At 44.9% G+C, this 141,491-nt stretch overlaps 4 protein-coding genes, 1 long non-coding RNA gene and 1 other non-coding gene across 10 annotated transcripts; 4 read left to right on the top strand and 2 right to left on the bottom strand.

Moving 5' to 3' along the window:
- The first annotated feature begins 10,809 nt into the window (after positions 1-10,809).
- LOC147326959 (U6 spliceosomal RNA) lies at positions 10,810-10,918 on the top strand. Its single transcript, XR_015130087.1, has one exon. It is a non-coding gene; the product is annotated as a U6 spliceosomal RNA (small nuclear RNA).
- A 34,829-nt stretch (positions 10,919-45,747) lies between these two features.
- On the top strand, positions 45,748-49,080 carry tomm20b (translocase of outer mitochondrial membrane 20b). Its single transcript, XM_086294558.1, has 5 exons — positions 45,748-45,991; positions 47,672-47,718; positions 47,925-48,006; positions 48,191-48,333; positions 48,490-49,080. Exons 1-5 carry the CDS (start codon positions 45,868-45,870, stop codon positions 48,532-48,534), a joined length of 441 nt encoding a protein of 146 aa, XP_086150684.1. The 5' UTR covers positions 45,748-45,867; the 3' UTR covers positions 48,535-49,080.
- Positions 49,081-49,526: 446 nt separating this feature from the next.
- Positions 49,527-55,657, bottom strand: rbm34 (RNA binding motif protein 34). The gene is made up of 11 exons (XM_086294557.1): positions 55,349-55,657; positions 54,747-54,900; positions 54,321-54,451; positions 54,011-54,224; positions 53,274-53,333; positions 53,146-53,189; positions 52,937-53,020; positions 52,788-52,851; positions 52,665-52,707; positions 52,453-52,571; positions 49,527-50,079 (listed from the first exon to the last, which is right to left on the bottom strand). Exons 1-11 carry the CDS (start codon positions 55,369-55,371, stop codon positions 49,738-49,740), a joined length of 1,278 nt encoding a protein of 425 aa, XP_086150683.1. The 5' UTR covers positions 55,372-55,657; the 3' UTR covers positions 49,527-49,737.
- Positions 55,620-61,891, top strand: tbce (tubulin folding cofactor E). Its single transcript, XM_086294556.1, has 17 exons — positions 55,620-55,772; positions 55,966-56,079; positions 56,955-57,039; positions 57,140-57,304; positions 57,814-57,899; positions 58,038-58,137; positions 58,212-58,314; positions 58,682-58,758; positions 58,862-58,954; positions 59,583-59,647; positions 59,753-59,817; positions 60,324-60,476; positions 60,655-60,793; positions 60,890-60,958; positions 61,043-61,102; positions 61,201-61,292; positions 61,402-61,891. The coding sequence occupies exons 2-17, from the start codon at positions 55,971-55,973 to the stop codon at positions 61,495-61,497; spliced, it is 1,557 nt and encodes a 518-aa protein (XP_086150682.1). The 5' UTR covers positions 55,620-55,772; positions 55,966-55,970; the 3' UTR covers positions 61,498-61,891.
- An 8,564-nt stretch (positions 61,892-70,455) lies between these two features.
- LOC147326955 (uncharacterized) lies at positions 70,456-76,220 on the top strand. The gene is made up of 2 exons (XR_015129781.1): positions 70,456-70,710; positions 73,875-76,220. It is a non-coding gene; the product is annotated as an uncharacterized LOC147326955 (long non-coding RNA).
- A 545-nt stretch (positions 76,221-76,765) lies between these two features.
- LOC147326954 (nidogen-1-like) lies at positions 76,766-114,453 on the bottom strand. 5 transcript variants are annotated; one of them, XM_086294550.1, is made up of 20 exons: positions 114,041-114,451; positions 102,406-102,708; positions 101,680-101,903; positions 99,731-100,314; positions 99,486-99,626; positions 98,964-99,215; positions 98,343-98,543; positions 97,926-98,165; positions 95,815-95,952; positions 95,472-95,600; positions 94,208-94,351; positions 91,099-91,230; positions 88,560-88,793; positions 86,280-86,452; positions 85,620-85,746; positions 84,923-85,094; positions 82,927-83,084; positions 82,712-82,835; positions 81,528-81,640; positions 76,768-78,508 (listed from the first exon to the last, which is right to left on the bottom strand). In XM_086294550.1, exons 1-20 carry the CDS (start codon positions 114,251-114,253, stop codon positions 78,390-78,392), a joined length of 3,921 nt encoding a protein of 1,306 aa, XP_086150676.1. In that variant the 5' UTR covers positions 114,254-114,451; the 3' UTR covers positions 76,768-78,389. The 5 variants fall into 5 exon arrangements, with proteins under 5 accessions (XP_086150677.1, XP_086150676.1, XP_086150680.1 ...); XM_086294554.1 differs by lacking the exon at positions 114,041-114,451 and adding an exon at positions 105,102-105,216; XM_086294553.1 differs by lacking the exon at positions 114,041-114,451 and adding an exon at positions 104,792-104,854.
- Positions 114,454-141,491: the final 27,038 nt, after the last annotated feature.

Raw genomic sequence — 141,491 nt, 5'->3', positions numbered from 1 at the left:
TGTTTGTTATGCCATTTGTCAGTAATGGTTAGAGCGCCACCTAGTGGGACGACTAACTAATCATGATTGAACGAGATGCAATGTTAGCTGGTGGTTGAATGCATGAATTCCATCAATGTGACATCAGATCGGACGTGCTGGTTCCGGTGTTGGGCGTGGCTCGACGCGCCGGGGGTGCGAGGGCCCTCATAACGCTGCTTGCAGCTTTAATTTATATTTTATTCCTTCCTAGTTAAATTTACACTTTTTAATTTTTCATATTTATTTCCTATCTTATTCATAGCCTTTTCCTTTTTTTTTCTTTAGGTCACGAGCAGTTGTCTAAGCATTTCACTGCATATCGTACTGTGTATGACTGTGTACGTGACAAATAAAATTTGAATTTGAATTTTATATTTGAACCTTAACATTAGTCATTACAACAAGTGTTTGTGAACTAAAAATCAAGAATGTGGGATGCTGTTTGTCCGTGATTTAAACAGCCCAGCGCTGCTCCCGACGAAGGGAAAACTAATCTTTCATTGTTACGCTGATGACCTGCAGCTTTATGTTCCTTTAACCATTGGAAATTGTGCTGAAGTCTCTAAACTAGAATCTTGTCTATCTGCAATTAAGGGCTGGCTATCTGATCATTTCTTGCTCCTAAATACTGATAAAACATAGTTGATGGTCATTGGGCCACACAAATTTCAGCACTTGTCCCAAAATTTCATCTTGAGAATTGATGACAGTGTCATAAATTGTAGGGACAAGGTAAAAAACTTTGGCGTGTGATTCGACATGGTGCTCTCTTTCGAGTCTCATGTAAAAGAGATAACAAAGACTGCCTTTTATCATTTGAGGAACATCAGCCAGAATCAGACAAGTTTTGTCAAACGACACTGCAGAGGTTCTTGTCCATGCATTTGTGTCCTCAAGCATTGATTATTGTAATGCTCTTCTTTCTGTGCTACCAAAGAAAATTTTCAGAGGTCTACAGATGGTGCAAATGCAGCTGCTCGCATTTTAACAAGAACTGGGAAATTTGAGCACATTAGCCCTGTTCTGAACTCTCTGCATTGGCTACCTTGTCAGGTTCGAGCATATTTTAAGATCCTGCTGCTCACCTACAAGGCTTTAAACGGATTGGCACCTTCATACCTCTCCGACCTTTTACATCTTTATGTTCCATCTCGTGCTCTCCGATCTCAGGACTCTGGCCTTCTAAAGGTTCCTAGAGCCAGAAAAAAAAGACAATTGGAGAGCTTTTTCTTTTCGTGCCCCGTTTCTGTGGAACAACCTCCCACATGATATTCGGCAGGCTGCTCTGTGGAGGTTTTTAAAACTAAGCTGAAGACACATTTGTTCACCCTATCTTACATGTCTTAATTCTATGACTTTTAGTTTTTAAATTTTTACGGTATTTTAACTTGTATTGTGTCTTTTACCTGTATTACTATGTATCGCTTTTATTTTTTTTATCTCTTTAGTTTCAAATAGTTGTACAGCACTTTGTTTGAAAGCGCTTTATAAATAAAGTTATTATTATTATTATTATTATTATTATTAATTTTGTCACCCTGTTTTGATGCAGAATTCACTCGAAATCAGGCAAGAACTGGACTTATTTTTTATAATGTGTTCTTGTGAATTGATTGTGTATCGCATATGTTTGATTTGACTTTCTGCAAGACAACAGTCGTCCGCTGGCCAAAAAGGTTTTCCAAATACCTCCACGTGATCAAGCCTGGATTTAGAAAAGAATAGCAAAAAACATCTGCACCTCCTGCTTCAGATGCAATTTGTGTTTCTGTGTTCAGAGGCAGCGGCGAGAGGGGAGACCTCGGCTCATCCAGCTGGAGAGCCTGACCAGGAGGAGTCAAATATTAGCTCGGCTCTTCCAGGGCACCCTGCAGACTCGGCTGCTGGCAGTGGCGAGGGAGTGTGGCCGCCGCTGGGGTGACGTGAACGCCAAACTGGAGTCCATCACAGGTTGACTGCAGTTATGCGAGTCAGACCTTCTGAGGAGGGTTTCACTTTTCCATCTTCTTTAAAATTGACCCTTGTTTTCTCTCTCTCAGCTCCTTGTCTCAGAGTGGGAGGGATTTGAAGCACAAAGGGAGGAGCTTGTCGTTTGGTTGGCTGATATGGATGTCCATCTGAGTGAGGTTGACCAGCTGACAGGAAACACCTGTGAAAAACTGAAACAACTGCAGGTGTGGGCTTGTTTTGATATGACATATATTTGATATGATACATACGTCAGAGACATTGTCCTAAACTGGACTAACAAAGGACACACCGTAAGGCTTAAGTTCAGTATTTTTACTGAACATGCAAACATCTGCTGATGACAATGTGTTGATTTAAAAGTCTGTTATGAAGCTATTGCTATTTCTAAGGTTTTTATCACTTTCTCATGTTTTATTAATTAAACAATACATGTATTAATTGTTGTGTTATCTATAGATATAGTATTTATATATATTTATTTATAGTATAGCAAATATATTTAATTATTACTGTTTAAATGACTAATATGTGACATGTCTAAGTAGTGATGTTGTGCTGAGGGTTAAAATGCCTTTTTGTCTTTTGGTATATTTAAAAAAAAAAAAGGTTCTTTGAAAAACCTTTAAAGGTTCTTCAAAGAACCTTTGTTTGAAAGGTTCTTTGTGGCACCAAAAAAGGTTCTTCTATGGCATCAGTCTAAAGAACCACTTTTGGTTCCAGCTGGCACCTTTATTTTTCTGAGTGTAGCCAAATAACAAAGTGGAACCTGACACCAAAGCAAAGACCACAGTGCTGGGTTATTAAAGATGAGCTTGGTATGTCAAAGGAGAAATCATCTGCTGTCAACAGATGGGAGCTGATGGATTACAGACACTCTTAGTGTAAATGAATCAGCTGCATCCAACTTCCTGTTGGACTGAGAATGAAAGTGAGCAGTGGGATGAAATCAACATGTGAAATACAAGGACAGAGAGAAGCAAGGGTTTCACTAGTTTGCAATGAATGCAGTGTGAAGTACTGATACCTCTTTGTTTTTCAGCCCTCCATCTAGATTGAAAGACGTGTTACCCCCAAAAATGAAACTTTTGTCCAAAAACAGAAAAGAAAAAGAAATCTGAAATGATGACATACTGGGAAAAGCCCAGTTAAAGTGTGATTCCCTAAATATTATTTTGAACATAAATATTTCCAGTCTCAGTCACAAAAAGCCAAAAAATGAAATCTGAACTTGAAGTTATCGTGTTGCATGCTTTGAATTCATGTGACGTTAGAGGAAATCATACGCACTTATTCAGCTGAATGAAAACACACCACAAACTTCAGGATAAAATAAAAATAATCATGACAAATAATCCTGATCTAAGCACTGACAAATAATAATAGTGATGAATATTTTAGCCATAATTGTGCAGCTCTTGCAGTCCTATTTAATGACAATAATTGAGTCACCTACAGTGTGCCTGTGTGGTTTCTGTAGCAGTGACATGGTGATTGCCTTACATGCCAAAATAATACACATAAATATTTCATAATTTCTTTCTTGGCTTTTTAGTCTGTTTTAAACTTGGCAGTGTAGTCTGCACAGTGACAGTAAGAAGCATCATCGGCCTACATTCAACTTTATTGACTCAGTGACAGCAGACGGCACAGTCTGCCCTGCACCAGATGGGTACGTCTGCATTACATGCTGTAATACTGCTAACTGCCCAAACAACAAAGAAAGATTAGCATTTAACTTATTGTCAAAGGGTTTTCATGATTATGCAGCAATGCATCACATACACATTTTTTAATGTGTTTATGATTTTCTTTCAGACATTATTTGCTGAGCTGAGCAGTGCTGAGTGTTTAGTTATCATCACACATGGACGTTAATAGTGTACTCTTAACTTGGATATAAAGTCTGTTCACTGCAACAGCAGTTGGTAGGATAGAAAACAAAGTTTCAGACCGAAACAGTGTTTAGTGATATTTGTAGCAATGCTTAAAACTGAGCATCTGAACACATGACAGACGTGAGATGAAAGTCTGGAGATGCCACTTTCTGATTGGTTAAGTGTCGCCTCTGTCAGTGCGCCCCAGGGCAGCTGTGGCTACAAAGCAGTTTTGCCATCACCAGTGTGTGAATGTGTGGATGACTGGATATGTAAAGTGCTTTGGGGTCCTTAGGGACTAAGTAAAGCGCTGTACAAATACAGGCCATTTACCATTTATTTTTATTATCATTATTATTATTTAGAGCAGAGCGCTGATTGGTCCTCTGAGCATGTGATGAATGTCCCTGTGGGCTGTTGGCTTTCACGTGTGTCAGGCTGTTTGTCATTTGTGAAATACTTCAAAACACCTGATGAAAGTCTGATGCAAACACAGCTGAAAGGTCTGCTTCCTGGAGCACAGCTTTGCGTCTCATCAGCCTCTCTACCCAAATACAAACCTGTTTGATGCTCCACAAGACAAATGCAGCATGATTTGTTGTGGGGGGTTTTTTTCATTTCCTTCTGTTTACTCTAAAGATGTTTAATGCATTTAATTCGTAAAACCTCAGAGAATCGAGCCAGCTGGAGAATAAAGCTGTTTAATCTGCAGACTAAAAACAGGCAGCAGCACTTCCTTTCTCACCAAAATCCCTTTGATGAACCATTATGTCCTTAATAAGCCAAACAGCCAAGGTGCAGGAACAGGTAACAGTGACAGCAGACATGACTTATTCAGTGAGAAATAGCATGAGTGGTTATGGAGGTGGGTTTCAGAACCAGCAGTGACCACTCTAACAATATGTTTGATTCATAGCTCGTGTGTTTCATTTTGTATGAAAGTGTAGCATACTCAGTTTTACGTCTCTGTTACTGGCTGAGAACAAATGCTGTACTGGTCCTGCAGGTTGGCCTTATATTCCATATCAAGCACACACTATACACTCACTTTGCTCCATAACACACCTCAGCCACATCACTCAGGAGTGGGCAGTCACCTGCGTAGAGAAGATGCCAAAGACTTTCCACAGACCCAGCCACAGGTGGCCACAAATGAGCGTAGTCCTCATGCTGGTCCCAAGCCCGGAGAGATGGGAGGAGCTGCATCAGGAAAGGCATCCGGCATGAAATCTTTACCAAATCAGACTGGGATGAAGTGATCTGCTGTTGATCAATGAATTATAGCGAGCAGAATAAGATAGCACAGAGCCACAAACAGTAGACATTAGTTTGAAGGGAAAGCATTGTTAACACTGCAAACAAGGCACTGTGGAGTGGGAGGAAGCCCAGGTTTTTGTCTGCCAGCAAGCAATTTTGCATATGTCCACATGAAGTTTTGGAGCTTTGACCCCATGGAGCACGCATCCAACATGACTTATATCACTAATAAAAATAACTAGCATCACATTGCATCCAATCAAATATGTGGTAATTCACAAAAATGTTGAAAAACTGAACGTGTAAATTCCTGAAAGTAAAACATAACGAGACCCTGTTTCACCTCAGCGCACTGTAAGGACCTGGGCCGTGCAACAGCAGTTCTACATTTGTAGAAAAGTTACAGATAATGATGGAGCTGATGGGAGCTTTGTGTTTGTTCAGATGCAGTGTGACTCCAGACTTCAAAGACTGGCTGGATGCCTGATGAACCCTCAGGACACCCCTGTGTGTGCATGTGAGAGATTGCGGGTTTATTTTTTCAAATCCGGATGTGGTGTGCTCAGGGTCACTTGGTCTGTAAGAGACGAGAGGAGAGTGAGCATGCTTAGTTACTGTCTGCTTCTCTGAAGTGATGGAAGAGCTGCAAACTTCATGATGTAGGAACAAAAATCTGCATCCTTAATGGGCAAGTACGAGAAAGAAGGGAATGTGAAATTAGAACTAATTAAACTAATTAAGTAATAATAATAATTTGAAAGGCAGATGTCTGTGTGAAAACACACATTCAGTGCAGATGCTAATGAATACGGTTGGTGAAGGTGAACAGCTGCAGGGTCAGTATGTCCACTGTGTTTGAATTTGACTGGGAAAACCAGGAATGCCATTAACCGTGCCTGAGATAGCAGATGCTGGGGTCCATAGTGCACAGAGGTCATCTACTTTCTGCAGAGGCAATCACTCTACACCTGCAAACTTCATGTGGCCTTCAGACTTAGATCACTGCTCCAGAGTCCAGCCAGCACTGAACCAGTGCAGGCATGCTCTCTGGAGGGATGAATCACACTTCTCTGTCTGGCAGTTCAATTAATGAGTCTGGGTTTGTTGGTTGCCAGGAGAACGGTACTCGTGAGATTGCAATGTGGAAGTGTGGAGGGGGGACGGTGTGCGGTTGTTTTCAGGGGCTGGGCTCAGTCCCTTAGTTCCAATAGAAAAAACTGTTAATGCTTCAGCATACCAAGATATTTGGGACAAGTTCAAGCTCCCAACATGTGGGAACAGTTTGGGGATGCATCCTTCCTGTTCCAACATGACTGTGCACGAGGACACAAATGTGCTTCTGGAGGAATGGACAGAAATTCCCATAAACACACAGCTCGTGGAAACCCTTCCCAGAAGAGTTGAAGCTGTTACACTACATGGATTAAGAATAGGATGTCTCTGAGGTACGCATACATTTGAAGGCAGATGAATGAGTGCATTTGGTGATATAGTGCTGTAGACTAGATAGAGTGAAATGAGTTGTACCCTGAATAATGTTCATCCATATAACACTGCTGTGGAACGTTTTTCTGCAGAATAATTATTTTTATGTTTGAGTAATTTGTCTTTCTGTGAAAAACCATCAAGAAGATGCAAACATGGATGCAAACAAAGCAGGATTTCAGTGTCTCTGATCATTTGTTTGTTTTAAGAAACATACACTGAGCTCAAACCTCGATCCTCACATTCACTGTTAAAGCAGCAAAGCCTCGTTTTAGCTCTCCAGCCAAATGGATCCAAGCACTTGGACCAGCTCCATGCTGCTTGGTGGAGACCTGTTTTCCCTCAGTAGGGGTTCAGAATCAAGACGCAGCTGCCATAATGTTTTTGCTCTGTGGAAAGGAACTGAACAGCGTCCAGCTTACAGACCAGGTCAGAGGTCAACAGTCAAGATAACAGCCGTTTCATTCTCTGAACCAAAAACGCAGATTGGTTCATGGCGATTCATTCTTAATCTCTCTGTTTCCATCGACGCTCCGTCAGAACTATAGCTGTTGTCCCAGCTAATGTTGTGTTATTACTGGAAATCTGTATGCAAACAACACATTTCTTCAACCAAGTAAGTGACTTGTTACTTTGGTCCAACAAGTGTGACTGTAAATCATTTCTCAGCAGAGCTAATGAGAGAGCTGCTGGAGCTGATGTTAGACTAGCTCACGGTGCAGAACGAGATGATCTGCGACTGATTACTGCTCATCACTGAATTCTAGCCACACACACCGAGTGTGACGCTGTTCTCTGGATGGAAACGCTGTAACTCCAACATCTTCTTATGGAGTTTGCTGCTATATTATCAATCACGGTAGCCAAGTTTATATAGGTTCTCCTCGTGTATCGTGTGGAGTATGTGATGATGGGAATTAGGTGAATTATGTGGGATCAATAAGATGTTGAGCAGGGGTAGGAATTAATAAGTATGTTCATACTTCTTCCTACTCCTTTTCAGACCAAACATTGTTACATTATGTCAGACGATTTTGTTTTATTTCATTATATATTTTTTGTTTATCTGAACACATACGTGTGTGTGTGTATATCTACATATATATTCATATCTGTAAATGAAAATATATGTAGTGTGTATATATTGTTTTTTGTTTTATATGTCTGAAACAAATAAAGATACAATACAATACAATACAATATTATGTCTTTCATAGAAACTTTGACTAAAAACACTTAGACACTATAAGCTCTGAGACGATTGATATTTTCAAATTCCATCTAATATTTTTAGTTCTTTCATGCAGTGCTGGTTTGACCTCTGATACTTGAAATAGCATCTGTACACTCTGAATATTACATGGTACACATTAAATACCTCCAAGTTGAATGGTCTTAAGATCAAGGATGGGCGTAGGCTTCAGCCGAACCGCTCATGAGCTCCATAGACGTTAAATGGTAAATGGCCTGTATTAGTATAGAGCTTTACTAGTCCCTAAGGACCCCAAAGCGCTTTACACATCCAGTCATCCACCCATTCACCCATTCACCCACACACTGGTGATGGCAGCTACATTGTAGCCACAGCCACCCTGGGGCGCACTGACAGAGGCGAGGCTGCCGGACACTGGCGCCACCGGGCCCTCTGACATACTAAGTTATGCAACAGAAGCCCTGACATGTTCTCTGTTGTCTCCCTTGGCCTCAGTCTTTTGGTCATTGCCTTATTTGCCATTATTTAGTTTATTGGTCAGTGGACTGATTCTTTTATAGTACTTTTCTTCTCTCTAAGCGCACAACACGCCACATTCACACAATCACTGCCTTCGATGCTTTTCAGTGCTTCCTAGCCTTGGGTATCTTGCCCAAAGATATTTGGCATGCAGACTGGGATCAAACCACTAACTTTCCAGTCAGTAGATGACCTGCTCTACCTCCTGAGCTACAGCCACCCTTTATTTCAGCTTTTGCATTTTCTTTTAGTTTTTAAATTCCCTTAATACCCTACCTGGCACTATTTTATTGTCAGCTTTGGTCAGACTTTGTTTTACCATTTCTCTGTTCTGTGGGTTTTAAGGGGTGGCCGCCCACTCGATAGCACAGACAGTTTGTGTTTTGCTAGCGGCTGCTCTGCTTAAACAAACCCTGCTTTAAGATATTTCAAACAGTCTCCTCCAGACTGATACGGGTACCTCCAGCAGAACCAAAAACAGCAATGCTTGAATCCATAAGGGTTCAGATCAATAAGGATGTGACACTATTGAACTAAATGGCAGCAGAAGCTTCCTGTAATCCTGACAGTTCCATGCTTCCCCAGTTTACTCCAACTACAGAGACGGTGCTGTGGACAGCATAGGCCACCTGTGATGAGGAGCAGTGACGTAGCCTTGGAGGGAAACCCAAGACAGATCTGTTTCTTCCCATTGTCATACCTTGATTTGCTGGGGAACCTGGAGCAGGACCTGGTTACATACAGAGCCTGTGGTTAACTTGGTCCCCCTGCTCTGTAACCCAAGTAGACACAACACCAGTCCTGGTTTGATTCAGCTGAACTGGGAGCATGTGGTCCCAACCCTTACCTGCTGATTGGAAGGTGGTCTGCTTCCAGCATGACCAGCTCTGTGTCCAGCGGCTAACACTGCATATCAGACCACAGCTCTGGCAACAGCTGACTCCATTATTGGGGATGTCCAACCAAATTTACCTGTTTCAATCAATAGCCTTTATTGTCATTGTACAAGGTACAACGAAATTGGAGTGCCACTCCCTTGGTGCAAAATGCAATAATAAATATAAATATAAAATATAAAAAGTACAATAAAACAACCGAAGTACTCAAACAATAATAAGTACGATATATACAGAATAGCAACATTCATAGCAGCATAATATAGTGACAGTGGCAAGTATGGTATAGCTAAGCAGGTTCAATTGTTTTGTGCTTATTTACTACGGTGATAGCTCTGGGAAAGAAGCTATCCCTGAATCTGTTTGTCCTGGTTTTATGTGACCTGTACCGTCGGCCTGGCGGTAATAGTTCAAACAGTTGGTTGCTGGGGTGAGAGTGGTCCTTGATGATATTGCCAGCTCTGCTGAGGTTTGCAGTGACCTCCAGGCTGGCCAGAGAGCAGCCAGTGATCTTCTGGGCTGTGTTGATGACCCTCTGCAGTACTTTCCTGTCCGCAGCTGAGCACCCTGCATACCATGTTGTTATGCCGTACGTTAGGATGCTCTCTATGGTGGCTCTATAGAATGTCACCAGCAGCCTCTCCTCCAGGTTGTTCCTCCTGAGCTCTTAGGTTCCATTGTTCGTGGCATAGAGGGGAAAGCCTTTAACACAGTCATCATCACAAATGTTATCCACAAAGAGCAGTCTCAGATGCTTACAAACCCCTCAAACATCTGTTCTCCTCAATAAAGATATCTGTGACATCTATGTTTCTGTCCCACTCCCTCCTGTGGCTGTGCGGTGTACGTTTATCAGGCTGCTATCTCTGAGCGTCTCGCTGTCATCAGCCTACCCCGTCCATCGTGTCTACTGCATTGAAATTTAAGCATCTTGTGGGAACACAGCATCCAAAGCTTCCAAACTGGCATCTCCTCTAACATCTTGTACTTTGTTATCCACCAAGAAACTCTCCTTAGTCCACATGTGCTGGCTAGTTAGACCACTACTTAAGTTCTAGCACCAGTTACTTTGGTTTCTCAGGCTTTGTCTATGATGTTCATGTGGAACCTGTACTGTTTATTAATTTCCCTCTTTATTCCACAGTTTTCCATGGCGTTGGTGCAGAAGCTGAATCTATTGGGATTATTTATGTGGTGTTTGCCATGCCAACACATCAATATAACTGCTCATATACCAAGCAAGGCTTGAGCTTTTAAATGTAAGAGTGTTTTTATCACAACAATTTCATCACTGAAAAGAAATTAGATTTTGTTTTTCTTCTTGAACCTTGGTTCCAGTAGGTTGTACTTTTGTACAGTGATCTTCATCTTGGTGATCTTGGGATTTGCAGTTGTTGTAAGCTCTCTTTGAGCATTTCTAACCTTGTGTAAAGCTGACTTAACAACCTCACCTGAGGCTGCGTGGGGTCCATTCACTTCACACTGATCATTACCCAAAATATTCCACTCACTGCTCCTGTGAGTGTGCTGTCTGTAACTAAAACCACACGACATCTGTGTCAATTTAGCGTACGTGCTCGCTTCGGCAAGCGCGTACGCTAAATTGGATACGATACAGAGAAGATTAGCATGGCCCCTGCGCAAGGATGACACGCAAATTCGTTAAAAAGCAGAGTGGCTTTGGGGACAAAGGTGGCGCTCCTCCTCCTCTCAGTCCTGCAGGAAATGCAGCGGAGGTGTCGCCCAGAGGGGAGCCATTGAAATGCAGGGTGAAGAATGGCAGAGGGGTCGTTGATGATTTCGGCTGCCTGTCTGAGGGCCTGTTGGCTGAAAACCTGTCAGAGTTCTGACAGGCCAATGATCTTAGAGCACACTGATGCAGTGTGCTGCTGTCTGTTCCTGTATGAAGGCTGAGGGAGTGGAACCAGCAGGTGATGGAGAAGGTCCTGATGCTTTCCATGAAGGCGTAGTAAAAACTCATCATGGTGGGTGTGCTGACTCCAAAGGAGATGAGTTTCCTAAGGAGGTATAGCCGTTGGTGACGCCTCCTGAGAAGAAGAGCAGGGGGGAGAGCATACAGCCCTGGGGGGAGCCAGTGGAGGTGGAACGGAGACCGGAAAGAGAGCTGTTGACCCGCAGTCCTGTTGGTCAAAAAGTCCAATATCCACAGGATTAGCTGATCATCAGGTGAAATCGGGAGGAAAGTTTAGTGGGCAGGATATAAGGCTGCAGAGTGATGCACGCTGATGAGAAATCAGCAAACAGAAGTCTGGCGGAGCGATCAGGGAGCTCCAGATGTTTGTGGATGGAGTCCAAGATGAAGATTTTTGCATCATCGACACCTCTGCGTGCACGGTAAGCAAACTGGAGTGGGTCCATCAGGGGGTCAGTTGCTCTTACGATGTGCTGTTTTATGATCTTCTCCATGGCCTTCATCACCAGGGAGGTGAGGGCCACGGGACGAAGATCATTCAGAGACTTTGTGTTGTTTCTTTTGGGGATGAGGATGACTGTGGAGTGTTTCCACAGCTGGGGGACGGTGTGACTGTCGACTGAGGGTTGAAATAGAGTCCAGAACACACTTCCTAGGTGCCCTGCACAGTGGCTCAGAGCTCGACTGCTGATGTTGTCAGGGCCGGGTGAGCTCCTCTCCCTGGTCCTTCTGAGGGCTCTCACCACATCCTCAGTGCTGAAGGTGAGTGCAGAGCTGCCAGGTTTGACTGAGGATCTGGACTCCTCAAGCTCGGTGATATTGTCCATCTCAAACCTGGTGTAGAAAGCGTTGAGGTCATCAGGGAGGGAGGAGGGGTTGCTGCCCTCCACCTGGATGGTTCTGGGGGTGGTGACCACAGTATCCACAGAGGCCATGGTTTTGAGGCCCTGCCAGGCTGAGCAGAGGTCCCATGTGGGGAATTTGTTTTTCAACAGTGTTTTTGTACTCCATGACTTGTTCGTTGATGTCATCAGAGGGAGAAAGAAGGCTGTCCCAGTCAGTGGCTTCGAAACATCCTTGTAGGATGAGGATACTTTCCGCTGTCCACTGCTTGATGTTTTTGGTGACCTTTTTAATCCTCTTGATGACTGGGGTGTAAGCAGGGGCCAGCAGCACGGTGTGGTGGTCTGCTGAGCCGAGAGGGCGGAGGAGTGGGGCTTTGAATGCATCTGGTACAGAGCCGTAGCATTTATCCAGAGTCTTCCCCTGATGTGTGCTGCATGTAACATACTGTTGGTATCCTTTAAGCGACTTGTCAGGGGAACAGTGGTTGAAATCACCCAGGATGAACTTGGGAGAGTCCGGTGATAGTTGTTCCAGTTTGTACAGAGTGTTGGTGAAGTAAATGGTAAATGGCTTTTCTAGTCCCTAAGGACCCAAAAGCGCTTTACACATTCAGTCATCCACACATTCACACACTGGTGATGGCACCTACATTGTAGCCACAGCTGCCCTGGGGCACACTGACAGAGGCGAGGCTGCTGGACACTGGTGCCACCGGGCCCTCTGACCACCACCAGTAGGCAACGGGTGAAGTGTCTTGCCCAAGGACACAACGACCGGGACTGTCCAAGCCGGGGCTCGAACCAGCAACCTTCCGATTACAAAGCGAACTCCCAACTCTTGAGCCACGATCGCCCCTTACTCTGTGTACTCTGTGGCTTTAGCTGCATCAGCTCTGGGGTGGATGTAAACCAAGATGATGAAAAGCTGTGGAAAGTCTCTGGGAGGTAGTAGGGGCGCAGGGAAACAGCCAGGAGCTCGATGTCTGTCGTGCACAGCTTCTCCCTCAAAGTGACTGTAGAGCACCAGCTGTTGTTTACATACAGACACACGCCACTGCCAAGTTGCTTCCTGATGCGTTTGCGGTCTCTGTCCAGACGAAGAGGTGGTGAAAGGGCCATCAATGTCCAGCGCGCTGTCGTTGCTGTTGTTTAATCACAATTCGGTGAATGCCAGAATGGAGGCAGTTCTGTACTCATGCAGGTGGTTGATGCAGGCTTGCAGCTCATCCAGCTTGGAGTGGAGAGACCACACATTAGCAAGGATAATGGACGGGAGTGCTCGTTGTTTGTGTGTCTCCCTCTTTAGTCTGGCTCTCACCCCACTCTTCTTTAATCCCGCTCCTAGTTACCTTTTTATTGTGAGTTTTTCGATTTCCGTGTCCACTGAGTATTGCCCCGGGAAAGTAGTCCGTGGAAGCGGAGCGGAAAAGCCGGATGCCGGGCTGCAGCTGCTGCCGCAGCTGGATGAGGGAGTCCCTGGTGTAGGTGAGCCTTGGGGTCATGTTGAAGTGTCGGAAAAAAGTCCGAAAAATCACAGAAATTAAGAAAAGGAAAAGAATACAAATATACAGAGTAGACAGCAAAATACAACAATGAAAAGAGCAGTTAGAAAAAGAACGCAAAACTGCTCAGCTGATTGGCCGGTCGACCACACGAGCAGCGACCTGGAACCGGTAAATTCACATTGTAGTTCAAATAATGTTGTTACTGTGTTACAAAGGTTCTCACCTGTATTTGGACTGACTGCACTGGACCTCTCCACAAATAATGATGTGGTTCAATCTGCCAGGAAGTCTAGTGTTTTCTAGAAATAGCTAGCGCTAGCTCTTATCCTGCTCTCCCAATATGTTAATATTGGAACACCAGTAACTTGTCCTCAATAACAAAAATATGATATTGATGAGCCTTCAAAGTCTTTTATATAACCAATGTGTTTTTAACCAGCATTAAGGAGGTGTTAATGCTGGCATATCTGGTGTGCTACCACTTCCCATTCATGTAAGTTCAGGGGAACAAGTAGTATAATAGATTTAACAGTTATTTCATATATTATTCAATGAATAATGCAAATTAATAATTACATGGAAATTTTTAAAATAAAACCCAAAACAACTTCAGGTGATGAGTTAACTGCAGTTTAGTACCTGGATAAGCCAGAACATCTTACTATTCATCACTGATTGAAGAAAATAAGAACAACCCCAGGTTTCTCTTCAGCTCTGTAGCCAGGCTGACAAACAGTCAGAGCTCTGTTGAGCCAACCATCCCTTTAACGTTAACTAGTAATGACTTCATGAACTTCTTCACAAATAACATTTTAATCATTAGAGAAAAAATTACCAATAATGTCACGGCTGGCGGAGTGAGCCGTGTGGAGTGGAGGAAAAGGAGGACCCAAAATGCAGCAAACTGATGATACGAGTGACGTTTATTTACAAGGTGGTAGTGGCAAAAACAGGCAATGAAGCATGAGTAATTACAAACGGAAACCTAAACTGGGAGAAACTAAGTGACAAACCTGGGACCATACAAAGGGGTGCGGGGCAGAGAGACGCAGAGACAGGAACACCATAGAACGCAGATGAATGTAGATTAACGCAGTGATACATGGATGAACGCAGACGAGCCGACAACGAACACAGACCGACACCCACTATATATACACACACAAGGTAATCGGGTAATCGCACACAGGAGGGAAGAACAGCTGATCTGAATACACATGATGACTGGAGGACACAAGCTGAACACAATGACAACAGACACAGACTTTCAGAACAAAACAGGAAATCTAGAACCCGAACCGGACACAAGGGGGGGGGGGGGGGGACACAGAATAACTAGAACAGAGGGAAATAATCACAAAACACAAAACGCTGGGTCAACGACCCAGGACCATGACAGTACCCCCCCTCCAAGGGCTGGCTCCAGACAGCCGACAAAAACAGACGACCAACCCAGGGCGGGCGGCAGGGGCCCAGGACAGAGGGACCAACACTGAACAAAACAAGCTCCAGCGAACCGAGGGAATTGTCCAAAACAAAAACACATGCTGGAGTACGAGAACAAAACACAGGTCAGGAGGCCGGCCCGGAGGCTGACAACTCAGAAGTCCAGGACAGTTCATCTTCTGAGGCCGGCCACGTCGGCGACGCAGATCCATAAGCCGACCGAGCGGAAGGCAGCGGTGGCGGAGTGGAGGCAGTTCAGGGGGCCGACCGTGCACACGGCAGCGGCGGCAACAGGGAAACCGTTCAGGGGGCCGACTGTGCGGACAGCAACGGCGGCGATGACACAAGTAAGGCGGCCCACCGCGCAGAAGGCAGCGGCGGCGTCTAGGAGGTCATCCATGTTGACGATGACGCTCCACCAGCGGCCTGGCAGATGACCGTCGATGTCGAGGCGGCAGTTTGGGACCCGAAGGTGGCGTGGCCTTCGCAGCACCAGACGAGACCGAAGCAGAGGCTGGACCAGACGAGGCCGAAGCTGAAGCTGGACCAGACGAGGCCGAAGCGGAGGCTGGACCAGACGAGGCCGAAGCGGAGGCTGGACCAGACGAGGCCGACGAGGAGGCTGGACCAGGCGAAGCTGACGAGGAGGCTGGAGCAGTAGCTGGACCAGGCGACGGCGTGGGTGAAGCAGTAGCTGGACCAGGCGACGGCGTGGGTGAAGCCGTAGCTGGACCAGGCGACGGCGTGGGTGAAGCAGTAGCTGGACCAGGCGACGGCGTGGGTGAAGACACAGAGGCTGCAGCTGGCGAGGATGGAGACACAGAGGCTGCAGCTGGTGGCGATGATGGGTCTTGGGGCTGGACGGGCTCCTCGGGACCCCAGCTGACGAGGCAGAAAGCTGGTGGGGCTCCTCGGGCCCCCCAGCTGACGAGGCAGGAGGCTGGCTAGGTTCTCCTGAACCTCCAGCTGACGAGTCTTGAGGCTGGACGGGCTCCTCGGGCCCTCCAGCTGGCGAGACAGGAAGCTGGGCGGGCTCCTCGGGCCCCCCAGCTGACGAGGCAGGAAGCTGGTCGGGCTCCTCGGGCCCCCCAGCTGACGAGGCAGGCTCAGGACCAGTGGGCACAGGGGCCCCTGGAACACACAGGACAAAACCAGCAGGCGCGGGGACCTCTGGTGGGCACAGTTCAGAACCAGTAGGCACACGGGCCTCTGGCAGGCACAGTTCAGAGCCAGCAGGCGCACGGGCCTCTGGCAGGCACAGAACAGAGCCAGTAGGCGCACGGGCCTCTGGCAGGCACAGTTCAGAGCCAGCAGGCGCACGGGCCTCTGGCAGGCACAGAACAGAGCCAGTAGGCGCACGGGCCTCTGGCAGGCACAGTTCAGAGCCAGCAGGCGCACGGGTCTCTGGCAAACACAAAGCAGACTGCAGCTGCACAGAGCATCGACTCAGCTCAGGCAGCGACAGCCGGATGCAGTCCTCAGCTGGCCTCTTAACCTCCAGGGGTCCAGAGTCGGTCGGGGGCTGGGACCCAGCCTCTGGGGAGGCCCTGGAGTGCGTCACAGTCTCTGGGCTGGCCAGCTGTTGCGGACTGACTACTGCGTTATGTGGTGTGTCTCTCTGCTTGACATGAACAGGTGAAAAACAGTGCTTTTCCGGTTGGATGGACTGGACTTGTAGTACAGGCGGAGCTGGTGAAGATGATGGCTGAATAGGTGATAATAAGGCGGATGAGTCTCTTGCCAACTGAGCTATTGACTGAGCTATGGATTGTAACCAAGTGTCTAATAGGTCTGGCTGTGACTGTAATGGGGGTGACGGTTGAGTGGCTAACTGAGGTAGCGGCTGCAGGGCAGCTAACCGAGCTACCGGCTGGGCAGCTGGCTCAACAAACACAGCCCCGGAATAAACAGTCATGCGAGCTGGCGAAACAGACGGAGTGTCTTTTCCACTCACCACAGCCGGCAAAACCTCCTGCCAGCCGGGCAAAACCTCCGGCGGGCCGGGCAAAACCTCCAGCGGGCCGGGAAAAACCTCCGGCGGGCCGGGAAAAACCTTCACCGCCGGGCTGGGTTGGGAAGCGGTAGCGGCTCGAGGGTGGAGGTGCAGCTCATGAAGGAGGAAGTCCCGTGCCAGCGGGTGAAGCGAGTCTAGCAGCCAGGAGTGTGCAGAGAGTAGCTGCTGTAGCCTGGCTTCTACAGCGCGGTGGAACTCTTCTCCCTCCTGCTCGAGCCACAGGTTTACCAACCTTGCGACTGTGTCGGTTACCTCCTCCCGAAACTCCCGGGTAGGTGCGAATGCTGCTGGGTCCATGTTGGTCGGCTCGTACTGTCACGGCTGGCGGAGTGAGCCGTGTGGAGTGGAGGAAAAGGAGGACCCAAAATGCAGCAAACTGATGATACGAGTGACGTTTATTTACAAGGTGGTAGTGGCAAAAACAGGCAATGAAGCATGAGTAATTACAAACGGAAACCTAAACTGGGAGAAACTAAGTGACAAACCTGGGACCATACAAAGGGGTGCGGGGCAGAGAGACGCAGAGACAGGAGCACCATAGAACGCAGATGAATGTAGATTAACGCAGTGATACATGGATGAACGCAAACGAGCCGACAACGAACACAGACCGACACCCACTATATATACACACACAAGGTAATCGGGTAATCGCACACAGGAGGGAAGAACAGCTGATCTGAATACACATGATGACTGGAGGACACAAGCTGAACACAATGACAACAGACACAGACTTTCAGAACAAAACAGGAAATCTAGAACCCGAACCGGACACAAGGGGGGAGGACACAGAATAACTAGAACAGAGGGAAATAATCACAAAACACAAAACGCTGGGTCAACGACCCAGGACCATGACAAATAATCATCCCACAGATGTAATATTATCTACAGCTACTCTTAGTACCATTGATGTTAAGTTAGACTCTTTTTCTCTAATTGATCTTTCTGAGTTAACTTCAATAATTACTTCCTCCAAACCATCAACGTGTCTTTTAGACCCCATTCCTACAAAACTGCTCAAAGAAGTCCTGCCATTAATTAATGCTTCAATCTTAAATATGATCAACCTATCTCTAATAATCAGCTATGTACCACAGGCCTTCAAGCTGGCTGTAGTTAAACCTTTACTCAAAAAGCATCTCTAGACCCAGCAGTCTTAGCTAATTATAGGCCAATCTCCAACCTTCCTTTCATATCAAACATCCTTGAAAGAGTAGTTGTCAAACAGCTAACAGATCATCTGCAGAGGAATGGCTTATTTGAAGAGTTTCAGTCAGGTTTCAGAGCTCAGCACAGCACAGAAACAGCTTTAGTGAAGGTTACAAATGATCTTCTTATGGCCTCTGACAGTGGACTCATCTCTGTGCTTGTCCTGCTAGACCTCAGTGCAGCGTTCGATACTGTCGACCATAATATCCTATTAATTGAATTGAATCACCTACAGCTTCATCACCAGCTGAGACACTGCTCCAGTGCTGAGTTGGCATTGTGACCACCAAGCCTCTGAACAAGCCCCACCCTCCTCCTCCTACATTGCTCAGCCTGTACTCTCCCCCACCGAGTGGGCGCTGTACCCATCTCATGATTGGGTGTAATCCTAGCCTGTAGCCATGGTGACAGTTGCTGGGGCTAGGGGCTAGCCAGCAGCAAAGCAACTCAAACGTGAGGACTGCTGAAGGATAGAGGAGGGGTAATCCATTGGCAGCAAGATTTGGACAGATGATGGCAAGTGTGAGTGGTGGTGGAGAAAAGGAGGGGCGGAGGGTGAAGACAGCCAGTTGTGTCCTGAGTCGTGGGGCACAGGTGTCTGTGTATGTAGTCCACAGGGGAGTGCCATTGATTTTTCTTTGTTTCATGTCTCTTTGTGTAGAAACATCATCATAAACTTTAACATAATTTCTATCTAAAGAAATGTTATAGATCAGCTCATTTGAATTTACTGTCAAAATGTGTAATTTAAACAGATCTTGAAACTTTTAAAGCAAAGAAATTAGTTAATAAGTTAAGTTCAAGATTTTGGTTAAATAAATTATGATTAATTTACAGAGCAGCATACACACACCCAACACACCTCTTGATGTACTGTGACTTTACATGAAACATCTACAGGTCACATAAAAACGTGCGCCAGGAAGAACCCTGAGAGCTACAAAAGCTGTCGTCTCTGGTGGATTAACCACCAAAGCACGGACACTGGTGACCTCAGCAGTATTACTAGTAGTAGCACTATTATTACAGTATTGTTTTTCTCCAGCAGTTCTTGTTTTTATTTGTCAGATTTATTATCACTGTGAATGCTAATTCAGCAAAGTGTGTGCCAATGCAATAACACACAATATATATTCTGTGAGAGATTTATTATTCTTAATAGTTAGTATTATTTACTACTCATCACATTTATTATTCTTATTAAGTGTGCAATAGCACTGAGCCATACTGTATAGTATTGGGCAGATTTATTATTGAGTGTACTGGTATAATAACACTGACTTTAACACTAAGACTTTATTTGTCGTCATGTTATTCTTTTATTATTATTTCTTTTTCTTCTGCATAAAATTTCAAAGCACTGCTTGTCTCGGAGCTTTCAAATGCTCCCACAAAAGTTACATTAAAACATCGGGCTACAACTGGATCAGCGATTTTACAAATTTTGCAAAGAACGTTTACTTTTTTCTTGTACCTTACAATATAAAGTGCTTTGAGGCGACTGTTGTTGTGACTCTGCGCTATATATAAATAAAATTGAACTGAATTTAAAATTCCTTTTAAGGGAGCCTGTCTCAAAAACACCAGCCCAGATCACTTTGGAGCCCAATTTCTTTACCTCTCCCTCGAATCGCTTACTTTAGTTACCATAGCAACCAGTTCCCACCACTGTGATTTCACGCTTTCTCAGTCTTAATTGTGCACGAGGGTCAGTGTGTCCTCTGTTTATTAGCACCATTCAAACAGCAAAAGCAAATGAGCACAGCTGTTATTCATCACATGAATAACACTCCTTGTGTTCCAGCCCATACATTATTATAACTATAATTCATAGTTGAGATGATTGACAGGTAATACAGGAAATGTAATATACTTTCAAAATAAAACCAGCTAAAAAGTTAAACATGCATATTAGAGGCTGTAAATGACATCTTTCAAATTGAAAGTTTAGCCATTTTAAAATGACCTCTCGACACATGTTCTGGGTGTCTCTTTCTGGGGATAGGGTTGCTCTTTGTCACCAATTCTTTGCATAATTTTTATGGACAGAATTTCTAGGCATAGCCAATTGGCGGAAGGCTTTCACTTGGGTGGTCTCAGGATCTCATCTTTGCTCAGTCTCACTTCTCTCTCTACTCTTGTATAAACAGAATATGTTTATTCTGTGTTTCATGTAGTCTGTGTCGCGTCGTCTGTGTTACCACCCCCTGTGTTCCGTATCTCCAGCCATAGCTTTTCCTTAGTTTATGTCCAGTTTAGGTTTCTGTTTGAACTATTACTCTTATGCTGCCCTCACTCTGTTTTGTTCCTTTCATCAGCCAGAATAAAAGGCTCGCTTTTGTTTAACTCCACTCCTGCATCCTCGCTTGTGTTCGCTCCTGGGTCCACCACACACATTTCCGCATGGTCTGCCTCCGCAGACCGTGACAGTACGACGCGACCATGCCGGACCCAGCGACACACGAGAGAAGGATCATCCAGACGGTGGAGTCGCTATGTACTAAATGGCTGCAGTGTTCCGGAGTGGAGGAACGGGAGGAGTTGGCCCGGCAAGTGGGAGTATGCGCGTCTGTATTTCCCTGGTTATGGGAGGCACTACACCCACTGATCGTTGACTTTCTCGTCACCACTCTCCAACTCCATCCGCAGCCGCAGCGGCCCGGTGTGCGTGCGCCTTCGCCAGAGCCATGCTGTTGCGATGTTACCCCGCTGCCTCATGAGCCAGTGGCAGTCAGAGTCGGAACGGTGAGGCTCACCACCGACACACCGTTGGCTCCCGCTTCATCGGCTTCCGCATCTTCGCCACCGCCTGACTGCACGGAGATGCCCGAGGCTGTTGACTTCGGTGAGGAGGAGCGGCAGCAGGTGTTGCGGGCGTATCGGGAGGACGAGCTACGCTGGAAGCCCTGGCTTATCTCCGAGGAGGAGCTCCCGCCAGCCGCCCCGCCTCGGACCGGCCGCCCGCCCTCGCCGCCTTGGTCGGACTACTTTTCTCCCGCTTATCATCTGGCGCGGATGTGGTCGGAAGACGAGGAGCCGGTCGCCACAGAGATCCACGTTTCGCCCACCACCACTTCAAAAAGGAAGCGGCGTTCACGTCGCCGTCGCTCGTCGCTACGGCATGTCTCGCCCTCCACGGTGCGACGCGAGGATGCTGTGGAGGCAGTGGATTTCGACCTCGGGGAGCGGCAGCGCGCGGCATGCGCTCGACTGGAGGAAGAGCTCCGGCGGAAGCCGTGGCTTGCTCCTGACTATGACGAGGTCTTCCGGGGAACTCGCCTGGCTCTCGGGGGTCCCCTGAGCTTCCAAGAACTCTCACCTACCGCTCCATCAGCGCCCAGTTCCCCAGCCTCCGCGACGCCCCCGGCGCGCATGAGGCGCCCCTGCCTGGTTCATCGGACGCTGCGATCAGGAAGAAACGGCGTTCGCGTGCCCGTCGCGCTGCGCGACGACCGGAGGTGAGTGAATGCAACCTGTCATCACCAGCCTCCATTGAAGCCGTAGAAGATGAACTAGACTCAGAATTACAGAGCCACGGGTCAAAGTTAACAGAGACACATAGTGTGGAAATGGCTGACTCTGGTACTGTGAAAGGTGTGGTCTGTTCGTCTGGCTTCCACGAACAGGGAGTAAGACCCACTCAGACTGTGAATTCCAACACTGGGGAGTTTCAGCCGGTGTACTTGTCACCGCCACCCGAACAGGTGTTTGACTGTCCAGCCTCTAAGCTGACCGGGGAATCCCCTGTTTCGTGTGTTTCTGTTTGTGAAAATAAAGTCACTGTTTCGGAATTAGCCAGTGCTAACTTCAGACTGAGTAATGCTCTGCTAACCAAGCCACAGCCAAGTGAATTTGTTTCAGAGAGGATCTTGGACAGGCCTAGTGATCGTGTAGGGACCTCTGACACTACACTTGGATTGAAAGAGAGTTCCACAGGATGTGATGTTGCTTGTGTGGGGAGTGGGGTGGAAGTGTTTTCTTCTGTGTCATTTAATGTGCCTGGGGTTCCATCAAAGACTGAGTTACCTGTGGCTAATGCCTCCCTTCCCAAGCCCGCTCCGCTCACCAACGAGCTACTTAAAGTAGGCCCCTGTGCTTCCTTAGCACATAAGGATTATTTAAAGGAGGGTCATGACGTAAAGTATAAGAGTACTTATTTATTTATTTATTATTTATTAACCTTTATTTAACCAGGAAGATCCCATTGAGATTAAAAACCTCTTTTTCAAGGGAGACCTGGCCAAGATAGGCAGCAGCAGATGTCTCACAGTTACAGAAATTACTCAAACACAGGCAGCAACAACACACATGCAACAATAAGTGAAAGAATACAAATAAAATAAAAATAAAATTCAATAAAATTCAAATAAAATAAAAAGTCAGTTAAAATGACAATCAATCTAATTGAAACAGTTGCATGTTATGGACTTGGCCTCAAGGATTCGTAGTTTAGATTTAAAATCACTTAATGAAATGAATTCAGTCATTTTCCATTCCTTCTGCAGTTTGTTCCAGGCTGAGGGTGCTAAATGGACAAAAGCTCTTTTACCAAGTTCAGTTCGGGCAAATGGAACAGAAAGCAACAAGTAACCATGCGGACGAAGAGAATACCGACCAGCATGTTTCATTACAAGCAGGGAACATATATAAGAAGGCAGCAACCCAAGTATCGCCTTATATATAAAACTGTATAAATGAGAGTTCCTCCGACTTACCAAAGCAGGCCATCCTACCTGAGAGTATAACTCACAGTGGTGAGTCTGAAATTTACAGTTAGTGATGAACCTCAGAGAAGCATGATACACAGAATCAACCATTCGAAGACATTGAGCAGAAGCATTCATATATAGAATATCACCATAATCCAGCACAGGCAAGAATGTTGCAGCAACAAGCCGCTTCTTTGTATTAAAAGAGAAACACAACTTATTTTGAAAATAAAATCTCAGTTTTAACTTCAGGTTTTTCACAAGATTCTCTACATGTGGTTTGAAGGTAAGCGAGTCATCAATTAAGATTCCCAGATATTTATAGGTGTGAACCAACTCTATTTTATTACCTTCAAGAGTGGTTACTGATGGGATTGTTTGGGCTCGTCTCCTTGATTTAGAAAACAACATGAGCTTTGTTTTGTCTGCGTTGAGAACAAGTTTAAGCTGATGTAATGAGTGCTGGACAGCAGAAAAGGCTTTCTGCAAGGAGTCGATGGCTTGGACAAGAGTTGAACCACAGCTGTAAATAACTGTATCATCAGCATAGAAGTGCAAGTTTGCATCTGGCACATGTAGACTAAGATTGTTTACGTAAATGATAAATAGAAGGGGACCTAATACAGAACCCTGTGGCACTCCGCTGTGCACTGTAACAAAGTCAGAACATAGACCGTCAGATTTAATGCACTGAGTCCTGTTACTGAGGTAGTTTGAGAACCATGCCACTGCTCTCTCAGAGAGTCCTGACTGGAAGAGTCTAAGTTTTAAAATACAATGATCAACAGTGTCAAATGCTTTTGACAAATCAATAAAAAGGGATGCACAGTGTTGTTTTTTATCAAGTGCAATAGTAATATCATTTACCACTCTAATTGCAGCTGTGATAGTACTGTGATTCTTCCTAAAGCCTGATTGATATTCAGATAAAATGGCATTGATGTGCAAAAACTCCTTTAACTGCTCACACACAAGAGCTTCAAGAACTTTGGCCAGCACAGATAGATTAGATATTGGTCTGTAATTAGTTAACACTGCTGGGTCGCCCCCTTTTAATAGATGAACAACAAAAGCTGATTTCCATACTGAGGGAATTTTATTCGTGTCCAGTGTGAGGTTGAAAAGTGTTGTGAGAGGCTCTGCTACAAAATCAGCTGCCAGTTTCAAGAAGTAAGGATCTAGTAAGTCTGGCCCTGGAGATTTTCTAGGATCTAACAGTTTAAGAGCTTTACAGACCTCCTGCACAGAGAAAGGAACAAAGTTAAATGGCTGACCAGTGTACACCGGAAGGTTTGTGCCAGATTTTACAGAGACTGGGTTCAGAGAGTCAAACAAAGAGCCAGAAGATATAAAGTGCTTGTTAAAACAATTCATAATCTCCTTCCTATCATAAACAGGAACAGAATCCTTAAAAACATAGGTGGGTAGAGCGTGGGAGCTTTTACTCACTGAAAGAGACTTAATGATTTTCCAGAACTTCTGTGGATTATTTAGGTTCTCAGTGGTGACAGACAGATAATATTCTGTTTTAGCTTTCTTAATAGAGGAAGTACATCTGTTTCTTAGTTGTCTGAAAAGAAGCCAATCACTGGGGTAGCCTGTTTTCCTCGCTTTGGCCCAAGCCAGGTTACGCTCATGAATGATATCTGCCAGCTCTTGGGAGAACCAGGGGTTTTCACGACCTTTTATCCTATATCTTCTTAATGGAGCATGTTTATTCACAATTTGCATAAACCCATCCTTAAAGAATGCCCACGCTAATTCTACATCAGGGATCAATCCTATTTTCTTCCAGTCATAATTTGACAAATCATGATAAAATGCTTGCTCATTAAAATGTTTAAGAGTTCTTTTAAAAATAATACGATGTTGTGACTTGGCCACTTTAGTATTTCTAATAGCAGCAACAACACAGTGGTCACTTAAGTCGTTACAAAAGACACCCAAAGATGAAAATTTATGAGGAACATTTGTCAAAATCAAGTCAATCAAGGTAGACTTTTCGGGGCTTTTGAGATTCGGCCGAGTGGGTAAATTGACCAGCTGGATAAGACTGATAGAATCACAAAAAGATTTAAAATCATCTGAAACAGTTTTGAGCCAATCCCAGTTAAAGTCACCAGCTAGAACAAGCTCCCCATAATTTAGTCTGGACAGCAAAAGGTTTAAAGAACGCAGAGCTTCTGTGGAGGCAGAAGGGGGTCGATAGCAACAAGCAACTGTTATGCAAAGACCCTTTGCAACATTCACATTCAGAGCCAAAAATTCCAATTGTTTGCAAATTGATTCTGATAGAACTATTGTAGCATCAAATTTTGACTTAACATAAGCAGCAACACCACCACCTTTCTTAAACCTATCGGTGCGATAGATATTGTAGCCAGCCATGCTAACATGTTCATCAGATATATATTTAGACAACCAAGTTTCAGAAATGAGGACAATATCTGCATCTGTTGATTGAACCCAGATCTTGATCATATCCATCTTGGGTAACAAACTGCGCACATTAAGATGAACTATCTTCAGCCCAGGTGAGGATTTAAATTCAGATGGTGTCTGGCTACATTGCAGCTCAGGGCCTGGGTTAGGTTGCACATTACCAGATAAGAGCAGTAGTAAGACGATCAGAAGTCTCTGCTTTGTACTTATTGATTTTGACGTGTGAAATGTTGACACAAAGCAGGATTTTTCGTAACTAATTTTGTAATTGTACAAAGCAAGAAGGTTTTGAAGATGAGGCAAATCTTTCTGTAGTTCAAAATGATTAATGTCCTGTTCCAAATACATTGGAAATTGTACAGGATGTATAGCAGCAGTGACGCATGTAGATCTGGGAACCATGTCACGCAGAATGGGGTCACTGTTAAATGTTCTCATCTTAGAAAAATTGAGTGTCCAAAAGTCCCCCACGGCCAATAAGCAAAGTAAAGTTATTAAAAAAGCCATTATCCAAAACACAATGATTGTTGATGCTGAATTAAATAGGCTGCACAAACCTAGGATGGCAAGTAAGGCTCCAGCCAAAAGTTCGGGTCCTGGTGGCTTGCTAGCAGAGGGCTTCTGCTAGCACATTCACCAATGTGGTGTAGAAGGCTTCAATCAACAGCACAGCGCCCGATGTATTGCAGATAAGCTTTTCGAGCAGCACAGGCCTTGGTGTGGTGCTGATGTCTTGCACTAGCAACACAGATGCAGTTTGTTCAGCCGGCAGCAAAGGCCCTGGGGTGGTGCAGATGGCCCCAGCCAGCAGTACAGGCCCTGGTGAGGCTCAGTTGGTTTATGCTAGCAGCACAGGCCCTGATGTGGTGCCTATGGGTCCAGCTGGCAGCACAGGCCCTGGTGAGGCTCAGTTGGTTTAGCAGCACAGGCCCTGGTGTGGTGCCTATGGGTCCAGCCGGCAGTGCAGGCCCTGGTGAGGCTCAGTTGGTTTATGCTAGCAGAACAGGCCCTGGTGTGGTGCCTATGGGTCCAGCTAGGCCCTGGTGCGGTGCAGATGGCCTCAGCCAGCAGCACAGGTCCTGGGATGGTGCCGATGGATCCAGCTGGCAGCACAGGCCCCGGTGCAGTGAGATGGCCTCAGAAAACAGCACAGGCCCTGGTTGAGGCTCAGTTGGTTTATGCTAGCAGCACAGGCCCTGGTGTGGTGCAGACAACCTCTGGTAGTAGCAGAGGTCCCCCCCAAAAAAGACCACTTTCCAAGAATTTACAGAATAGTTTACTGAGTGTGAGATGATGTGTAATCCTGTTTTGCATGCTGCTCCTATTCCCAATGAACTTAAAACTGAGAACGCTGATCATGAACTCACGTTGGAACTTAAAGATGACGACATGGAGTCAAATCAGGGTAACATGAACTGTGTAACATCACCCGTCTCAGCTAGGAATGCTAGCACAGCATTAGCCGTACCCATTTCACCATACACACTACATAACACCCTTGAGTTACAGTCCACCTCACGCATGGTTCCTAGTCAATATAACACTTACCGCCATCATGCTGGTCAGTTCTCATCGCCCAGATTCATTCCTGAACATTTCATGTTTGCCCAGGAGCCTATCCGTGAAGGCCTAAGTCGTGTTTTTCTGGGGAATGTTGTAGTCCTTGTTTTCCCTGTGGCTGACCCGGCTTATCTGGGCCGTCAAGCTCTGTCATTGCTCGAGACTGAAGGGAGGAATATAGAAGCAGGACTTTCTGTTTTAGAGCCTGTTATGTCAGCCTACATGAGTCTTGAAGTGAATGAGCTGGTCTTTGCCTCAGGACATCTGACACCTGTTTGCTTCTGGACTGTTAACTGTAAGATGTCAGGTGAACCCGTTCAGCCTCCCGTCTCCGCTGGAGGGTCCGAGGGGCCCGTTCAGCCACCCGTCTCCGCTGGAGGGTCCGAGGGGCCCGTTCAGCCACCCGTCTCCGCTGGAGGGTCCGAGGGGCCCGTTCAGCCTCCTGTCTCCGCTGGAGGGTCCGAGGGGCCCGTTCAGCCACCCGTCTCCGCTGGAGGGTCCGAGGGGCCCGTTCAGCCACCCGTCTCCGCTGGAGGGCCCGAGGAGCCCGTTCAGCCACCCGTCTCCGCTGGAGGGCCCGAGGAGCCCGTCCAGCCTCATGCCTCGTCAGCTGGAGGGTCCGAGGGGCCCGTTCAGCCACCCGTCTCCGCTGGAGGGTCCGAGGGGCCCGTTCAGCCACCAGCTGCTCCACCGGCAGCCTCGTCCACGTTTGCAGTGGCCGTGTCTTCATCCACGCTAGCTGCGGCCTCCGTGTCTCCGTCCACGTCGCCGTCTGGTCCAGCCTCCGCCTCTGCCACGCCTGGTCCAGCTCCAGCCTGTGCTTCGCCTGGTCCGGCCTCAGTCTCAGCTCCTGCTTCACCGTCGCCTGGTCCAGCTTCGACTCCGGCTTCAGCCTCATCTTCGCCTAGTCTTCGTCCTCGTCTGGCCCAGCCTCAGAGTCTTCCTCCTCGTCTGGCCCAGTCTCAGAGTCTTCGTCCTCGTCTGGCCCAGCCTCAGAGTCTTCGTCCTCGTCTGGCCCAGCCTCAGAGTCTTCATCCTCGTCTGGCCCAGCTTCGACTTTGGCTTCTGCTCCTCCTGGTCCAGCTTCAGCCTGTGCCTCGTCTGGTCCTGCCTCGTCTGGTCCTGTGCCCACCGGGCCATGGCCAGCACGCCTAACACTGGAGAGCCGCCGCTGCCTTCCACGCGGCCGGCCCCCTGAACTGCTCCGTCTCCTTCGCCGCCGCCGCTGCCTTCTGTGCGGCCGGCCTCCTGAACTGCTCCGTCATCTACTTCGCCGCCGCCGCTGCCTTCCGCGCGGCCGGCCTCCTGAACTGCTCCGCTTCCTTCGCCGCTGCCTTCCGCGCGGCCGGCCACCTGAACTGCTCCGTCATCTCCTTCGCCGCCGCCGCTGCCTTCCGCGCGGCCGGCCTCCTGAACTGCTCCGTCATCTCCTTCGCCGCCGCCGCTGCCTTCCGCGCGGCCGGCCACCTGAACTGCTCCGTCATCTCCTTCGCCGCCGCCGCTGCCTTCCGCGCGGCCGGCCACCTGAACTGCTCCGTCATCTCCTTCGCCGCCGCAGCTGCCTTCCGCGCGGCCGGCCACCTGAACTGCTCCGTCATCTCCTTCGCCGCCGCCGCTGCCTTCCGCGCGGCCGGCCTCCTGAACTGCTCCGTCATCTCCTTCGCCGCCGCCGCTGCCTTTCGCGCGGCCGGCCCCCTGAACTGAGCTGTGCTTTCCTTTTTGTTTTCTGTTCCGAGCCCTCCGTCCTGGGCCCCCGCCGCCCGCCCTGGGTCGTTTTCTGTTTGGTTTTTGTTTTCCTGTGTTTGGGCTGTCTGGAGCCAGCCCTTAAGGGGGGGGGGGGGGTGATGTCATGGTCCTGGGCCATGTGGGCCCAGTATTCTTAGTTTCTTGTATTTTTGTATTTCGTTCCTTATTTAGGCCATGTTTCCTGAGTTGTCCTGTTGTGTTGTTCCTTATTTGACTTCCCCTTGTGACTTTTATCCCCTGTGTGCCCCTCTATGTATCTGTGAGCCCTCATCTCCCCTCCTTGTGTTTCATTCCATGTTTCCCCAGCCCACTATGCCCGTGCTCTCTCTCTCCTCCTGTTTGCACCTGTGTACTTCCTGTTTTACTTTGACAGTCTCCCGTCAGTGTTGTTTACTCCTGCCATGTCTTCAAGTCAAGTCAAGTCAACTTTATTTGTCAATTCTGCCACATGTACAGGACATACAGAGAATAGAAATTTCGTTACTCTCAAACCCTAGTGATTAAAAAATGCAAATAAAATAATTAAAAAGTAAAAATGTAAATAAATACAATACAATTTTACGTATAACAAAAAAAAAGCTATGCAATATACAATATACAATATTCAAGTAAGGAGGCATAGTAGTGCAAATAGGCAAATAGTGCAAATGGAGATTTAGTAGTATGCGGTAAGAGATAGTGTAACAACAAAGTCTTATGAGGTAATGGCAGTCCAATGCTCCACAAAGTGACTGGTAACTGGTGCAGGCCAGTGAGTGAGTCAGAGAGTGTGTGTGTGTGTGTGTGTGTGTGTGTGTGTGTGTGTGTGTGTGTGTGTGTGTGTGTGTGTGTGTGTGTGTGTGACAGAGTTCAGTGAGACCGTGGTGGAGAAGAGGGGAGAGGGGGGCAGAATCGGGAGGGAGTTTAGCTTCCTGACAGCCTGATGGATGAAGCTGTCCTTCAGTCTGCTGGTCCTGGCCTGGAGACTCCGCAGTCTCCTCCCTGACGGCAGCAGCTTGAAGAAGCTTTGCATTGGGTGCGTGGGATCAGCCGCTATGCAAAGGGCTTTTTTAGTGAGACGGGTGCTGTAAATGTCCTGGAGGGAGGGGAGAGAGACACCAATGATCCTCTCTGCAGCCCTCACTATGCGTTGGAGGGTTCTATGACAGGACGCATTGCAGGCTCCAAACCACACAGTGATGCAGCTCGGCAGGATGCTCTCGATGGTGCCTCTGTAGAAAGTGTACATGATGGGGGCTGGTGCTCCTGCTCTTCTTAGTTTGCGGAGAAAGAAGAGACGCTGCTGTGATTTCTTGGCCAGTGCTGTGGTGTTGTACGTCCAGGAGAGATCCTCTGTGATGTGCACACCCAAGAACTTGGTGCTGCTCACTCTCTCCACAGACGCTCCGTCAATGGTCAGAGGAGCATGTTGGGTGTGCACTCTCCTGAAGTCCACAACAATCTCCTTCGTCTTCTCCACATTCAGAGAGAGATTGTTGTCAGCACACCACGTGGCCAGGCGTCTCACCTCACTTCTGTAGTCGGTCTCATCCCTGTTGCTAATGAGACCCACCACCGTTGTGTCGTCCGCAAACTTGATGAAGAGGTTGGAGCTATATGATGGAGTGCAGTCATGCGTCAGCAGAGTGAAGAGGAGGGGGCTCAGCACACATCCCCGCGGGGCCCCCGTGTTTAGAATGATGGTGCTGGATGTATTACTGCCAACCCGTACTGCTTGAGGTCTTCCGGTGAGGAAATCCAACAGCCAGTTGCACAGTGAGGTGTTGAGCCCCAGCTGGACCAGTTTTTGTGTGAGCTGTTGGGGGATTATAGTGTTGAATGCTGAACTGAAATCTATGAACAGCATTCGAACATATGAGTCTTTTTTGTCCAGGTGTGTGAGTGCTGAGTGGAGTGCAGTGGAGATGGCATCATCGGTTGAGCGGTTTGGCCGATACGCAAACTGGAAGGGATCCAGGGAGGGGGGCAGGACAGTCTTGATGTGCTGCATGACTAGTCGTTCGAAGCACTTCATCAGGATGGGAGTAAGTGCAACAGGACGGTAGTCATTAAAGCAGGAGGGAGATGACTTTTTTGGAACCGGAATGATTGTGGTGGCTTTAAAACATGTGGGGACGACAGCCTGGATGAGTGATATGTTGAAGATGTCTGTGAAGACATCAGTGAGTTCCACTGCACAGTCTCTCAGTACACGACCAGGAATGTTGTCAGGACCCGGAGCTTTACGTGCATTGATCCTGCTGAGGGATCTCCTCACGCTGTCCGGGGACAGAGTCATCACCTGGTCACCAGGAGGGGGTGGGGTCTTCTGTGCAGTGGTGCTGTTTTGGACTTCAAAGCGAGCAAAGAAAGTGTTCAGCTCGTTCAGCAGGGGGATAGTGCTATCACAGGTCTGTGGTGGGGGCTTGTAATCTGTGATGGTCTGAATGCCCCGCCACAGGCTCCGTGAGTCTCTGCTGTCTTTGAAGTGATGAGATATTTTCCTGGAGTACTGTCTCTTAGCCTCTCTGATGCCACGGGAAAGGTTGGCCCTAGCTGTCCTCAGGCTCGCCTCGTCTCCATCTCTGAAGGCAACATTCCGAGCTTGTCTTGTTATGTTTATCTGTGTCAGCTGTGTTCCCATGTGTGGCCACTTCCCCTGATCATCCCTCTTGTGTATTTAGTCTCTGTGTTTCATGTAGTCTGTGTCGCGTCGTCTGTGTTACCACCCCCTGTGTTCCGTATCTCCAGCCATAGCTTTTCCTTAGTTTATGTCCAGTTTAGGTTTCTGTTTGAACTATTACTCTTATGCTGCCCTCACTCTGTTTTGTTCCTTTCATCAGCCAGAATAAAAGGCTCGCTTTTGTTTAACTCCACTCCTGCATCCTCGCTTGTGTTCGCTCCTGGGTCCACCACACACATTTCCGCACGGTCTGCCTCCGCGGACCGTGACAGTTGTTTTGATCTCCTCCATATCTGCTTCATGCCCTGGAGGACGGGGCTGTGGCCCCCCCACACCCTCTAGCAGATCATTACATGAAGGAACCTTTTAAAAACAAGCGCGTCCATGCTCACAGGTGTACACACGGGTGATCACACCCACAAACTACACCCTTTTTGGCTCCTACCTCAAAGCACACTGTGTTCTGTTGATCTTATGTGCTGCACAATAATGTTTAATATTTAGTATTTACTGTCATATTCCCACAGATCATCGTGATGTTGTTTATTATGTTGCTCTCGTTTTCTTCTGCTTGTTTTCTTTTTTCATTCTCAACAGGTGAAATAAAAAAAATAAAAAAACAATAACATGTAATATTTAGTATCTACTGTTAGTTAGTTTATTGTGATGGTGTTGTTTTTATTATGTTGCTTGAAGAGAAAATCTCCGTCCCGGTTTCCCTCCAAGGCGTGAGCACCGATAAGCAGAGTTTTGTCCTTTCCTTATAAGACTCCTAATTATTCAAAGTAACACTCAGGTATGCCGCTCAGCTAGGTTAGTTACGACGTCGGGAGCAGCTTGGGAGAACAAGGAAACACAGACTGCTTCAGGTTGCCTTCCCAAATCGACTCAAAGGTTTATTTATCATACAACAGTTTATATAGAGGAAAAAGGTTCGTGTGTCAGCAGATTCTCAGTTCAAACCGGTACAGACCAAATAAGGAAACGTCTTCCTTCCTTGTGAGCAAAGAAGTATCCTTTGTGTAGTTCATCAGTTCAGCTACAATTTATGATCATCCCAGCAAAATACACTCCTAGACATAGAATACAGAGTTCTTTCATTAGTGAATTCTGAAACGAACCACCTGGCCTTTAACAAGCCTTTTTCTAAGAGATAAAGAAGGGAGGATGGGAGTAAGGGAGTGATCTCTGTGGTGTTTTCAACCTTGAGGTACCATCCTGTGATTCTTACACATTAATACATGGGTCAGAGAGAAAGAGAAAAACAACTAGTAAATGGGCCTTATTGAGTAACAGTTTCATGTATGATATCACTATAAAACAATATCCTGTAAATGCTACCATGGTATCAAAATATCACAACAGTTCCCCCCTTTTATCATGAAATGATAACATAGTATAAAGACAGAATGTAATAACATAATATAAAGACAAATCATAAATGTGAAACAAATCATAAATGTAACTGGTCCTTCGAGCAAGCTTAATATCAAAAATTCTGAGAGCGTATACATGGTATCACACAACAGACAATAATCATCAAAAACAAATAATACATGCTGCAACGGTTACAAAGGCTACAATTAGTTCCTTCCATTTTCCAAACGTGTCCTGTAGCCACTTATCTAGCCACTGACCGTGGCCTGTATTGGCAATTAGTTCTATCTGCAATGCTTCAAGTCTATTCATAGCTTGTGTGAATGAACCGTTAGGGGCGGTATTATTGGGAATGAAAGTACAGCATACATCAACGGTCACTAGACCACAGGTACCGGTCCAATTAACAGGTAAAGCTAATCTAAGAGTATTATTGCACAACCAATAACCGTTAGGGATTGCTCTAGTTAGACGCGTGACCATGTGTGATTTAACTAACTCCCCCCAGTCAGTATCATTTAATACACCTTCTGGGGGAACAATGATCGATTCTCCGCTCGAACTTGAACTGTGTGTGTGTTCCTCCAGATATGATAAAACTTCAGCCACAGAGACAGCTAGCCATGTCTCATTACAGCGTGCACCTGGGGAGTCAGAGAAGAATGTATAGTTATCCTTTGTATAATCTATGTGGGTGTCTGGGCCAGTTAACTTTAGTCGATATAAACCAAGTTCAGGTGGAGTTTATTTTAGCTGTGCTGACTTTTTACAGTCAGTTACAATAACTCGTACTGCTACTAGCTAGCATGACAGAGTTAAAAAAAAAAAATAAAAAAAAAAGCATGACAGAGTTTCTATACAGCTGGGTGGGTGCTATGATGTTACTGATAGTGAACTTTATTCATAAGGTTAGTTAGCAGAGTTGCCAACCGTCCCGTGAAAAACGGAATCGTCTCGTATTCAGAGAAAATATTACGCGTTTCGTGTTGAGCTGAAAAGGAACAGTTTGTCCCGAACTTTAGCTAGAATGAAAAAGACACAAAGCTGGATTTATTCTGTCGTTACGCTGCACAGCTGCCTCTTCTTCTCTCCTGTTTCTACTTCAATCATGAAACTGATCAATGATCAGCTGATCTGCTTTTCTCTCTTCTTTGTTTATCGCCCACTTTGTGCCAGAAAGAGGAAACCAGCGATGTCGCGCTAAACAACAGCAGCACGTTTAAGCTTGATCAGCTGTTGTTAGAATTTATTTAATATTAATTTCTAGTATCAGCTGATGTTTGCTGGAGCCACAGCTGTAAAGCTGCTGGTCATGATGTCGGTTTGGTTATGTGGTGAGAGGGAAACATGAGGATGAAACCAGGAGATGTCCTTACTGAATCATCAGAGCTGAACAGTGATGGAGAAACAGGTTTACCTTTTAGGTGACATGAATGAGTTGAAGTTATGAACTGTTTCTGAGAGACAAATAACACCAGGATCCTTTTCTAAGTAGCTGACAGCTGGTAACTGTGCAGGGGCGGGTCTAGCAAAGTGTTGCCAGGGGGGCAGGTAGGGCATTAACAGGGAGAGGGGGGCACAAAGAAATACTTTACTTTATTATTCTCATTTAAAATGTCTCGCTTTTATTAAATAATTATCTGAATCTTACAACCAGAGTTTTTATCTGATGTAAAATGTATAGAAATCACACATATACCAACAAGACTGTGCATCACTGTCACCACAACATCTGTTTTCATTCAAAGGCTTTATGGCTTTAATACCTGGGGGGCCGGTCTCTAGTCAAAATGCCCGGGCCGATTTTTTTGTCCCAGTCCAGCCCTGGACACCACACGCAGTGAGTTAATCTAAAATCACATTAACATGTGTATCTCTGTATTAACAAACATGCCATATTGGCCCAGTTTATTTTTCTTATCATTGTTGTGAGGAGACCATAAATAGCATTTGCATTTTCTGTTGTACAGTTCATTGGCTTTTATGGATAAAAAGTCTTTTTTATTGTTTCAAAATAGCTGATAACTATTCGCTGATAGCTGCCAACATCTGCGAACAAATATAATTATATAAAGTGGTTCTATATAGTGTGTAACTGTTAATATAGAGGATTATTACATTTATTGCTAATGCAATCATATGGCACACTGACCTCTGAGGAATTTTTGATGGCACTCGCCATCAGAAAGGTTGCTGACCCCTGAAATATTGACTGTTGGAGTGTAAACTGGATTTAGTGATCTTTGAAAACTTATTCAGAAACCATGAATATACTGTAACTTTAAAACTGCTTTAACGTCTTACTTGTTAAGCAACAGTATTAGTTAGTTTTTTATGAGAAAAATGAATCTGACTCATATTTTAAATATACAAACAACCCCACTGAAAACAGCAACAAGCAGCTGGGACAGCCATGATGGCTAAATGCTAACATCAGCAGGCTAAAATGCTAACTGTCCCACTGCTAACATGCTATTTGTACATGGTCCATATCACATGCATTTAACCTGACATGTCATTCACACATAGAGGATACTCATAGTTGCTGTGAGCTCTGAAACTCTGACCCTCTTACTATAAGTATAGTTGGTTTCATATTAAAGAGTTTACTCTGACAAATAACTCAAACTTACAACAGAAAAAGAGTCCACACAAGTGCATTGTGAGTTACAGTACTTACTTGTTTATTTATAGAATGGCAAAGTAGTTATGTGGTGTGTGCACGGATGGGTGAGTTTAAATTTGTATCCATCAGCAAGAGAGGTGACACGAGACAGAGAGACTTTAGTCAAGACTGACAAAATGTGTTATTGACACACCAACTTCCTGTGTCAGCTTTTAATTCTCTTAACACAACAGAAAACAACTGCCCCTCTTTCAACATTGTTGATGACAAAACTTACAGATTTCTAGCAATTTATTACACAAATGGAAATTTGGAAGTAAAATTTAAAACATATAGCAATTAAACCAAAGGTACACAGACTTACAGTCCACCTGGTGCTGCAGACAGTGTTGGGAAGGTTACTTTTAAAATGTATTCCATTACAGAATACAGAATACATGCCCCAAAATGTATTCTGTAACGTATTCCGTTACGTTACTCAATGACAGTAACGTATTCTGAATACTTTGGATTACTTAATATATTATCATGCTTTTTACAACAACGTGAATGTACTATTGCTGTGTGATTTATTACTATTACTGAAGGTCCGCGACTCCGAACTGTAGTAAAGGGACCTCTGACTAATACGGCGGGGTCCCTGTCGGCTCGTAGCCGAAAAATAGCTTTACTTTGTTGTGTGGGTCAACTTTTCTTGCGAGAGACAGAGAGAGGCGTTGAAAGGCTGCTCCAACGGAACTTATTGTTTTCGGAGGAAAACACGAACACAGTGTACAGTCGAGTCTAAATAGCTTACTTACAACTGGGCTCGTCAGGCTCTCTTCTTGGCTGCAGTGGTTATTATTATATTTACATGCTTCCAGCTCCCGTTTTTCCTCGATGACAACTCGTACCTTTCCACTCCCCTTTTTCTCCCTCCTCGCGCTCACAGACACATAACGTGTATGGCAGTCCATTCTCCCTGCAGCACGGACTACACTGCCCATGATGCTACATTCTTTAGAGCTATACTTGTAGCATTCTGCCTGTTAGCTTAGCACAACAACGAAAAGGCGCTCTCTCACCCAGGAAACACACAGTCGCAGAAAGAGAGAGAGAGCGTCGCCCTGTAACCATGGCAACCGTAACGCTGCCGCCTGGAACAAAGAGCGTAGCTGTCAAACAAAACCCAAACAGTCCTGACCCGCGACAAAATGAAACAGGAAAGTACCGCAGTGTAATCCATTTATTTCAACAAAGTAACTGTATTCTGAATACCACCTTTTTAAACGGTAACTGTAACGGAATACAGTTACTCATATTTTGTATTTTAAATACGTAACATGTATTCCGTTACTCCCCAACACTGGCTGCAGATACTCGTAGACAGCAAAGTTATGCTTCAGTCCAGGTTTTGCTGACAACAGGTACAGTTCAGGTTCACAGTGAAACACAGTGAAACAGTGGCCAAAGATCATTGCATTGACTGATTTCTTGGCAAATTTTGCTCTTTACTGATGTCTTTGGCACTACTGGTACCATGAGATGGTATAAATTGTCCATTCAAGTTGTACAGGTCCTCCAGCTCCACCTGAATGGCTCCACTAGCGGGATTTGTCTCAATGTGTCAGCAAAATTCAATTACACCTACAGGCCAGTGGACACTCTTTCAATGATGAGGATGTTCACATCCTGGACAGGGAGGAACGCTGGTTTGAGGGCGGAGTCAAGGAGGCCATTTACGGGAAAAGGGAAAGACCATCTCTGAATCGAGGAGGGGGTAAGGGTACATCTTTCGCCATCTTACAATGCTGTGATTGCAGCCATTCCCCAACTCAAGCACTTTGAACAAGCACTTTGCAACAATCTAGAGATTTCAGATCTACCATTTATCAGCTCAAATATCCAATGACATGAATGCTTCAAAAGCGTCAACATCAGCTCTTCTCTGACAGCATGGTGGGAGTTTCTTTTTTTTTTGTTTGCCTGTCCCGTTTGGCTCTTTTGCCACCAGAATTATTGTCTAAAGGCAAAGAAAGATGCCCAACGGATTTACTTTACCGAATGGATCATCCCAGTCTTGCCGTAATGGTCCATTTGATTCACCTTTTATTGTTTATTTTATTTTATTTTTACTTGTTAAATACGGGACACATTGACTGGGGAAAAGAAAAGGGAGAAAGAAAGAGGGAAAGAAAAACAGCTGAGAAGAGGGACTTGGGTAAAGGGCAAAAAAACAAAAACTAACAAAATAAGCAGACAAAAAATACAAATATCAATCACCTGGATCACCTGTTGAGAAAGAAAAAAGAAAACAAGCAGAAGAAAACGAGAGCAACATAATAAACAACATCACGATGATCTGTGGGAATATAACAGTAAATACTAAATATTAAACATTATTGTGCAGCACGTAAGATCGACAGCACACAGTGTGCTTTAAGGTAGGAGCCAAAAAGGGTGTAGTTTGTGGGTGTGAGCACCCGTGTGTACACCTGTGAGCATGGACGCGCTTGTTTTTAAAAGGTTCCTTCATGTAATGATCTGCTAGAGAGTGTGGGGGGGCCACAGCCCCGTCCTCCAGGGCATGAAGCAGGTATGGAGGAGATCAAAACTCTGTCCCAGAAAGAGCTGAGGAGAGTCCCAGATGAGGGCTCACTCAGCAGCCGCGGAGCAGAAGCCAGGGGGAGTTGCAGTGACGCGCCCGTGAGCTCCGCCGGCAGCCAGCCGTGCCTGAGTGACCGAGCCCCAGGCCGAGAGGCCGAGGGCACCCCACCCCCGAAGGAGCCCGAGCGAGCCCCAGGCTCCAGGCCCCAATAAGCAGCCACCAGGAGTGAGCCGGCGTGTACCTGGACGCCCATCCCCGACCCTGAATCCTCCCTTAGTTATGCTGCAATAGACATAGGCTGCCAGGGGATTCCCATGATGCATTGAGTTTTTCCTTTCCAGTCACCTTTCTCACTCACTATGTGTTAACAGACCTCTCTGCATTGAATCATATCTGTTATTAACCTCTGTCTCTCTTCCACAGCATGTCTTTATCCTGTCTTCCTTCTCTCACCCCAACCGGTCGCAGCAGATGGCCCCGCCCCTCCCTGAGCCTGGTTCTGCTGGAGGTTTCTTCCTGTTAAAAGGGAGTTTTTCCTTCCCACTGTCGCCAAAGTGCTGCTCATAGGGGGTCATATGATTGTTGGGTTTTTCTCTATCTATGAAGCGCCTTGAGGCAACTTTTGTTGTGATTTGGTGCTATATAAATAAAATTGAATTGAATCTCTTGATTATTTGTCAATAAATTCTCTTTTAGAATTTTATTGACTGTTATCTTTTTGCCCATGGCTTAGATGGTTGGTCAGACCTAGAATCTTTTTGTATGTGTGTGTTACAGTATGTTACATTAGACACCTATAATACTACTCAAGGCTGTATTGCAGAGTGCTGTCACAAGTCGATAAGAAAATCAGAGACATCCTGAAAGTAGGAAAAAGGCCTCAGAAACTATTCAGAGCCACGTGAAACCTGAAGGCAGTAGCGGTTTTTGATACGGGTGACACGGGCGGTTGCCCGGGGCGGCATCGTGGTGGGGGCGGCATCGGCAAAAAAAAAAATTGCTCGTACTCATGCTGCCCCGACATCAGCCAGCGCATATTGGGAATGTCACAGGCACCGATCGGTTTTCTGTCGCCCATTTGCTGGGAGTAAGGGCGCCCTCCGTTTGCCAGGTGTGCCTGCTGCTTGCGGCACAGGGAGGAGAGGGCGGCGGCAGGGGATTCACTGACTGGCTGGAGCAGCGTCTAATAACCAACTCGCAAAATAAAACAAAATAAAAACAACCCAACAAACACGAAAACACCCGACACCATGATACAGACTAATTTGCACCGATGTTTTTTCGAAATTCTATACGCGAAAAGTGAGCGCAAGAGCCCTCGGTGCGCCTGCTCGCTGCTGAAGTCAAAGTAAACTTTATTGTCATCTCCGCTACCAGAGATGGGCAGTAACGCGTTACTTGTAACGCGTTACTGTAATCTGATTACTTTTTTCGAGTAACGAGTAAAGTAAGGGATTACTATTGCAAAAACAGTAATTAGATTACCGTTACTTTCCCGTAGGAACGCTGCGTTACTGCGTTACTAAAACCGGGATTTTTTGCGAGAATGTCTCACGACAGTGACGTAAGCGAGTGCGACGTTCATGACAACAGCTGTGTGCAGATCAACAGTGGATCATATATCGAGTGCAGGAGAGAGTATGAGCGTGCAGCGTTTAAAGCGTGGAAGTACTGACCTTACTTTGAGTTTGATTCCATAAAAAGTGACAAAAACATTAGTGTCCGCTGTGCGTGGGAAGAAAACTTCTTTTTACAGCGAAAAAAACCCCTAAACTTCCAAGCAAGCACCGAGTAGCTACGACGTAATGGGAAACTCACAGAGAAACTCGCGGATTCTTCCACTGACCGCGGCACACCTGCACCAGGGTAAACCTCCGCCTACCCTGCTCCTGCTTTACAGGTGAAAATAGAGCAACAGGACCGCTGAGTCTTTGACTTTATTTATTTTCTGCTGTGTTTTACTTGCATCTATTTGAAAGACTGAGTGTAAACACAAAAAATATTTTATTTTATGTGCTGGAATGTGCAGAAAATAGGTTTAAATGTTAAACTAATTTCTTCCAGTCAGAGAATGTTGCATATAATTAAATTTTTGCTTGATGCATAAAGTTAAAAGATTAAAACTGATAAAACAAGTTTTAAAAAGAGACTTTTCCATTTGATTACATTTTGTATGATGGATTATGTAGAAAAAGTAGAATTGGGCTGAAAGATCTATCGCTTTATCACCTATTCAGGTTGTAAATCGTGTTTTTAAAAAGTAACTAAGTAATTAATTACTTTTGAAAATAAGTAATCAATAAAGTAACGGGATTACATTTTTGGGGAAGTAATCAATAATTAGTTACTGATTACTTTTTTCAAGTAACTTGACCAACACTGTCCGCTACATACAGTCCAGTATATAGAGAGACGAGACGACGAGGCTCCAGTTACAGCAGTGAAAGTAAACAAACAATAAATATAAGAAGAGTAAGAAAATAAATATACACTTTAGGACTCGGGGTAAAGGATCAATAACAATTTAACATTTATAATTTATAGTTTGATGATTTAAAGTCTCACACACAACCCATCGAAAGGGGAGGGGCCCTGCTGCTTCCAAATAGAACACATTTCATTCATAATGATGTAAATCCAAGCCCATCATGTATTCATGATTTGAATCCTGGGTTGTGTGAAATCCCAGGAATAAACCCTAGACAAAGTGAATCTGTGAACTAAGGTGTAGGTGTGTTAGGTTATGTTGTGGTGATCCTCATGTTGGGGGATTTGTGTTCATACTGGAGTGCAAAATTAAAACCAACGTAAGATGGACAAGAAAAGTTCAAAGCCATCAGGTGCTCAGTTTAGAAAAAAAGAGAAAAGAAGAGGAGGAGAAATGAGCAAAAGATGCAGGTAAGCAGATGTGTGATTGGATAATGGCAGCTCATCCTGAACCAATCAGAGTCAGAATACTTTATTAATCCCTAAAGAAATAATGTGTGTTACAGTTGCTCCAAGAAGAAATGGTAAAAATAGTAACAGTAACAGACTAAACTCCAAACAATACATTATGTTACAGATTTTAATATTAATGAGTCGTTGTCAGTTGTTGATTTGTCCTGTTCTCATTGTATGACGAATTATGATGGCTGTTTGGTAGCCGTCTGCATACAACGCATACTCTCTCTCTCTTCATATGTGTGTGTGTGTGTGTGTTTCTGTGGTGAAATTCAGTATGGTTCCGACAACAGTTTTATGTTAATGTACAATCCTTATTATGTTTTGTGGGGGGGGGGGCAGAGGGAGTGCTCGCCCAGGGCGCCAAACAGGCTAGGACCGCCACTGCCTGAAGGTCTGGATAACTTTCACACCTGAATATCTAAAAATGGATTAGAAACACTGTAACGTTACAGATTCATAATATGTCCTCCCTAAAGAAAAGAACATGAGGCGAGCCTAAGGTTATTAGTAGAAACTACTAACTAGTAGTAACTAGTTTGATCTGTAAGAGTCCTTCGAGAGGAGTAACATCTAAGCTAAACACCAGCTCAAACACAGTTGCTTCATCTGTTCACGCTGACTGTATGAACAGTTTTGCTGGCATGTTCCTGGATGACTTCCCATGATGCCACAGGATAGGTAAGATCAGACTAGTCAGGCTGCTGCATACACATACGTACTCATTCATGTTGTTAACTGCCTCTTTAATATCATAGTCTGAGAGCATGCAGACTTTTTACACATGTGGAGCAAGTGTGTGTGTGTCTTGTGGTTGCTGAGCTGGAACAACAGCTACCCCTGGTGGCCAGAAGGATTAACTGTGGCTGCCTGCTGTATGCATAACACCAAGATCATTTTATCATTCAGTTAAATAAATGTGTTCATATTATATTATTTTATACTTTCAGAAAACAAAAGGGAGTATTTTTTAGAAACATTCCTTTACCAAAGCAAAAAAACAAAAAGAACAAATAAACAATGAAATTACTTCAAATTCTTTGATGCCTATTTTTACATTTAACTAGTCAATCACTACGCTAACCCCAACGGACTCTGTTTTATCATTTAGCTAAAAGTATGAAGAGATTTACTTAAAGTTGTCTGATATTATATATGTCAGATGATGAAGTCATCAAAATGACACTGTTTAGAACAGGAGTGAGCATCTCCAGGCCTCGAGGGCCGGTGTCCTGCAAGTTTTAGATATCACCCTTGGTCAGCACCAGAGATGGGCAGTAACGCGTTACTTGTAATGCGTTACTGTAATCCGATTACTTTTTTCGAGTAACGAGTAAAGTAAGGGATTACTATTGCAAAAACGGTAATTAGATTACCGTTACTTTCCCCTAGGAACGCTGCGTTACTGCGTTACTAAAACCGTGATTTTTTGCGAGAATGTCTCATGACAGTGACGTAAGCGAGTGCGACGTTAGTGACAACAGCTGTGTGCAGATCAACAGTGGATCATATATCGAGTACGGAGAGAGTATGAGCGTGCAGCGTTTAAAGCGTGGAAGTACTGACCTTACTTTGAGTTTGATTCCATAAAAAGTGACAAAAACATTAGTGTCCGCTGTGCGTGGGAAGAAAACTTCTTTTTACAGCGAAAAAAAACCCCTAAACTTCCGAGCAAGCACCGAGTAGCTACGACGTAATGGGAAACTCACAGAGAAACTCACGGATTCTTCCACTGACAGCGGCACACCTGCACCAGGGTAAACCTCCGCCTGCCCCACTCCTGCTTTACAGGTGAAAATAGAGCAACAGGACCGCTGAGTCTTTGACTTTATTTATTTTCTGCTGCGTTTAACTTGAAATTTGAAAGACTGAGTGTAAACACAAAAAATATTTTATTTAGTAACGGGATTACTTTTTTGGGCAAATAATCAGTAATTAGTTACTGATTACTTTTTTCAAGTAACTTGACCAACACTGGTCAGCACACATGAAGCACACGATTAGTTCGTTACCAAGTCTCTGGAGTTCAGGAAATGTTGAGGAGGTAAATTAGCCATTTGAATCAGCTGTGTTGGCTCAAGGACACATCTAAAACCTGCAGGACACCGGCCCTCGAGGCCTGGAGTTGCCCACCCCTGGTTTAGAAGAATCAAAGACTGATGGTCACACCAGTGTTATGTAACTTGGTTCCCTAAAATCTTTTCCTACATTTCCTTACGTGATATTTTGTTTGCTGTAATTAGGTTGGTGTGTTTCAGTACCGGCTTTTGTTAGCTTTTTGTCACGGTTTTGTACAGAAAAATACCAAAATACAAGAAACTGAAAATGCTGGGTCAAAATGAGCCACAACTGTGACACTTTTATAACGAGTGCCATAAAATTTTAGCTTCATACTCAAAGTAAATTCATTAAAGTTGTGAAAGCCATTCCCCCTGCAATGATTCCGATGGCTAAAGCCAGTTTAACATGTTCTTCCTCTATAATTCGTGAATTTAAAGGAAAGGCATGCAATAATACATTTTTAAGGACAATTCTAATCAAACAACTTTTTCCTTCTCAATTAAAAAGAAAATATTTGTTTAAAGATTATAACTCGAGGTTTTTGACTGAGTATCTTTCTTTTCCAATTCCACCTAAAGCAAAAGAAAATCACTTTAAAATCTTAAATGCCATATATCCATCCAATGACTATCTTCACAAGAAATTCAATATAGATACGAACGCATGCACTTTTTGCAATACTGATATTGAGACTACAGAGCACCTTTTTTATTCATGTGAAAGTTCCAGATCTTTTGGGGATGATTTTCAGTACTGGTTAACCTCTAAAAATACTGCCCTTCTCTAACCTTTCAAGAAATTATATTTGGCCTACAAACAGAAAATTAAAAAAAATAGAATTTGGGATTAACAACTTATTTATAGTTGCAAAATTTTTCATTCACAAATGTCGCTTCTTGAAAATTATTCCGATTTTTTCTGGTATTTAATAATGTAATAATGGATTGGATTTATATAGCGCTTTTCAAGGCACCCAAAGCGCTTTACAATACCACTATTCATTCACTCTCACATTCATACACTGGTGGAGGCAGCTACGGTTGTAGCCACAACCTGACAGAAGCGAGGCTGCCATATCACGCCATTGGCCCCTCTGGCCAACACCAGTAGGGTAAAGTGTCTTGCCCAAGGACACAACGACCAGGACAGAGAGCCCGGGGATCGAACCAGCGACCTTCCGGTTACAGATACGCTTCCCAACCCCCTGAGCCACGGTCGCCACGTAGTCCTCCTATCCGGTTGTTCAGTGATGACGCGACGAATCCTACTTCCGGGTCTAAAGTAGTCTGCGTTTAATATGGCTTTTGTGTTGTTAACATGTTTAATGTTATGTATTTTCTTCTATTTGATCTCAAAAAGCTCCTAAAACAGTCAGCGACCACTGTTGACCTCCCTCGGCTTTTATTACCGCTAATCATTTATTTAAGCTCAGTTTTTAAAACCTTACGATGTAACTACAGCCCAGCCCATGCAGCAGTATATGAATGACTAACCTCGTATTGTGGATGGATTATCTCAGTTGTTCTCCTGGCTGAAGTTTGGTCCTTTTACAGCATCCTGCCATGCGATTACATTTGTTCCTGACCACCGAGAACACTCACGTTAACTTTTATCGAGTGGAAAAAAAGTTAGCTTGTTTATATTATGCTAACATAGCTGTGTCGCTAGCGGTCACGTAGCACATCATTATATACCAGCTAGCCAAACTTCAGTAACCCTACAAACGTCACTGCTGTTTAGTTTTCTGTCTTCATTTATGCTGGAAGTGATAGCAGAGCTGTACGTTTGAATTTGTTTCCAAAACCCCGCAGTCAGGACATGCTATATTGTATTTAGATAGAAGCTAGCGAGCTAACTCCCTGCTAACTTCTAACTCCGTTAAATGTCATAAATTCCGTTTTCATGGATGCCTGGATGTTAAACTCAATTGTTACACCTGGTAGAGCAGAACGCTGATCATTTTATTAAAGATGAAAGACTTTAGACAGTTTTTCAACTCTCAGTAATGCCATAGTGATCGTTGGATATATGGACCTGCAGCGGAGTTTAGGCCCAGACATGGCTAGTGACGTCAGACTGAACAACCGAAGGCTTCATTAGACAAGTGTAACTTAAATAAAGGTAATTTTTGATGCAGCTTTTCAACTGATGTAGCTAGACTGTGTGTGCGTACTTTTGTTTTTTTGTTTTTAACTTTTTTACTTTTATATGTAAGGTCACTTAATGTACTTGTGTGTTGCTTTATGTTATCTCTGACCTATACTGTTCTTTTGTTCTTTGTTCGATGGCTGCTTTGTTCTTAACCACCTGTACTTGTACACATCTTTTTGACTTGTAAGATATGCGCTGTAATTGTTAGTTTGTACAATTAAAAAAAAAACATCAACGAAAACTAAACACAGGTTTATGTGGCTTAGGATGACGTCACTGGCGCTCATTTATTTTGAAAACAAACTTTCTAAAAAAAAAAAAAAGAACAAATAAATAAACCAGTTGGCGTGTACTCTTTAACGAGGACCAGAAAAAAACGTTGTGCAGGTTTTAGAAATGAGCTCTTCAACATAAAACCAAATGATAACAGAGGTGTATCATATTTACAAAGAAACTAACACAAAATATAATGTAGCTGAAACTGCCGTTATATTCTCAAATTCGCTGTTTTATCATATGTACCTGATAATCTGTGTAAACCACACATATTTGGAACAGACTTTTATTTTCACTTGACTACAACCTTTTGATCATTTACAGGCAAACTGCCTGAGAAAATGGCTCGTTTGTCTCATTTTCAGTCAGGCGTTTTCAGGCGGTTACTAGCTGTCAAAGGTGGGGTCCTTACGGTCCTTCCTTCCTTCCTTCCTTGAGCCGCTCCATCAGCCGCCTGACAGAAAACGACAACCGGAGGTAAAAAATCCAGATTAGCCCGAAATCCTCCAAAAGCCGAGCGGGTCTTTCGAGTTATGATGGGCGGAAGGACGAGTGCCATAGCGGCGGGTGTATGCGGAGCTCTGTTTGTCGGTTACTGTATTTATTTCGACAGGAAACGACGGAATGACCCGAACTTCAAGAACAGGCTACGAGAACGTGAGTGTTGACCTCCTCGCTGCTCTTTTTCTCACCTTCGCCGGGTTCGCTGGTTCGGACACCGGGCGGTTTCGTTCGGTCCAGTTAGCTTGTCCAGAGGCTGTGGAGGAGCGCTACAATCAATTCAGTAAATTAAGCAAAGCATAGCTGGGACTTCATTCATGTTCTCACATCGTTAGGTGGGTTTGTAGCTGACAAGCCACGATGTGACAGTAATCACATTCTTTGCGCCCTCCCTGGATCCTGAGCTCTTCCATCCTCTAAAAGGATCTGTAGAAATAACTGGTGACATGATTTGTAAAGGGGAGCATACGATTAGTGGCTGTGCTTCAAAACAAACCATTATTTTGGTGTTGCCTAACCCTATTTCGAGGCACAAAATAAAAGGCTTTTATATGGCTGTACACACATAAATATACTGAATATACCAGTGCCGGTCTAAAGTGTGCTACCTCAAACTTGAGCCGCTGGGCAGCTTATGGAGGCTGGATTCAGAGAACCTCAGTTGTCTCCAAGGCCACATTACCAGGTAGTATTTATATACGTCCAGGTGCTCATCCAGATTTGTCCTGCCAGCAAAACTCCAAACACTGTGAGAGAAAGGCTTTACTATCCTGTGATGTGACCTGCAGCACACACTCATTCACAAAGCTATTTCCATTTCAAGTAATTACACAACAAACATATTTAGCATGATGTCTTGTTAGCTGGGCTTCCAGCCTGCTGGAGATTATCGTGTTATTCCAGGAAGATTGGGCCTTGTTCCAGTTAGTTAATCCAAACATGAGGAAGCTCCAGGTTTTCACGTACATGGTAACAGACTCTGTGAGCAAAACCACAGCTCTGAGTTTCTTTCCGACTCCTCTGCTGCTCCTGGACCAGCTGACTGACACTGATGTTTGCTCGTTCATAGAGTTTCTTACAAACAACGACCCAGCTTGTATGTTTGCCATTTTGTGTTCTCACACAAGCGCAGAAGAGAGACGGCAGTTACACCACAGATTGATAACATGCGCAGAAAAAGATCTGTATTGTGTATTTGTAGCTTTGTAACTCTGACTCTATCCACAGTAATGCTGCCTGACTTGTGTGAGCATCATATTCTGTCTATGGTAACGACACAGTGGACCAAGCTGATTAAAATAACTCTGTCCTGCGTGGTTTTTGAGAGAAATATGACCCACGCTGGCACACATTCATATTCCTCAGTCCTCTGGGTTATAATCAAGGCTTTACTGTTTATTTACCCGTTGCCATGGTGCACTCAGGTGTTCTGGGGGACACTAAAAGTTTGAAATTGGAGTTTGTTAAATTTGCTTCAGGGAATACGGCCGAAGCAGCAAACTGTGTATAAACAGAAATAAACACATTCCAGTTTTTGTATTGCAGGCAGTTTGTAATTGTTACCAGTCACCTGAACATGGTCAGCTGGACGACAAGGTGACAAATAATCACTGGCCTACAAAAATCAGGCCTAAATTTCCAGTAAATAGTTGATTTGAGGGAGCAGAAGCTGAACTTTGAGCTAGTTTAGCTTTAAGCCTATTTCTGTGTCTGTCTTATACTCGTAACTTTGTGAGTGTAGCAGCTACTGTCTAAGACTACTTTCTTGTTAAAACCAAGATGGACATGTTTTGAGGGCTGGAGCAACATGAGCAGTTTGTCCTGTTCTTGTCACAGGGAGAAGAAAGCAGAAGGCTGCCAAAGAGAGGGCAGGCCTGGCAAAGGTGAGCAGTCTCTACACGCCTGCACCTTTACATGTGCACACGCGTGCACGGAGCTGACCGTGTTTCTGTATTAAAGCTGACACCCACCACATTAAAGGACAACTTCAAACCAAAGCACTGATACTGACTCTGCTGTACAACTGCAAGCTACTTCACACAAACGTGACAGAAATCAGCTGTGACTGCTTACTGTGACTGTTGTGCAGCTTCCAGATCTGAAGGATGCTGAAGCCGTGCAGAAGTTCTTCCTGGAGGAAATCCAGTTGGGAGAGGAGCTGCTGGCTCAGGGTAATTTACTCTTTATTGAAACTCGTACCACTGAACTGGTCAAACGGTTTACTGCAGTACAGCCAGTGGTGACCTTGCTGCGGCGCTAAAATGGCTCCTTCCCTGCTGTTGGGACACCCAGTATGGGTACAGACGCCTGCATGTGGAGCTTATAAGCTTTTGTTTCCTTTTGCTTTGACTACAGGAGACTACGAGAAAGGTGTGGATCACCTGACCAACGCCATCGCTGTGTGTGGTCAGCCTCAGCAGCTACTACAGGTGCTGCAGCAGACTCTGCCTCCACCCGTCTTCCAGATGCTGCTCACCAAGCTGCCCAGTATCAGCCAGGTTTGTGAATTGCTCTAGGATCAGTTATTATGACAGCATGCAGGACATGGAGTCGAGCAGTTTTAACTCTGGAGTCTTTGAATCATCTCTAAAGTGTTCATCAGTCATGCACACGTCAAACCATAAAGCCGAGGACCTTTGTTTCCTGTCTTGCAGCGTATCGTGAGCGCACAGAGTCTGAGTGAGGATGATATAGAATGAGAGCCCAGAAGAAGCCACCCCTGCTCCCCGTTTGTTCAACACGACCTGCCCACACCTCGGCCTCCTGTCACTTTCACCCCATCCAGCCTCCCTAAAGGGGTTCAGTTTCTCTTCCTTTGTCCATTGAAAGGTTTTCTTTTTGAACTTGTATTACCCGTTTTGGGGTATTAGGATATCTAAATCATGAGGCCACAAAAAAATGTAGAGAAATGCAATCCGGCCTGTCCCCGCTCCCAAATCCTCATGTATGTAATAACCAACTGGGCTGGATTCAAAGATGAATCCGCTCCTTCCTCCAAGGTGGTGCAACACACATCTGACAGGATTATGTACAAGGTTTACACTGCCTGATGTGGTTGTACCTGCCGTCTCCATGACAACGTCAGTAGTATAAACCAGAATGTGCTCGGATGAGTATTTATTGTTTTGTTACGTCTCGTCTGTCTTTCCATTCTAGACTTGGAAACGCTTTTTAGAGTGACGATATGTTTTGTTCTGTTTGAAGAGGACGGCCCTCTTTAGCAAGAATAAACCATCTGAACAAACCGCAGCTGTGTTGAGTGTTCAGTCCTGGTCACCCTGGCACTGCGCCTCAGAACAGTTTGAGGTCTTTATTAAACCGAGCAGCTGAACCTCTGTGCCAAAGCGCCCTGAGTGCTGGAGGTGCAGCTACTCTGTTCTAATGGTCCTCATCTACAGGCTGGTGGAGGTACAGGGAGGAGAGCAGGAGGCTGCTATGAACTGTGGCACATTAGCAACAGTGACACGAGAGAACGATGCTGCACAGCAACCAACACACTGGTGGTGAGAAATGTCTCTGCTTTCTTTTGGAGAGAGGACGCCACCGGGACAGCATCTAAACTTCACTGACTCATCTGCCTTCAAAAATTATTAGTGTGGATCATTTGCTTTCAATAATAACCCGATTTAGAGGTTTTGCTGGTGATTTGCAAGGAAGAAAGAAAACAGTGACAATAAATTCAGACACAGAATAAAAGAAATGACGTATTTTAACCAAATAAGTGAAACAGTTACAGATCAAGTCCAACACAGCCCTGTGGGAAGGACCTGTGACTTTATGCTGGGCAGAGGAAGTTCTCGTTTAGCTGCCTGGATGTCAGCTGTGTTGGAGTCGGGCTCTGAACCTGCTGCTCTTCCAAACGACTCTGATCACAGCGACCACATGCTTTTTCTGTCCTCAGTTTAAATATGAACAGACTTTTCTGGCTTCACTCTCTTTTTCTTCAGTGCTTTCTTTTTAGTCTTTTTGTCTGGATCTGCCATCTCTCCTTTGAAAGAAGTGGAGCTTCTGCTCAACTTGCGCTGGTTTCCCATCACCTTCCTTGGGGACTTGAAAGCTCCTCGACCAGCCGCCCTCTCCCGTCCAGAACCCGTCTTCAGAGTCTTGCCGGTCTTCCTTGTTGTTGCTTTGCCATCACCGTTACTCTTCTGCTTCTCCTTCTTCAGTGACCTCTTCACCCGGATGGATCTGCCCTCCAGCTTTGAGCCGTCCAGTTTCAACGCCAGCTGCACAGAATCGGTACTCTGCACAAGGAAGACAAAATGAAGTGTAGAAACACATGGCCTACTTTGACCAAAGCACCAATACTGACGCTTAAAAACTGTAGAATGGAAAAACCACTGGCTGATGTCACACTGGCTACGCCCATCAATGGCACACAGTCTATTGTGGATTCTAATTTATTCTAATTCTGTGCTTTTAGACCTTAAAGTTCCCAAAGTATGAGTACACAGTATAGGTCAGCGGTCCCCAAAGTGAGTCGTTTGGTACCGGGCCGTGAGAGTTGAGGCTCAGGTGTGAAATGTCTGGTTTTCAGGGTTTTTATTGGTTTTCAGCGTTATTTTGTTATCGTTTTTATCGTTTACTCGGTTTTCCTGGGTCTTTTCACGTGTGTTATGAATAAATCTTATTTTTTTCGGTACCGGTACTAGTTTTATTTTGTTGTATTTATCCGCGACACCTTAAAGGCCGGTCTGTGGAAATATTGTCGGGCATAAACCGGTCCGTGGCGCGAAAAAGGTTGGAGACCACTGGTGTAGGTGATACGGCCACCATCTGTCATATACACCGTTCAGGAGCATAAATCAAAGAGCGCTATTTGATTTAATATTTCCTGACTGCTGGTGTGGAAGTTTACGGCAGCTGCTAATAAGCTCATGCAGTGACACCCCCGAAACTAAACACAACATAAGGCACCAATTAGTAGAGCAATGCAAGAGAAACCCCAACAATATGACAGTGGGAAGGAAAAACTCCCTTTTAACAGGAAGACAGTTCCTGCACATCCAGGCTCAGAGAGGGGCGGCCATCTGTCATGACTGTGTGGGGGGGGGGGGTTCATAGCCAAAGCTGTACTGTTTAAACATGGACTGACTTTTGTCACCAGCCATCAGAGGACAACCCTGCAGTGATGCGTATTCAGTTAGAAATCCCAAGCCTCGCCACAGGCGTCTCAAAAAGCAAAATATAAATGCAACTAGAGCTGGGCGATATAAGATTTTTTCATATCACGATATGTTTTTTTCATTTCAGGCGATAACGATATCTATCACGATATAAGCCAAATAACTATATTTGTAAGATTTAAATGTGCCGTTGCTCACAAGTAAAATGTGAAATAATCAGCAGCTTGTTTTTATTTAAATATTTATTTCCCATAATAAGTTCAACAGGGTAGATGTACTTAAGGAACATGAGACTTTTTCAGATAAATAAAGGCAAATATTGCAAACTACACAAAAGGCAGCCGCTAAAGCGTTTAAGTTTCAAAATAGAACAAACGAAACAGACTAAATTGTCAATTCCACTTAGAAACAAAATATTAATTCTAAAAATAAATCTTAGTTTGTTTTACAGAAGAACAGACAAAACTGACTAACTTTTGTCAATATCAAATAAACTGAGAACTAAAAGGAAATTCTCAATCTCTCCTTGTTGTATAGCTGAGCTTTTCAAACAGTTGTAACAGTTACTTTAGTCTGACAAAAGCCGAATGACGAATTAGCGCTTCCAGTCAGAGACTGAGGCTACGTCCACACGTACACGGGTATTTTTGAAAACGGAGATTTTCCGTTTTCGTTTTAAAAAATAATCCCGTCCACACATAAAGGGAGAAATGAAGGAAAACGCTGCTATGAACATGCCAAAGCAGCAGGTGGCGCTAGATTCCTAACCGTGCAGAAATGTTGGCCAATCAGAAGTCTAGAAGCCTCGGTGGGAAAAAGTAAACAAAGCTGGGGCATAGAAGCAGAACCGAGTCGTATGTGTGGAGGGACAGTAACTGTGTGTATATGTAAGCATTTAAACACTGCAGAGAGTAGAATTAACAGTATTGTAGAAATTCATTTCACCGAAACAATAACGTGGCGCACAGTGTGACGCATGCACCAGTTTATTGTATTTCCAGACTCGCTTTCGGCACAATTTACAGTGCACGCTACTCTGTTTTTTGTCAGACTTGAAATAGCCGAAATACCTTCACACTACGGAACTTCTATGGCTCTTCCGTTCGACAATCTCTCCGGCGTTGGAACCATCATCTGTTTTCTCTTCGGTCACGCTCGGTTGATTTTTCTAGTCGGCACACTCATTTCCTCCATTACCCGGGCTGTACGGCGGCTTGGCACTTGTGCTGTACGTAACAAGTCACGTGACATGACGCTGCGGCTGTGATTGGTTCGGCTCTGCGCTACTTAATTTGGATTGGCTGTTTTTTTTTTTTGTTTTTTTTTTTAAGAGGACAAGAGCGGCGAAGTCTATCGCGATAGTTTAATTTTTCTATCGAGAAAAAGTTATATCGCGATACATATCGTTATCGTTCTATCGCCCAGCTCTAAATGCAATCCAATATTATTATTTGTTACTCCAGAACCACGATAGTCTCCGAGCTCTTGTACCTCAAACAGGACGTAACCAAATCCTTTCCCCAAGCCCGAGTTCTTGTCTCGCACCAGTCGCACCGCCTCCACTGTCCCACACTCTTCGAAATGCCTTCGAAAAGTCAGCTCGTTGATGTCTGCAGACACAGCAGGTTGGCTTGAGCTTCAAACTACTCACTCATGGACAACTACACCTTTACCACTGTCTGGAACTCTACAGACGAACTCACCAAATGAGAGATTCCCCACGAAAACAGAACGCTTGTGGTCGTGCTGAAAGAGAACAACAGGATTTCAGTTTAACTCCCAGGAGACAGATACAGCAGAGCATTCTGGGACGTCTGCTGACTCACAGATGAGCTGTCGGCCACTCTGTCCACTCGGATGTGAAAGTCTTTCTCTATCTCCATGCCATTCCTGTGAGGGCAGACAGACAGAGCTCTATCAGCACGTGTATGTTTGGGTCTTACAGCATTAGCAGGTTTCAGGAGGAGCGTCTGACCTCTCCAAAGCTTTGGTGATGCCATCTTCATCTTTAAACACTACGTAGGCATTGATGCTCTGCTTCTTTGGGTGGACTTTGCGCCTGCAAAGTGAAAAGAAGCTGTTTGGTACAAATGGAAAGGAGTCAACTGAAACCATACTATTAGTTTGTTGGTGGAACCTAGTGAAAGCTCAGGATTAAAAAATAAACAACTTTTAGAAACTCACTTGATAGCAGCTACTTTACGAGACATGGAGGGGTCCTCTCTGACCTGTTGGAATGAAACACAATGTTACTGAAGACGAGAAGCTGCAGCAACCTGGCGACTCTCTCTTTCTTTCAGAGGTGTTTTTACCACAGAGCGAAAGCGAATAGATTCGATGGATCCTTTATCCCTGAAGAGGCTCCGCAGGGTCTGAGAAGGAACAAAAAAGGTTGCCAGTCTTTGAACTTCCACATTATTATTGTCCTATAAATACTGCAATTATTGCACAACAAGCAATTTGCACGTCTCCTGAAAGATCTTGGAAAGAGCCACAGTACAGTTGTGTTTTCACTCTGTCAGATAAACACCTGCTAGAAGCTAAAACGTCCAACAAGTGTTTCCAGAGGTTGCAGATCAGACCGGCTGCCTCAGCTTAGCCAGTTTCTCCTTGTTATCGTCCCACAGCTTCATCCACAAGCCTCAGTCTGAGGTCAGACCGTTGAGGCTCAATACTGACTGTGTACAGCGTCTCAGTGCATCTAAAGTGCCATCTGACTCATGACCATATTTGCTCCTGTTACTGCGCCTACGTGACTGAACGAGAATCATTTAAAACAAACACGGCTTTGTCTCGTCTTCTCCATTCTCCACATAAGGAGAAACAGCGAGGTGGCTCACAGAGGAAGGAGTGGCGCCTGGCTGCTGAAGCTAACACGCAGGGAAACTGACACTAAAGAGAAACTCCAGTACTGTGTTAGTCTGCACCTCAGCACTAAACTACACTGCATGTTACGTCCATGTAGTTTATGGATGCAGACTGCTAGTGTCAGATACAGTCAGGCGGTCACTATGGATACAGGTGGGTAAAACAAAGAAACTAAATAAACCTTCTTGGTGCAGCTGATGGGAAGGTTGCCGACAAACACAGTCCTTTTCTTCTTCAAGGTCTCCTGCGCCTTGCTGGCCTTCAGCCTCTGTCTCTTCATCACCCAGTACTCTGTGTCGTTCTCTCTGCCCGACTCGGAGGTTTGTCTCTTCCTCTTCCTGTTGGGTTTTTCTGGCCCGTCCTCATCCTCGTCTGCCTTTTGTAAACCACTCTCTCTGAAACCAGCAAATTCAAATGAACACTTCAAACAAACGGGTTTGAGAAGAGACTTGAATCAAGAAAAAACTGGGGAAAAAGAAATTAACACTCACCTTTTTTCCAGCTCCTGATTGGCTGCTGATTTCTCCTTAGCTGGCTGCTGCTTCTTCTCCTGGCGTGGCTGACCTTTGACCTGTGGGCTTTTCTGCTTCTGCTCTTTGGTTTCTGTGCTTTTTTGAACCGGCTGCCATCATAACACAAAAAGACACTTCAGTCATTTCCTCCCTCTTAAATAATCCATTAGCATTAGAGGCGCTCACTAAAAGTTTGAAAATAAAACGCACAAACTCTAATAAAGAAAAACACTTCATCAAGCTCAGCGAAGGTTAATGCACCTCTGCGTGTCTTAAAGACACCTTACAATAAATAAGTCATGACACACAATAGAAGAAGACAGATTTTCTTGGTTTTTACAGATTTGGTTTCGACTGGTGGTCAAACACGCAGTCACAGACGGGCTGGTTGTGTGCTGCGCTCACCAGAGGCGCAGGCTTGAACAGCAGCGCTGTGGATGCTGCTGCTGTGCTGAATAAAGCCGACAGGGATCCAGAGGCTGCAGAGTTCTTCTGGAATAAGCTTCCTGACACCTGACCCACTGTGTAGTCAGCTGACTGTTGTCCTGGCGACACCTCTCTGCAGAGGACAGAAACACTGAAGTTAACAGGCGATAACGCTTTTTGTGCCATATTTAGTTGAGCTGGCACAGCTGTGTGCTCGTTCATATCTGTACACAAAGAAGCAGGGAAGTCTTGGGTCACTCCTTCAGCTACAGAGACCCTCCTACGCTGCCCTTTGTAACTGTTGGATTCGGAGAAATCCAAAGAATCCAGGACACAGAAGTCCATCGCCGAACTTCTGGAGTGGATCTGGGTTCCTGCTCAGTTGGAGCTCATGGCTCCTCCAGCAGACAAACAACCGAGTGAAAAACCTGGACCCTGCGGGGGTCTACTGCTGATGCTGGCTTTGTTTCTTTGGGAGCACCGGTCCCCCCAGATCGAAGGCTCAAGTCTGCGTTCTGAACGTTATCTCACTAATCGTCGTGATATTTTCACTCGTGTTATTAAAGTGTGTGTAAACAAACCTGTTGTGGGCTTTCTTCTTCATGGCTTCCCCTCTTCTTTTTTATCTGGAATAAATGTTTACTGAATGGCCTAAACTCCAGTAAACCTTACAACACATCCACACGTTTTCTATCCGACTGGACCGCTGTCCTACTTCGAAATATTCCCCATAGGAACACGGCAAAGCCCCACAAAGGTTCCTATGCTTTTTCTAGCTTTAGGCTGATTTGGTACCGTATAACTAAACTGGGGTGATTTATAGGAAAGGACCAGACACACGTAACGTGTCAGTGAGTATATTTCCTTCGTGGTATAACTTCCTTTTAGAAAAAGGTTTGTGGGAAACCGGTGCGACGTTGAAATAGGTCCCATCCGGTGACGCAGCTGCAGGATGTTTTGGTGGGGGCAGGCTGAGTGACTGTTCCGCAGCAAACGCGATCAAAGGTGTGTATGATTTTACATTAAGTTTGCATTTTTCAAACATTACATGTTTCTAATTTTTCAGAAAGACACAATAAGCTATCCAAACAGTGACATACCGGAAATGTGCAGTATTTACTTATTACACTTAAATGTAGCGTAAGCTGCTTCCTGTTGGAGAAGAACTACAGAGTGGCTCTAGTTTTTTTCTTCGTAGCTTCCATGGGAGTAGACGAGGCGGAGGTGCCGGTGGATGCGGTGGGTAAGCGGGTGTCCTGCGGCGGGGAGCGGGCCACAGTGCGCTACTTTGGACCTGTACCCCCCACAGCAGGTAGGACCCGGGTTGTACCTCTTACCTCATCACGCATGGATGAACATCATAAACCGCGAACACATAGAGCCAGTCAGTATGACAGAAAGACTTTGATCATGAAATGTTTGCTACGAGCATCATACTGACTGCAGGCCTACTTGTTGTTCCTAGAGTATTTAAAAGTAGAATGGGAGGCAGAGCCTTCAGTTTTCAGGCCCCTCTTCTGTGGAACCAGCTTCCAGTTTGGATTCAGGAGACAGACACTATCTCTACTTTCAAGATTAGGCTTCAAACTTTCCTTTTTGCTAAAGCATATAGTTAGGGCTGGACCAGGTGACCCTGAATCCTCCCTTAGTTATGCTGCAATAGACGTAGGCTGCCGGGGATTCCCATGTTATCAGGTCACTCCTCCAGTTAATCGTTAGTAATTATTACACGATTATATCACTGTAGGTCTGTCTCCAATAGTCTTTTCTTCACCACCACCAGTTGCAGCAGATTACAGCCTGGTTGTGTCGGAGGTTTCTTCCTGTTAAAAGGGAGTTTTTCTTCCAAATGTCGCCAAGTGCTTGCTCATAGGGGTCATAGGGCCCAGCTGCCTCACATTTGTCATTTAACATATTGATCAAACTTATATTTTGATTAAGAATAAATATGATTGACTTTTAGCAACAGTGTACCGAGACAAAGCCTGTGTCATTTCAAAGCCAACAGACTGGACGCAGAGAGGGAGGAAAGCTGGGAGGGGGCGGGGCTTTTTCCTGTCCCCCTCTCTCGATACATGTCCAGTCCGAGTACACGGATGAAATCACACCGATGAAGCAGATTTAACCACATGCTTGCATCACTGCATTGCCATTAGTATAGCTGTGTGTTTGTTTTGTGGTTTGTAGGTCTGTGGCTGGGTGTGGAGTGGGACAACCCCGACAGAGGCAAACATGACGGCAGCCACGAGGGAGTGCAGTATTTCACGTGCAGGTAAAGTGCTCAAGCGTGCTTTGCCTGCACGCCTCCTGTGAGATAATTACTTTATAAAGTCTTCTGTGAAAATGTCCTGATACGTTCCCTTTGTTCTCAGACACCCCACAGGAGGCTCCTTCGTCCGTCCGGCAAAGGTGAGCTTTGGAGTGGACTATCTGACCGCCGTGCGACAGGAGTACAAGATCGACTCAGAGGAGGTGCTGAGTGAGGAGATCTCCATCTCCAAGAAGAAGCTCAAGTGGGGGAACATCAAGGAGCGTGGGTACGATGCTGTGTGGTCAGGAGAAGAGCGTCACACAGCTGTGCTATTAGAGCAAAATATCATAAGGATGTTATCAGCTTCAGTTCTGTCGCCTGGTAGTTGTTGGTAGCATCCACCTGCAGTAATGCATGTGTTATGACGATCAGCTGAGCTGCAGAGTCAGTGCTGATGAAGCGAGGAGGAAGATGAAAGTCACCTGAGACACAGCTCACACGTCTAAGGTTTTATATAGTCAGACATCATAAAATCATCAGGTCTCATAACTAAGTAAACACAGCCTGAGATGAACAGCAGCACCGAGTCATTACTGTGTGAATCCAGCCTCTGGGGTTCGTTTGGTCTGTGTCTCAGGATGTGTTTCGTCACAGTCTGTGAGCTGTTCCCACAGTCAGATCCAAGACATCAGTTACATGTGTGTCCACTCAGAAACAGTCACAGCCTTTGTGTTCACAGTTTTCACTCCTGTTATAAACCTGCACACTTTGTATTGTGTGTCTGTGTGTGTGCAGTTTTGAGAGCCTTCCCTCAGTGCTGCTGAGCCGCTCTGACGTGAGCTGGTCTGGTGCTGATGGGGAAATCAGGACCACAACTCCCAGTATCCTTCTACAGACGGTGCTGGATGCTTTACTGGCACTCAGGATGTGTGAGCTTCACAAAGCGTTCCCATTTCTCAGAGTCTGTCAGGTTGTGATTGCAAGCAGTGTGGATGCGACACCTTAACCATGCTGATCAGATGTGGAGTGGCTGGACCTGACTGGGACTCTGATGTCGTGCTGGGAGGATGTGGCCACCATCAGCCAGCAGCTGGACAGACTGGAAGGACTGCAGCTCAGGTGTGGGTGTGTGGGACGCTTTGTTTGGCCTCGCTTTCCTTCCACTCAACATTGTGTTGTGTTTCTGTCTTCAGTTACAACAGACTCCGTTTGCCCCCTGACCCCTCGGCTCTACGCCACGCTTTCTCAGCCCTCAAAGTCGTCGTGCTCAACGGCTGCCAGCTCACCTGGCCACAGGTACGCAGCGCTGTGGCACTTATATTTACTTTTGTGTTTCAGCTCCGGGGTAACATTCACATCAAACATCAAACTAACTTAAAGTCTAAAGAAAGGAGAATTTAAAGCGTTCCCTCTTTTTCTGTTCTCTACCACTCACATTGCTGCGTTCAGTCATTTTCTTTCTGTCATGTTTCTTCTCCTCTTCCCGCTGAACCTGCTTCTGGCTCGAGTCTCTTCCTCTTCAAAGGGAGTTCTTCCTCCCCGCTGAGGCCAGATTCTCGTGGGTCGTCCGTTCTCATCATGGACAGGGTTGGGTCTTGAGATGATGAACTGCTTCTGTTTAAATGAAATCGCTTTTCCGCCTCTGATCTTGCTTTCCTCTCAGATTCTGGAATGCGCTCCCATGTGGCCACAGCTGGAGGACCTGTGTGTGGAAGAAAACAGCATCACAGAGCTGCAGAGGTAACACTTTATCATCATCATCATCTTCTGTGTGCCCTGCCTTTAGATGTGTGTGTTTTCACTCAAAGCTGCCTGAAACCAGCTGTGCTGTGTCTGTTTACAGGCCTGAGGGACTGCTGCAGTCGCTGAAGAGTCTGAGCTTGTCCAGTAATCCTTTGGTGCAGGACAGCGTGCTCAGTTTATCTGCTCTGCCCAGGTACAGTACAAAGTGTCAGCCACGCGTCGATGTAACGTGCTGCACGTGCTTGTGTCCAGTGTGAGTTCATCCATGCAGACACGTTTGCAGCTCCACTGTCAGTTAACCTGATGCTGAGCAGCATGCGTGCGTTTCTCTGACTGCGTGTGAGGACTGCTCCGTCCTGCAGCAGCACGAGTGGGAAACATGCCATTTATTTTCTGTAACATTTAAATATCATAGAAAATGTTTCAGGTTCTCTCACTGAGTCGGGTCATGTCTGTACATGTGTGCTGCGCTCAGCTGTGAACCCTGTCCGGCTGCTCTGTTTCTAGACTGCCATCCTCAGCCCTTCTGTTGAACTGCAGTCCTCTGTATATTTAGCTAGCTAGCTCTAGCTCATGTTAGAGCAGCATCTTGTCAAAATATATGGAAACAGCTGTGTTGCTAGGCAACCCAGCGGCCACAGCAGGGATTTTACCCCGCCTCCTGCAGCTCTAGGTGGAAGTGGTGATCCCACACACCCCAAAAACCAGTACTTGATCTGATTTTAGGAGGGATTTTTACGGCGTTTGCACCATAGTCACAGTTTTCTGTTTGTTGTTTAATAAAAGCAGCTGGAGTGAGTCTGGTGTGTTTCTCATGGCAGGCTGGAGCAGCTGAATTTATCCAAGACCGGACTGTCTGTCATTCAGTTTGAAGATGCTGCCCCCGGTAACGACACAGTTTCCAGCCTAACAGCATCTGTTGTCCTTTTGTGCGTGTAGAACAGCTTTCTGTGCGACTGCAAACGTGTCAGTGACAGTCTCTGCTCTGCAGGGTCTCACACAGCCGCGTATGCAGCGCTGAAGAACCTCAACCTGGACCACAACAGCATCACTGAGGTCAGTGTGTTCCTGCACCAGCACACGGCTGCGGGTGGTTAACCAGAACTGTGACCGACGTTTCACTGGAACACAAACATCTGCAACATTGTTCTGTGGTTACAAAACTAACAAACATCAAACATGCCAGAAATAACTTTAGCTTCAGTTTAGTGAAACGTGTTGCCATAGAAACGGTCAACAGCTGCGACTGTGTCTGTTTGTGTTGTTGTAACTGTTGTTACACTGGTGTAAGTGTACTTCTGTAGACTGGAGTGAAGCCAGTCTGGAAGCTGTCTAACACTGCAGTGCTGTGGGCGAAGGCTGCACTGTGACACACAGCAGCAGCTCCAGACTGCGTGTTTCATGCAGTCACTGTTACATCCAGCGTGGGTGCTGAGGCTGTCTCCACGTTACGCCGGCTCGGTCGTGTCATTTTTGTTCTTCTGTCCAGCTTCGTGATTGGACGTTATTTAAAATAAACTCTACGCCAGTTTAAAGGAAGTGTTTCTCTCTTTCTCACTTAGTGGTTTGTGGTGAACGAGCTGGCCAAACTTCCCAGTTTGGTCCGGCTTTCTTGCCGTGGCAACAAGCTGGTGAGCAGGGATGGAAACCCGAAAACAGCCAATCAGATGCTGATCGCTAAACTGGGACAGCTGGTTGTGCTGAACAGCTGCGAGGTGAGCTCGATTGTGAGGACTCTGCCGATGCTTTGGAAACGTGCGGACGCTGTGTCCTGACACGTCTTCAGATTGCTGTGTGACAGATTAGAGCGCCGCAGAGCCCCGCCTCTTGTGTATGAGTTCTGGGCATCATGTCGGTGCTGTCCTGTGCTCAAGCTGCTGGGCTTTCCTTCAGATTCACGCTGACGACAGGAGGGGAGCGGAGCTCGACTATATCAAGATGTTTGGAGAGGAGTGGCTAAAGGCGGGTGGGCGGAGTCAGCCCAGCCCTCAGTTCATCTGTGAACACCCTCGTTATCAGGCCCTCATCAGCAGTAAGTCAGGCTGTGGGGTCAGATGACCTGAGACAGCTCCAGCTTTATTATTACTGACATGGTCTCAGTCACTAACTCCATGTTCCTGTTCCTCAGAGTATGGTGCTCCTGAGGAAGGCGAGCTGAGGAAGCCGGAGCCTTTTGCCCTGAAAAATCAGCTGTTAAGTAAGTCCCGCCCCTTTCTGCTGTCTGAGTGGCTCCACGAATGAACGTGAATCAAAGACAGTTTCATTGTCCTTCCTTCATCAGAGATTACCTTTGTGTTTCCGGACGATGCTAACCGCAAACCACTGGAGAAGAAACTTCCAGGTACGAGCTCAAAGCCTCGACTCTCATTAGATTATCAGCGCTCTCATCTGTCTGTGGAGCTCTGCACATAAACAGTGGCATGTGTTTCTGTACTGTAGCCTCCATGGTTGTGCAGAAGGTGAAGGGCCTGCTGTACAGGCTGCTCAAGGTCCCTGCAGCAGATCTGAGGCTCACCTACACCAGCCCCAAGGTAGCACACTCAGTAAAGGCAGGAGCCCCGTGGCCTTCACAGAGAGCAGCACACACGTTCAGTCTGAACATGCCACTGTGGGGACAGTAAAATGTTCTTGCTCTTATAGATGGTGGGGACAGAGTTCGAGATCGACAGTGACCTGAAAACACTGCAGTTTTACTCCATAGAGGATGGAGACCAGGTGCTGGTGCGCTGGTCCTGACCCAGTCCAGGTCTTGAAGACCCACAGGAGGAACAGAGGAGAGACCTGTTGAAATGAGATGGAGACTCACATGAGCTGCTTCTGTGCACAGCTGCACGCCACTGGATTTGTTGATGCCTCATTTCAAACATGGCAGACACGTTTTATTTTTGTTGTGGTTCCTCTGACGCTGCATCGTCCTCAGAGGAGGTGAGCATTACAGGCAGAGATGCAGACTGAACCATGAAGTGTTAGTGTCTGGTCTGTAAATGGAAACAGCAAAGCGATGCTGAGAAATCAGAGGAAAAACACTGAGTGGAGTGTTTCAGTCAGGCTCAGTGTCAGCTGGTAATAAACCACCATGGTGCAGATCGTTATTAGTGTGAATGCTGATTAAACATTGACAGCACTGAGACTCTGTTTTTATTCTGCTCTCTCTCAGCACCGTTCATCCTCCTCTGTGGGACGTGTTTATAGTTTATTTATTTATATAGCACATTTAATTACAACAGGAACTTCGACCAAAGCGCTGTGCAAGAATACAACATACCAAGGTAACTTATACTATTGATAGCAAACACCAAATATGAATTAACAAATAACTCTCATGCTGTATTAAAAGCCAGTAAATAAAAATGTGTTTTAAGATAAGATTTAAAACGACTGACAGTAGGAGCCTGTCTGATGTGTAGGGGCAAATTATTCCACAGCTTAGGCGCTACGACTGCAAATGCTCGATCGCCTCTGTGAACCAGCCTCGACCTTGGTACGGCTAAAAGCAAAAGATCACTTGATCTAAGAGATCTAAGGGGGGTCAGACAAACAGCCGGGAGCCTGTCCATTCAGGGCTTTGTAAGTCAACAGTAACATTTTAAAGTAAATTCTGAAGTGGACATAAAGCCAATGAAGAGAGGCGAGCACTGGGGAAATGTGTTCACATCTTTTGGTACGTGTCAGAAGACGAGCTGCAGCATTCTGGACCAACTGCAGCCTTGGGTCTGGCTAACTCCAGCATATAAGGAGTTACAATAGTCCAGCTGGGATATAATGAAAGCATCAATCGCCCGTTCAAAGTTTTTAAAAGATAAAAATGATGTCACCTTGGATAAAAGCCTCAGTTTGAGGAAAGACCGCTGTACGACTGAGCTAATCTGTTTTTCAAAGGTGAACTTGCTGTCAAATATAGCCCCCAAATTTTTGATAAAAGGCTCAAGACTGTGCAGGTTAAAATGGGAGGTGCTGGGATTGCCGCTCGGTCCAAAAAGATCACTTCAGTTTTGTTCTCACTGAAGTTTATTTGTCACATGCATAGTTATACAAGTATAACACACAGTGAAATGTAGCCTGACACGCTCCTCGACATGTGCAAAAAAATTGGGGGGGAGGGGGTGTAGAGGAAGAACATCATATATATGTATATATATATATGTAGTACATACATTGGGTGAATGTGCAGTAGTAGCAGCAAGCAGGTGAATTCTGTACATTAATATGAATAGACATCTGACTATTTTACAGGATAGACAATAAATAAATATATATATATATATATATATATATATATATATATATATGCAGCTGGATAGCGTAGTGGTTAGACTACACGCCTTTGGAACCCAGGATCGCAAGTTCGATTCCTGCCTGGGGCGTCTGTATCCAGTAAGGGTCCTAAGGCTAGACCCCCTATGCTAAGCGAGCCTACCGCAGAGACAGATAAATATGAAGACATGCCGGCTCGGACGTCGCCCGGATCAACAAGGTCCGCGTCAGGTGTTGAGGAACCAGGGCACCCTGACGAAAAGTGGTCTACTGGAACAAGAAGGCATCGGTGGGCAAGAGATGAAAACAGGGCGTTGTTGGAATGCTACTACGCAAGTAACCCCGGCGGAAGGGGCTACATGAATAGGATGAGGGACCTATGGATTCTTCGATACCCAACATCCACAATGACGGCGAAACAACTAGTAGCTCAGTGTTCCAACATTCGAAAGAAGGGACTGCTCTCACAGCTAGAGATTGACGAGGTACAACACAAATGCTACGGCAAGGAGGAGTCAGGACGCCAGGTCAGGGGGGAGATATCATCACCCCCACCCGAGATTGGGTACATAGCCCCAAGTGCGATAGGAGAAGGATCGTTGAGTGCGAGAGGAACTGACCTGAAAAATAGGATAATGGCCAAGCTTGAAACCTGGATCTCCCGTAGCCGGTTACCAAGATTACGTGAAGTACCCTCAGAAGGTCTGCTAGATGATGTTAATGCAGCATTACGGACAATACCTACAACCACTATTACCGACACTAACAGGCTGATCTACAATACGGCATCAGTGAGATGCTTGGCTACAGCCACAAGGGGCAGTACCCTCCATGGAGAAGAAGGCTAGAGGGCAAGATCAAAGTAGCACGGAGGGAGGTTAGCCAACTAACGGAGTTGCAGAAAGGTGCGACAAATAAGGTGCATAAGAAATACAGCAAGCTGTCCATACCTGAGGCCTTGGAAACTGCCAAGCAAAGACTCACAGCCTTGGCCAGCCGCTTGAGGAGGTACACCAGAGAGATAGAAGGCAGGAAAATAAACCAGCTGTTCTCCACAGAACCAGCAAAGGTGTACTCTCAGTGGCAAGGGAACAATAAGAGAACAGCACCACCAAGGCTGGAGATGGAGCAATACTGGAAGAGCATATGGGAGAAGGACGCAACCCATAATGGCAATGCTCAGTGGCTAGTGGATCTGAGGGCAGACCACAGCGACCTCCCTGAACAGGGTCCAGTAACCATCACAGTGGCAGATATCCAAGAAAGGGTCTCCAGTATGAAGAGTTGGACAGCACCAGGGCCCGACATGGTTCACGCCTACTGGCTAAAGAAGCTGACTGCACTCCACGAGCGTCTGGCAGCACAAATGAACCAGCTGCTAGTTAACGAGAGACACCCGGAATGGCTAACCGAAGGCCGGACGGTCCTGATCCCCAAGGACCCCAAGAAGGGACCGGTCCCCTCCAACTACCGACCAATAACCTGCCTCAGTACTACATGGAAGCTCCTGTCAGGCATCATATCAGCTAAGATGAACAGGCACATGGGTCAATACATGAGTGGGACACAGAAAGGAATTGGCAAGAATACCAGAGGCGCAAAACACCAGCTACTGGTAGACAGAACAGTCAGCCGAGACTGCAAGACCAGACTGACCAACCTGTGCACTGCCTGGATTGATTACAAGAAGGCCTATGACTCAATGCCCCACAGCTGGATACTGGAATGCCTAGAATTGTACAACATCAATGGGACCCTAAGAGCCTTCATCAGGAACTCAATGGGGATGTGGCGTACAACACTAGAGGCCAACTCCAAGCCCATAGCACAAGTCACCATCAAGTGCGGGATCTACCAAGGAGATGCTCTGTCCCCACTGCTGTTCTGCATAGGCCTGAACCCCCTCAGTGAGATCATTAACAAGACTGGCTACGGATACCGACTACGGAACGGAGCAGTTGTCAGCCACCTCCTGTACATGGATGACATCAAGCTGTATGCCAAGAGTGATCGAGACATCGATTCACTGATCCACACTACCAGGCTATACAGCAATGACATTGGAATGTCGTTCGGACTGGAGAAGTGTAGTCGGATGGTAACAAAGAGAGGGAAGGTAGTCAGAACTGAGGGGATTGAACTACCAGAAGGCAACATTGCAGACATAGAGGACAGTTACAAGTACTTGGGGATCCCGCAGGCGAATGGGAACCATGAAGAGGCCGCTAGAAAAGCTGCAACCACCAAGTACCTGCAGAGGGTCAGGCAAGTCCTGAGGAGTCAGCTGAATGGTAAGAACAAGATCCGGGCCATCAACACGTACGCCCTGCCCGTGATCAGGTACCCTGCTGGGGTAATAGGCTGGCCAAAGGAGGAGATAGAAGCCACTGACATAAAGACAAGAAAGCTCCTTACCATGCATGGAGGGTTTCACCCCAAGTCCAGCACCCTGAGGCTGTACGCTAAGCGGAAGGAAGGGGGCCGGGGACTGGTGAGTGTCAGCACCACAGTCCAGGATGAGACAAGGAACATCCAAGAATACATTGGGAAGATGGCCCCAACTGACCGAGTGCTCAGTGAATACCTCAGGCAGCAGAAACCCAAGAAAGAGGAGGGAGACGAGGAACCATCATGGAAGGACAGGCCCCTGCACGGTATGTACCACCGGCAGATAGAGGAGGTGGCTGATATCCAGAAATCCTACCAGTGGCTGGACAAAGCTGGACTGAAAGACAGCACAGAGGCACTAATCATGGCAGCACAAGAACAAGCTCTGAGTACAAGATCCATAGAGGCTGGGGTCTATCACACCAGGCAAGACCCCAGGTGCAGGCTGTGTAAAGATGCCCCAGAGACAATCCAGCACATAACAACAGGGTGCAAGATGCTAGCAGGCAAGGCATACATGGAACGCCATAACCAAGTGGCCGGCATAGTGTACAGGAACATCTGTGCCGAGTATAACCTGGAAGTCCCGAGGTCAAAATGGGAGATGCCCCCAAGGGTGGTGGAGAATGACCGAGCTAAGATCCTGTGGGACTTCCAGATACAGACGGACAAAATGGTGGTGGCTAACCAACCGGACATAGTGGTGGTAGACAAACAGAAGAAGACGGCCGTAGTGATCGATGTAGCGGTTCCGAATGACAGCAATATCAGGAAGAAGGAACACGAGAAGCTGGAGAAATACCAAGGGCTCAGAGAAGAGCTCGAGAGGATGTGGAGGGTGAAGGTAACGGTGGTCCCCGTGGTAATCGGAGCACTAGGTGCGGTGACTCCCAAGCTAGGCGAGTGGCTCCAGCAGATCCCGGGAACAACATCGGAGATCTCTGTCCAGAAGAGCGCAGTCCTGGGAACAGCTAAGATACTGCGCAGGACCCTCAAGCTCCCAGGCCTCTGGTAGAGGACCCGAGCTTGAAGGATAAACCGCCCGCAGGGGCGTGCTGGGTGTTTTTTTATATAACTATGTTAACAGAATAAGTTCAGATTCTCTTAAAAATAATAACACTAAAATGTTAAGGACTTTTTGAGAACCCCAGCACAGACACATCTGAGGGATAAATATTCTTTAATCGTAGATGAACTCAAGCAGAAATATCGATGAAAGCAGCCTCTCCCAGCTGTCTCAGTGTGAGAGGAGGCTACAGCCTGGACAGGTCCCAGTCTGTCACAGGGCTAACACACAGACACCCATCCACACCCACAGTCACAGCTGTGGGCAGTTAGCTAACCCCACTAACCAACCCAAGTCAGCTTCCCTTTTCTCATTTAAAGACATTGATGATAAAAGGTTAGATCGCTGATGTGCACAGAGTTTGTATCTTAGGATGAAACAATAAATAAACTCAGTGATATTGTGACTTCACACACGCATTAGTATGAGCAACCATTAATGAATGAAACTAAAGTTATACAGACCTTTTTGATCTAAACAGGGATTTTTCTTCATGCATTCATTTATGATGATAGTTTTTTATGTTCAGTCAGTAAACCTCTGCTCCTAAATGGACCTGTGAGGATTTGGCAAACATAAACTTCCTCTTAATTATACACAGATCAGCAGGATGCTCCTTTTATTAATATTCTTAACTCAAAAACACTGTTGGGAACTTTTTTAAATTCACTGAATCTGTTTGCGTACGTCCTTCACGACTGTTAAACTTAGAAAAACCACATAACTGACATTATTCCTTGTGGACAGATGTAACATGGTGGACTAATATACTGACTCATCCCCATTTTTGCTGTGGACTGGTTTGTTTGTGTGTCACAGTTGCTGGTTTGGATTAACTGGAGGCAGATGTGTTTGATTGCACTGATGTGCGGCTCTGTGCAGGTGTGTCATATGGTCACATCCTTTAAATGTGTTTACGATGGACAGTTTGCTGTGTTAATACATAATTATACAGCTACAGTTGTATAATTAGCCTAGACCCGAACAGTCACACGTACACGTGACACACAAATTGCAATGGGACAGCCCAATACAGCCACCGGGACAGTCTGGTTGCATATTCAAAAATTCATTAAAAATCATTCTTGATAGTTGATGTCCAGCTTTCACCACATACCTCTGTGCCAAGTTTCATCCAGATTTACTGTAATATTCCTCAGAAATTAAAGGACATTTATATTCAATTCTATACGATTACTTAAATATTGCATCGTATTCAAAAATTCATTAAAATTCATCATTAATAGTTGATGTCTAACTTTCAACACCGTCTTACTCTGGGCCACCTACTGTACCTCTGGGACGCGTTACATCTCAATTCGTTGTAATCTTTAGCAAAAATTGAAAGAACAATTATATGTCAAGGCTGGCTCTGTGACACTAAATAACAGAACTCAGGGAATAATCCAAAAGGCGGTTTTATTAAACAAAAGCAACATACAAAATATCCCTAACCCATACTACATAACCTAAAAAGAAACATAGTGGAAGCAAAGGGACACTTAGAAGCACAAGAAAACAATATTATACTGAAAGGGCAAGAGACACAGCCCAAACATAATCCACAACTAAAACGCCAAAAGAACAAGTCATCCCACATAGCAGACGGGTCTGGCCCGGATCTGGTATCAAGCCAGCACTGCTGGCTGACTTCTGGTGTGGTAAGTGGTATATCATCCAGATATGGGCCAGGCCTGGCATAGATGGCACTGTTTATGTGATGGCATGCCACATCTGGTCTGATTGTGGTTTGGTTTATGTGGCCCAGGCTCATAGAAAACAGGTCTGGGCCGGATCCAGCATCAAGCTGGCACTTTTTCTGACTGACTGGTGTCATGGCAGGGTGTATGTCAACCAGATCTGGGCCAGGTCCGGCAATGATGGCACTATTTATGTTCCTCTTTTCCTACTTTAGTTAGAAGACCCAAATGCCATGTTGCAATACTATACTGCTATGGTAGCCAACGTTTCACATGCAGCTTTGACAGGTTTGTGAGTGTACACTTTATCCAAAACCTAGTGACTCATGTTTATCACTGGGTGGCTGTAGCTCAGGAGGTAGAGCAGGTCACCTACTGGTCGGAAGGCTAGTGGTTTTATCCCTGGATCCTCCAGTCTGCGTGTCAAGAGTGTGAATGTAGTTAGGAAGCAGTCAGTTTAGAGAAAGTGTGTGATTGGGTGAATGTGACATGTTGCACAAAGCACTTTGAGTAATCTGGGAGAGTAGGAAAGCGCTATGTAAGAATCAGCCCATTCACTGTCTGAACAGTTTTGTCATGTTACTTTTGCACTATTATGTTCCGGCACATGTTGTTATTACATGGCTTGATTAAGGTACACATTAGGCTGACAGATCTGGGCCACCATAGGGCCGTCATTCTTTGCGGTACGCAGGCCATGTGTAAGCACATTGTGTGGGACAGATCCAGGCCATACCAATTTTGCTATGTGGGATGAATTATGTAAAAATAGAAACATCATAAAAATGAAAATGAACATAAAGTAAAATGTACTGAAAAGAACATCAGTATGGCCATCATTATTTGCTTGGAAAGTCTAAAGTTCCATGGCTTTGAACAGCCAGAGAACGCAATGCCCAGCTTAGAACGACTAAAAGTAACTTCTTTTAACATTCTGTCATTCTGCTTCTATATCAAACATCCACTAAAAATAGTCATTTGGAAAAAAAATTCGCCATTTTTCAGCAGTTTGGGTTCTTCTGTTTATAGGGGCTGTAAGGCAAGGCAAGGCAAGGCAAGGCAAGTTTATTTGTATAGCACAATTCAACAACAAGGTGATTCAAAGTGCTTTACAGAGACATTAGAAACAAGAACAAATAAAAAGCATGATTTAAAATTGATTAAAACAAGCAAATAAACTAACTAACTAATTAACAAACAAACAAACAACAAACAACAGTATATAAAATCAAAACAGATAAAATCAGAAATAGATAAGATCAGTAGTTAGAGTAAGTTTTGAAATTTAAGCTTAAAAGTGTGGATTTGGTGCTTTATTCAAATGCAGCTGAGAACAGGTGAGTCTTCAACCTGGATTTAAATAAACTGAGTGTTTCAGCTGATCTGAGGCTTTCTGGGAGTTTGTTCCAGATATAAGGAGCATAAAAGCTGAATGCAGCTTCTCCGTGTCTGGTTCTGACTCTGGGAACTGATAAAAGACCGGATCCAGATGACCTGAGGGATCTGGAAGGTTCATACTGGGTCAGGAGGTCATTGATGTATTTTGGTCCTAAACCATTCAGAGCTTTATAGACCAGCATCAGAACTTTAAAGTCTATCCTCTGACGGACAGGCAGCCAGTGTAAAGACCTCAGAGCTGGACTGATGTGGTCCACTTTTTTGGTCTTAGTGAGGACTCGAGCAGCAGAGTTCTGAATGAGCTGTAGTTGTCTGACTGATTTTTTAGGTAGACCTGTAAAGATGCTGTTACAGTAATCAAGCCTACTAAAGATGAATGCATGGACTAGTTTTTCCAGGTCCTGTTGAGACATCAGATCTTTTATCCTTGATATATTCTTGAGGTGATAGTAAGCTGACTTTGTTATTGTCTTAATGTGTTTTTCTAAGTTTAGGTCTGCATCAATCACTACACCCAAATTTCTCGCCTGGTTTGTGGTTTTTAGATGTATAGATTGAAGTTCTCTGGTGACCTGTAATCGTTTTTCTTTGGCGCCAAAGACTATTACTTCAGTTTTGTTTTTGTTTTTGTTTAGGGGCTCTATCCGCCTTAGTGCAGCTGCCGTACCATACTGTAATGCAGTAAGTTAGCAGGCTCTCAATGGGTGAGTGGTGGAAGGTCAGCAGTGGATGTCTGGGATGATTGTATTAAAGGCTGAGCTGTAATCCACGAAGAGCATTCTGCCACTGTTCTAGGTGACTCAGCACCGAGTGGAGGGTCGTGGCGTCTTCTGTGGATCTGTTTGTGCGGTATGCAAACTGGTGGGGGTGGGGGGGGCGAATTCTGGGGGGAGGTAATCCTCGGTGTGCTGAAGGACTAGTCTCTCAAAGCAGCCATCCCATCCTTTAGACAGGATGGGATGGCTGCTTGATCCAGTGAGAGGTTGAAGATTCTGGTGGAGATGAGGGTGAGCTGGTGGGCACATGCTCTTAGCACTTTACCACGTACTCCATCTGGACCGGCCGCCTTCCTGGGGTTCACTGCTAGGAACACACAGCTGACATCGTGCTCCGTTACAGTGAGTGGAGCGGTGCAGGAACCAGGTGAGGCTGAGGATGGGAGCAGGGCTGAGGCAGATGAGTGCTGCTGTTGTGGTGTTTCAAAGCGGGCGAAGAAGCTGTTTATTTCCTCTGCTAGCTGCACACTCAGGTTTTCTGTTTTCACAGTTCTGCCTCTGTGGTTTATGTTGTCTATTATTCCATGCCATGTGTTGTTGCTGGACAGGTGGGACCCCTTTTCAGGTCAGCTCGAGCAGCTCACCTGACCTAAAGTTGGCATTGTGGGCTTTGAGGAGTGTGCAGACCTCGCTGGTCATCCAGGGTTTTTGGTTTGGGAAAACCTGAATGCTTTTGTCCACAGTCACATTTGCAATACAGAACTTGATATAGTCCAGTACTGATCCTGTGAAAGTTTCTAATGCAATATATTATACTTTACTAATGTAACACTGCATGCCAAATCAATTTCGAAAATATCTGAATTTTGTATTGAAAAATGCAGGTTTCTTTCAGAATTTATTTTTATGTTATCAAAAATGTATTAAAAGTACAAGCATGTAAAATTACAAGAATGCAATCAAAAAAAATATGACCAAACAAGCCTAATTTACAGTTTACAGTTTGAAATACAGAACATAATGAAAATATATAAATAACTACCTATTCGTACCCTAATCTGGAGAGGAAATGGCGTGTCACAAATCTAGAGGATCATCATTTAGCCTGGAGAAAAAGTTTGCTGCTTTATAAGAAAGCCCTCCGCAAAGCCAGAACATCTTACTATTCATCACTGATTGAAGAAAATAAGAACAACCCCAGGTTTCTCTTCAGCTCTGTAGCCAGGCTGACAAACAGTCAGAGCTCTGTTGAGCCAACCATCCCTTTAACGTTAACTAGTAATGACTTCATGAACTTCTTCACAAATAACATTTTTATCATTAGAGAAAAAATTACCAATAATCATCCCACAGATGTAATATTATCTACAGCTACTCTTAGTACCATTGATGTTAAGTTAGACTCTTTTTCTCTAATTGATCTTTCTGAGTTAACTTCAATAATTACTTCCTCCAAACCATCAACGTGTCTTTTAGACCCCATTCCTACAAAACTGCTCAAAGAAGTCCTGCCATTAATTAATGCTTCAATCTTAAATATGATCAACCTATCTCTAATGATCGGAGTCATTTTTGACCAGGACATGTCCTTCAACGCACATATTAAACAAATATGTAAGACTGCTTTCTTCCATTTGTGCAACATCTCTAAAGTTAGAAATATCCTGTCTCAGAGTGACGCTGAAAAACTAGTTCATGCATTTATTACTTCCAGGCTGGACGACTGTAATTCATTATTATCAGGAAGTTCTGAAAACTCACTGAAAAGCCTTCAGCTGATCCAAAATGCTGCAGCAAGAGTCCTGACAGGGACTAGAAAGAGAGAGCAGATTTCTCCTGTTTTGGCTTCCTGTTAAATCCAGAATTCAAAATCCTGCTCCTCACATACAAGGTCTTAAATAATCAGGCCCCATCTTATCTTAATGACCTTGTAGTACCATATCACCCTATTAGAGCACTTGGCTCTCGCTCTGCAGGCCTACTTGTTGTTCCTAGAGTATTTAAAAGTAGAATGGGAGGCAGAGCCTTCAGTTTTCAGGCCCCTCTTCTGTGGAACCAGCTTCCAGTTTGGATTCAGGAGACAGACACTATCTCTACTTTCAAGATTAGGCTTCAAACTTTCCTTTTTGCTAAAGCATATAGTTAGGGCTGGACCAGGTGACCCTGAATCCTCCCTTAGTTATGCTGCAATAGACGTAGGCTGCCGGGGGATTCCCATGATGCATTGAGTTTTTCCTTTCCAGTCACCTTTCTCACTCACTATGTGTTAACAGACCTCTCTGCATTGAATCATATCTGTTATTAATCTCTGTGTCTCTTCCACAGCATGTCTTTTATCCTGTCTTCCTTCTCTCACCCCAACCAATCACAGCAGATGGCCCCGCCCCTCCCTGAGCCTGGTTCTGCTGGAGGTTTCTTCCTGTTAAAAGGGAGTTTTTCCTTCCCACTGTCGCATGATTGTTGGGTTTTTCTCTGTATCTATTATTGTACGATCTACTGTACAATATAAAGCGCCTTGAGGCGACTGTTGTTGTGATTTGGCGCTGTATAAATAAAATTGAATTGAATTGAATACGTTACTCTCATTCAGTAACGTAACGAAATCTATTCTGTAATCTGTAGTGGAATACATTTTAAAAGTAACCTTTCCAACACTGCTTGTAGATCTGCCCCTGAACAATAGGATTTTACACCTTTATGATTAGAACTACAGTATGGGCAGAAATCTGTGCCATCAGAAACTGAATTTGAATAGTTACATTTGAATTGCTCAGATTGAACTCAATTCAATTCAACTGAATTCAACTTATGGTTTCTGAATGATCGTCACTAAATTGAAATTGAATTCAATTGCTTTGAAACTGTATTATATCCTTTAAAAATGTAGCTCTCGAATAATTTCAGTTTCACTTCTCACCATTCAGTTTCAGTTCCAAAATTCAGTTATTTGGAACTTACATCCGGTTCCGGTTCAAGACTAATCAAGCGGAGAGTAATCGAACTTCATTTTACCAGCGGACCGAAAGTGGCAATCTTGAGCTGGACCTGGAGTTTCCGAACCATAAATTGAATTTCAAATTAGACTAATTCAAATTCAGTTTTCAAAAGCATTTATTCAAGTTACAATTCAGATTCAATCTGAGCCACGTGATGTTTCTGTTTTATTAGGAGACTGTCTCACCCCAACATCGTCAGACTCATGGCAGTTGCCCGCACTGAGTCCTGCTTTTTGTTGGCAACTGAATACATTCATGGTGCAACCCTGCAGCAAGTGCTTCACACAGACAGCTGCTCTTCTAATAGTCTGTGTTATTGAAGGATTCAGCACTTCTTTTGGGTTTTTTAATCCATTTTTAGACAGCGATGAGATCAGCTGCACACTCCACAGAGGCCCAGAGTTACTGTTAATATCAAAAATATAACGCTGTCCTTTGAGATTTTAACATAAGACTGTGAGTGTGATGGATCTAAAACTGTTTAAATCTCTACAGCCTGGTAACATGGAAACTTTAAAAACATCAGCAGAAGGTTTCAGTAGTGTAGTGTGAGTTGTTCTTTTTATTTAATAATAGTCTATATTATCTATAACAGCTACATTCACCCTGGAGAGAAACTAGTGAGGGAGACCATCAGGACCAAGCTGGGTTTCTGGGTCCAGAGGTTTGGAGAAACTTCTTCCCGTTCTTTCATCACAGCTGTCCTGTGCCAGAAGTTCTGTTGACCCACTGAAAGAGGCATCATTTCAGAAACACCAGGAACACTGAAGCTCATCGCATTGATCAAGCAGGACTCATGATCTTCACCAGCAGCTCCCTCACAGGGAAATCTTCAGAGCTCCTCTGTAGGCCCGCCCCAGGAGATGGATAAACCCAGCATTTCATGAACACTGTGATGAGACCTTTGCTTTGTGTAATGTTATAAATACTCGGATACTCCCCAGAGGCTCCAGACCTTTACATAAAGATATTATATTCAGTCCTGTAGAAAGTTATATATTTAAAAAGATATGATCCTCTCTGGTTACTCTGGTATGAATAACTCTGAATCACTTTATGGTAAATAACACACTATCTGCAAAAAACTGTGAAAACTGTGACCTTTGACCTTCATCAGGTTTTATTTAATTGTGTTAGAGAAACTCAAACACGCTCTTCATGCAGCTGAGTACATCAAGTGTTTAAAACGGAAGCTGTGCAGGTCTGAGATACAAACTGAGGTCCTGTTAATGCTGATGTATAGTGACACAGTTACAGGGGTGATTAATCCTTTTGTTTTTTTGTCCTTAACTTTATCAATAAAACAGCTGCAGCTTTCACTACAGCACATGTGGTACTTTAACCTTTGTACCGTTTTCATCAGTTCATTTTGCAGTTAAAAATTTAAAGATGCCGAGGAGCAGCTCAGCAAAACCTTAAAAGAACTGAAGGCAAAAGAAAAGAAATCACAAAGCAGGAACTCCAGCAACACTTGAGGGAAGATGAACAACTTTAATAATAGACCAACGCGTTTCGGCTTGTGGCCTTCATCAGGGTCATAGTAGAACATTTTAAAATTGCTTAAATACAAGACAGGAAACAGAAAAAAATTCCAAATTAACCAGTCAAAACTTCATAGATAGGTCAGCTGACATATAATAGGTAGGTATTGGTTAATTGGCTAAGTCACGCCCAAGAAAATACCGGACTAGATCATTACTGATGAGGAGGAGGGGGGGTGACATAACCCCCATACGTCTGAAAATAACACATGCATGAAATGCATAAGGAGGATGCTATAAATATACACACAGGTTTAAAAAAAAGGGGGGGGGGGGGGGGGTTGAATGGTAAAAGCACGTTTGAATTAGAAAACAAGATTACATCATCACATGGGAACACATTTGTTAAAAGATCCTTATTTATGTCTCTAAAATGTAAAATATCTAAAATTTAGACTTGAATTGTAGACTTAAGATGAGATGTCTGAAGCGCTACTTCTTCTTTGGCTAAAATAATAAGATTAATTAAATAAATATTACTCACGTGAGAGTAATTTAACTGGTTAAAAAAAAGGGAGATGTAGCTCATAAAAACTCTTTGATAGAAAAATCCTCATTCATACCTCTGGGGTGCAGACTCTTAAAACGGAATATCCAAGATGCTTCTCTTTTTTTCCAGATAAAATTTATGTTGCCACCTCTTTGGTTTAGTTTAATGGCTTCTATGCCGGAAAAATAATGGTGAATTTGGATGTTTATCATTGAAGTGTCTTGCAACAGGGCTGGTTAAATCATTCCTCTTGATTGAACTTCTGTGTTCATTAATTCGATCTTTAAGAGGGCGGGATGTTTCTCCTATATATATTTTATTGCATGGGCACTGTATCATGTAGATTACATTGTTAGTTCTGCATGTGATAAAGCCCTTTATGGCAATGGTTTTGTCACCTATAGCGTCTTTGAATGATTTAACATTTTTGGTATATTGGCAATTAATGCATGCCCCACACTTGAAATTACCATGTAGGTTATGAGTTATCAGGGTTTTATCTGGAGTGATAGGGTCCTGGCAGGCTCTAACAAGCCTATCTACCTATTAAGACGCACTTAAAGAAATAGGAAAGCTCAAAAAGGAAGCTAAAGAGCTCCTCAAACACAAAGTGAAACTGGCCAAACAGCAGCTGAAAGAAACATTTAAAGATGCCGAGGAGCAGCTCAACAAAACCTTAAAAGAACTGAAGGCAAAAGAAAAGCAAGCCGAGGACAGGAGGGGATTCTGGAGCAGCCTGCTGAGGAAGAACTGACCCAGCAGCATCCAGTTTGAGGACATCAATAGTTTCTTCCTCCTCTCTCCACCTTTCTTTCTCCCCATCCTTCTTCTTGGGACGTTTGTTTGTTTTTTAAAAACTCTAATCTAAATACATGCACTGAAACACACAAATAAAATTGCCATAACTTGACCTCATGTTGCCTGCTTGTGTGTCTGTGGATGTAAAACAGTAACACACCTCCTGCTCTGTGTGTCTTTAATTGTAAATAAATGCAATATGTTTTCATTTTAAAATGCAGTGCCAAAAACTTCTGCTCCCACGTCTAACAGGCAAAGGAAGCTTTGGAGCACACTTGTAATCTTACGCTGTCAGAAGATAAACAAATGGAGAATGGTAAATTTACATGGACCTCACTCTAAATGGGTTTATATAAATCTCATATCTACTATGGCAGTGACAAACCTTAGCAGACTCTGTGGGTCCAGCTTGTGAAGCACGAGCGATTTGCTGCTGCACTGGGCTTTCAAATGTCCAATGTTTTTTCTTGAGAACTGAGACCTGACATTTTTTTGTCTGATACCTGACAAATGTTTTCTTGAGACCTGACGATGTCCTAAAATGTACACGGTACCAAAGGCATCCGCAGGTGACGACGTTTCGTCAACATTGTTGTTTGTTGGGGAGGAAACTTACAAACATACAGTACAGCACTTCAGAGTCACACTGCTAGCGATCGAAGATTTATGTAAATTTGACAATCTGAACACACTCTGTACTGTACAGGAGACACGGCATGAGATTGATTGACAATCGTCTACAGCCAATCAGGACGCAGAACACAATGCGCTGTCAAAAAATAAAACATAAAAAAAGCATGCAAAAAAATCCGCAAAACAGCGAGTCTGCGAAAGGTGAACTGCGTTATAGCGAGGGACCACTGTACTTAGAGTGGCTCTTATTTATGCAACACTGATCAAATGAAAGGAGGCTGTCCCACACATTTATTTACAGAGGGGTACATCCTGGAGAGGAGTGGACCAGGTCACCAGTCTACTGTTCAATACAAAGATAGCAGTACAACACTTTATTGTACACACAGTGCAGTTTGGGGTTTGGGTTTTTTTTGTTTTCATACTGGAGAACAATAGCATGTCACACCAGGTCTGTGGATGGTAATATTCAAATGAAATAATGATCTATGCCAATAAAGTTTTACACTGTATTTAGACATTACATGGACCACATCCTAAACATGGTGGCTGTGGCTACAATGTAGCTGCCATCACCAGTGTGTAAATGTGTGCGTGAATGTGTGGATGACTGGATGTGTAAAGCGCTTTGGGGTCCTTAGGGACTAGTAAAGCGCTATATAAATACAGGCCATTTTAAACATGGAAATTCAGCTGAATGTCCTGAATTTATCGAGTTTCGGAGAGAAAAAAAATCCTGATTGTGATTTGATTAAATGGTTTGATGAACATGTTGGCTGTTAGGTCTTCCGTACCTGAGGAAAATGGCTTCAAATAAGCGAGAACTTCAGTTACACCAGTTGTTTATCTTTAATCATCACTGAAAAATGGAGCACAGACTGGAGGTAGAGTTCAACAGGAGCACTGTTTCACACACCGTCACAGCAATCACCATCATCAGGTAGATCTCAGGCTTACATCAGCACCATTTAAACAAGACAGAATACTGTTGGCATATTGGGTAAATATTTACATTCATATAAAAATACACTGCGGGGTTTAGAACAAACAGAATAAATGTTTGTCACAGGCTCCCTGTTAGAGGTCCACCTGCAGAATCACTGAGTATGTTAGTCCTGCCGAAAAGTCACATTTCATCATGTAAGGTTGCTGAGCTATATAATCATGTCACATTGGTACAGTTGAACTGAAGAAATGCTGTATGAAACTAACAGTTATTCCATTTGTTTCCTGTAAATGAAGCAGAAGCACTAACTCACTAGTGTGAAAATCCAGGAGTCAAACCTGAGACAAACCCGTCAAAGCAGGGAAACACTGTTCACAAAACTCGGAGGCACTGTGGTCATCACTAACTCCAGAAGAATATTTGACACAAAAACCTTTTAGAGCACATCTATCAGAAAGCAACAAGCAGACTGAAAGTACACAATATAAACTATAAACAACGGTACCTTGTCACATATTCATCACCCAATCAGGTAAATCTGTGTTTTTCACTTTGGACTGCAACAATCAGCAGATGTGAGAACCAGTGAGGACAGACACAGTGAGGTTTGAACAGCTTTCAAAAGCTCATAAGACTCTAAAATGACTACAGAAATGTTAAAGTTCAAGTAAGAAAAGTTGAAAACGTCCCGTCGTCTTCAGCTCACAGGACCTTCTCCTCGCACTGACCGTCAGTCGCGTCCGGGCAGCGACAGGAGAGCCCTCCAAGCCGTGGCAGGCACAGGTGAGAACATCCGCCGTTGTCAGCGCAGTAGTTATACACTAAAGCATCAAAGGGAAGACAATGCAACAATGTCACAAAGGTCTTTACAGAAAGGCTCTTACTTTGACCGTACAGGATGTCTGAAAGGCCATGGTGGCAGAGGACTGATGATGTCACCCATGTGCACCACTGTTGCTGTCAAATGTCATTTTAGTTACATTGTATTCACATGTGTTCTCAAACTAAATGCAAAGAGAGCTTAGAGCAGCACAACAGTGTAAAAACAAAAACAGTAATGGGCAACAGAGCAGAGTTCTGATTGGCTGCTCTTTCATCGAGTTTGTGTGTGAAGGCCAGCAGTAGCAAAAAGAGATCTGTGTTACGTACGTGTTTGAAATAAAGATTTCACATCAGAGTTAGCGTGCCCGTCTTTTATACTGGGAAGAACCCATAATGTTTTCATGTGGACTGAAACAGCCAAAAGTGAAAATACCTCAGAGTTCTCATGTGTGTGTTCACAGAAGGGCCAGCTGGCGGGACGAGTGCATAAACATGACTATATGACTAGAGGATCTGCAGCCTCAGGAAGTGCCTGAACACTTCATCATCCATTTGTGTTGCACCGAAACCAGCAGGTGAAGCAGTTTCTCATCGTGGCCTGTTGTACAGTTCTGGGCTCTGAGCCAGTCTCCATATCCACAGCTGGCTTCTCTGAGGTCATGTCAGCCTGAAATTCCCATGCTTCACATGCTATGGAATCTGGAATCAATTATTCCCACTATTCCCACTGCATTAAACTGCTGTGAAACAAACTCCACAGAGCTCGAAACTCTCAGCCCACAAAGTTCCAACGAACGGGAAACTTCTCTGCTTACAAAAAGACAACATGGGAAAATCACCACCACCTTTAGGGATGTAAGAAAATATCGATACAACCAAATATCGCGATATTTCGCGCAATGATACTGAATCGATATTTAAAATCACTGTTATCGATTTTTTTAATTGAAAAATGACATGCATTTACTGTTTATTTCTTTTGTATGTTGGAATTCAAACTCCGGCCACTGGTTTGCAGTTTTCACCGCCTTTACTATGACGTAAAAACGAGGTCTCGCGATAACTGTAGAAGCGTCTAGTTTGCCAAAAGAACGAAGTAGAACAGTCAGTGGACGTGTGTGATGCTAGCTAACTGATGACTGAAGAGGAGAGGATACAGCCGGCCCCCGCAGCTTTCAAAGATGATGTGTGGACTTATTTTGGATTTAGGACAAAAGAAGGCAGTAAAGACTATGACAAGAGCTATGCAGTCTGTAAAACCTGCACCGCCAGAGTCAAATATTCCGGTAACACAACAAATTTACGAACACACGTGTCTAGACACCATAGCGACGTAGCGTCAAATGCTAATTTTAAAACGAAACGAGGTGATCCCGCTCAACGGACAATTGAAGAAGTTAACTTTTCGAAACTACCAGCAACTTCAACTCGTGCAACAAAAATAACGCGGTCAGTACTTGTTTTTATTTGCAAAGACATGCGCCTTCTGAGTGTTGTGGAGAATAAAGGATTTCGTAATATGATTAAAACGCTGGAGCCCCGTTACACCGTTCCTTCTCGACAACACATCACGGACATCGCTCTGCCAAAGTTGTACCAAGAAGTCAAAGCGACAGTGCTGGACTCTCTCAGCTCGGCTGAGACAGTTGCTCTGACATGCGACGCTTGGACTTCGAGAGCCACTGAATCGTACGTAACTGTTACAGCACATCACATAACGGACCAGTGGGACCTTCAGTCTCATGTACTACAAACCCGAGCCATGCATGACAGTCACACAGGTGAGCACATTGCAGCGTTACTAACTGACGCTGTGGCTGAATGGGGATTGAACGCAAAGGACCTTGTTGTTGTTACCGATAATGCACCAAACATGGCTCTCGCGGCTAGACTTGCCTCAGCTATCCAAAGTAGCAAGGAGTTTCCTATGCATTCCTGGAACAACTGTCTCTGCAGAGAGAGTTTTCTCCTCTGCAGGAGACATAGTAAATGCACAGAGAAGTGTCCTGAGAGCTGACCATGTCGATCAGCTTGTATTCCTGCACAAAAATCTGGAAATTGAAAAATAAACACTGAGAAAACACTACACATGTAAAATCTCTGATATGAGAATGTTTGACATTTTGGTTGAGTCTCATAAGCACTTATTTAGATGAGTAAATTCCTTTTTTCAGGTTGTACTAAAAGTGTTCCATTGATGGACACTGCAGAGCTGTACTTTATTTTATCAACACTTAATTGTAATAGCACTTTACATTTTTTGTTAATGTTTACTTGGATGGATTCTTCAAGCAATTTCATTTTTGATTTATATTTGTTTATGTTAAGGTCACATAAAAAGTACTTTGTTTTGATGCTCCATAGAGCAGTTTTTGGATAAGTATTTTACAATCATAGTACTTAGAAAGACTTCAGTGTTACATGTTTACTTTTTTCATGTTAAAAAATACTTGATATTTCAGTAAAGTAGTTTTTGTTTGTTTATTTGACATGACTTCTAATAAGGCAGATGTTAATTTCTCCATTCATTTTGAACTTAGAGTGTTTTTGTTTCAGATGTTTCATGTCAAGCATTAAACAGTTTGGACTGTTTACTTGAGTTTTCCTAATTAAATTTAGTCCTACTAAACACAAATATCGTCTGGCTTTTAGTATTGCAATATATCGTATCGTCTACCCTGTATTATGATACATATTGTATCGCCAGATTCTTGCCAATACACACCCCTAGTTCCCTTATTTCCTGACGGTTTTATGACCTCTGGCAATATTTATTAATGTAAAAAACCAAAAAAACAATTAAAAACTAGTAACAACCAAATGAAACCAACCTTTTTCCCCTAATCTCAGTATTCATGCTAAGCTAAGCTAATTACACTCAGATGAGCTTTGCCCCCTTTTTAAAAAACCTTTGTAAACCTTCCTCCCACAGACTGTACTCTACAATTTCTCATCGTCCTTAGTCCCTACATTTGTCTCTCTGGTTTCAGTCACTGCTCTGGCTGATAGAAGTCATACCCTGTGGACACTGTGTTGCTGTTGTGGTGATGCCGTACAGGCGAGAGCGTTTCTGTGGCAGAAACTCTTCTGTCTCTTTCCCCAAGTGACGATCCACAGCCACCACGGCCTCCCTGTAAAACACCCACAACCTTTTAAATATCTCAGAGGCCACATAGTGATGTGTCAGATATGTCACATTAACACTGCCATTAGTCACAATGTAGTGAATGTAAGATACAAAGCACTTAAACATAGGAAAAGGGCTTGTGTAAATAGGTGAATGAGGCATGTTGTATAAAATGTTTTGACTTCTCCGTGAGAGTAGCTGACGTCATTAGCCACTTCCAGGTCCAAACTCCGCTTCAGGTCCCAAAGTCAAACGAACACTGCGACATCACTGAGAGTTACAAACTGTCTAAATTCTTTCATCTTTAATAAAATGATCAGTGTTGCTGCTTTACCAGGTGTAACTATGAAGTTTAACAACCGGTCGCAGCAGATGGCCCCGCCCCTCCCTGAGCCTGGTTCTGCCGGAGGTTTCTTCCTGTTCAAAGGGAGTTTTTCCTTCCCACTGTCGCCAAAGTGCTGCTCATAGGGGGTCATATGATTGTTGGGTTTTTCTCTGTATCTATGAAGCGCCTTGAGGCGACTTTTGTTGTGATTTGGCGCTATATAAATAAAAGTGAATTGAATTTAATTGAATTGAATTAACATGCAGGATGTTAACATGCAGGATGTTAACATGCAGGATGCTGTAAACAGACCAAACTTCAGCCAGGAGAACAACTGAGATAATCCATCCACAATACAGGTTAGTCATTCATATACTGCTGCATGGGCTGGGCTGTAGTTACATCCTAAGGTTTTAAAAACTGAGCTTTAAAATGAACAGTTGTAATAAAAACCGAGAGAGGCCGACAGCGATCACTGACTGTTTTAGTGATCACTAAACACTATGTAATCTGGCTTGTTCAGATTAAATAGAACAAGATACAAAACATTAAAACATGTTAAAAACACAACAGCCTTAATAAACTCAGAGCAGTTTGGACCCGGAAGCAGGGTTCATATGTCATCACTTAAAGACCGGATATAAGACTCAGTCCATGTACCATTTGACAGTTTTGAGCCAGGACTTTCTGGATTTAGATCAGCAGAGCTCTAAATAAAGAAAAATGCAAAGTAAATGTCTTAGTTGGTACCTCCTCCAGTCAGTGTAATACAGGTTTCTTCCAAAGGAAACCAGGGCAAACGGATACTGGATCCCTTCGACGATATTCCGCCTCAGTTGGCGGTGAGGATCCATACACTCCACCTTCCGAGTCCCTGCAGAGTCATTGGGATAAGTAATCCAGGAACACATTACCAGTAGGAGCTCTGAGTGCTGTGTGTGGATCTGAGGAAGGCTTTTTCCTACCTGCATCTGCCCAGCATAGCTGTTGGTTTTCATAGTCAAAGGTGAGACCGTTGGGAAGTGCTAGATTGTCTTTGACCAGGACAACTCGCCCAGTCCCATCCATGTTGGACATCTCAATTTTAGGCCCGTCTCTATTCCAGTCTGCCCAGTACAGCCGCCTGAGACCAACATCACAAAAACCAGTTACAAGAAACTGCTACTGCTGGGTTCATGATACAACTTCTGCTCTGATATTAATTTCACTGCTAGCAGACTCAAGCACATTAGCTTTCACCAAGAGTCCTGAAGTTATTGCTAGTAATTAGAATATATGGCATGTAGTAATGGATATATTGGACAAAGGATGCTGATTCATAGTGAAGGAGGACATGCAGAGGGTTGGAGTGACAGAGGAAGATGCTGGGAGGATGAGGAGGATGATAGAGGCATTGTGAGATAAAGGAACCTTCTAAAGGAAGCAACCAAAAGATGTAGTACACACAGGGTCAGTGCTACTCCTCGTTATACGATTACATAGTATTACTGCTAATACCTAGAGATGGCACGATACCACTTTTTTATGTCCGATACCGATATCATAAATTTGGATATCTGCCGATACCGATATGAATCTGATATAGTGTTTTTTAATCAACAAAACTGTTTTTTAAATATCTTGCTGCATTTTGTATAAGTTCATACTCAAGTTTAAAACAACAACTACACTAAAGCTATTCTGTTATACCTGTATGCAAAAAAAAAAATTTCATAGTTCAGCAATACTGATCAATCTAATAAACTTAAACCTACACCATCCTCCCTATTCTGGTATTTTAAAGAGTACTTAGCATAAATATTAAGCAACCTAACTAATAGGGTTCCAACTCCCAGCAACAACAAAAATAAATAAATAAAAAATAGGGAACCACCCCTCACGCTCCACCTCATGATGCTTAATCAACGTAATCAACCTTAATTTGATGCAGTGTGAAAAAAAATGCACAGAAATAAATTATTTTTCAAGAAATATTAAATAGATTCAACATCTTTCTTCAACAAAATTGCAGACTGCACAGATGGTACCTTCCCAAAGGAAAAAGTACTATAGCTTACTAGGGTATATATATATATATATATATATATATATATATATATATATATATATATATATATATATATATATATTAGACTTAATAGTCACTATATACAGTAATTGACTTCTATTCATTTTACATCAAATTAAAACTTTGGGTGTCAGATAATTATTTATTAAAAGCTCGACATTTTAAATGAGAATAAGAAAGAAAAGTATGTCTTTGTGCCCCCTTTTCCCTGTTAATGCCCTATCGGCCCCCCTGGCTAAACTTTGCTAGATCCGCCCCTGCACAGTTACCAGCCGTCAGCTACGTAGAAAAAGATCCTCGAGTAGAAAGTAATATTAAATACATTCTAACAACAGCTGATCAAGCTTAAACGTGCTGCTGTTGTTCAGCCGCTGGTTTCCTCTTTCTGGTGCAAAATGGGCCAAAAGCAAACAAGAGACACGGACTCGCGACAGAAAAGCCGATCAGCTGATCATTAAGCAGTTTCATGATTGAAGTAGCAGCAGGAGAGGCAGTCGCTTGTTAAGCTTAACGCAGGAATGCTTTACAAACATTCAGAGATGGACTTACACACTTGCTTTACTTCTCTCGGGGATAACTTTGTCGGAGATGAAATGCCGGGTTGCTAGCGAAGCGCCACATGCTATCCAGACCACCGACAGGTCCCGCATGCCACAGCCGCTCTATCACGTGATGCATACTGCTCCGACGTGCTAACGTTCTGAGGCGAGTTACGGCGTGTTGCAAGTTTTGTGAGATGCTTTCGTGATATTTAATGGATCGGATTACATTTTTTATTTTTCTCCGATATCCGATCCAGGTCAGTAGGTCAGTATTAGGTCAGTATCGGACCGATACCGATACGTAATATCGGATCGGTCCATCTCTACTAATACCAATACAAATACTATTACCCGTATGCTGGGTTGGTGACGATGGGTCGAGGGTTCACCAGGTCAGTGTCAAAAAGGACTCTCCGGTGACTGCCGTCCAGCTTTGAGACCTCTATGGTGTCTCGCGTGGAATCAGTCCAGAATAGAAGGCGGGCCACGTGGTCAATGGCGATGCCTTCAGGACTCTGCAGCTCTGAGGAGGAGCAGACATACTTAACACTGAATACAGGGACTGATGGCACCACTGCACTTAACTGCCAAAGGCCGAAGAGCTCAACTTCATCAGGGGCCTGGCAGGAACATCGAAAAAAAAACCCTTAAACTACAAGTCACTAGCATACAGCTAAGAAGTACAGACCAAGAACATTCCTGTGGCCACACGAGCTGCTCAGCAACACCTGAAAAATACTGACCAGCCTTTTCAAAAGATTTTTGATGAAGCATCCACGGGATCTACCAGAAGGTTCCAGGAGTCGGATGTTCAATCCCTAATACTGGGACAGTTTGATCTTTGGTTTTGAGAATATAGTTTAGCTCTTGTGACAGCAGCTGCAATGAAACCATCCCACTGCTAGAACAAAGAAGTCCTGGGCATAACTTCTCCTGCACCCGAGTAATCAAACAAAGAATCACACAAGCTCCAGTCTCTCGTACAAGTTCAGCACAAAGTGGAGCCACATATAAAGCTGCTTCTGCTCAGTCGCGACACGTGCTGTACCTTTAGTAACAACTGGAACGATGTCTCCTCCAGTGAGGCTGGCCTTGCTGATAGCTGGTCCAGTGATGTCGGTCCAGTAAACCATCTTCTCCACACAGTCGTAGGCCACAGCGATCACCACTCGATCCTGGTCATGAAAGAAGAAAAAGATCAACCTTTCATTATTTTAACAGACAGCTGTGTGTTCAGCTGCAACACATTAATGCAGATGTGCCAGATGATTTCTAGACTTCATGACAGAGACGAAGAGCTCTGCAGCTGAAAACAGCTAAAGAACAACGTGAATGTGTGAGGACACAAAAATCATAATCCATGAACACATTCAGGCTCTTACAGACATCTTTTCAAAAGACCCTCATCCGAGTCTAGACACAGAGAGCATTGCAGTGATGTCACTATGGTACCACTCGCAGATAATTAAACTGGTGAGTAAAATATCACTGAAACACCAAGTCAAACAACCAAGTGGCATCTCTCTGAAGAGAATATCATTATGGCCACAACACATTCAATTCAGCACCAGATCACAGCAGCAGCTGTCTCAGGGTGCTTTACACTGTAAGGTAACACTAAAGCATGTCAGGCAGCAGGACGGGCTGATAAAGTCCAGACAAAAACACGTCAGTATCTGTGGAGCAGCAGCAGTGTCATTGTTCTTACAGGGACGTGCAGCAGAGGTTTGGCCTCCTCCCTCCTCATGATGTATCCATCGAGCGGCACATGTTCGATCTTCCCGCTTTGAGCGAACAGCAGGTATGCTCCAGGAGCGATGGGCTGGACATCAGGCCGCGGCGTGGGACCGATCGGAGCGGGAGTAACTGCCTGATCGATGCCTGTGTGGGAGAAGAGTCATGCTGGCAGTGGGCTTTGTGTGGAGATGTAACAATTAGCCTACAACCTTCAGTTCACCAAGATGATACTGGCCTCTCTAAGACATCACCTGACATGTCTGACACATCCAAGTTTATATAAAGGTACATGTACAGCATTACATGACACGCATACACCAGCTGGACTCTGCGATGCTCTGCACAGATTAAAACTATATATGGCCACGGTATGCTGTGATTATGTTTCTAATCACGGACTGATTTCATCTTTTGGGTATTTAGATATTTGAATGCTGTCATTTATTTTTCTATTAAGGTAGTGGGAGTGTCAGGTGGGGTCACTCTGGTGTGAGTGGGTATGATTTTCATGTGGCCACAAGTTTGAGTGGATGGACTGCACCTGGGAAACTGATCAGCATCGTGGGTTTATTGGGTGTTTCTAGATCTATTTGTATTCTATTGTATATATTATTCTATTTTACTCGATTGTATGTAGTATTTTTATTCTATTCCAGTGTCTTCTAATTTCTGCTACATAACTTTGCACTTTTGCTGTATCAAAAACAAATTTCCCACGTGTGCGCCTAATAAAGGTTATCTTATCTATAATTATTTTCAGTGCTTCAATCAAATGGATGTTTTTATTGTGTGTAACCTTTTACCTGTGTGTGGTGTGCAGCTGTGCCGTCCCTTTTCCCTTTGATGTTTTTGTAGTTGGGCTTTAGTTACTCTGCTCAGCTGTGTACGCCATGAACAACTGGGAGGAGCCTTGTAAAGACGGACCAACCTGTTTGTTTGTGCCACTTCCCCTGTAAACCCATTACAGGTCACACACAGCACTGACTCCCAGCTGTTTGCAGTGCTGTGCTATGAGTTTAATGTATGAATTTATTATTACCAAGCAGTGGTATGGGTATATTTCTTACTTTTTACCGTTTCTTCCTGCAGTAAATATAAACAACGACAGTATTCAGGAAGAAAAACAAACACTGCAGATATTTTATCATAACTCTGGTTTTACGTGGCCGATCAACACAATTTAAAAACTGGTATAAAGTCCACACTTTTCCCGTCACTTGTTCCATCTGTTTTGCTCACATCTCCAATGGTTGTACACGTTGTCATTAACGTGGCTTCATCCACATCAGCCGCTTTGCTAAAACACCGGTGTCGCAGATAAGGACGCTGTCATAGCCTGTCAACCACGTTGATTAGCTGCGTATATACGAATGTGAATCGCGTGATTGGCTGGACTGTGGGATAATGTGGCATCGTTCTGATCCCATACAGGAGCAGCCAGTCACTGACTAACACTGCAGAACAGAATCGTTAAAGTATTAATTTTAATTTCAATTCAGGTTTTTTTTTTGTGTGCAGAGACGTGCCAGCAGCTTAGAGGGAACATTGCAGCCTGGCTACAGAGCTGAAGAGAAACCTGGGGTTGTTCTTATTTCCTTCAATCAGTGATGAATAGTAAGATGTTCTGGCTTTGCGGAGGGCTTTCTTATAAAGCAGCAAACTATTTCTCCAGGCTAAATGATGATCCTCTAGATTTGTGACACGCCATTTCCTCTCCAGCTTACGAGTCATCTGCTTTAGGCTACGTGTTTGAGAATTATACCACGGAGTCAGGTACTTCTGATTAGAGACCTTAGTTTTCACAGGAGCTACAGTATCCAGAGTCGTACGTAGTGAGGAGGTGAAATTATTAACAAGATAATCAACCTCTGTTGGAGCAGCGTTCAGATAGCTGCTCTGCTCTGTGTTGGTACAGGGCATTGGAGATGATAACAGTGGGTGGATTATATTCTTAAACTTAGTTACAGCACTTTCAGAAAGACATCTACTTTGATAAAGTCTACTCTCCACTGCTGTGTAATCAATTATTGTAAATGTAAATGTTATCAGGAAATGATCAGACAGGAGAGGGTTTTCAGTTATATAATGCTCGACAGTACATTTATCATGTGCAGCTTCAGGCAGAAAAGAAATCATATTTAAATTGAAATGAACCTCATATGAGTAAAAAGTTTAATATATCGATAGAATGACACGATAAAATGTTTGTTTTCCGATAGCACAACATCAATAAGCAGAAACAGAGACTCACAAAGAGGAGGGCTACTGTGAGGTCCTGTGCGGGTGTTGGGGACCTCCTGCCCGTTGGCGTCCACACACCAGCACTGCCCAATGCTTTGGTGGCACTGCGTGGGCTCGTAAGCTCCGCGCTCGTCACACCGGGGAACGTACCGACCGACAGTCGGACGAGGACGGAATGAGAAGGGAACGTCAGAGTCGGCTACGGCACTCGCTCTCTGCTGCTCACACCGGGTCTTCTCACGCTCTGAGGACACACGAGAACGAAACACGTTCACAGAGTGATGGTCGCGCCTACGGAGACGTACCAGTGTCCCGCTCCTTAGAGAGTCACATGTTCACAGTCACACAGTAGTAGCATCTGATGACATTAGCATTAATGCATCCACAGGGTCACAGGGAACAGGAAGAAAACATGAGGCTCCAACACCTGTCAAGTTAAACCTGCTCTTGATCTGTTATTGACATCACTAGCCCCGCCCCTTTCTTTCTATTTAGCATCCAAGCAGTCAGACTTCTGCAATACCTCCCCAGGCCTTTCTTTGGACGCTGGCTGCTTTTATCCATGTACCAGATGACTTTCAGATAATTTTTTATGTGTTTGTTACTTAAACCACATCACTTTGACCTCTGAATCACTAAAGCATAAAAGGGTCAAGATCTGCGAGGCAGATCGTCAGGAGATGAGAAGTGTGGACCCAAGTGCAAGCGCTGACAACTGAGTAAATGAATGAGTTTTCTTTTCAGGGAAAGGTGAAGCACAAACAAAAGCAGGGCATCGCAGGGAACTAAACCAAACAAAGGCTAAACTGGAAGCAGCTACAAAACAATAACACAGAGGAACAAAAACCTGCGAAACCTGAAACGTCCAACAGGAGACGATACACAGACGAACCAGCAACTAACAGAGGCAGACACAAGGCTTAAATACACAGAGGGACAACGAGGGAATGAGACACAGCTGGGAGTAAGACATGACGAGACCATGGGGACGCAAAACTCAATACACTGACATGAGACACAGACCTTCACTATAAAACAGGAAATGCACGAGGGCGAGCACAGACACGACGAGCTGCAGAGACATGGAATAAAACACGAGGGGGAAACCCAGTAAACTAATCTGAAGAACTTAGGACTGAGAATAACTCCAAGAACAACAAATGAACGTAAGATGATACAGAAACGCAAGGAAACAAAGAACGCCGGGTCAAATGACCCAAAGGAGCTGTTTACTAAAGGGACGAACCAGTCAGCACATAACAGACAACCAAAGAACACATACAAGTGTATCTTTGTTAAAAGCAGCATGTTGCACTGCAGGGCAACCTGCTTGTGACAAATAAAGCTTTGAGTGATTGATTGATGTCGAAAAACACTCCATACAAATGATTTTTGCACCAACAGCATGATTCCCAAAGACAACGACGTGACACGGTGTCTGTAGGACGTCTGAGGAAACTGGAGGCTAAAAAACCTGATCAGCAGGTGATCAGGAACTGAAACGATGCTGCAGTGTTAGCATTGAATCAGGAGGAAGACGTATGGTGTCCTGATCAGGGTGCATTTGTTTGTATGGACTGTGAGTCTGGAATGAATCACTATTAGAAACAAAGGATTCGTCATTTTCAAATGCATCAAACTTTAATGACTGGGTCATTTGGAAAAACAAAACACATGTGACACGTGGCTTATTTCAAAGGTCCGTGCTCCTGAGCAGACTTCAGCACGTGGCAGCTGCAGATACAAAGACTGAGTGATTAAAGCAGCAGGCTCTTCATCTCTGTGGTCCCACAGCGAGTGTCCTCAAAGACAAACCACAAGCCAGCCACAACAGTGTCATCGCACACGACAGCAGGCTGTCCTCACAGCGCCACATCTGCCCCCAACAGTCCAACGGGACAAAGGATCCCTGATGGCGGCGGAGACGATCAAAGCCCCGCTGTCGACACTAGAGGCATCTAAAAGATGCTGCTGACATTAAGAGTCACGGACATGTTTTGACACGGGACACTAAATGATGCCTTCAGAGGCAAGACAGGTCATAATAAAGGATGGAAATATGACAAAACTGTGGTGCAGAGGAGTAAAGCTGTAATTAGCTGTGTGCCTCCAGCTGCTGACAGCTGGAATCAGTATTACTCTGACTGCTGGCTGCGCTTCTGTTTGTCTTCTTTTAGTAACACACACACTTTCAGAAAAAGAAAGAAAACATGAATCAGGAACACAAAACGCTGCTGTTTCCTCAACACTAACTGTACTTGAATGCGTCACATGTTGAGTTAGATCAGACAGAGAATGTGCTGCTGTGCTCCGAGCAGCATCAGAACCATGCAGCTGGAGCTGCAGGACGACACTCTTACTGGAACGCACAAATCAAAACACTCTCATGGGTCTCAGTGTCTCCGTTTACAGTGATACATGCATGGCTGGGGTGTTTAAACAGACTCCTCCAGGATGACCTGTTTCACGATTAAAACAATGAATGGGGGCAGTCACTCTGGAACCAGCAACCCTCTGTCTGTAAACCTGTGAATGTGCTGGTTACCCACCTGAGAACGTGGGACTGCAGTGGAAGCCATCTCCGTGGAATCCAGGACGACACTGACAGGTAAAGGAGCCCTGTGTGTTGGAGCAGGAGGCCTCGGCGTGGCATCGATCCTGCTGCTGGCACTCATCCACATCTGAACAGGCAGAAAAAACAGAGGCTCCTCACATTCTGGATCTTGCAGTACCAGTAATGGCCACCAGATGGTGAAAAGTTTGAAGGTAGATCTTTAGTTGAATGCTGCAAATAGACTATGTGCGCCTTAGCATGTGCTACTTCCGGCACTCCTGCAGAGCACTTCGTTTCCGGTGTGATATTCGTGCCTTGTTTATGCTCGGGTTTTCTAAAACAAGTCAACCAAATTGACGATTTACATTTCTCAAGGTGTCTTGGGCATTTACCGAATATATCTGTAGATGTTCGTCAACTTGTCGATATTTCTTCCTCCGCGCCTCAGAGCAAAAGAGAGGAAGGATTCTAATTTTATATTTCTCAGTATCTGTATACAGCGGTCCCTCGTTTATCGCGGGTGTTATGTTCTAAAAATATCCCACGATAAGTGAAATCCACAATGTAGCCACCTTTATTTTTTGCATGTTTTAAGGCTGTAAAACCCCTCACTGCACACTTTATACTCTTTTCTCAGGCAGGCATGAACATTTTCACACTTTTCTCTCTTGTTTAAACTCTCAAAGTTCAAACCTTTGTAGAAGAATAAGTCGAGTATAAACCAAAGATCAAACCCTGTTTTCAGCTGCAAGAGAATTCAACATTAATGAATCAGAAGTCCAAGTTTTAGTGTGATGGTCAGCATCTTCCTCTGCCTTCTGGGTGCTACCGCAGGTGCCTTTGACGGTGCAGAACGTTTTGTCGACGTTGTGTTTGTTGGGGGAAACGAACATACAGTACAGCACTGCAGAGTCACACTGCCGGTGATCGATGGAGAACCGTCCAGTAGATCACAGGAGAGACGGCACAGAGGAGATCGTCTGCAGCAACCAGGACGCAGGAAAGTGAGCCGCGTCATAGAGAGGGACCGCTGTAATTTTGAAGGTACGTCACAACATACTCGTTGTAAATACTCATGTATACAGACCCTAACCAGCAATCAAGCAGTGGGCAGCCACCAATGCAGCACCCGGGGAGCAGTGTGTAGGGACGGTACCTTGCTCAGGGGTACCTCAGGGTGGCCGTTCAGTGGAGTCGAACCCCCGACCTTCCAGTCATGGGGTGTCAGGGCCACCACTCTACCTACTGAGCTATCCCTGTTCACCTGTGGCTTGAATGCTGAACATTTGCCTGTTTAAATCATAATAACTGTCACTATACAGAGATGTGTCTTCTGCTGCAGTGATGCAGTTCTGCTTGTGTTGAGTGATGTAAACAAACAATCGATCTGCACGCTTCAAACGTCAAAACTGATCATTTGACTTTTTTGACACAGCAGTGGTGAGTGTTCCCACCTTCTGCTCTTTGTAACTTAACGCCATCTTTCCGTTTTCGTGTTTGGATATGACTTTGGAGTCCACCTTCGCAGTAGCGATTGACCGCAAAATAAAGCTACTTTACATCCGGTCTTAAAACAGGAAGTTAGCATTTTCCCGTGCACAGGGTCTATTGTAATGAAGCCATAACGCCAGAGTTCCCGGGCGCGACAGCCTGGCAGGCTCCCGCAGCAGCAAAATCCTCCTAAACCTGTTTGGTCGTGTCTTTGAGAGCAGCTGTGTTATCACTGCTTGCGAATATGGACCCGAACACAAACAGCCGATGGACACTGAGCAGTCGTACGTCTGTGGGCAGAATTTAGATGACTATGTGCATCACAGACTGAATTTAAAGATAAATCACCCAAATGACCCCCTGGTGGCTGGGTGAGGTACAGGTTTTAACATAGTCCCTTTTTGCAGCTGCTTATTATGGGCTCTGAGTAGACTCTTCTTCAGCCAACGTTGAATCGACAAAGCATGCTGACAGACCCGTCTCTTTAACCAGACGGTGTATTTATAGCAGCAATAGTTTTGTCCTCCTGTCTTGCAGCCCTCTGTCCACAGAGGCTCAGATCCAGCCAGCGGTCATAAGTCTAGTGGCTCGACGGCTGAGTTAGTGACAGGTAGCATAAACGCTATGAGAGGAAAGCATCTTCATTGCATTCTGTAGCCCAAACATCCAGCCGGTCATCACGAGCCATCTCCAGCCACAAGAACAAAGAGTCCTGCCCCACAGAGCCCTGATCGAAGCAGCCAGTCTGAGACAGGGCTGAGCACTATCAGCCCACAGCGCTGTGAGGCGTGGCTGCATGTTTCAGCACGTCGATCAACGGTTAGATAACAGGAGCTAAAGGTGTCAGACCCGAACATCGTGATGTTTGTAACTGTAAGTACACTGATTCTGAAGCACTTTACAGTCTGTACCATTAGCACTGGAGCATGGTGTACGTTACATGCTGTCTGCGAGCACGACAAACATCTCCAGACTCAAGGACACACAGTTTTACATGGAGGACGACAGACATCCAATCAGCTTACAGATATTTAGAGCAATGTGCTGAAAATGACTCTGAAACCTAACAGCAAACTAGAACGCATTATTACTCGAGCCACGAGTGTCAGCGTGTTAATCCATCAAACCCATAAAGATCCAGCTCTTCAAACAGGCTGTAAGAGAGCGTTGAGATGGGCCTGAGCCCCGTGGTGACCTTTCACCCCCAAACACCTGTAATCTGAGTAAACTGATGACACACAGGTCCTGGCTGTGTTGAACATTTCACACACAGAGCCTTTGAAAGGTTTCTGTCATGTAGCTGGAGAGAGGTGCAGAACTGTGGATTGCATGAGGCTGTGCTGAGCCTCACTTGTAAAAGCTCGACCTGCAGTTACCACTCAGTAGCTGTGACTGTGGACAGACAGAGGTCTGTGGTAAAGGACTGACTGCTGTGCAGCACACACTGATACGAGCCTGTAAAGCTGTGGAGTGACTCTTCATTCTGTGACAGGTGAACATACCTGTCAGGCATACGATCCCAAACATTTGTTGTATTCATGCAGCAGTGTCTCTTACATTTACAGTGCATCTGTTTATTAAGGATGAGACATCAGCGAGCACCGTGAACTCACCCCGACAGCCCCGGCCGTTACCCTCAAACCCCGGCAGACAGGAGCAGATGTAGGCTGAACCTCCGGTGTAGCGGCACAGTGCTCTCTGTGGAACATCGCAGTCATGAGAGCCTCTCTGGCAGTGATCTACTGGACGGTTCTCCTCTGCAGGACCAGAGAGAAACATGTTTTGATGAACCTGTCCCAAACTACACGTCCCCATTCATTAGTATGATAATAAAGACCAGTGGTGTCTATCTAGCCATCCATCTTCTTCCCCCTTATCCTGGGCCGGTCGTGGGGGCAGCAGCCTACGCAGAGAAGCCCAGACCTCCCTCTTTCTGGCCACCTCCTCCACCACCACCTCCATTTCCTCCAAGGCATTCCCAGGACACGCTGTCCTGGGTCTGCCCCGGGGCCTCCTCCCGGTGGGACGTCTCACCCAGGAGGCGAACAGGAGGCATCCTTATCAGATGCCCGACCCACCTCACCTCTTTTCAATGTGGAGGAGCAGCGGCTCTACTCTGAGCCCCTCCCGGATGGCCAAACTCCTCACCCAGTCTCCAAGGGAGAGGCCAGCCACCCTTCAGAGGAAGCCCATTTCTGCTGGTTGTATCCGCGAGCTCGTTCTTTCGGTCACTACCCACAGCTCGTGATCACAGGTGAGGGTAGGGACGTAGATGGACCGGTAAATTGAGAGCTTTGCTTTTACACTCAGCTCCCTCTTCACCACGACGGACCGGCGCAGCGTCCGCATTACTGCAGCTGCAGCACCGATCCGTCTGTCGATCTCCCGTCACTCGTGAACAAGACCCAGAGACATTTCAAATCCTCCACTCGGGGCAGGAATGTACTGCCCCGGTGAAACTTCCAGGCCTTTAGTTTTTGAGATCACCTCAAAGTGCCCTGCTGTAGGTGGGTGGACAGGTCGTTTTGAAAAAAAGATTAATCTTGAAGAGTATTTGACTTATGAAGCTAAAATTCCACAGCACTCATTAACCATCCAAACTATTATATTTAAACACATCCTACATTACAACATCCCATCAGAGGGACGAGGTCCAACCAATGAACCCGACAGCATCTTCATTTTAGGTTGAAGCAGTCACATCTCGTCACTACAGACCAGGCAGGAAACATCTCGTCTGTGCTGCACAGATCGTTATTGTTTATGTCCGCTGTCAGCTTTAGGTGCAACAAAGTCATACTCACCCACAGGAACCAGATACCCCCCAGCTGTCAACACACACACACACACACACACACACACACACACACAACCCACCGACACACGTCTTTCCATCACTGGCGAACACAAAGCCGGCGGAGCACTCGCAGCGCAAACTTCCAGGCTGATTACTGCAGACGGCGTTGGGTCCACACACTGAAGGAGTCTCCCTGCACTCGTCAATATCTGCCAACAACATACATGTAATGTTACTGCACATTACATGATCTCTGCTCCATGTGCTGCTTGTAGACGCTCAGATTAAATGTAATCCAGGTTCAGATCATCATTTTACTACTATGGAGCGTTTCCACGTGACTGTCACATTTTTGAAATTATTCTCTCATCTGTTCTTTCCCATTTTCAGCACTGCCCATGTGACCAAGTGTGGGTTTGTTACCGTGGCAATATCGTCCATCTCCAGCGAAACCAGCTGTGCATTCACAGCTGAACCGGACGCCCTCGCCAGGTGTACAGACAGCGTTAATGTCGCAGCCGTGTCGGCCGCTGAAGCACGGATTCTGCTCCAGAAGACTGCCTGTCAGAAAATTAGACACACCTCCAGTCAGAAACAATGTGACTCTTCACAGCACACAAACGCAGAACCGCGCACACCGAGCAGAAAAGATTGTGCAGTTTGGCAACAAACCCTGAAGGTCAACCAGATAATGATAACCCTGAAAATAGATCCAGTGTCTCCAGAAAGTAGCACTCACGGTAAACCACCAGCACAGCAAGAAGCGAGGCAGCGAGAGAGAACAGTGAGCTGTGTCACCTGCACGTTGTTTACCAATAAAATCTAACCGTGAAGAACAACAAGCATCATGTAAATGTGCAAACACACATATGCACACATATGTTACATGTGTTGGTGTTAGAAAGCTCTCCCATCCAGCTCTTCAGCTGTTACAGTTTCACTTTGTCACAGTTGTTGTTCGCCTGGAGACACGCTTAGTTTCCATCGTCAGCAACACAAACATCTATAGACTGTATAGAAAAGATGGACCTAACCACCGCGACGTCACCACTCATTAGTGACTTCCTGAGTGCTTCTTCCAAAGCCACCATGGTTCTTGATATTTGATGTGAATACACGAAGTACAGCTGCTGTGTAACATCAGAGCTGCTCTGTTATTCAAGTATTTAAGGAAAATCTGCGTTTGTCTGTCGAGTTTGCAGAAATGAGAATTTAAATATTTGGGGATATTTTGGTGGAATATCGAGACATGCATGTTGTAGGCGACTGCTGCTCCTTCTTCATGATAAAAGGATTAATGGATAAAAGCGAATCTGTGGTTCACTCACTGACTGCTTTCTGCTCGTGCAGCTGGGCGGAGCTCCTGGCAGGAAACATGTCCCAGATGCTCTGCTGTTTGCCAACAAAGCCCAGCTCAGTGTTGTTTGCTTGTATAACTCTAAACCCCCCGAGCTTCTCCAACCAACCTCACCTGCATATTTACCTCAAATCCTGCCCCTCCCCCAACCCCCACCCCCAGCCCGGGTTGGTATCTTGTTGACATCAGCCGCTGATCTTCGCCCCCTGCCTGCAGCACTCTCACTCTGATTGCAGCTGAGGAAACAGAGCCAGGCTCAGATTACTGTTTACCTTCCTCCGATGTCCCACTGCAACACCGCTGAGGGTTTAAACTATTGGATATGTGTTTCCGAACATTCCTCGGAGTAACAACACGCACCGCTTCGCTGTGACTGTCCCTGACAATGTGGGAAACCTTCTGTGACCTTCAGCATGAGTCTGCTCCCTGACCTGTGCCGTCTGCATCTGTGACACATGTGGAACTAAAATAAATACACCACACATTCACAGAGGCAGATTTTTACATCACTGCTGTTTGTGCCAAGAACTCAAGTACTAATAATCACAGCCTCCAAATGCTGTTCGGTTAAATATGTGGAGGCTAAACTTGGAGCCTCCTGTAGGGTCCATCCACAAACGAGACGTCAGGTCGGCTGTAAAATAAAACAAACTCTGTGGCAGGTTTAACACATTTGACAAAGACTGTGGCCTCGTCCTTCCAGGTTACATCAGCGATATTTTTACAGCCCATTTCAGCTGGAAAGATTCGTGTCACCTGTGTCTCTGATTGCTATTACACACTTTCAAACATGAAAGACTTATTCTGGTTTGTTAAATACAACAACAGTGCGACGGCCACCTTTTTTCTACTGTTTGTGCTTTTGGTTCATTTCCAGTATTTTAATGGGACCTCACCTCACTACAGGCCTTTGAAGACGTTTGTTTCATTTCGCTCAGTCAGATTCTAGTTTTGTTTGTCTGTTATGTAGCACTAACTCATGGCACCTGTACATCTTACTGAGTAACTTCTTAACCAAATCCACCCATCCACCCACTTCTGGTGGAGGCAGGGTACACAATGGACATGTCACCAGTAGAGTCACTAGTGACTCAAAAATCAATGCAATTAGTGGTGGCGCTCCAACATACACACTCACAGACACACACACGGATACATATGTGGACGTGTAACATACTGTGGATGGGACCAATTTTGTTGCTCATGGCGTAGCGGATAAGGTGGTTGTTAGCGTCAAACATCACAAAGATTTGGTCTACACTGAGCTGCTGGGTGGTCAGCGTTGCCCCCGCCCACCCAGCCTCATCATACGGGCAGGTCTGAAAGATGATGGACTGACGCCACTGGTAGCTTCTAGTCTGGACGTCTCCATCAGGGGAGGTGATGGTGTAGTTGCAGCTGGAGGAGGAGATGATGACTAGAAAGAGGAGGAGAAATACTTTAGCATTGAGCTACCTTCAGTGGGAAGTGAATCTTTTAATGTCCTAAAACATTGATTTGGCTGAAATATTTACACAGAAAGATTGAAAACAGAAAAACGGACTGTTAGGCCCTGACTGCGTGACGAGCTTAGTGTCAGAGCTGCTGGCCTTACAGTTTCTGCTGTACTGGTGAATCTCCTTGTATGGCTTGATCTGGACAGTGGAGCCTAACGGGACAGCCGGCAGACGTCCATCCAGGTCTGTGCTCATCACCAGGTGGTCGTGTTCATCGATGCCTTTAAACTCTTGCTTGATGGTCAGATGCTCGTTGCCCGGCTGGAAGACCACCTCGGCCTGTCGGGAAAACACGCCGCCTACAGGAATGTGAAAACACACGTTTTCAATGCATTTAGGCAAAGACAACCTACTGAGTGCAATGTGCATTAAGTGCAAACTGAGCGTCAGAATGAAGAAGACTGTCTGATGTGTGGTTGTTGGTGCCAGACAGGCTGGTCTGAGTGTTTGGAAGCTGCTGATCTGCAGGCATTTTCCTACATAGCCATCACTGAGGTTTGCTGCTTCCAGCTCACAGTGAGCTCAGCATGAATGGAATCATTTCTGAATCTGTTTTGGACTTTCTGCATACAAACATGATAAACATTACAGTTACAGTATTTAACTGTTCCCAGGCTCTAGAGGCCCAGAGTCTTTGCAGTTCTGAGCAGTTTTGTGAGCACACGAGGGACAAATTGATGCAGCTTTACACAACAATCATCATCAACCTGCAGCCTTACCAATGAGACTGAATCCATTCTCGTAGCCGGGCTGTTCCAAGGCAAAGGCCCAGCCGATGACGCCCCCCAGTGAGGACAGAAGCTGCAGGGAGGGCCCCACGCTGTCGGGGATGTTGCTGATGGCCACATAGGCCCGTCCATCATTGGCTACCACGTACGAGTGCAAATCATTGTTAGTGAGCCTTATCGGTGAAGGTAAGTTTCCCACAAACACTTGGCCGTTCACTTTTCCGTTCATCCTCTGGGGTTTGCCTGAAAAACAACTTCTCCATTAAATCATTTTATTGTTTCTTTTATCTTCAGTCATCTTTTTTCCTACGAAAACTCCTGATAAATATAGACAAAGGGAATAATATTTACATGACATTTACCAAGTTTTAATGCTTTTAAAGAAGCTTTAATAGAAGAAAAGTTTGGATAGTTTTGACTACACTGTCTTACACAATAAGAAATGACCAAAGCTGCTTTCCTGTTATTAAAATAATCCACAGCTTCACTGATAAGGAACTCAGTTCTTCTTACCTTCTGCAACACAGTCCTTCCCATTCCCATAATAACCAGGCCTGCAGTGGCAGCAGTACCCCCTGCTGTGATCTCGGCAGTCAGCAAAAGCTGAGCATTTGTGCCTGTTGTGGGCACACGTCTCCAGGTTGTATGCAAACACTGTGAAAGGAACAAAAGAAGGCAGGCCGGTAGCTTCAGAATGAAACTATGACAATCTCACCCAAAGAAAAATAAAACACAAACGTCCTGTTATTGAAATCTACCGTTCACATCCAAATCTTCATCGACCACAACGATCTGAGGATGCTGTGGAGCTGAACGCGGTGGTGCTGGTACGTGCCGCTGTTGCAGCCCCGGCTTCTCTGAAGTGTATCTGGGTTCACTGGGCGTGGGAGTGGTGTGTCTTGGTTGCAAAGTCTCAGAGGTGGTGTATCTGGTTTCAGTCTCATGTTGCTCGGTTGGATGTATTCGTTGAATTGTCCCAGTGCTGGTGGGTGCTGGTGCAATAGTGTCTGATTCCACAAAGTGTGGCTCCTGAGTTTTCAGCGTTGCGTTTCCTGGTGTGACGGTTTCTGGATAACCGGTTTGGAAGCTGCTGGGGGTCTCAGATGGCTGCTCATGCTTTTCCTCCGGTACTGTTCCAGCTGTCTTTATCCCCTGGGTTGTATAGGTCAAGAAGTCCACCCCCACATGATCAGCAGTCTGTGTTGGTAACATGGTCACAGGAGGCTCAGTAACACCCTCATTCTCAGGAGAGCTAGTCACTTTCCCCGGTTGGATCTCAACGAAGAACGGGGAGGATCCAATCTTGTACACCCAAACTCCACTGCGTGCTGCGTTGGTCTTTCTGGTTGGATAAAGAATAACATGAAATGTTTCCAAAGTGGACGACAGTGAAAATCAAACTAATGAAGTGGAAACTAGAAATGACAGACAGCATTTCTAAGATGTGTTGTAGCAAAAAGAATCGTGAGCGTCTCCAGTCAGTCCAGAATGCTGCAGCAAGGCTTTTAACAAAGACATGAAAAGAGAGCACCAGCTCATTACACTGGCTTCCAGTACATCTCAGAATTCATTTTAAAATCTTGGTACTGACTTTTAAAGCTCTGAATCATGACGCTCCTGCCCATATTTCTGAGCTCTTAGAACGCCACGCTCCCTCTCGCAGCCTGAGATCGTCTAATCTAAGGCTGCTGGTAGTTCCCCGAACACGTTTTAAAACCAGAGGTGATCTTTCAGAGCGGCGGCCCCAGGTTGTGGAACGCTCTCCCTCCATCTCGACGTTGCCTGGATTGTATTTGTTCTTTTAAACATCATCTTAAGACTCATTTATTGAGACTGGCTTTTAATCCGATTTGTGCTGTATGTTTGACTGTACTGTTTTATATTATTGTGAAGCACTTTATCCTGTGAAGAGTGCTATACAAATCAATAAAGTAAAGTAAGTGTATTTCAGAACTTAATTACAAGGACTACTGGAACTTTGATTTTGCTTAAATAAAGTCTACAGCTCTGTGAAAAGGCGTTTCCTGTCTTGTGTGGATGCACGCTCAGTCATCAGTCAAATGGATTCTGTTCACGTCACTCTCAGCACATTGTTCCTTCAGTGGTGCTGGTTTCAGTCATTGTGCAGATGTCCTGTTTATATGGTTGGTCTGGGGCTGCCTGCTGCTTCAGGACCTGCTGTCATTGATGAATTCTGCTCTCTGCCAGAAAGTCCTGACGGAAAACATCCGATCATCGTTTACCGAAGCTCGAGCACATTTGGGTTTCGCAACAATGATGCAAAACACAGCAGCAAGTCCACCCGTGAATGGCTCCAAACAAAAAACCTCAAAATGAAGGTTTTGAAGAGGCCTGATGAACGTCTGGACTTGCTGTGCTATGACCTTAAGACCATGCTGAGAAACCCTCCATTGTGCCTCAAGTCAAACAATCCTGCAAAGAGTGGGACTAACGATGTTTCAGACATTTGATTAAGGCGCCACAGCCATGACTCCTTTTTCACACACAGTAGGTTTGGACAGCTTCTTTAACAGGACTTCGGATTTACTCAGGTTTTCTGTGTCAAACATTAAAACTTGTTTGTTCTGAAACATTAAAGTGACAAATACACCAGGAAGGGAGCGGGCACTTTATCACAGCACCACGTACAAACACAGACTTCATATTTTCAGTTCCACTATAGCAAAAGCATCAGCAGCAGTCATACTTGGTAAGTTGGCTGATGGAGGCCTCGTCATCAGAGGTAATGTTGAAGTACAGCCCCTGTTTTTTCCAGAACCAGCCCACCAGGCCTTCGTTGAAGCCTGACTCGAGCAGCTTTCTTTCTCCTCCTATTGATGTGTAGAGAAACTGCAGGCCGTTCCTGGGGTACAAGAGGATGGCCCAGGCAGATGATGCTGTGTAGGCTACAACCAGCTGGAAGGTGATTCTCTGAAAGTGCAAGATAACATGTTTATATCCACACCACTGCTTATTTTTCATTCTGGGTGGGTTTGTGTGTGTTTTTGCTCACTGTGTGTTTATACACCACTCTACATTTAATCATCACTGATATTCCACACCATGTCCTGTCTCTCCCATCATGGCCCCCGCCCCTCCCTGAGCATGTTAAAAGGGAGTTTTTCCTTCCCACTGTGGCCAAAGTGCTGCTCATAGGGGGTCATATGATTGTTGGGTTTTCTCTGTATGTATTACTGTAGGGTCTACCTTACAATATAAAGCGCCCTGAGGCGACTGTTGTTGTGATTTGGCGCTAATAAAACTGACTTAGACGGAGACAGGGTAGAATGAGTGTTTATGCCGTAGAACTAAAAAATAATCCATTTTTCTGCACTAAGGAAAATACACTCAGAATAAATTAGTAAATAAAAGTATATAATATATATAAAAAATAAATACATACTATCTAATTGAGAGAAATTGAAATCCTCACCTTAGTGTCCAGTTGGTCTCCTCGTCCAGATGTCCCCTGGGCAGCCATGTTCTCCCAGGTAACAATGAAGGTGTTGGTGGGCTTCTCTACCTTACCATCTGGGAAACCCTGCCTGATGTGGTCAGCGGCTCGACCCAGGATATTGGGGGTGCTGTCGTCCCTGAAGTACACCTTGCCTTGTCCGTCACTGTTGTCCAGGTCTCCCAGAAGGACTGCAATCATTTTAAACTCACTGGGCGTCTTCCCCAGGTATTTCTCCTCAGCGGGAGGCTCGGCAACAGCCACAAACCCATTGGTGTTGATCTGAAACAGGAGGATCAGGTTCTTTGGTTAATGAACAGACACCTCATATTTCATGTGAAATCACACAGTGCATTTATGCACCTCAGATTTTAGTAATTGTGAGAATGTATCATTTTATTTTAAGGTTAAATGTTTTTACTGATGACCAATCTGGACATTTCCCACAATCCTGAGGTCTGAACTATAAATGTGGTCCAGTACTGTCTGATTAAATTTCACGAGCCAGTAACTGACGTGAGATAAAGTGAGGACTGTTGATGCTCCGTCATTATCATAAGTTTCTCAAAGCTAGGACAAACAAACCCTGCGCTACAGTTATTCTCAGAATGATAACTTATTATTTAAATAAATGATTTGCTTATTCAGCACAAAGTGTAAGCAGAGTGCACAAAGTTCTCTTGCTGCTATTCTGTGCTCTGTCAGCTCCAGGAATTCCACACAAATAATTCACTCAGAAAAGAAAGATCTCTTTAAGCTGGGCAGACACTGGGCAATTTTTTCAGTCGTGCGATTCAGCTGCTGCTCAAACTGTACGATTGACTCGCAGGGGTGAGAAGTTCATAGGTCACAATGCAGGTCACACACTATACGGCCGATGCTCTGATGCGACCTGAGTCACACTGTGCGTCCATAACATGAAGGTTATAACAGAAAATCTGTCGCTCTCTCCCTCTCTGTCTCTCACTCACACAGACACACCACCACCATCAACTTTGCTAAATTGCTAATGAAAAACATGATCAGGCAGCTGTGATTGAGCAGCAGTGTAGATCCAACTATTCACGGTTGTTTTGGTCGTGATGATTTTGTGAGGCCACATCGAAAAGGCTCGGATGAGCTCTCTACAAGTTGTGCCTCCATCGCTTGTGTCCGGATCACACGCTGCACTGCTGCTCCGTCTTTTTCAACGACCTTTATGTGTTTGCGCGTGCGCAGTGTGAGAAGCTGCGGTGATAGCCTCACGACGGTCCTCACGACCAAGCGATTGATGATCTGGAGCTGGTCGTGAGGTGTTAATCGCTTCTCGTTACCCCACGTATACTACATGATGCACGACGCACGATGAAGGCCAAATTCGGGCCGATCACCAAAACGGTCGCACGACTGAAAAATCGGCTCAAAATGGGCCAAAAATCACAGAGTGTAAGCCCAGCATTAGCCCATCATTACCCCAGCATTAGCCCATCATTAGCCCAGCTTTAGTCCAGCATTAGCCCAGCTTAAGCCCTGCATTAGCCCAGCATTAGCCTAGGTTAAGCCCAGCATTAGCCCATCATTAGCCCAGCATTAGCCCATCTTTAGCCCAGCATTAGCCCAGCTTAAGCCCAGCATTAGCCCAGCATTAGCCCAGCATTATCGCAGCATTAGCCCAGCATTAGCCCATCATTAGCCCAGCTTTAGTCCAGCATTAGCCCAGCTTAAGCCCAGCATTAGCTCAGCATTAGCCCAGGTTAAGCCCAGCATTAGCCCATCATTAGCCCAGCATTAGCCCATCATTAGCCCATCTTTAGCCCAGCATTAGCCCAGCTTAAGCCCAGCATTAGCCCAGCATTAGCCCAGAATTAGCCCAGGTTAAGCCCAGAATTAGCCCATCATTAGCCCAGCTTTAGCCCAGCATTAGCCCAGTTTAAGCCCAGCATTAGCCCATCATTAGCCCAGTTTAAGCCCAGCATTAGCCCATCATTAGCCCATCATTAGCCCATCTTTAGCCCAGCATTAGCCCAGCATTATCGCAGCATTAGCCCAGCATTAGCCCATCATTAGCCCAGCTTTAGTCCAGCATTAGCCCAGCTTAAGCCCAGCATTAGCCCAGCATTAGCCCAGGTTAAGCCCAGCATTAGCCCATCATTAGCCCAGCATTAGCCCATTATTAGCCCATCTTTAGCCCAGCATTAGCCCATCATTAGCACAGCTTAAGCCCAGCATTAGCCCAGCAATAGCCCAGTTTAAGCCCAGCATTAGCCCAGCTTTAGCCCAGCATTAGCCCTTCATTAGCCCAGCATTAGCCCATCATTAGCCCAGCTTTAGCCCATCATTAGCCCAGCTTAAGCCTGACTCGAATCGTGACCGTGTGAAGCCACACCACCATGAACTGAGTGCAGTCTCCTTTCAAGGACAAGGCAGTAAATGCAGACAAAATAGCAAAAATATGTCATAATAATCAACTTCTTCAGTTCAGATAATGAGACAATCATTCATTTGTTTAGGTTTCAAAATATGAGCAATGGTGGTGACTGACGCAGGATTTCTACAACAGGAGATAAACCTAGACATGCCCCGCTGTGACTGAGCTTTAATACGCATCGTATGCCTTCTGCATATTATATGACAAGACATAGACAGAGAGAGGTATGCAAAGCAGTTTGTGCTCTAACTTATTTGGTAATATTCACTTGTCAAACATCCAGTACACACTGCGCGCTTCATATAAAGTTGTCCTGTTGCTCTGTGATTTTATCTCATTCTCACAGTTAAACCTTCCCAACCTCGTGTCTCACAGGCTGTTCATCATCTGTTTAGTGTCACAGATTCAGATTCTTTCCCAAACCTGATGATCAGTCACTAAACCACCATCACCTTTAGCATTTTTAACAAAGCAAAGCAGAATTTCACCGTAGCTGTGCCACGACACAGGTTTACATTCACCGTTGCATACAACAATGAGACAAACCAGATCTGTCAGCTGTTTATCAAAGGCTTTACAAACATGCATCTTTCATGTGTCAGCCAGCATGCAGCCTGTTTCAGTGTTAGTTACTGTTCTTACTGTCCGGGAGGAACTTTGACCACATCATTGCCTTGGCACTGATAAAGTATTCTGATTCTGAGATGCTCACAGCTGATGATGTGCGACCCAAAAGCAAACTAATTCAGTTCAATTCAGTTTAATTTATACAGCACCAAATCACAACAACAGTCGCCTCAGGACGAAGGCAGACTGTGGAAGAGCCAGACAAGAGCCTCACTTAGTGCCGTCTGAACAGAAGAAGCACTGAGTGCATCATGGGAAACACTCAGCAGCAAAACTAAGCAATCCAGAACTTTATCAGACATGAGAGGGAAAAGACTGCTGAACATTTGGGTAATTATATTAAATGAAACTAAATCATGATGATTTTCATTCATGGTATTAGTCTTGTTTCTGATGTTATGGATTATTTTAATGTTTAATCAACAAGCTGACAGTAAAAATCCCTCAAAAACACACTGATCTTGTCTGTTTTTACACACTCACTGCACCAGAAATAAACTGTACGAGTCGCTCATCATACCTCCATGTGTACCACACACACACACACACTCACACTCCTAATGTCATCTTCATGTCCTGCTTTCATCTTTAACGTTTGAGCTAAAGCTGACACTAAATTTGTAGAAATCTCAGAGGTGTACAGCAAATATGTCCCCAACTATAATAAATCCTACCTGTGCTTTCTATACTCTGAAATAGGGCTGCTCGATTATGGCAAAAATGATAATCACGATTATTTTCACTGAAATTGAGATCGATTATTTGACGATATTTATTTAACCCTTTAAGACCTACTATAGAACCAAGTCTGCCAGAGCTTATATATTTTTTTTTTACATGCTGTGGAGCCATTTTTGGGAGTATTTCAAGTTGCTATATATCAATACAACTGTTATAGCCCATATTTTAATAATATGTATGCATTAAGTCCATAGTAACTACATTAATTGCAAAAAAGTGCAATAAACTACAAAAAAATTGAAAATCGTTTTTGTTTTGTTTTTTACATATATTTCTACTTGGAGAAATTTAAGAGGTTTATCCCTCAAAACTTTAAATACAAAAAAGTTGCAAAAAAATAGTTTACAGCAACAGGAAATTTATTTTGAGTGTCTTCATAGTTTTATTTTGGAGATACAGCAATTTTTATATACTGCAGGAAAAACAAAAAAACAATCCTATGATGCAAATTTGCAAAGAAAACAGCAGGTGCATCAAAATAAACTATTTCCAGCAGTGCAATTCGAGTCCTAAGCATCCCAGCAACTATTCAGAAAAGTCAAACATGACTTATAAAAACACCAGTATAGGCTTTTAAGGCCTACAAGTAAAAAACTACATTTTCCGCGAAAATGACTTCCGGTTTCGGACAGGAAATGAAATGAAAGCTTTATGTGGAAGGAAACCGTGACAAGCTGATGGCATCAGATGTAAGTACAACTCCTCCGGTTTCATATGCAAAACAAATTATTGCGCTAGCTTACACGGTTCCAGTTCTACAGGGATTTAAAGGGTTAACAATAACAATGTATTGAATAATGACTTTAAAAAATAATATAAAATAGTGCAAATACTGATAACAGTGCAAATGTTTGCAATATAAAAAATAAATAAAAAATGTAAACATCTATGTTTAGTGAACTTTGCAGTGTTGCTCTGTGGTGCAGCTACGACACTGTAGCAAAGTTTACACACTGTGTCTACTTGATCCACGTCTGACTCCGCCAACCCATAATGTTTCCACACCACTGAAGTTTTTTTTCTTTTTTTACCTCTCTTTTCAACCAACGGCAGTCACTCTCCTCTCCAAATAACTTCTGCTTAGCTTTCCAAGCTTTCCGAACTTCCCTCGGGTCCTCTTAATTGTTGTGACGTATGTTCGAAATGCAGAGAGGTGCGCTCGATTTGCCACACGGAGCAGCGCGAGAGTAAAGCACGAGGGAGGGGCTAATAATCGGCTCAGTCATTTTTAATGATCGTTGAAAGCCCAGATCGTAATCGTGATTAAAATTCGATTAATTGAGCAGCCCTACTCTGAAAGTAACACACCATTGATTAATGCTTCAATATTAAATATGATTGCTACCGAAACACAGGCCCTTAAATAGTTAAATGATTACTTAAAAAGCCATCACCCGGCCGTCTTAGCTAATCATAGGCCCATCACCAACGTCCTTATATTTCCATAAATCATAAAAGAGTAGCTGTCAAACAGCTAACTGATCATCTGCACAGATAAAGGTCCCAAGTTCGACTCCCCCCTCTGACCTGTCAGTGTGGAGTTTACTCATGGCAGTGACATGGTCTCGTACTGTCACATTCCCAGTAAAGAGTGATTTATTTTAACTGGAACATTTTGGGCTGCAGGTAGTTTTTCTGCATCTTTATGCAGAAACAATCCAAAAACTAAGAATGGAAACTATCCATTTCTCTACTGCTTTGTGACCTCTGGGATTGAGATAACTGGAGCTGAGTCGAACCTAAACGTGTGTTTGTGAGCAAAGACATTCTTAGCTTTGAAGGTCACATAATCATCAAAGCACAGCAGAGACAAAACACATACTGAGCAGGCACGTCTGATATCTTTACAAGCAGCCAGCATCAAAAATGTTGAAAACATATCTGCAACCTTGAGATGAGACAGGAAGAGGAGAGGAAACATGAGACAAAGAGGAAAGCCACATTGCTCGAGTGCCTCTGTAAAGAGGGTCTCAGCAAAGTCATGTCTTCAGGGGAGCTTTCCCCCACCCTCCCCCATCACACCCTCCTCCCAGAGACAGGCTTCCTTCAGAGAAATGCACGAGCGGCTCGAATGGCTGCTCTCCCAGCCGGTATCTGACACTGCAGAGCTGAAGAAGCTCCACCTTCATCACAGAGCAGACAGCAACACACTGCAAAGGAACACGGCTGATGAGAAACTCTACCAACAGCTGTGTGTCCAGTTCAATGAAATGTGCTTCATGCTCACTGGTTAGCTAACAGGACTTAGTGTTAGCAGCAATCAACCAACCCACTGATGTCATATTCCTGACTTTATTCTGATGTAAACACTGTAACTAAAAGCAATGTTTTAGGTGTTAGACCTGCATCAGTTTTTCCGCGGGGGCTTCATACATGTAGTTTTTTCATGCCCACTTTAATATGAGCAGTACACGATTTAATGTTTTTAAAAGCACAGCGCCTGGACAGCAACTCTCTTAATAATTCTGATTTCATTTCTACTAGTGGAGCATTAAGGAAAATACTGGTAATTTTTTATTTAAAGATTATCATATGTTCAATTCAATTTTATTTATATAGCGCCAAATCACAACAAAAGTCGCCTGAAGGCGCTTCATAGGTACTTGTAAGGCCTCTTTATCAGAATATTAAAATTCTGCTCACAAAAACATTGAGAATTGAGATATTTTATGCAGTTTCCCTTTCTTACGTGTAGTGTACAGGATGATGGTGGAGGTAGTGTTTTTACTGGACACTGGTGATGCTGGTGCAAAAGTACTTATGGGGCCTGACATGTGCCCAGATGATCTACAGCCCGGGTAGAATAGAAAGCCTCACAGCTAGTAACGTCCTGATGTGTGGTGATTTCCTGAATCTACTAATGAACTTTGAGAAGACACCTCTCCTGACTTTAACACTATGCTATTTAAAAGCATGTCATGGACTTGCCAGTGTCAAGCATGTTGGTGGTAGCACTGTGCTCTGGGACTGGTTTGCTGCCACTGGTACACTGTGCAGTAACAGAATAATGAAGGAGCACTATCTTCAAATTCACCAACTTCACCTCAAATCAACAGTTAGACGACTGAAACTTGGACACAGACGGGAGTTCCAACAGAACAACGATCCCAAGCACACAACACTGTTTTTGGAATGGATAAAGCAAGCTAGCATTAAGGTTCTGGAATGTCCCTCTGGACACCCCCAAACTCGGGTCTTCTGCCCAGAAGACTCATCACATATCTGGGCTGAAATATGCAGAAGCTTGTTGATGGCTACATGTGCAACGTGCTAAGAGATGTTTAACCCAATATTAGTGGGGGTGTATGCATCTATTTGAGCCGTATATACACTTTTGACCCGGTTTGGATTAGCGAAACTCCAAATTTTAATCCAACTCAAGCATTTCAAAGTAATTAATGATGCTGTACAATCACTCCACCGTAGAAAATGAACAGTTCAAAGAAACTGACAATCACGCAGATGATGAGTGTATGTATGTATGTAATCATTAGTGTATTAGCTAAAATCATATGCCATATTGTATCAGTGTACACAAAATGCTACCTGTAGTGAGCACACCGCCTCTTCCAGGCTATACCAAGACATCTGCATCACCCGAACCACAGGACAAGACTGTTTTCGATGTGTGTTACACTGAGGCAAAGCCCAGCGATGGAAAATCAAGGGTGAAAATGGCTCTTCAAACTGTCACTGATAAAATGCTGCATTTATAATTTGCATCTCACTAATAAACCATTTGTTACATAAAGACAAGGCGAGCAAGGGATTAAACCGGCAGCTGCCTGGGTCTCATCATCGTAACAAGCGGTCAATGTTGGGCCAAAACACGTGACCCGGCTGCTGCAGCCTTTGTAGAGCCTACGATGTAACCTAGCTAACTGTCCAATGCCGCTGTCAGCATCCATGCTTGTGTGTAATGATGTGTTCATGTGTGGTCGTCTCCCGGGGTTTCGTACGTGGTGCCAGCAAAGAGGAAAAATAAAACGCTGGGATTGTTTTTCCTTCTCGCTAGCTTCCACCTAAGCATGATATAGCATGTTCTGACTGAGAGATTTCTGAACAAATTCAAACGTACAGCTCTGTTATCACTTCCAGCATAAATGAAGACAGAAAACTAAACAGCAGTGACGTTTGTAGGGTTACTGAAGTTGGGCTAGCTGGTATATAATGATGTGCTATGTGATCGCTAGCGACACAGCTATGTTAGGTAAACACAGTGAAGCTGGAGGATGAACGCTAACTTTCTTCCACTCGATAAAAGTTAACGTGAAGGTTCCTGATGGTTAGAGACAAATGCAATCGCATGGCAGGATGCTGTAAACGGACCAAACTTCAGTCAGGAGAACAACTGAGATTATTCAGCCACAATACGGTGGCTGTAGCTCAGGTGGTAGAGCAGGTCATCTACTGATCGGAAGGTTGGTGGTTCGATTCCTGGCTTCCCCTAGTCTGCATGCCAAATATCCTTGGGCAAGATACTAACCCCAAATTGCTCTCCGATGCATCCATCGGAGTATGTGTGTGTGAATGTTAGCTATAAAGCACTTAGAAAAATGTGCGAATGTGTCAGGGTCCTGGGTCTGAGCGACCCAGGATCCCTGAGCAGTTATGAATTATATTATTATATGTATTTTGGTGTTGCTTCCCTTCTCTGTGCTTGTGTGTGTGTATATATATATATGTGTGTGTGGCTGAGCACCTGTTTATAGGCGGCGTCAGGCCTGGAGGGTGTGGTCCTGCAAGGGGACTGGCCACACCCGAAGCCACACACCTGCTGCTGATCAGGCCTCGTCGGGGGAGCTACTTAAGAGAGTCTTGGAGCTCCCACCGACGCGGGATCATTGCATGAGACTCCACGTTAGTCTTCTGCTTAGTTAAAGTCTGAGTGTATGCCTACTGGAATTAAGTGTCTTGACGGCTGCCTCTGTCATTTTCCCCTCAGGAGGAGCGTGGAACATCGGAGGGCAGCAGGCACGGGGTGTGTGTGGACACACGAGAGTGGAGAACACGGAGCACGGACTTTTTGGGAAGACACGACACGGGAGTCACGGGAGAGCACGGGGATTTACTGTTATTGTTTCCATCACTGTAAATAAACGCACTGTTTATACACAGAGTACCGCGCCTGGGTCCTCCTTCCCCACTCCTTCCACGGTGTGCCATGCCGCACCGTGACAGAATGGGTGAATGCACAAGTTGTGTAAAAAAGCGCTATATAAGAACCAGTCCATTTACAATACGAGGTTAGTCATTAATGTACTGCAACAACATGGGAATAGAGCAGCTGTGAGAGGATTCAGCATTAATGAATCAATGGTACAGAAGTGGAGGAAGCAAGAAGAATGAGTTGAGTAAAGTTTTATCCAATTTTGTTTCGCTTAATGCGCCTTATAATCCGGTGTGCCTTATGTATGAAAACAGACCCGTTCATCAGCAGTGTGCCTTATGGTCTGAAAAACACGATATGTTGGATGACACTGTGTGGAGCTGTTAAAAGCCTGGCTCAACATGCAGTACTGCATGTACTGTTTAAGGAGCTGTAGCAGTACCCCGGGCAAACTTGCCAGGACGTTGCTGACATCACACATGTCTGACCCCTGAGATCATCATTATCAGTGTGAGAACAACACAGGGAGGAAACACCCTGAGACGTGACATCTGGTTTGGGAGGACAAATGTGTCATTCTTCCATGTTCCAGATGTGCCGGCTCTCCAAAGAGCCTCCATTTACTGTCAAGGATCAAACTACAACCCAGATAACCTCCTCAGCAGCAAACCCTGGAGCTGAGCCAGGAGACTGCATCTTGTGGTTTTCAACCCGGGCATCATATTAAATGTAAAGGACTCATAAACACTGGTGAAGCACAAAGCAGCAGGATATTACTCGCTCTGACGCGCTACGGGGTGGGACTGGTGATGGATAGATGGAGATGCTTGAAAAAGAGCTGGTGGGGGCCGACTACACACTTACTATTAGATCTTCACACTGAGTGAAACCCAGCAGCAGAGGCTGAGAGCAGCTTTTAGTTTCATGCTTTCACCCTGAAACTCTGTTAATACAAATTCATAATGTTTAAATGACACACAACACACAACCTTTGCTTGATATTCTATCATCTGCATGAAAATGGAACAACCACAAAATCAGAGACTTTTCTCTGGAAGTGAGAAAACACGTCCTAACACAGCACATTTAAAAAAGGAATATAGTTTGGAAAGCACACCCCGACTTTCAATCTCCACCAGCACCTTGAAGCTTTTCCACTCGAGCCTCATGTCACCCACCCACCCACCCACTCGGACTCGACGTAATGATGAACACATCAGGGTTCACTATCTCACCCAGTGACACACTGATGTGCAGACCGGTGTGGCCGGGGCTCAAACCACAGCTCCTTAAAGCTCTTTGACTGTTAGCTTTACCTGTGGGTTCAACAGGAAACCAACATTCATAGATTTCCTGTCCTATATGCAAATAACTCGTTCTACCCCCAGTAACAGCTCTGTGTCTGAAATAATGTGAAAAGACAGGAGTTTACTGGAGCTGGACCTTGACTGTGTCTCATCAACTTCCTGTTGAGCCAGGGAGATGTGTGTGGTCTTTTTGTTTTAACAGGGGGATGGAAAGCAAACAGTTGTGGGACAGAAGAGCAGTGGACATGGATGCGTGAGGAGAGCGTTCAGCAGGTGTGCAAATCTGAGCACATCAGTCTAAAAGTGTGTGACCGAGCTCTGTGTGTCATCCACACTGGACGTCTCTCTGTGGAGACGACTGCAGTAACATGTTTACAGTAAGCTACAGTCAGCAACTCTGACCATCCCGCTTTCTGAGCTATTTTGCCCCGCCCCCCAAAAAAGCCACAAACGATATTGAGGCTGACACAGTCTATGACGTGTATGTACTCTGCACTGAGCTAATGATAATAATTGGTATTAAATATTTAATACTTACTTTGTTACTATAATACTATAGTTTCTGTCACAGTTCATTTTACCTGTTATAGAGTGAAATAATGTGGAGCTTTGGACACGAGCGAGCTGGGAGCAGCCTGGCTTTGCTCCGGACTTTAACTGTGTCAGTAACAGCTCACATTTAAATTCACATATTCACAAAGAGTCGAGCACCTGTGTCAGACTGAGCCAATCCAATCGCACACCTGTCTGTTCACACATGTCACACAAACCCACAAATCAAACAACGAAAGTCAGAAAGCAGCAGGAGGATGGACAAAGGTATAGCGCCAATAAAAAAGCTCATCAGGTGACAAACAGACAACGACTGCACTGAGAAAGGAATTCACTCCTCAGGTAGGTGCGAGGAGCCTGAAACGAAGGCAGAGCTGCATTTGCAAAGTGAACTAAGTTTGAATCATGAAGAGTGAGCGAAAGACAGAGCTGAGTGTCCTGGAGCTGAACGAAAGGATGAGGAGCTGTGAGACTTTACTGAAAAAGTCACTTAAACATGTGATCAGCGCCAAGAAAGATGGAGGACATCCTCACCTCTCTGACCACACACCTCTGAAAGCAGTTCCCAGAAATGTTGCGCTAAACTTCAGCGTTCAACATGCGCACGCAGCGCACTGAACCTGACCATGAGCAGATCCTACAGGACACAAAACCGCACAGCCCTCAGCTTTGTCCTTAGAAATTCTAATAAATCAGAAATGATTTCTCCCACTGAGACTCTCAGTCTTTACCAGCTTCACTTCACTTTGGTTTTTGATGCTTTGAAAGGTGACAAAAAGCTGATTCTGGATTTTTTTTTTCTGCGTACTCCTCTTTTTACGAAGAAACTTTAACACATCATCATCATCATCCTCTAGATATGACACTCACATAAACTGTGTCGTATTTTTCCTCCAAGTACACCAGTGACCCTTTCAGAGGCAGCTTTGCCGTGGAGTCGGAGCCGGGTGGCAGCTGCAGGTCTCCGGCTGCTTCTCCAAACTCAAACAGCTCCTCCAGCTTCAGAGCCCGAGTCACAGCACCCAGACCCGCCAAGTACCAGCAGAGCCACCAGCAGAGTCGGGACACGGCCTTCATCTCCATCTTCACCTGAGGATTCCCACCGACCTACGAGCTGAGCGCAGCGGCGGAGTGACACCGGCGGGAGGACGGGCGCACGGATGGATGGATGGAGAGCGATGGGAGTGACGACCGCACAACTTCCGGAGACTTTTTCAAAATAACGTGAAGTAAAGCTAGAAGTTAGAACTTTTTAAAAGATAAAAAACTGAGTGAGGGACAGCTTTAGAAATGCGCGCCATCCTTTTTTGCTTTTAGCCTTTACACGTGACGTGTTGTCTAAGTTGAACTTGTGTCTGTAAAATATAAGTTTGTCACACAGTGCTCCGTTGGTCCCATGCATCACTGCCATCTACCGAGCGCAGTCTGTAACTTCATACAACCACAATCGGACTTGTTCGGAAACCCGAGAAGATGATGAGCTGATTTGTGCTGCTGGGGTCAGCGGGGGGTCAGGTGTGCAGCTACCTGAGGTGTTCCGGGGCCTGTGAGGGAATGAAGCTTGTGATGACGTCACTACAGCGTGCTGCTTTCATCACTGGCATAGGGTCTCTGACTGATATAAATGAAGACATTTGGTCTGAGTTGTTGGACCCCATGAAAAGGCCAGTTTACACAGGAGCATCGTCACAGGAACCTTTTTTGAAAAAGGTCACAGATTTGAATCTGGTGTGAGGTGTGATGCAGGCAACATCCAATCAGCTGCAAAATATTTTTTAATCCTTCAACAGATTAATTTTCCTTACAAAGCCTGTATATAAAGGGTGGAAGTAACAGCTGTTGCTTATTGTTTTCTGGACTCATTTCTGTTTTCAAGGTTCAAGGTTCAAGGTTCTTTATTTGTCACATGCATAGTTATACAAGTATAACACACAGTGAAATGTAACCTGACACGCTCCTCGACATGTGCAAAAATGGGGGGGGGGTAGAGGAAGAACATTATATATATATATATATAGTATATACACTGGGTGAATGTGCAGTAGTAGCAGCAAGCAGGTGAATTCTGTACATTAATATGAATAGACATCTGACTATTTTACAGAATAGACGATATAAACATATTTAAAATTAAAGGAATTGAAATGTACATTGTGCCTTGGTTTAGTGTCTGGAAGAGTCCTGACTCAGTCAATTATAGATGATGTGAGAGGGCGGGTGTGTGTGTTTAGGGCACGGATGGCTTGGGGATAGAAGCTCCTCTTGAGTCTCTCTGTCCTTGCCCGGAAGATGCGGAACCTTCTACCAGATTGCAGAAGTTGGAACAGTTTGTTGCCAGGATGGGACGGGTCCTTCAGTATCTGCGCTGCTCTAGTCCGGCATCTCCTGGTGTAGGTGTCCTGAAGCGGGGGGAGAGCAATCCTGCAGCAGCGTTCTGCTGTACGGATCACTCTCTGGAGAGCTTTTTGGTCCTTCGCACAGCTGTTCCCAAACCACGATGTCATGTTCTGTGTGAGGATGCTCTCCACAGCACCGGTATGTTTTTTTACAAACCATGTAGGTAGAAGGATTTTAAGCTTTGTGGACAGACTGCAGCACTCAGCAAGTTGTGTTATTTGTATGAGGTGCCGTAAGGGACATTACTACTGAAACGCTCTCACACACACTACTGAAAAACCAAGGCGTTTCAGTTGAACAGGAAGTTAATTCTTGACAAGGAAACTGAAGGAAAAAGTGGTAGATTTCAAACAAACCACTACACAGATGTCTACTCAGCAACCTGCTAGTTAGGGGTGGGTTTTTATAATCGATTTATCAATTAAAATCGATTCTGGCTTGGATAACGTGAAATTGATTCATTAAAATCCTGAATCAATTTTTTTATTTAAATTTATTTTGCCCGAAATGCCAAAATCTCTGGTTAAACCTCACAAAATTTCAACAACCACCAAACAGCTAAGACAGTAAATGAGAGCAGGAGATTGTGCACAAAGACGTAAACACAAAGCTCGACCCACCGACGGATCAGGATCAGTGAGATGTCGCCTTTCTCACCGACGGCACGGACACGGTCGGGGCTGAAAGCCGACAGCTCGCTGAGTCTGATCCGTCGGTGGGTCGAGCTTTGTGTTCACGCCCTTTTTGCGCTGATTCTGAAGCTGTTAGTTTGATCTCTCTCCAAACATTTGTGACTGAACCAGCAGCAAAAGAAGATCCAAACTGTGCTTCACATAAACATCGTCATGAATTCACTCTGACTTTTACTGTTTTGCTTCCACCACGATAAAATCTCACTTCATGCACAGCTCTCTCTCTCTCTCTCTCTCTCTCTCTCTCTCTTTCTCTCTCTCTCTCTCTCTCCAACAACAGTTTCCCGTCTAAAAATCTGTTTTCTGCATTATTCGCTTGCTTGTTACGCACAAGTCTACCGTTGTTTACAGCCTGTCGGACGCTGTTTTTTTCGTTTTACTTACTTCCGAAAAGAAAACCTAATTTCTGCCGTTCAATACTGAACAAATTTAAACTTTTTAAAATTATGCAAAATTGCAAAACGCTGTGTCTCTAAAACCTCTGTAGCGTCAGAGGTAATGTTCATATGTTGATTAATGGTTTTCTTTCATTTGTGATGTACTGCAGAATATTTTTATAAAATCCCAGAACAGGAAAATCTCCTTCATGTTTTTCTGTTTTATCTTCAGCTACTTTGACACAAAGGCCTCTGCTGTGATGCTCACACCTTTGATAAAGTCTTGCGTGTGTCAGCTTCCTTTTTATAGATACAAAAATATGTAAATGTACTGATCTGAATTATAATATTTCTGACTGTCAAAATTTCCCAGAATCAAATCGAATTGAATCAAATCAAATTGAATCGAATCGAATCGATTCTGGACCTTAGTGAGACAGCTGCATTACTTAACAATATGTTAGCCTCAGCATAAGTCAAAATTTAGAATATGGTTTCTATGGGTTTTTTTTGGCATATGTGCTTTTTGTCTTTTTTAGCAAAGAAAAAAATATCTTAAAATCATCAATAAAACCAGGGAGAGAAGGCTTAGCGTTCCTCCATTTAGCACAATGGATATGATATTTACTCAAAAGTAAAAAGCTGACATTGCCCTAGCAATAAATTTGGGAGCACTGATGAGAAATTATTGTATATCATAAAAATATTAATCAAATGAAGCAGAGGCAGTGGGACCAGTTCACAAAATATGTTATATTCTCTTTGAGAACAGTTTAGACATTGACTTATTTTGAAGTCTTTCTTAAAAATTGATATTCCTTGTATGTCGTTAGAATTTTTGATGTGTTAACAACTGAGTTGCCAATATAAAAAGCTTAGGGGAAACAGGACATACTTGCCGAATTCCCTGTTTCACCTTGAATCCATTCCTTGATTCAAAGAAGCTAAAATATTGTTAAGTAATGCGGCTGCTTCACTTAGGCTACAAGTACAGCAGTCCCCAGCCCCCAGGTCCTGGACCAGTACCGGTCTGTGAGTCGTTTGGTACCAGGTCGCAAGAGTTGAGGCTTGAGTTTGAAATGTATGGTTTTCAGGGTATTTATCGTTTTTTTATTTTTATGTCGTTTACGTGGCGAAAAAAAGGTTGGGGACCGCTGTACTGGCAGGTTGCTGAGTAGACATCCTTGTAGTGTTTTGAAATATACCACTTTTTCCATCAGTTTCCTTGTCAGGAAATAACTTCCTGTTCAGCGGAAATGCCTCTGGTTTCAGTGGAGTGTGTCAGAGCGTTTCAGTTGTGCGTGTGAGAGCGTTTCAGTTGTGCGTGTGAGAGCGTTTCAGTAGTGTGTCAGAGCGTTTCAGTTGTGCGTGTGAGAGCGTTTCAGTTGTGCGTGTGAGAGCGTTTCAGTAGTGTGTGTGAGAGCGTTTCAGTTGTGCGTGTGAGAGCGTTTCAGTAGTGTGTGTGAGAGCGTTTCAGTAGTGTGTGTGAGAGCGTTTCAGTAGTGTGTGTGAGAGCGTTTCAGTTGTGCGTGTGAGAGCGTTTCAGTAGTGTGTGTGAGAGCGTTTCAGTTGTGCGTGTGAGAGCGTTTCAGTAGTGTGTGTCAGAGCGTTTCAGTTGTGCGTGTGAGAGCGTTTCAGTAGTGTGTGTCAGAGCGTTTCAGTTGTGCGTGTGAGAGCGTTTCAGTAGTGTGTGTCAGAGCGTTTCAGTAGTGTGTGTGAGAGCTAAAATTTCAGTAGTGTGTGTGAGAGCGTTTCAGTAGTACGTGTCAGAGCGTTTCAGTTGTGCGTGTGAGAGCTAAAATTTCAGTAGTGTGTGTGAGAGCGTTTCAGTAGTGTGTGTGAGAGCTAAAATTTCAGTAGTGTGTGCGAGAGCTAAAATTTCAGTAGTGTGTGTGAAAGCGTTTCAGTAGTGTGTGTGAGAGCGTTTCAGTAGTGTGTGTGAGAGCTAAAATTTCAGTAGTGTGTGTGAGAGCGTTTCAGTAGTGTGTGTGAGAGCGTTTCAGTAGTGTGTGTGAGAGCTAAAATTTCAGTAGTGTGTGTGAGAGCGTTTCAGTAGTGTGTGTGAGAGCGTTTCAGTAGTGTGTGTGAGAGCTAAAATTTCAGTAGTGTGTGTGAGAGCGTTTCAGTAGTGTGTGTGAGAGCGTTTCAGTAGTGTGTGTGAAAGCGTTTCAGTTGTGCGTGTGAAAGCGTTTCAGTAGTGCGTGTGAAAGCGTTTCAGTAGTGCGTGTGAAAGCGTTTCAGTAGTACGTGTGAAAGCGTTTCAGTAGTGCGTGTGAAAGCGTTTCAGTAGTACGTGTGAAAGCGTTTCAGTTGTGCGTGTGAAAGCGTTTCAGTAGTGCGTGTGAAAGCGTTTCAGTAGTGCGTGTGAAAGCGTTTCAGTAGTACGTGTGAAAGCGTTTCAGTAGTGCGTGTGAAAGCGTTTCAGTAGTGTGTGTGAGAGCGTTTCAGTAGTACGTGTGAAAGCGTTTCAGTTGTTTGTGTGAAAGCGTTTCAGTAGTACGTGTGAAAGCGTTTCAGTTGTTTGTGTGAAAGCGTTTCAGTAGTACGCGTGAAAGCGTTTCAGTAGTACGTGTGAAAGCGTTTCAGTTGTTTGTGTGAAAGCGTTTCAGTAGTACGCGTGAAAGCGTTTCAGTAGTACGTGTGAAAGCGTTTCAGTAGTGTGTGTTAAAGCGTTTCAGTAGTGCGTGTGAAAGCGTTTCAGTAGTACGTGTGAAAGCGTTTCAGTAGTACGTGTGAAAGCGTTTCAGTAGTGTGTGTGAAAGCGTTTCAGTTGTGCGTGTGAAAGCGTTTCAGTAGTGCGTGTGAAAGCGTTTCAGTAGTACGTGTGAAAGCGTTTCAGTAGTACGTGTGAAAGCGTTTCAGTAGTGCGTGTGAGAGCGTTTCAGTAGTGTGTGTGAAAGCGTTTCAGTTGTGCGTGTGAAAGCGTTTCAGTAGTGCGTGTGAAAGCGTTTCAGTAGTGCGTGTGAAAGCGTTTCAGTAGTACGTGTGAAAGCGTTTCAGTAGTGCGTGTGAAAGCGTTTCAGTAGTACGTGTGAAAGCGTTTCAGTTGTGCGTGTGAAAGCGTTTCAGTAGTGCGTGTGAAAGCGTTTCAGTAGTGCGTGTGAAAGCGTTTCAGTAGTACGTGTGAAAGCGTTTCAGTAGTGCGTGTGAAAGCGTTTCAGTAGTGTGTGTGAGAGCGTTTCAGTAGTACGTGTGAAAGCGTTTCAGTTGTTTGTGTGAAAGCGTTTCAGTAGTACGCGTGAAAGCGTTTCAGTAGTACGTGTGAAAGCGTTTCAGTTGTTTGTGTGAAAGCGTTTCAGTTGTTTGTGTGAAAGCGTTTCAATTGTGCGTGTGAAAGCGTTTCAGTAGTGTGTGTTAAAGCGTTTCAGTAGTACGTGTGAGAGTGTTTCAGTAGTGTGTGTGAAAGCGTTTCAGTAGTGTGTGTGAGAGCTAAAATTTCAGTAGTGTGTGTGAAAGCGTTTCAAGGTTCAAGGTTCAAGGTTCTTTATTATTTGTCACATGCATAGTTATACAAGTATAACACACAGTGAAATGTAGCCTGACACGCTCCTCGACATGTGCAAAAATTTGGGGGGGGGGGGGGGGGGGGGTGTAGAGGAAGAACATTATATATATATATATACACACACACACATATAGTATATACACTGGGTGAATGTGCAGTAGTAGCAGCAAGCAGGTGAATTCTGTACATTAATATGAATAGACATCTGACTATTTTACAGGATAGACAATATAAACATATTTGAAATTAAAGGAATTGAAATGTACATTGTGCCTTGGTTTAGTGTCTGGAAGAGTCCTGTCTCAGTCAATTATAGATGATGTGAGAGGGCGGGTGTGTGTGTTTAGGGCACGGATGGCTTGGGGATAGAAGCTCCTCTTGAGTCTCTCTGTCCTTGCCCGGAAGATGCGGAACCTTCTACCAGATTGCAGAAGTTGGAACAGTTTGTTGCCAGGATGGGACGGGTCCTTCAGTATCTGCGCAGCTCTAGTCCGGCATCTCCTGGTGTAGGTGTCCTGAAGCGGGGGGAGAGCAATCCTGCAGCAGCGTTCTGCTGTACGGATCACTCTCTGGAGAGCTTTTTGGTCCTTCACACAGCTGTTCCTGAACCACGATGTCATGTTCTGTGTGAGGATGCTCTCCACAGCGCCTGTATAGAAAATCCTGAGGATATTTGGAGAGACCCTGAACTTCCTCAGTTGTCATAGGTGATACAGGCGCTGCCTAGCCTTTTTGGTCTGGACCTGAATGTGGGCAGCCCATGTCAGGTCTGAGGAGATGTGGACACCAAGATACTTGAAGGACTGCACCCTCTCCACTGGAGCTCCATTGATGATAATGGGCTTGTAGTCTCTGTGCTGACCCCTTCTGAAGTCCACCACCAGCTCCTTGGTCTTGCTGACGTTCAGCTGGAGGTGGTTGTCCTGGCACCACGATGCCAGATTCTTCACTTCATCCATGTAGGCCGTCTCATCGTTGTTGGAGATGGCACCCAACACCACTGTGTCGTCAGCAAACTTCACAATGGTGTTGGAGCCATGGGTGGCCACACAGTCTGAAGTGTAGAGGGAGTAGAGCAGTGGCGAGAGGACACATCCCTGAGGTGCTCCTGTGTTGATGGTGATGCTGTTGGAGAAGCACCTGCCCACCCTCACCACCTGAGTTCTGCCAGTGAGGAAGTCCAACACCCATGCACACAGACGGCTGTTAAGTCCCAGATCCCTCAGCTTTCAGTAGTGTGTGTGAGAACGTTTCACTAGTGTGTGTGAGAGCGTTTCAGTAGTGTGTGTGAAAGCGTTTCAGTAGTGTGTGTGAGAGCTAAAATTTCAGTAGTGTGTGTGAGAGCGTTTCAGTAGTGTGTGTGAGAACGTTTCAGTAGTGTGTGTGAGAGCGTTTCAGTAGTGTGTGTGAAAGCGTTTCAGTAGTGTGTGTGAAAGCGTTTCAGTAGTGTGTGTGAGAGTGTTTCAGTTGTGTGTGTGAGAGCGTTTCAGTAGTGTGTGTGAGAGCGTTTCAGTTGTGTGTGTGTGAGAGCGTTTCAGTAGTGTGTGTGAGAGCTAAAATTTCAGTAGTGTGTGTGAGAGCGTTTCAGTAGTGTGTGTGAGAGCGTTTCAGTAGTGTGTGTGAGAGCTAAAATTTCAGTAGTGTGTGTGAGAGCGTTTCAGTAGTGTGTGTGAAAGCGTTTCAGTAGTGTGTGAGAGTGTTTCAGTAGTGTGTGTGAAAGCGTTTCAGTAGTGTGTGAGAGAGCTAAAATTTCAGTAGTGTGTGTGAGAGCGTTTCAGTAGTGTGTGTGAAAGCGTTTCAGTAGTGCGTGTGAGAGCGTTTCAGTAGTACGTGTGAGAGCGTTTCAGTAGTGTGTGTGAGAGCGTTTCAGTTGTGTATGTGAGTGCTAAAATTTCAGTAGTGTGTGTGAAAGCGTTTCAGTAGTGCGTGTGAGAGCGTTTCAGTTGTGCGTGTGAGAGCGTTTCAGTAGTGTGTGTGAGAGCGTTTCAGTAGTGCGTGTGAGAGCGTTTCAGTTGTGCGTGTGAAAGCGTTTCAGTTGTTTGTGTGAGAGCGTTTCAGTAGTGTGTGTGAAAGCGTTTCAGTTGTGCGTGTGAGAACGTTTCACTAGTGTGTGTGAGAGCGTTTCAGTAGTGTGTGTGAAAGCGTTTCAGTAGTGTGTGTGAGAGCTAAAATTTCAGTAGTGTGTGTGAGAGCGTTTCAGTAGTGTGTGTGAGAACGTTTCAGTAGTGTGTGTGAGAGCTAAAATTTCAGTAGTGTGTGTGAGAGCGTTTCAGTAGTGTGTGTGAGAGCTAAAATTTCAGTAGTGTGTGTGAGAGCGTTTCAGTAGTGTGTGTGAGAGCGTTTCAGTTGTGTGTGTGAGAGCTAAAATTTCAGTAGTGTGTGTGAGAGCTAAAATTTCAGTAGTGTGTGTGAGAGCGTTTCAGTAGTGTGTGTGAGAACGTTTCAGTAGTGTGTGTGAGAGCGTTTCAGTAGTGTGTGTGAAAGCGTTTCAGTAGTGTGTGTGAAAGCGTTTCAGTAGTGTGTGTGAGAGTGTTTCAGTTGTGTGTGTGAGAGCGTTTCAGTAGTGTGTGTGAGAGCGTTTCAGTTGTGTGTGTGTGAGAGCGTTTCAGTAGTCTGTGTGAGAGCTAAAATTTCAGTAGTGTGTGTGAGAGCGTTTCAGTAGTGTGTGTGAGAGCGTTTCAGTAGTGTGTGTGAGAGCTAAAATTTCAGTAGTGTGTGTGAAAGCGTTTCAGTAGTGTGTGAGAGTGTTTCAGTAGTGTGTGTGAGAGCGTTTCAGTAGTGTGTGTGAAAGCGTTTCAGTAGTGTGTGTGAGAGCTAAAATTTCAGTAGTGTGTGAGAGCGTTTCAGTAGTGTGTGTGAGAGCGTTTCAGTAGTGTGTGTCAAAGCGTTTCAGTAGTGTGTGTGAAAGCGTTTCAGTAGTGTGTGTGAGAGTGTTTCAGTTGTGTGTGTGAGAGCGTTTCAGTAGTGTGTGTGAGAGCGTTTCAGTTGTGTGTGTGAGAGCGTTTCAGTAGTGTGTGTGAAAGCGTTTCAGTAGTGTGTGTGAGAGCTAAAATTTCAGTAGTGTGTGTGAGAGCGTTTCAGTAGTGTGTGTGAGAGCGTTTCAGTAGTGTGTGTGAGAGCGTTTCAGTAGTGTGTGTGAGAGCGTTTCAGTTGTGTGTGTGAGAGCGTTTCAGTAGTGTGTGTGAGAGCGTTTCAGTTGTGTGTGTGAGAGCGTTTCAGTAGTGTGTGTGAAAGCGTTTCAGTAGTGTGTGTGAGAGCTAAAATTTCAGTAGTGTGTGTGAGAGCGTTTCAGTAGTGTGTGTGAGAGCGTTTCAGTAGTGTGTGTCAAAGCGTTTCAGTAGTGTGTGTGAAAGCGTTTCAGTAGTGTGTGTGAGAGCTAAAATTTCAGTAGTGTGTGTGAGAGCGTTTCAGTAGTGTGTGTGAGAGCTAAAATTTCAGTAGTGTGTGTGAGAGCGTTTCAGTAGTGTGTGAGAACGTTTCAGTAGTGTGTGTGAGAGCGTTTCAGTAGTGTGTGTGAAAGCGTTTCAGTAGTGTGTGTGAAAGCGTTTCAGTAGTGTGTGTGAGAGTGTTTCAGTTGTGTGTGTGAGAGCGTTTCAGTAGTGTGTGTGAGAGCGTTTCAGTTGTGTGTGTGTGAGAGCGTTTCAGTTGTGTGTGTGAGAGCTAAAATTTCAGTAGTGTGTGTGAAAGCGTTTCAGTAGTGCGTGTGAGAGCGTTTCAGTTGTGCGTGTGAGAGCGTTTCAGTAGTGTGTGTGAAAGCGTTTCAGTAGTGCGTGTGAGAGCGTTTCAGTAGTACGTGTGAGAGCGTTTCAGTAGTGTGTGTGAGAGCGTTTCAGTTGTGTATGTGAGTGCTAAAATTTCAGTAGTGTGTGTGAAAGCGTTTCAGTAGTGCGTGTGAGAGCGTTTCAGTTGTGCGTGTGAGAGCGTTTCAGTAGTGTGTGTGAGAGCGTTTCAGTAGTGCGTGTGAGAGCGTTTCAGTAGTGCGTGTGAGAGCGTTTCAGTTGTGCGTGTGAGAGCGTTTCAGTAGTGTGTGTGAGAGCGTTTCAGTAGTGCGTGTGAGAGCGTTTCAGTTGTGTGTGTGAGAGCTAAAATTTCAGTAGTGTGTGTGAGAGCTAAAATTTCAGTAGTGTGTGTGAGAGCGTTTCAGTAGTGTGTGTGAGAACGTTTCAGTAGTGTGTGTGAGAGCGTTTCAGTAGTGTGTGTGAAAGCGTTTCAGTAGTGTGTGTGAAAGCGTTTCAGTAGTGTGTGTGAGAGTGTTTCAGTTGTGTGTGTGAGAGCGTTTCAGTAGTGTGTGTGAGAGCGTTTCAGTTGTGTGTGTGAAAGCGTTTCAGTAGTGTGTGAGAGTGTTTCAGTTGTGTGTGTGAGAGCGTTTCAGTAGTGTGTGTGAAAGCGTTTCAGTAGTGTGTGTGAGAGCTAAAATTTCAGTAGTGTGTGTGAGAGCGTTTCAGTAGTGTGTGTGAGAGCGTTTCAGTAGTGTGTGTCAAAGCGTTTCAGTAGTGTGTGTGAAAGCGTTTCAGTTGTGTGTGTGAGAGCTAAAATTTCAGTAGTGTGTGTGAGAGCTAAAATTTCAGTAGTGTGTGTGAGAGCGTTTCAGTAGTGTGTGTGAGAACGTTTCAGTAGTGTGTGTGAGAGCGTTTCAGTAGTGTGTGTGAGAGCGTTTCAGTAGTGTGTGTGAGAGCGTTTCAGTTGTGTGTGTGTGAGAGCGTTTCAGTAGTGTGTGTGAGAGCTAAAATTTCAGTAGTCTGTGTGAGAGCATTTCAGTAGTGTGTGTGAGAGCGTTTCAGTAGTGTGTGTGAGAGCTAAAATTTCAGTAGTGTGTGTGAGAGCGTTTCAGTAGTGTGTGTGAAAGCGTTTCAGTAGTGTGTGAGAGTGTTTCAGTTGTGTGTGTGAGAGCGTTTCAGTAGTGTGTGTGAAAGCGTTTCAGTAGTGTGTGTGAGAGCTAAAATTTCAGTAGTGTGTGTGAGAGCGTTTCAGTAGTGTGTGTGAGAGCGTTTCAGTAGTGTGTGTCAAAGCGTTTCAGTAGTGTGTGTGAAAGCGTTTCAGTAGTGTGTGTGAGAGTGTTTCAGTTGTGTGTGTGAGAGCGTTTCAGTAGTGTGTGTGAGAGCGTTTCACTAGTGTGTGTGAGAGCTAAAATTTCAGTAGTGTGTGTGAGAGCGTTTCAGTAGTGTGTGTGAAAGCGTTTCAGTAGTGCGTGTGAGAGCGTTTCAGTAGTACGTGTGAGAGCGTTTCAGTAGTGTGTGTGAGAGCGTTTCAGTTGTGTATGTGAGTGCTAAAATTTCAGTAGTGTGTGTGAAAGCGTTTCAGTAGTGCGTGTGAGAGCGTTTCAGTTGTGCGTGTGAGAGCGTTTCAGTAGTGTGTGTGAGAGCGTTTCAGTAGTGCGTGTGAGAGCGTTTCAGTTGTGCGTGTGAAAGCGTTTCAGTTGTTTGTGTGAGAGCGTTTCAGTAGTGTGTGTGAAAGCGTTTCAGTTGTGCGTGTGAGAACGTTTCACTAGTGTGTGTGAGAGCGTTTCAGTAGTGTGTGTGAAAGCGTTTCAGTAGTGTGTGTGAGAGCTAAAATTTCAGTAGTGTGTGTGAGAGCGTTTCAGTAGTGTGTGTGAGAACGTTTCAGTAGTGTGTGTGAGAGCTAAAATTTCAGTAGTGTGTGTGAGAGCGTTTCAGTAGTGTGTGTGAGAGCTAAAATTTCAGTAGTGTGTGTGAGAGCGTTTCAGTAGTGTGTGTGAGAGCTAAAATTTCAGTAGTGTGTGTGAGAGCTAAAATTTCAGTAGTGTGTGTGAGAGCGTTTCAGTAGTGTGTGTGAGAACGTTTCAGTAGGGTGTGTGAGAGCGTTTCAGTAGTGTGTGTGAAAGCGTTTCAGTAGTGTGTGTGAAAGCGTTTCAGTAGTGTGTGTGAGAGTGTTTCAGTTGTGTGTGTGAGAGCGTTTCAGTAGTGTGTGTGAGAGCGTTTCAGTTGTGTGTGTGTGAGAGCGTTTCAGTAGTGTGTGTGAGAGCTAAAATTTCAGTAGTGTGTGTGAAAGCGTTTCAGTAGTGTGTGAGAGTGTTTCAGTAGTGTGTGTGAGAGCGTTTCAGTAGTGTGTGTGAAAGCGTTTCAGTAGTGTGTGTGAGAGCTAAAATTTCAGTAGTGTGTGAGAGCGTTTCAGTAGTGTGTGTGAGAGCGTTTCAGTAGTGTGTGTCAAAGCGTTTCAGTAGTGTGTGTGAAAGCGTTTCAGTAGTGTGTGTGAGAGTGTTTCAGTTGTGTGTGTGAGAGCGTTTCAGTAGTGTGTGTGAGAGCGTTTCAGTTGTGTGTGTGAGAGCGTTTCAGTAGTGTGTGTGAAAGCGTTTCAGTAGTGTGTGTGAGAGCTAAAATTTCAGTAGTGTGTGTGAGAGCGTTTCAGTAGTGTGTGTGAGAGCGTTTCAGTAGTGTGTGTGAGAGCGTTTCAGTAGTGTGTGTGAGAGCGTTTCAGTTGTGTGTGTGAGAGCGTTTCAGTAGTGTGTGTGAGAGCGTTTCAGTAGTGTGTGTGAGAGCGTTTCAGTAGTGTGTGTGAGAGCGTTTCAGTTGTGTGTGTGAGAGCGTTTCAGTAGTGTGTGTGAGAGCGTTTCAGTTGTGTGTGTGAGAGCGTTTCAGTAGTGTGTGTGAAAGCGTTTCAGTAGTGTGTGTGAGAGCTAAAATTTCAGTAGTGTGTGTGAGAGCGTTTCAGTAGTGTGTGTGAGAGCGTTTCAGTAGTGTGTGTCAAAGCGTTTCAGTAGTGTGTGTGAAAGCGTTTCAGTAGTGTGTGTGAGAGCTAAAATTTCAGTAGTGTGTGTGAGAGCGTTTCAGTAGTGTGTGTGAGAGCTAAAATTTCAGTAGTGTGTGTGAGAGCGTTTCAGTAGTGTGTGAGAACGTTTCAGTAGTGTGTGTGAGAGCGTTTCAGTAGTGTGTGTGAAAGCGTTTCAGTAGTGTGTGTGAAAGCGTTTCAGTAGTGTGTGTGAGAGTGTTTCAGTTGTGTGTGTGAGAGCGTTTCAGTAGTGTGTGTGAGAGCGTTTCAGTTGTGTGTGTGTGAGAGCGTTTCAGTTGTGTGTGTGAGAGCTAAAATTTCAGTAGTGTGTGTGAAAGCGTTTCAGTAGTGCGTGTGAGAGCGTTTCAGTTGTGCGTGTGAGAGCGTTTCAGTAGTGTGTGTGAAAGCGTTTCAGTAGTGCGTGTGAGAGCGTTTCAGTAGTACGTGTGAGAGCGTTTCAGTAGTGTGTGTGAGAGCGTTTCAGTTGTGTATGTGAGTGCTAAAATTTCAGTAGTGTGTGTGAAAGCGTTTCAGTAGTGCGTGTGAGAGCGTTTCAGTTGTGCGTGTGAGAGCGTTTCAGTAGTGTGTGTGAGAGCGTTTCAGTAGTGCGTGTGAGAGCGTTTCAGTAGTGCGTGTGAGAGCGTTTCAGTTGTGCGTGTGAGAGCGTTTCAGTAGTGTGTGTGAGAGCGTTTCAGTAGTGCGTGTGAGAGCGTTTCAGTTGTGTGTGTGAGAGCTAAAATTTCAGTAGTGTGTGTGAGAGCTAAAATTTCAGTAGTGTGTGTGAGAGCGTTTCAGTAGTGTGTGTGAGAACGTTTCAGTAGTGTGTGTGAGAGCGTTTCAGTAGTGTGTGTGAAAGCGTTTCAGTAGTGTGTGTGAAAGCGTTTCAGTAGTGTGTGTGAGAGTGTTTCAGTTGTGTGTGTGAGAGCGTTTCAGTAGTGTGTGTGAGAGCGTTTCAGTTGTGTGTGTGAAAGCGTTTCAGTAGTGTGTGAGAGTGTTTCAGTTGTGTGTGTGAGAGCGTTTCAGTAGTGTGTGTGAAAGCGTTTCAGTAGTGTGTGTGAGAGCTAAAATTTCAGTAGTGTGTGTGAGAGCGTTTCAGTAGTGTGTGTGAGAGCGTTTCAGTAGTGTGTGTCAAAGCGTTTCAGTAGTGTGTGTGAAAGCGTTTCAGTTGTGTGTGTGAGAGCTAAAATTTCAGTAGTGTGTGTGAGAGCTAAAATTTCAGTAGTGTGTGTGAGAGCGTTTCAGTAGTGTGTGTGAGAACGTTTCAGTAGTGTGTGTGAGAGCGTTTCAGTAGTGTGTGTGAAAGCGTTTCAGTAGTGTGTGTGAAAGCGTTTCAGTAGTGTGTGTGAGAGCGTTTCAGTAGTGTGTGTGAGAGCGTTTCAGTAGTGTGTGTCAAAGCGTTTCAGTAGTGTGTGTGAGAGTGTTTCAGTTGTGTGTGTGAGAGCGTTTCAGTAGTGTGTGTGAGAGCGTTTCAGTAGTGTGTGTGAGAGCGTTTCAGTTGTGTGTGTGAGAGCGTTTCAGTAGTGTGTGTGAGAGCGTTTCAGTAGTGTGTGTGAGAGCTAAAATTTCAGTAGTGTGTGAGAGCGTTTCAGTAGTGTGTGTGAAAGCGTTTCAGTAGTGTGTGTGAGAGCGTTTCAGTAGTACGTGTGAGAGCGTTTCAGTAGTGTGTGTGAGAGCGTTTCAGTTGTGTATGTGAGTGCTAAAATTTCAGTAGTGTGTGTGAAAGCGCTTCAGTAGTGCGTGTGAGAGCGTTTCAGTTGTGCGTGTGAGAGCGTTTCAGTAGTGTGTGTGAGAGCGTTTCAGTTGTGCGTGTGAAAGCGTTTCAGTTGTTTGTGTGAGAGCGTTTCAGTAGTGTGTGTGAAAGCGTTTCAGTTGTGCGTGTGAGAGCGTTTCAGTAGTGCGTGTGAGAGCTTTTCAGTAGTGTGTGTGAAAGCGTTTCAGTTGTGCGTGTGAGAACGTTTCACTAGTGTGTGTGAGAGCGTTTCAGTAGTGTGTGTGAAAGCGTTTCAGTAGTGTGTGTGAGAGCTAAAATTTCAGTAGTGTGTGTGAGAGCGTTTCAGTAGTGTGTGTGAGAACGTTTCAGTAGTGTGTGTGAGAGCGTTTCAGTAGTGTGTGTGAAAGCGTTTCAGTAGTGTGTGTGAAAGCGTTTCAGTAGTGTGTGTGAGAGTGTTTCAGTTGTGCGTGTGAGAGCGTTTCAGTAGTGTGTGTGAGAGCGTTTCAGTTGTGTGTGTGTGAGAGCGTTTCAGTAGTGTGTGTGAGAGCTAAAATTTCAGTAGTCTGTGTGAGAGCATTTCAGTAGTGTGTGTGAGAGCGTTTCAGTAGTGTGTGTGAGAGCTAAAATTTCAGTAGTGTGTGTGAGAGCGTTTCAGTAGTGTGTGTGAAAGCGTTTCAGTAGTGTGTGAGAGTGTTTCAGTTGTGTGTGTGAGAGCGTTTCAGTAGTGTGTGTGAAAGCGTTTCAGTAGTGTGTGTGAGAGCTAAAATTTCAGTAGTGTGTGTGAGAGCGTTTCAGTAGTGTGTGTGAGAGCGTTTCAGTAGTGTGTGTCAAAGCGTTTCAGTAGTGTGTGTGAAAGCGTTTCAGTAGTGTGTGTGAGAGTGTTTCAGTTGTGTGTGTGAGAGCGTTTCAGTAGTGTGTGTGAGAGCGTTTCAGTAGTGTGTGTGAGAGCGTTTCACTAGTGTGTGTGAGAGCGTTTCAGTAGTGTGTGTGAGAGCGTTTCAGTAGTGTGTGTGAGAGCGTTTCAGTTGTGTGTGTGAGAGCGTTTCAGTAGTGTGTGTGAGAGCGTTTCAGTAGTGTGTGTGAGAGCTAAAATTTCAGTAGTGTGTGTGAGAGCGTTTCAGTAGTGTGTGTGAGAGCGTTTCAGTAGTGTGTGTGAGAGCTAAAATTTCAGTAGTGTGTGTGAGAGCGTTTCAGTAGTGTGTGTGAAAGCGTTTCAGTAGTGCGTGTGAGAGCGTTTCAGTAGTACGTGTGAGAGCGTTTCAGTAGTGTGTGTGAGAGCGTTTCAGTTGTGTATGTGAGTGCTAAAATTTCAGTAGTGTGTGTGAAAGCGTTTCAGTAGTGCGTGTGAGAGCGTTTCAGTTGTGCGTGTGAGAGCGTTTCAGTAGTGCGTGTGAGAGCGTTTCAGTTGTGCGTGTGAAAGCGTTTCAGTTGTTTGTGTGAGAGCGTTTCAGTAGTGTGTGTGAAAGCGTTTCAGTTGTGCGTGTGAGAACGTTTCACTAGTGTGTGTGAGAGCGTTTCAGTAGTGTGTGTGAAAGCGTTTCAGTAGTGTGTGTGAGAGCTAAAATTTCAGTAGTGTGTGTGAGAGCGTTTCAGTAGTGTGTGTGAGAACGTTTCAGTAGTGTGTGTGAGAGCTAAAATTTCAGTAGTGTGTGTGAGAGCGTTTCAGTAGTGTGTGTGAGAGCTAAAATTTCAGTAGTGTGTGTGAGAGCGTTTCAGTAGTGTGTGTGAGAGCGTTTCAGTTGTGTGTGTGAGAGCTAAAATTTCAGTAGTGTGTGTGAGAGCTAAAATTTCAGTAGTGTGTGTGAGAGCGTTTCAGTAGTGTGTGTGAGAGCTAAAATTTCAGTAGTGTGTGTGAAAGCGTTTCAGTAGTGTGTGTGAAAGCGTTTCAGTAGTGTGTGTGAGAGTGTTTCAGTTGTGTGTGTGAGAGCGTTTCAGTAGTGTGTGTGAGAGCGTTTCAGTTGTGTGTGTGTGAGAGCGTTTCAGTAGTGTGTGTGAGAGCTAAAATTTCAGTAGTGTGTGTGAGAGCGTTTCAGTAGTGTGTGTGAGAGCGTTTCAGTAGTGTGTGTGAGAGCTAAAATTTCAGTAGTGTGTGTGAGAGCGTTTCAGTAGTGTGTGTGAAAGCGTTTCAGTAGTGTGTGTGAGAGCTAAAATTTCAGTAGTGTGTGTGAGAGCGTTTCAGTAGTGTGTGTGAGAGCGTTTCAGTAGTGTGTGTGAGAGCTAAAATTTCAGTAGTGTGTGTGAGAGCGTTTCAGTAGTGTGTGTGAAAGCGTTTCAGTAGTGTGTGAGAGTGTTTCAGTTGTGTGTGTGAGAGCGTTTCAGTAGTGTGTGTGAAAGCGTTTCAGTAGTGTGTGTGAGAGCGTTTCAGTAGTGTGTGTGAGAGCGTTTCAGTAGTGTGTGTGAGAGCGTTTCAGTAGTGTGTGTCAAAGCGTTTCAGTAGTGTGTGTGAAAGCGTTTCAGTAGTGTGTGTGAGAGCTAAAATTTCAGTAGTGTGTGTGAGAGCGTTTCAGTAGTGTGTGTGAGAGCTAAAATTTCAGTAGTGTGTGTGAGAGCGTTTCAGTAGTGTGTGTGAGAGCGTTTCAGTTGTGTGTGTGAGAGCTAAAATTTCAGTACTGTGTGTGAGAGCTAAAATTTCAGTAGTGTGTGTGAGAGCGTTTCAGTAGTGTGTGTGAGAACGTTTCAGTAGTGTGTGTGAGAGCGTTTCAGTAGTGTGTGTGAAAGCGTTTCAGTAGTGTGTGTGAGAGTGTTTCAGTTGTGTGTGTGAGAGCGTTTCAGTAGTGTGTGTGAGAGCGTTTCAGTTGTGTGTGTGTGAGAGCGTTTCAGTTGTGTGTGTGAGAGCTAAAATTTCAGTAGTGTGTGTGAAAGCGTTTCAGTAGTGTGTGTGAAAGCGTTTCAGTAGTGCGTGTGAGAGCGTTTCAGTTGTGCGTGTGAGAGCGTTTCAGTAGTGTGTGTGAAAGCGTTTCAGTAGTGCGTGTGCGAGCGTTTCAGTAGTACGTGTGAGAGCGTTTCAGTAGTGTGTGTGAGAGCGTTTCAGTTGTGTATGTGAGTGCTAAAATTTCAGTAGTGTGTGTGAAAGCGTTTCAGTAGTGCGTGTGAGAGCGTTTCAGTTGTGCGTGTGAGAGCGTTTCAGTAGTGTGTGTGAGAGCGTTTCAGTAGTGCGTGTGAGAGCGTTTCAGTAGTGCGTGTGAGAGCGTTTCAGTTGTGCGTGTGAGAGCGTTTCAGTAGTGTGTGTGAGAGCGTTTCAGTAGTGCGTGTGAGAGTGTTTCAGTTGTGTGTGTGAGAGCGTTTCAGTAGTGTGTGTGAAAGCGTTTCAGTAGTGTGTGTGAGAGCTAAAATTTCAGTAGTGTGTGTGAGAGCGTTTCAGTAGTGTGTGTGAGAGCGTTTCAGTAGTGTGTGTGAGAGCTAAAATTTCAGTAGTGTGTGTGAGAGCTAAAATTTCAGTAGTGTGTGTGAGAGCGTTTCAGTAGTGTGTGTGAGAACGTTTCAGTAGTGTGTGTGAGAGCGTTTCAGTAGTGTGTGTGAAAGCGTTTCAGTAGTGTGTGTGAAAGCGTTTCAGTAGTGTGTGTGAGAGCGTTTCAGTAGTGTGTGTGAGAGCGTTTCAGTAGTGTGTGTCAAAGCGTTTCAGTAGTGTATGTGAGAGTGTTTCAGTTGTGTGTGTGAGAGCGTTTCAGTAGTGTGTGTGAGAGCGTTTCAGTTGTGTGTGTGAGAGCGTTTCAGTAGTGTGTGTGAGAGCGTTTCAGTAGTGTGTGTGAGAGCTAAAATTTCAGTAGTGTGTGAGAGCGTTTCAGTAGTGTGTGTGAAAGCGTTTCAGTAGTGTGTGTGAGAGCGTTTCAGTAGTACGTGTGAGAGCGTTTTAGTAGTGTGTGTGAGAGCGTTTCAGTTGTGTATGTGAGTGCTAAAATTTCAGTAGTGTGTGTGAAAGCGCTTCAGTAGTGCGTGTGAGAGCGTTTCAGTTGTGCGTGTGAGAGCGTTTCAGTAGTGTGTGTGAGAGCGTTTCAGTTGTGCGTGTGAAAGCGTTTCAGTTGTTTGTGTGAGAGCGTTTCAGTAGTGTGTGTGAAAGCGTTTCAGTTGTGCGTGTGAGAGCGTTTCAGTAGTGCGTGTGAGAGCTTTTCAGTAGTGTGTGTGAAAGCGTTTCAGTTGTGCGTGTGAGAACGTTTCACTAGTGTGTGTGAGAGCGTTTCAGTAGTGTGTGTGAAAGCGTTTCAGTAGTGTGTGTGAGAGCTAAAATTTCAGTAGTGTGTGTGAGAGCGTTTCAGTAGTGTGTGTGAGAACGTTTCAGTAGTGTGTGTGAGAGCGTTTCAGTAGTGTGTGTGAAAGCGTTTCAGTAGTGTGTGTGAAAGCGTTTCAGTAGTGTGTGTGAGAGCGTTTCAGTTGTGTGTGTGTGAGAGCGTTTCAGTAGTGTGTGTGAGAGCTAAAATTTCAGTAGTGTGTGTGAGAGCATTTCAGTAGTGTGTGTGAGAGCGTTTCAGTAGTGTGTGTGAGAGCTAAAATTTCAGTAGTGTGTGTGAGAGCGTTTCAGTAGTGTGTGTGAAAGCGTTTCAGTAGTGTGTGAGAGTGTTTCAGTTGTGTGTGTGAGAGCGTTTCAGTAGTGTGTGTGAAAGCGTTTCAGTAGTGTGTGTGAGAGCTAAAATTTCAGTAGTGTGTGTGAGAGCGTTTCAGTAGTGTGTGTGAGAGCGTTTCAGTAGTGTGTGTCAAAGCGTTTCAGTAGTGTGTGTGAAAGCGTTTCAGTAGTGTGTGTGAGAGTGTTTCAGTTGTGTGTGTGAGAGCGTTTCAGTAGTGTGTGTGAGAGCGTTTCAGTAGTGTGTGTGAGAGCGTTTCAGTAGTGTGTGTGAGAGCGTTTCACTAGTGTGTGTGAGAGCGTTTCAGTTGTGTGTGTGAGAGCGTTTCAGTAGTGTGTGTGAGAGCGTTTCAGTAGTGTGTGTGAGAGCTAAAATTTCAGTAGTGTGTGTGAGAGCGTTTCAGTAGTGTGTGTGAGAGCGTTTCAGTAGTGTGTGTGAGAGCTAAAATTTCAGTAGTGTGTGTAAGAGCGTTTCAGTAGTGTGTGTGAAAGCGTTTCAGTAGTGCGTGTGAGAGCGTTTCAGTAGTACGTGTGAGAGCGTTTCAGTAGTGTGTGTGAGAGCGTTTCAGTTGTGTATGTGAGTGCTAAAATTTCAGTAGTGTGTGTGAAAGCGTTTCAGTAGTGCGTGTGAGAGCGTTTCAGTTGTGCGTGCGAGAGCGTTTCAGTAGTGTGTGTGAGAGCGTTTCAGTAGTGTGTGTGAAAGCGTTTCAGTTGTGCGTGTGAGAGCGTTTCAGTAGTGTGTGTGAGAGCTAAAATTTCAGTAGTGTGTGTAAGAGCGTTTCAGTAGTGTGTGTGAAAGCGTTTCAGTAGTGCGTGTGAGAGCGTTTCAGTAGTACGTGTGAGAGCGTTTCAGTAGTGTGTGTGAGAGCGTTTCAGTTGTGTATGTGAGTGCTAAAATTTCAGTAGTGTGTGTGAAAGCGTTTCAGTAGTGCGTGTGAGAGCGTTTCAGTTGTGCGTGCGAGAGCGTTTCAGTAGTGTGTGTGAGAGCGTTTCAGTAGTGCGTGTGAGAGCGTTTCAGTTGTGCGTGTGAGAGCGTTTCAGTAGTGCGTGTGAAAGCGTTTCAGTTGTGCGTGTGAAAGCGTTTCAGAAGTGCGTGTGAAAGCGTTTCAGTAGTGCGTGTGAAAGCGTTTCAGTAGTGTGTGTGAAAGCGTTTCAGTAGTGCGTGTGAGAGCGTTTCAGTAGTGTGTGTGAAAGCGTTTCAGTAGTGTGTGTGAAAGCGTTTCAGTAGTGCGTGTGAGAGCGTTTCCGTAGTGTGTGTGAAAGCGTTTCAGTTTTGCGTGTGAGAGCGTTTCAGTAGTGTGTGTGAAAGCGTTTCAGTAGTGCGTGTAAAAGCGTTTCAGTTGTGCGTGTGAGAACGTTTCAGTTGTGCGTGTGAGAGCGTTTCAGTAGTGCGTGTGAAAGCGTTTCAGTAGTGTCTGTGAAAGCGTTTCAGTAGTGCGTGTGAGAGCGTTTCAGTAGTGTGTGTGAAAGCGTTTCAGTTGTGCGTGTGAGAGCGTTTCAGTAGTGTGTGTGAAAGCGTTTCAGTAGTGCGTGTGAAAGCGTTTCAGTAGTGTGTGTGAAAGCGTTTCAGTAGTGCGTGTCAGAGCGTTTCAGTAGTGTGTGTGAAAGCGTTTCAGTTGTGCGTGTGAGAGCGTTTCAGTATTTTGTGTGAAAGCGTTTCAGTTGTGCGTGTGAGAGCGTTTCAGTAGTGTGTGTGAAAGCGTTTCAGTAGTGCGTGTAAAAGCGTTTCAGTTGTGCGTGTGAAAGCGTTTCAGTTGTGCGTGTGAGAGCGTTTCAGTAGTGTGTGTGAAAGCGTTTCAGTAGTGTGTGTGAAAGCGTTTCAGTAGTCCGTGTCAGAGCGTTTCAGTTGTGCGTGTCAGAGCGTTTCAGTAGTGCGTGTCAGAGCGTTTCAGTAGTGCATGTCAGAGCGGTGTGTGTCAAAGCGTTTCAGTAGTGTGTGTGAAAGCGTTTCAGTAGTGTGTGTGAAAGCGTTTCAGTAGTGTGTGTGAGAGCGTTTCAGTAGTGTGTGTGAAAGCGTTTCAGTAGTGTGTGTGAAAGCGTTTCAGTTGTGCGTGTGAGAGCGTTTCAGTAGTTTGTGTGAAAGCGTTTCAGTAGTGCGTGTGAGAGCGTTTCAGTTGTGCGTGTGAGAGCGTTTCAGTAGTGTGTGTGAAAGCTTTTCAGTTGTGCGTGTGAAAGCGTTTCAGTTGTGCGTGTGAGAGCGTTTCAGTAGTGTGTGTGAAAGCGTTTCAGTAGTGTGTGTGAAAGCGTTTCAGTAGTCCGTGTCAGAGCGTTTAAGTTGTGCGTGTCAGAGCGTTTCAGTAGTGCGTGTCAGTGCGTTTCAGTAGTGCATGTCAGAGCGGTGTGTTTCAAAGCGTTTCAGTTTTGTGTGTGAGAGCGTTTCAGTTGTGCGTGTGAGAGCGTTACAGTAGTGCGTGTGAGTGCGTTTCAGTAGTGCATGTCAGAGCGGTGTGTGTCAAAGCGTTTCAGTTGTGTGTGTGAGAGCGTTTCAGTAGTGCGTGTCAGAGCGTTTCAGTAGTGTGTGTGAGAGCGTTTCAGTTGTGCGTGTCAGAGCGTTTCAGTAGTGCGTGTCAGAGCGTTTCAGTAGTGCATGTCAGAGCGGTGTGTGTCAAAGCGTTTCAGTTGTGTGTGTGAGAGCGTTTCAGTAGTGCGTGTCAGAGCGTTTCAGTAGTGTGTGTGAGAGCGTTTCAGTTTTGTGTGTGAGAGCGTTTCAGTTGTGCGTGTCAGAGCGTTTCAGTAGTGCGTGTCAGAGCGTTTCAGTTGTGCGTGTGAGAGCGTTCCAGGAGTCCGTGTGAAAGCATTTCAGTTGTGCGTGTGAGAGCGTTACAGTAGTGTGTGTGAAAGCGTTTCAGTTGTGCGTGTGAGAGCGTTTCAGTAGTACGTGTGAAAGCGTTTCAGTTGTGCGTGTGAGAGCGTTACAGTAGTGTGTGTGAAAGCGTTTCAGTTGTTTGTGTGAGAGCGTTTCAGTTGTGTGTGTGAGAGCGTTTCAGTAGTGCGTGTAAAAGCGTTTCAGTTGTGCGTGTGAAAGCGTTTCAGTAGTGCGTGTGAAAGCGTTTCAGTTGTGCGTGTGAGAGCGTTTCAGGAGTGCGTGTGAGAGCGTTTCAGGAGTCCGTGTGAAAGCGTTTCAGTTGTGCGTGTGAGAGCGTTTCAGGAGTGCGTGTGAGAGCGTTTCAGTTGTGCGTGTGAGAGCGTTTCAGGAGTCCGTGTGAAAGCATTTCAGTTGTGCGTGTGAGAGCGTTACAGTAGTGTGTGTGAAAGCGTTTCAGTTGTTTGTGTGAGAGCGTTTCAGTTGTGTGTGTGAGAGCGTTTCAGTAGTGCGTGTGAAAGCGTTTCAGTAGTGCGTGTGAAAGCGTTTCAGTAGTGCGTGTGAGAGCGTTTCAGTAGTGTGTGTGAAAGCGTTTCAGTAGTGCGTGTGAGAGCGTTTCAGTAGTGTGTGTGAAAGCGTTTCAGTTGTGCGTGTGAGAGCGTTTCAGTAGTGTGTGTGAAAGCGTTTCAGTAGTGCATGTGAAAGCGTTTCACTAGTGCGCGTGAGAGCGTTTCAGTTGTGCGCGTGAGAGCGTTACAGTAGTGCGCGTGAGAGCGTTACAGTAGTGCGCGTGAGAGCGTTTCAGTAGCGCGTGTGACAGCGTTACAGTAGTGCGTGTGAGAGCGTTTCAGTAGCGCTTGTGAGAGCGTTACAGTTGTGCGTGTGAGAGCGTTACAGTAGTGCATGTCAGGGCGTTTCAGTACTGCGTGTGAGAGCGTTTCAGTAGTGCGTGTGAGAGCGTTTCAGTTGTGCGTGTGAGAGCGTTTCAGTAGTGCGTGTGAGAGCGTTTCAGTTGTGCGTGTGAAAGCGTTTCAGTTGTGTGTTTGAGAGCGTTTCAGTAGTGTGTGTGAAAGCGTTTCAGTAGTGCGTGTCAGAGTGTTTCAGTAGTGCTTTTGAGAGCGTTTCAGGAGTCCGTGTGAAAGCGTTTCAGTTGTGCATGTGAGAGCGTTTCAGGAGTCCGTGTGAAAGCGTTTCAGTTGTGCGTGTGAGAGCGTTTCAGTAGTGCGTGTAAAAGCGTTTCAGTTGTTTGTGTGAGAGCGTTTCAGTTGTGTGTGTGAGAGCGTTTCAGTAGTGCGTGTAAAAGCGTTTCAGTTGTGCGTGTGAAAGCGTTTCAGTAGTGCGTGTGAAAGCGTTTCAGTTGTGCGTGTGAGAGCGTTTCAGGAGTGCGTGTGAGAGCGTTTCAGGAGTCCGTGTGAAAGCGTTTCAGTTGTGCGTGTGAGAGCGTTTCAGGAGTGCGTGTGAGAGCGTTTCAGTTGTGCGTGTGAGAGCGTTTCAGGAGTCCGTGTGAAAGCATTTCAGTTGTGCGTGTGAGAGCGTTACAGTAGTGTGTGTGAAAGCGTTTCAGTTGTTTGTGTGAGAGCGTTTCAGTTGTGTGTGTGAGAGCGTTTCAGTAGTGCGTGTGAAAGCGTTTCAGTAGTGCGTGTGAAAGCGTTTCAGTAGTGCGTGTGAGAGCGTTTCAGTAGTGTGTGTGAAAGCGTTTCAGTTGTGCGTGTGAGAGCGTTTCAGTAGTGTGTGTGAAAGCGTTTCAGTAGTGCATGTGAAAGCGTTTCAGTAGTGCGCGTGAGAGCGTTTCAGTTGTGCGCGTGAGAGCGTTTCAGTAGCGCGTGTGAGAGCGTTACAGTAGTGCGTGTGAGAGCGTTTCAGTAGCGCGTGTGAGAGCGTTACAGTAGTGCGTGTGAGAGCGTTACAGTAGTGCGTGTCAGGGCGTTTCAGTACTGCGTGTGAGAGCGTTTCAGTAGTGCGTGTGAGAGCGTTTCAGTTGTGCGTGTGAGAGCGTTTCAGTTGTGCGTGTGAAAGCGTTTCAGTTGTGTGTTTGAGAGCGTTTCAGTAGTGTGTGTGAAAGCGTTTCAGTAGTGCGTGTCAGAGTGTTTCAGTAGTGCTTTTGAGAGCGTTTCAGGAGTCCGTGTGAAAGCGTTTCAGTTGTGCATGTGAGAGCGTTTCAGGAGTCCGTGTGAAAGCGTTTCAGTTGTGCGTGTGAGAGCGTTTCAGTAGTGCGTGTGAGAGCGTTTCAGTTGTGCGTGTGAAAGCGTTTCAGTTGTGTGTTTGAGAGCGTTTCAGTAGTGCGTGTCAGAGCGTTTCAGTAGTGCTTTTGAGAGCGTTTCAGTAGTGCGTGTGAGAGCGTTTCAGTTGTGCGTGTGAAAGCGTTTCAGTTGTGCGTGTGAGAGCGTTTCAGTAGTGCGTGTGAGAGCGTTACAGTAGTGCGTGTGAGAGCGTTTCAGTAGTGCGCGTGAGAGCGTTTCAGTAGTGCGTGTGAGAGCGTTTCAGTTGTGCGTGTGAGAGCGTTACAGTAGTGCGTGTGAAAGCGTTTCAGTAGTGCGTGTGAGAGCGTTACAGTAGTGCGTGTGAGAGCGTTTCAGGAGTCCGTGTGAAAGCGTTTCAGTTGTGCGTGTGAGAGCATTTCAGTAGTGCGTGTGAGAGCGTTACAGTAGTGCGCGTGAGAGCGTTACAGTAGTGCGTGTGAAAGCGTTTCAGTTGTGCGTGTGAGAGCATTTCAGTAGTGCGTGTGAGAGCGTTTCAGTAGTGCGCGTGAGAGCGTTACAGTAGTGCGCGTGAGAGCGTTACAGTAGTGCGTGTGAAAGCGTTTCAGTAGTGCGTGTGAGAGCGTTACCGTAGTGCGCGTGAGAGCGTTACAGTAGTGCGCGTGAGAGCGTTACAGTAGTGCGTGTGAAAGCGTTTCAGTAGTGCGTGTGAGAGCGTTACAGTAGTGCGTGTGAGAGCGTTTCAGTTGTGTGTGTGAGAGCGTTTCAGTAGTGCGCGTGAGAGCGTTTCAGTAGTGTGTGTGAGAGCGTTTCAGTAGTGCGCGTGAGAGCGTTACAGTTGTGTGTGTGAGAGCGTTTCAGTAGTGCGTGTGAGAGCGTTTCAGTTGTGTGTGTGAAAGCGTTTCAGTAGTGCGTGTGAGAGCGTTTCAGTAGTGCGCGTGAGAGCGTTACAGTTGTGTGTGTGAGAGCGTTTCAGTAGTGCGTGTGAGAGCGTTTCAGTTGTGCGTGTGAAAGCGTTTCAGTAGTGCGTGTGAGAGCGTTACAGTTGTGTGTGTGAGAGCGTTTCAGTAGTGCGCGTGAGAGCGTTACAGTAGTGCGTGTGAGAGCATTTCAGTAGTGCGTGTGAGAGTGTTTCAGTAATAATGTCCCTCACGGCACCTCATATATTTGCTCCCAGATACAATAACAATAGATTCTTATGTTTACACAGCAACTTTCCAGCCTGAAAAAAACCCCTAAAAGTTTATTTTGTGATCCAGAAAGAGTAATATTTAAAACGCCGCGTTCCTCTGCAACTGCCTCGTTTGAGTTTCGGACAAAATGCATTCTGGGATTATTGCCTGGGTTTGGCTACAGGAGCCAGCGAGCTGATTGGAGACTGTAACAGCCAGTCAGTATTGTTTGCATCCAAGTCTGTGATTGGTTGGTTTTGTGGCACACTTGTAACGGTGTACAGAGAGTGGAGCGCGCAGTGAGCAGAGATGTTGTGACCGCGAACGACACGCTGAGAGCAGGTCTGCAGATGTCTGTGAGCACACAGAGCAGAGAACAGAGGGGCTGTTATTGTATGTGTATATGGATAATTGCAAACACTGAAATACATTTCTTGGATGCAGAAATAAATTTGTTCACTCAAATTAAACTTTTATTCTGCTCAAAATAACTTTCTCCTCAACACGCAACATTTGTGCTTGCAAAACTTTTTTGAGTGCGCTCAGAATAGAAGCACTAAAGTAACACCATAGAGTCCCAGTTTAGTGACTGGTGTGTACTTAAACATCCCCGGACATGGTTAAGCAAACAGTTCCCTGAAGAGGTGCCCCTGGTACAGTTCATTTGGACTTAGTTCATATGCAACTTAATCGTAACACGATGAAGCACAAAACTCTTCCTCAACTAAAGCTGCTCTGTGAACACTGTCATGTAAATGAAAATAACAGGTGTTGGGTCTGTGTTTCCACAAACCCCGCTAATTCTAGAGACTTATTCATCATGAAGAAAACAAGACAGTCGATCGATTATTTGCGCAAGGGAGGCCTCGTCTGTGTCCACCACGAAAATGACCCCCAGATCTGACCTCCTCCTGCTACCTTTTATTGAGAGACAGTTCACACAAAACACGTCAGAACAAAGCCACGCCCACATGGTCCTAAGATGTGTGAACTTCTGTATTTAAGTAAGAGTGTGTGTGTGTGTGTGTGTGTGTGTGTGTGTGTGTGTGTGTGTGTGTGTGTGTGTGTGTGTGTGTGTGTCAGACCTCCTGCTGACCAAAGGGTCGTAAACCCAGGAAGTTTACATCAAAAGAAACAGATCTTTCAGATAGGATGTATCTACAATAAAACCTCCCCCAGCACAGAGTGGTTGGAGAGGTGGTCAAGATCAAAGGAATGGCTTTGATCCTACTGCTTGAACTAAGACTGTACAAATTTAAGAAACACAATGGCAACATTCAACAATTAGACTTAACAACAGGTGTGTAAGACATGTAAGAGGCATGTTCTGCTTCCCCAGTAAAGCCACAATACATGTAAACTATAAACCTAATTCTGCTGTGCAAGAGTGTCCGTGTGTGTGTGCTCAGATGACCTGAAGTCTACTTGAGATCATCAAGTAGAGTGTGCATTCACCCTGAAATTAGTAGAGGGGGTTACGTATTAGCTATATTAGCTATTTTCTATCATGTTCATACATATATGTCTATTTTTCAATACTTTTGATTATTGATATTGAAGCAATTTGTCTTTGTAGCCAAGTTGGTGCAGTCGTCGTTGTTTTAGTTTCACAACAGTCCAGCATGTGACAGTTTGTAAAGCGGGCGGGCACTGGCACTTTGTCAATACAATTATGCAGGCTATGGACTGACTCAAAGAAACCAACATTCTATTGGCCCACAGTTGCATCAGCCCATTGGGCAAAGGCCCAATAAGCCAGATTACCACTCAAGGGCTGAATGTGCAGCTATAGTCGTGGTCTACTCATCTGGAGCATCCTGCCATGGAAATTTGGGGGTTTCTAATAATTACTTTGAATCATTATTCCATCCACTTTGTCCAGTGTACCATTATCACTGGCACGCTCCAGAGCACGATGCTACCACCGCCATGTTTGACAGACCGTACAGTGTTTACTCATCCAAACATACCTGTTGTTGTTGGGGCCAAACAGCTCAACCTTTGTGTCTGCTGACCACAAACCTTCAGAAGGAACTTGGCTTGTTTATGAGGTATCTGCACACTTCAGTGGCGCCTGAAGGCACTGATTTTCTCAGTGCACAGTAACTTGAAACTGTGTCGGACAGTTCAGTGACGCTGGTGTTCCAACAGTTTCCAGGTCATAACACTTTCCTCTTATCTGAAG

Source organism: Aulonocara sp. 'chitande type north' Nkhata Bay, linkage group LG6, assembly GCF_057382095.1.
Source record: "Aulonocara sp. 'chitande type north' Nkhata Bay isolate Kocher_YH1m ecotype deep benthic linkage group LG6, A_spYH_male_GT1.1, whole genome shotgun sequence".
Taxonomy (NCBI): Eukaryota; Metazoa; Chordata; class Actinopteri; order Cichliformes; family Cichlidae; genus Aulonocara; species Aulonocara sp. 'chitande type north' Nkhata Bay.
Note: the sequence above shows the minus strand (reverse complement) of the source record. Positions and strands in the feature narration are given on the sequence as shown.

What these genes read in the sequence shown, in the direction of transcription:
- tomm20b (XM_086294558.1), top strand. Translation starts at nt 45,868, where the DNA reads ATGATGGGCGGAAGGACGAGTGCCATAGCGGCGGGTGTATGCGGAGCT. An exon ending in CAAGAACAGGCTACGAGAAC is followed by an intron (nt 45,992 to 47,671) that starts GTGAGTGTTGAC and finishes TTCTTGTCACAG; the next exon opens with GGAGAAGAAAGCAGAAGGCT. An exon ending in AGCTGCCCAGTATCAGCCAG is followed by an intron (nt 48,334 to 48,489) that starts GTTTGTGAATTG and finishes CCTGTCTTGCAG; the next exon opens with CGTATCGTGAGCGCACAGAG.
- tbce (XM_086294556.1), top strand. Translation starts at nt 55,971, where the DNA reads ATGGGAGTAGACGAGGCGGAGGTGCCGGTGGATGCGGTGGGTAAGCGG. An exon ending in AATCAGGACCACAACTCCCA is followed by an intron (nt 57,900 to 58,037) that starts GTATCCTTCTAC and finishes CATGCTGATCAG; the next exon opens with ATGTGGAGTGGCTGGACCTG. An exon ending in CTGGAAGGACTGCAGCTCAG is followed by an intron (nt 58,138 to 58,211) that starts GTGTGGGTGTGT and finishes TTCTGTCTTCAG; the next exon opens with TTACAACAGACTCCGTTTGC.
- rbm34 (XM_086294557.1), bottom strand. Translation starts at nt 55,371, where the DNA reads ATGAAGAAGAAAGCCCACAACAG. An exon ending in CTATTCGCTTTCGCTCTGTG is followed by an intron (nt 53,190 to 53,273) that starts GTAAAAACACCT and finishes TCATTCCAACAG; the next exon opens with GTCAGAGAGGACCCCTCCAT. An exon ending in TTGGTTACGTCCTGTTTGAG is followed by an intron (nt 50,080 to 52,452) that starts GTACAAGAGCTC and finishes TTCCTTGTGCAG; the next exon opens with AGTACCGATTCTGTGCAGCT.
- LOC147326954 (XM_086294550.1), bottom strand. Translation starts at nt 114,253, where the DNA reads ATGGAGATGAAGGCCGTGTCCCGACTCTGCTGGTGGCTCTGCTGGTAC. An exon ending in TCACAGTAGCCCTCCTCTTT is followed by an intron (nt 86,453 to 88,559) that starts GTGAGTCTCTGT and finishes TCTCCCACACAG; the next exon opens with GCATCGATCAGGCAGTTACT. An exon ending in GCTATGCTGGGCAGATGCAG is followed by an intron (nt 82,836 to 82,926) that starts GTAGGAAAAAGC and finishes ATGACTCTGCAG; the next exon opens with GGACTCGGAAGGTGGAGTGT.